A 109,022-nucleotide genomic window follows, 5' to 3' on the forward strand; every position below is an offset into this window, starting at 1 on the left:
TTATATTTGTTTCATCTTTGAATCTCTGAGCAAAGTGTTTTAATTGTACATCTGTCTTTTCCAGATGTACTGCTGGGTTTAATGTAATCTCCTGTAACTTTCCGACAGTTATGAACTTGTTCTGCAGTTCCTGCTATTGATGTTGTTGCCTAGCTCTGTGTATGTAAAAAGACAGGATGACGTCAAATACTTTTGTTTGTGTGAGTGTTCTGTAGTGATTAAGGCACTCATTTCCTGCTGTAGAATTACATAAACTCTGCTAACATTTCAGCTAGATTTAACTTGTTTTGTCTGTATTCCAACATGACCATATTAATTCAACACAAAAATATGCTACTGATCCTGTAGCTTCAAATGTCTGTACCCAATGCCAGGTTTATGAAACAGTGTATATTCCTAAGTAAGCATCCTAATGATTTATTGTATTTATTGTTGTTACTACTACCACCAGTACTAAAATAATACTCCTTTAATATGTTCTATTTTAAATCAGTGCTTCTCAACAGCACTCACTATTCTACTCCAGCTAAACTATTATTCTACTGCAGATGATCTTCATATAAAAACCAAAATGAAACTTCAGGAAATCATGATTGATTATGTGCCAACAAGTCATTATTGACATAGATAAATTTTCTCCTTAACAATTTCCCTAACCTGGTCTTTTAAATGTACCAATAGTGCATTCATTGCCTTGTTACTGGTCATCCTCTTCTTGTTTCTCCTTTTACCTTTCCCGCCATTAGATCCTTCTCCAGAAAGCTAAGTCTTCACACCTGAACCACTAGTCTCCAATTGCTTACTCTGTGTACTCATTTAGTGGTTCCACATTTAGAACGAGCACCTCAGTCATTAAATGAAGCAGTTGCTAAATGAAACTGTGATGGTGTTTTTGATCTTACTTTAGCTTTCCTTTCCTTTACAGACGATCATAAATGTGGGTATTGGTCATAAAGTTACTTTATCATCACTGTACAAGGCAATTCACTAAACAAAGACTACCTATATTTTTTGTACTGAGCACTATTTTATTGATATACTGGATCTTTAATATGAATAACAATGGGACATAACAGCATTTCTATTTATTAGATTTAGTTCTTCTATTTATTATTCCAGCTAGATAAACTTTCCTCTGTGATATTCTACTCCCCTACTCAGCTCAGTTGATGTCTATCTGTCTATGTATCTATCTAATCCTCTACCCCATCATCAAGCCCAATCATCAACTTGTATTCCATACCCATTAATCATGTGTAGTCCTTCATGGGCTGGATGTGCTAAACAGCAAATTCTCCAGCATCAAATGCCTGGTTCATTGTAAACCATTTTTTTTAAGTCAAGGAAAGAAGTAAACAGAACCTTTAGGACTAAAGTCCATCTGGAAATGTTAGCATCAAAGAACTGTTTAGAAAATATCTCTGCTGTGTAAGTGACTAAGATAGGTAAGCTAGAACACAATTCACAATGTGCCACATCACTCCTGTTTCACTTGGTGGCATCGTGGGTTATAATCATACACAAAAACTGTGCTATGAGTGCATTCCAAGCAATGAATCACTAATTGAATGCAAATATTCATTACTAGTATTCTACTTTTCTGTTATGTGAAGGACTTATGTTATTTTACCTTATTGCTCTTGGATAACAATGACATCTGATTTGGTGATGTGGGGTGCCTAGGTTTTCAACTTCTGCAATTGGCCTGATCATAGCAGCATCAAAGCCATTCCCTATAGTTTCTTCACAGAAAAGAATCCTTTTAATTCCTTGCAATAAATGATGAATTATTCATCATATGTATTGTTTACGTTTATAAACCATTTTGCAAGAGATGATGAACTTAGACTAATGGAGGTTTACTTTATTTTTTACATAATCATTGAAGGAGGATAGTTGGTAAGTTTCTAGTCTCTAGGTGTTTCTGAATTGTTCCTCCCAGCAACATCAGTCTGCATGGTCAGTAATAAGAAATGCTGGGAACAGGGATGTCTGCCTGGTATTAATCAAAAAAGTCAAATGTCTTTGCCTGTTTTTTATGTGCATTGCATGCATAATGTAAATGTGCAGAGCTTTAATCGGGCCTTCATGGCTACCAATCTTCACATTTTTGTCCATATCCTGCAGACATCTCTGCATGAAAGCAAACATATGAAGGACCATAAAGAATCTGTCATTCATTTTACACAGTTACACGTTCTTTTATATATTTTTTGAATGCCAATACCAGTCACACCCTTGCCTTATCATTCCCAGGGGTGTAGATTTAAGAACTATAAATGCAGTCATGAGAAAAATGATACATTTATCTGATAAATTGAAAATTGGAGGAAATGTGAAAAATGGTTGAAGCAAGCAGTACATTAATTTTTAAAAGAATCAGTTGGCTGGAATATAAATGTATTCTTTGACTTGGGAAAAGAGATGCACAAATGGAACCTAATCTACTGGAAGGTAGATTTGCAAGCATCCTTCCTCAGCATTGTCTCTTAAAATTGTGTATGTACCAGTAATTAATTTTATGAAGTACAATTATTACAATGATTTGGTTTGACTTGTATTTCCCTTTGTTTTTCTTAAGATCATTGGCCATCCAAGGGTTAATTGTGTGAATATTTTTTTTAAAGAAGAGATAGGAGTTTATCATAAGTTTACACTTTTTCCATGCCATGCAAAATGTGTGGCTCACAAGACTTTGGTGTAAATATATTTGCTGCTTATATCTACACCTTTGCTTTACAGGATGGTATTTTTAAGTGATAGTGTTATAGACTTCATTACACAAATTCTGCAGACAATTTTATCCTTTTCCACTGAACAATTCAAACTTGATCATTATATGGTTTTTAACAGGGGAAGTGATTTTGTCACATGTTTACTGAATTCCTTCTAAAGTGTTCAGGATGATCAATATAATATTCTTTGTCTTTGTTCACACATTACACTGTTATCATTTGCTTAATCATGGTTAGTTATTAAATCTTAGTATTCTGGATTCACACAACATATTAAACCATGGACTATGTGAACAATATATTTTACTGGAATATATGTGAATTCTATGTTTTGCTATATATTCCACTCCCATACACCACCAATTATCTTTTAACTGTATTGGTGTCGGTTTGATTACAAATAAAATCTGGTTAGAATATATCATATCTAATTCTGATATGATATATTCTGACATATTGGATAGTCAATAAACATGCATTCTGTTATTTCCTTGATGCATCCATATAATTTAGGGATTGCCAGTGCTACTTAATAAGTCTTGAGTGAACGATCATAACAGCAAAGGAAATATATATATTGCATGCTTAGCATTCCAAATTCAATTCTCAAGATCTCTAGGTAGAATTGAAAAGACTTCCTACATGAAACCTTGGAAATTTTCTACCTGTTAATGCTGACAATATAAACTAGATGAGTAATGATTTCATTCATCTGAAGTAGCTTTCTATGCTTTTCTATGTTAATTTTCTTTCCTGCTTAATCCTTCTGTGTCTGCCACACCCTACAGTTCCTTGTTGACTTAATGTTGCTTAGCATTTAAAAAGTCTAAAAGCCTGATGCCAAGGAGCATTTCTCTCACTGAAAAAGTGATTTATGACTGTTTTTTACAGTTACGACCTTTGCAGCATTCCCATGACTATATATGATCAAAATTCAGATGCTTTGCATCTGGTTCATATTTATGACCATTGTGGTGTCCCAGGGTCATGTGATCCTCTTTTGTGACCTTCTGACAGGCCAAATGAATGGGGAAGCCATATTCACTTAACAACCAAGTTACTAACTTATCAACTGCAGTGATTTACTTAACAACTGTGGCAAGAAAAGTTGTAAAATGAGGAAAATTCACTTAATAAGCGTCTCACTTAGCAACAAAAATGTTGGGCTCAATGGTGATCCTAAGTCGATGACTACCTGTACATTCCCTTATAAAATGCTGCCTTTGAGAGAGAGAGAGGGAGAGAGAGAGAGGGAGAGGGAGAGGGGGAGGGGGAGAGAGAGAGAGGGAGAGGGAGAGGGAGAGGGAGGGAGGGGAGAGAGAGAGAGAGAGAGAGAGAGAGAGAGAGAGAGAGAGAGAGAGAGAGAGAGAGAGAGAGAGAGAAGATTGTACTAAGAATTTATTATATTTACCATGTATTGATAGGGAAAGGGACCATGGAATGGAATGGAAAAGGAACAGGTTGCTGATCCTGCAAAGGAACTCATTTGTGTTCAGCAGCTACTGTAGGACAGTGGCCATTTTGGCCATCTTCTCTGTATAATTATGAAAATGAGGCTGAGAGATGGCTGTGGGGAGATACAGTATAATGGGAGATAGGGAACATCTATCTGAATGGAAGGTGTGGCACAGTACTGACCCTAAAGTAGTGACAGGAATGTGACTATGGTTATCTGAAAAACTAGTAGTTTCCAGGGCCATTGCTCCATAGATAACTGAACACGAGACCTGATTGTAAAGTTGGGCCTTGGGGATACAAGTTACCCAGGCTTGCTGCTCAATACTAGCCTCCCAGTTACTTCCTCTCCATACACTTTTTTCCCACAGTTTTGCAGCAGGACAATTCTCACAATGGATTTGAAAGCAGGGCAGGAGAAGAAAATGGACATAAGCTTTAGAGAAGAGTGTGACATTACTATACAAGATGGGTTTCAAAACTGGAAACTATTAAAGAAGCTAGAACAACAAAAAAAGACATCTCTCTTAAAGGTGTAATATCGGCTGATTTCTACTTTAGGTCAACTCCAATTCCTTTCCAAGGTGTCAGTTCTGCTACCAGTCCAGGAGTTCCCCCTCAGAGCAACATGATCAGCAATCGGAGACTGCAGCAAACGCAGGCTCAAGTGAATGAGGTGAGCTTCACCCAAGACATATTTGTAGATGTTATTATTTTTAAATTTAGAACATAGGGAGAGATAAAACATGGAAGTGAATCAGGCCACAGTTTATACAAACAGAAACATGGTTATGTTTATGGTTTTATGGTCAAATAATAATTGTTAAACATATACATTCTGGAACTTAAAAATAACTGCAGCAAAATACTCAATATGTATATAAAGCTAATAATGTAGAAATAAGAACACCAATTCATTAATGCTTAAGGAGTTCCACATGGTAAATATGATCTGTGCAATTAAAAGAAGAGAGACTTTAAGACCCCAGGTACAGATAAATCTACTGATTTCCTTAGATGAAAATTCTCTATGGTACAGGAAAATGCTCTAAACAGCTGACTCATTGGCACTATCAAGAAGTGGGAACACAGAAATATCCTGCCACTGTTTATTGCATGCTCCATAATCAGAAACACAAAGAAACTTTTTTTGCAGTGGATTTTCTGAAAAATACTTAAGTGATTTTGGACACTATAGTGTCCTTGAAACAAATATTTGGAGATTGAAAAAGTACAGAATAATTGTGTATTATTTGGTTGAATCCCTGGCTAGTTTAGTGCATCATGTAAAGCAATTTTTTCCCTCAAGTCTGAGGTAATACATTGTGATAACCCGAACCACTGCAGCTAAGAAATCATGGTTTATGGTTTACTATATTGTCAGCTCAATTAAATTGCAGTAGTTCACTAATCATAGTTAACTAATCATGGTTTATCACAGTGTATGAACCCAGAAATAAATAGTCATGGTAGTCTCAATGCAATGAGGACCTGGATATTTACGAGACCGCCTTCGGCCACCGAGAGCCTCCCACTGGCCAGTACATTCCCACAGAGAGGGGTTCCTCGGAGTGCCGTCAGCCAAACAATGTCGACCGGGGGGAGAGTTTTTTCTGTGGGAGCACCTGCCCTCTGGAACGAGCTCCCCCCGGAGATACGGACGATTCTGGATTTACATACTTTCCGCTGGGCCCTCAACACTTTTTTATTTCAACAAGCCGGGCTGGCCTAACTCTCCAATTGTTTAATTTTAATTTGAATTTTAAATGGGGTATTTTAATTGTTGGGCCAAATTGTTTAATATATTTTTTAATTGTTTTTAAACTTTGTATTCTATGTTTTTTATTTTTGGCTGTTCACCGCCCTGAGTCCTTCGGGAGAAGGGCGGTATATAAATTTTAATATAAATATAAATAAATAAATAAATAAATAAATAAAATAAATAAATGCTACTAAACCAATCCCTTAGATGGCACTACACACTCACATACAGAATCTAGTGCTGCATGTATTCAAACACATTGTAAAGAGATGTTACAATAATTACCTGTAAGAGCCTTCAGCAAAAACAGTCTATATAAATAAGGCATTGTTAGCACATTAAGAAATGTTACAATTAATATAGTCAAGCATGATTTGCTGTGTGATTTGAAAATTGTGTTGCCTACAAGGATCTTCAATTGTCCAGAATTTAGGACACCCGTGCAAAATCATTTACAAAGTATCCTTCCAACTGGTTTTGCAAAGCTGTGTTATATAGTAAAGGACACTGGAAAAACAATGCTAAACAGACATAGGAAGAGAAGTGGCTATGGATAGATTTCAAAAATGGAAAAATTGGATCTGCTTAGTCTATTTAGGGAAAATATTTTTAGATCCCTGCAAATATTCAATGTAATCTCTTATAGTAACATCAGCTCAGATCAAGTAGTCTGGTGTTTTTCACAAGGCAATGTTTCTATGAATTCTTATCATCAGCTTGATTGATTTCAAAACAATAATTATCTCATATTCGTTCCACAGTGTTTTACTATCTGAAATCTGAAAATCCAATTGGCTACTTATTTCAACATAATATTAAGTTTTTCTTCAGAGGAAAAATCATTATGGGAAGATGCCATTTTTAAAACTGAGCACATTTTACTCTCATTTAGAAAAGAATTTCTTGGTTTAAACTTGACCTTCTCATCTTCTCAAGATTTAAGTAGAATCTCAGATTATTTCACTTATTGAACAAAATGTGAAATGGCCTCACTACTTTATAAGACCCAATTTCCATATACTTTCCAGTCTTACTACAAAAGTAATTGTTTAACAATCTTTTCTTTTTCCATTCAGAAAATGTTCTTAATTTAATATAAAAAGTGCTCTAAAATAATGTGATCATTTCCTCTGTTCAGTAGTCCAATTCTTACCTCCTTACTCATAATAAATTAACAAAGGGGCAATGGGAAGGTGTCTTCCTACCATGTATTTGAAGTTCCTGCTCCTTGAGCTCCTGGTTCCCGAAATCTCTCTAATCACATACTGACTATAATTAATTCTTAGCATTTGGAGCCTGCACAGATTAGACAATGCCAACAAACACATATCACCTCTTTTGGCATACTTTTAATGTCTGCATCTATAAGATATCTTAGAAAAGGCACCGGTAGACTTTGTTCAATATAAACCTATGACAACTTTTGAAATATCAAATAAAGTTGTTTTGTATACTTTTTTTCAGTAAACAGGTTGTGTTTTATCTTAGAATTATCCTTCCTTCCTTCATCCGATGTTGAAAAAGTGATTCTACTTCAATACTTTATAAATAGGCTTCCTAAATACTTTGTCATTTTCAGGTGGTGGACATCATGCGGGTCAACGTAGACAAAGTACTAGAAAGAGATCACAAGCTCTCAGAACTTGATAACCGAGCAGATGCTTTGCAAGCAGGGGCCTCACAATTTGAAACCAGTGCAGCTAAGCTGAAGAGGAAATACTGGTGGAAAAACTGTAAGGTATACTTGTCTACCATATGATACAATGTGATCTTAGTCCAAGAGAAATAAGGGCAAACATTAACCTAAATTGAGCCTCGGTGGTGCAGCGGACTAAAGTGCTGTTAAGTGCTAGCACTTAGCTGCCAGCTGCCTGCAATTAATGCAAGTTCGAATCTCACCAGGCTCAAGGTTGACTCAACCTTCCATCCTTTCAAGGTAGTAAATTGAGGACCCGGATTGTGGGGGCAATAAGCCAACTTTGTATAGAACAACACCGCTTAGGGGGGGCCGAAAGCCCTAATAAGCAGGTATATACAAAAAAGTATGCAGGCTATTGCTATAATGCATTGTAAGCCGCCCTGAGTCTATGGAGAAGGGCGGCATATAAATTGGACAAATAAATAAATAAATAAATAAATAAATAAATAAATAAATAAATAAATGCATTGTGTTAGTCAATTAAAATGAAAATGTATATACTCCTGATCAGGAATTTTGGAATTTGGTAAAAATGTATGAGTTGAGATTATAATATTATACAAATAAAGAAGAATAGTTTATTGAAAGTATTGTAATTACACCTTACGTGTAAATTAGATTGTTTATTTCTTACAAAATGATGGCAGATGTAGGAAAAGTTAGCGAAGAAACTCTGTATTTCTACCCCCTTTCCTTGTTTTATTTTGCATATCTGCATGTTATATGCCTCTTATTGATTAGATGGATATTCTAATCACTTTAGGTTACTGGTTCTTTTTTCACTATATTTTTCTCTCATCAATACTGAAAGATACATCAGGCTATGTCTAATCTCTAAATAGACTAATGTAGATAATTTAGGCTTATCTAGCATAATGTTATACACTCAGAACAAACATTATGTTTCTTTTTCTTTCATACAAGGAGTTGCTTCCAGGTTTCTTCGTACAAAAATAATTTTCTAACATTATTGTTTTTTCTCTATACACATTCTTTCTACTATAAAAACCCACCTGAGAACAACAGCACCTACAGCTGGGTGAACAGTGCTGCAGTGCTTCAATTCCAGTAAACACAGCAAAGTGGTACCATGATACAGAAAATAAGGTGTTCCACTTCCCATTGAATTGAAGGGCAACCTCATTTTCTTTTTAGAACTATACAAAGGAACTTTAGCACTCCTTTGTATTGTATAGCTATAGCTGCTGCAGATTTGGCTTCTATTATTCAACCATCCTATCTCATTCATTGAAGTTTGAGGGGCATCATTTTTTTCATTGTTAATTCAGATTTATTTTCCTACCATTTTTCTTTTCTTGCTACATCAACAATGGGTTCTGTATTTTTCCACAGCTGTCTACCTTCAATGAATTTTTGAATTACCTCTCCAAATTAATTCAGAAACACTTTAATACAATTTGACACCTTGAATTCATCTGAAGTTTCAGCTTGAAAAATCACCCCAAGGGGCTGATTTAATCAATCTTTTTTTAAGATTAAATCACCCCTTCTAAATATTGTAGTCATAATGTACAGGGTGCACCTGTAGTCTCTCCATTCAAATAAAAGTTAAGTTACCTTTTAATAGCAACTTTGAGGTTAATTATTTTGTTTTCTTTTCGCTTTCTAGATGATGATTATACTGGGTGTATTATGTGCAATCATTCTTATCATAATTATAAGTGAGTAACAGAAATGTTCATTTTGACTGACTTCATTTCATTTTATAATGATCAGTCAACAGAATAAATGACTGATCAGAGCATTTACAAATTTTCTTGGGATTTGTCTCCTTCCCCACTTTTATAAAGAGAAATACAAAAGATTGTATTTCTGTTAAAAAACAGCTTGATTTTAAAAGTACCTTTGCTGTAACTGCTTATTTTGCTGAACCGAAAATATCTCTGCACATGGCAGCACATGGCGACTGGTATGGACTGGGAATTTAAAAGGACTAAGGGCTGGTAAAAGGACTCTAGACAGTTTTTTTAAAAAACCCCAGAAGACAACAATGGTAAACCATTTCTAAAGAAAACCCACTTTAAAGGGAAAATCATTTTTATGATTAGCAAGGTGGAAAACACTTGCATAAAGTAGTCTAATCTTGGTTTTGTTAAAGTCACCAACAAAGTCCCTGTCACAGCATGATCAAGTATTACATCAGCTGAATGCTGTAAAATAGAGACTAGTCGTTATGATTAGCATGACCACTGTACTGGATGGCTAAAGGATGTTAAGATTTCATCATCATCAGAGCTTTGGCTGGCTAGCGAGGACCTGCTTCATATAATATATTAAATGTGTCTGTTGACGTCTCTTGTATGAAAACAGGTTGGCAAAGTCTACTTGTACCTTAACTCACAGATACCGTAGTCCTCAATTTACAAGTTTGTTTAGTGACCTTTCAAAGTTACAATGGCACTGAAAAAAGTGACTTACGACTGTTTTTCACACTTAGGACCATTGCAGCAGCCCCATGGTCATGTGATCAAAAGTCAGACATTTGGCAACTGACTCATACTTATGACGGTTGCTGTGTCCCGGGATCATGCAAACACATTTTCCCATTGTCTGACAAGCAAAATCAATAGGGAAGCCAGATTCATTTAACAACAATGTTACTAACTTAACAACTGCAATGATCCACTTAACAACTGTGGCAAGAAGGTTGTAAAATGGGGCAAAACTCACTTAACAACTGTTTCGCTTAGCAACAAATATTTTGGATTCAGTTATGATTGTAAGTTGAACACTACCTGTACTGATCTGCTATGCTGAGCAGTCTTTATATTCATTATTTTAATTAGAAGAAAATGGCACTCTGTTATATCAATTTCAGCATTTCAGCAGAGTGGATTAATTAGCTGATTTGCTCTGAACATCTTTAATGACCAATTTTCTTTTTCTTTTGCATTATGAAAGTCAAATCATTTAATGTGAAGACATGACAGTTTTGGAGCAAGTTACCTCCATTTCTCATTTGGCTGAATATTGACAATATGGAATAAGTGGAAATACTGAACTAACTTCTTGATTTAAAAAGAGCCTAAATTGTTAGCTCGCTAACAATTCAAAGCACATTATTCAGTGCACGAAGTCCAAACAAATCTAAGAAAGAAAGAAAGAAAGAAAGAAAGAAAGAAAGAAAGAAAGAAAGAAAGAAAGAAAGAAAGAAAGAATACTAACTATAGAAAGTCATGACCTGCAGAGAGGATGGCATGCCTTTCTGTGGGAAACAGGATCTACAAAACAACAATACTTTCACAGACACCTGATTAGAGATTCGCTAATAAATAATTGGATTAAAGTTAAAAAGAAACACTACATAAAAATCCCAACTTGTCTATCCACAATGGAAGCGATAATCTACCCAAACAATTTAGATTTGAACAAAATGTTAAAATATAAAGACCTATTAGATAACCATGGAAAGTTAAAAACAATACAGGACCTCCAAGAACAAGGGCTACGAGTTGACTGGTGGGCTTATCTCCAATTACAAAACTGATATAAACAAGATATAAAAGATTATGGAATATATCTTAAACTAAAACAACTAGACAAAATTTTATTAGGACCAGACAAAAAAAATATTACTAAAATTTACAAATACCTTCTGGAAGTAGAACTGGAGGAAGAAATAGTGAAAGGATGCATGATTGCATGGGATCACAACATAAAACTATCAGAGTGGGAAAACATATGGAACAGAAGCCATAAACTAACAAAATCAGCACTATATGAAGAAAATGGATATAAAATGTTCTATAGGTGGGACTTACCCCCTTCGAGATTAGCGAAAATGTACCCTAAAATGTGTCCCTTATGTTGGACTCATAAGGGAGTAAAAAGAAAGAGAGAACATACTACCATATGTGGTGGTCCTGTCCTGAGGCTCGAAAATATTGGCTAAAAATTAAAGATTGGCTACAGGAAATTACTAACGAACAATTAGACTTAGAACCGGAACTCTTCCTATTGGGGATCTTCAAAAAAATATATGTGAAGGACACAAAATATCTAGTACTACACATATTAACCGCTGCCAGGATTGCCTATGCTCAATGTTGGAAACAGCCATGTAGACCCGCATAGAAACTGGTCATACAAAAGGTCATGAATTGCACAGAAATGGACAAATTAACGCTGACTTTAAAAGATAAAGAGACATCGATATTTTACAATGTGTGGGAACAGTGGTATAACTGGATAGAAGGTAGCTAGATTGAAGATAGATAGTTATTAAGTATAAGTAATAGATAAAATAAGAATGTAAATATGCACAATTTAATTTTTGTAAATAATGCACGAATTATTGTCACAAGAAAAACACCACAATTAACTGTTGTTGAGTGAAATAATTTTTTATGTTTTAATGTAATAAAAGTTTAATAAAGTGTAAAAAAAGAAAGAAAGAAAGAAAGAAAGAAAGAAAGAAAGAAAGAAAGAAAGAAAGAAAGAAAGAAAGAAAGAAAGAAAGAACTAACTTACATTGATTCTCTGAAATTTATTCATTTGTTTATTTTTTAAAATAGTGATTGGGATATAAATCTCCAGGATTTATTGTGGAAATAGAATTTTCTAAGTATATTCAATCTATAGATAAAAAACAAGCACCATTTTGGGGGTATGAATCATGAAGCAGAGGCGAGTCATGGCTCTTACTTTTAGTAAAATGTTTGGGATTTATTGAATGAGGTAGTTCCCAATTTAAGACATTTATTTTAAATATGGAGAATGCAAATGACTATTTTATTTCTCTGTTACTAAAAAATATGTTATTGTGCATGTGTCTAATTTCTCCAACTAACAGACATATAGGAGATTAACAATATTTTCATTCTTTTTTCTTCCAGTTTATTTCTGCACCTGAAATATTAAGATCAAATGGCGTGGTGTGGCTACAGTCATCTTTACTGATAATTCCACAAATGAAATTGAAATTTAATTTTTACGTCTTGGGGCTGGTTGCTACAAAAATGTGTGAGGATTGTTTGTTTAGGGTTCAGTTTTCAGGGGTGTTTTCTTTTTGTTGTGTATGTGTGTGCTGTTCCTAGAAAAGTAGTGTGCCACTTAAAATACTGCCAACTAGTTTCATACATCGATCTCTTGCTGTGTCTTAAAATATGAGAATGCTGATCTTTAAAAGTGCTCATTCTTGAAAGCTATTTCATCTGAATGGGGGAAAAAACCAAATAAAAATAAAAGGAATTATGTAAATGGGCTTTGATTGAAAGGATATTAAATAATGGCAAGTTGTTTTTAAAATTAGATACCATTTTATACCATAAAAACCATCTCAGATTCTAAGAGTTGAACTTTATAACAGCAGTTTAAAACAGATTCATAGCAATATCTAGGGCTCTGATAATCCTATGATATAAGTCAAGCATAATTAAATAAGAACAAAGCTTGCACTCTTCCCATTCCCCAAATTGAATACAAATAATAATTTTAAAACTTACAATAGATTTTTAAGGCAAGGGTTCACAATATCTTGCGATATTCTAAGATAGGGGTGGCTTGGAAAACAAAATTAAATCCAGTGAAATCCAGGACATCATTAACTTTTGAAGCAGTGTGAGAGTTCATGACTGGGTTCCTAAGGTCACTCAACATATTTATATGCAAGCAAACACTTGATTTATCCTTATCCACATCTTCCATTAGACCTGTGGTCAGCATGTGGTAAGAATACCACATGCTGCTGAATACCACATAGCTACTGAAGCTTCAGTGCCTAGTCAGAACTCACCACTGACACCTGTCCTGCTCCTATATTGTTTTTCTGGCATTCAGTGTTAGATACCTAGGTTAGCAACCTAGCATTTACTTTTTACAAAATAGCTTCCAAGATCTTGCTGAACTACATCTCTCAGCATCCCTCATTACTGTCCACTCAGTTGCTGCGAGTTGTGTTTTTATAATCCCAGGAGGACCACAGATTCTTGATTCTTGATTCTAGAATGATGCCAATTAGGATCAAAACCACCAATATAAGATCCAATAGAATACTTTGCCAAGACTCTTCCACTGTCAAATTTGGAACCATTTATAGATACACACAGTCTAAATTCATTTTGTTAAAATGATAAAGGGATCAATGTGTATATACATGCTGATATTTAAAGACATATTTAATTATAAAAAAATGGTGTGAGATACTGTAATTAATTCAGGCTGATGAAAATCTGTTTTTCAATTGTGCTTCATATTTTGATATTACTATAGAAAACTCCAGATACCCACAACCTTAATTAAACAGAAATGTACTGTACTAGCTGTTGCTCCCGTTTTCAGTCTGTTAAACTGAAATAACTATATTTACAATGCTGTATAGCTAGTATAGAATGAAGTGGTGTGGGACAAGGAAATTTGATATGTGATACAAAAAACCTTTAATATTCTTGTTTCCTCCCTTATTCTAGAAAATCTACTTGCCCTAGCTGTGCTTTGTAAATCATAATAGAAATCTGTATTTTTCAAAGTGTTGCTGAACTGCCACTTTCAGCATTTCATATCACTGCTTATACAGGTAGTTATGGTTGAACATCTGGAAGGCATAAATTTCCAACTGCTCTACTTGTCTGCCAACATAAGAGTTGAAAAAAAGCAGTGCCTGGTAAAATGGGCTGCATGGCTCAGGACTATATGCTTCCAGGTTGGCCTTGTGGATGAAGTACTACATAATCTTGCACGGCATAGCTTCAAATTAAATCCTAAACTTCTGCTTATACCAAAGTAAAACAATGGGGACAGTAGTATTATCATCTTGATGCAGATTCTTGTAAAAGCTGTATTTTGTCATTTTTTGCAAATTGTATGAGGCCTAAGCATTATCATAGCTAGGTCGATCTTAAGATTTGTTGCAATCCTGAATTTGTGAAACTTGATTTCAGAACTTCACTCATTGTGGAGCCAATTAAATTTGTTATTTTTTTCATTAAAATTCTTAGCATAATAGTGAATTTGCACTTGTCATATTCACTAGCTGTTATTCTGTAAACAACTGCACCCAAATAACTTTGCATTCACATTTGCAGAAATGTGCTATATTTAACTCTGTATTGCATAGATGTTGCATCGGGTTCCTTTCATTTAGGAATTCATTGAAACATGCAATTCAACCTGGAATTTTAACATGAATCTATGTTTCAGATCACAGGTGTCAAATTCACAGCATCATGTTGGCATCATGTGATATATCACATTTTTTCACTTCACAGAGCTGGGGTGGGCGTGGCCTGTGCATGACGCATCTGCCCCACCGGCCACCAGTTTGACACCCCTGTTTTAGACTCTTTTTAATGCCTCAGGTGTAGGACTGTAAGAGGTCTCTATTTCAGGGCAAATCTCTCAGATGGATTCTTCAAAGTGATATCTTCTTTTCAACAATGGTGCAGAAGGATCTCAGTCTTTGATACTTTGATACTCCAGAATTTTATAGCCCTACATCAAGCAATCAAGTTTATTGAGGGTGAGGAACAAGGAATGGGTAGCAATGGAGGAACTAAGCAAAATCATATAAGCTGAAATGTAGCTGTTTCAGGAACATTTTTTTTCTGTCATTCTTTTCAAAGTAAGAGTTTATACATTCCTGTTTCTAATTCTTAAAAATAGTTTACAATAATTACTACTGTATAAATGCACATTAATTCAACGGGTTAGATCCAGACTTAGTTAAAATAGACCCTTTATAAACAAGCTTTCATTAGCATGCCTTAGGTTCTATTGCTTTTAGTGGATCTACTCTAAGATTCAACTAATGTGCAGAAATATACATGGTGAGATGGGCAGCAAACTAATTTTAATAATAATAATAATAATAACAACAACAAGAATAACATAAAAACAAAACCTGAAAACGTCTGAAAGCTATGCATACTGTTTGATGTAGAACAATCTGCTTAAGGCAATATCAGAACTTGGTAGTGGCTTTCTATTTTACATTTGATTTTTCCCCCAGAATATTTTTCTCCTGCCATTCATTACAGAAGCTCCGAATTATCAAGCATTTTTTTTCTTTGTTAAGAAAAACTTAACAAACAAAAACTTCCACAACTTTAAACATAAAAGGTACTGAAGTCTGTCTCTGCAGTTGTAGCTTCCTATTAATATGGCATTTAAAAAACCCCATCTGTGAATAAAAAAGCAAAACCATGGCAGTCCAATTACATATTGCTTTGTGAGTGTTAAACCTAGTTATGAAGCAGTGAGTCACCAAGGCAGTAACCTCATTCTGTCATAGATTTGAACATTTAGTTTAGAAGGAAAAAATTACTATGCCTTAATTGAAAGAAGCCGCATCATTAACAACTATATTTAGGTACACTGTGGCTCAACAATGGACAAATACAACAGTTCAAGTTCTCTAGAACTCTTCCATCAGCTAAAAGGATGGAGAAGCAAGTAAGAAAGGCTCATAATTAGGCCAGTTATGGCTGAAATATCTGCCCTATTTTTATTTATTGTCTTGCTTCCTTCCCATCCTGTTTTTTGTTAATATATTCCTGATGAAGAGTTTTGGAAAACTGAGAGCTTTTAGACCACTTTTTACTTTACACAGGTATTTTGTTTGAAAAGTTAAATCCAGGTATCCAAAAAAAAGAACTGAATGCATCCTTCCCTACTTGCATTATCCTAAACAATGGCTAATATGGACATACTAAATTATTATTTTTACTACTTTATTCTACAATATATTAATTAAATCAAGAAACAAATCATCACAATACTAAAGACTCCTATAATAGGATTACTTGATGTTTTATATGCTTTCATACTTGGAAGAACCACCTTCCTTTGACTTCTGATGACCATGCAGGACATTCCAGCAAAGCTAATATCAATATGAGAATATTCACAATCAGACCCAAGTCCAGGGGTGGGCAAATGTGGCCCCTTTATGACCTGTGGACTTCAACTCCCAGAATTCCTGAGCCAGCTTGGCTGTCTCAGGAATTCTGGGAGTTGAAGTCCACAGGTTGTAAAAGGGCCACATTTGCCCACCCCTGCCCAAGTCTATTGTATGGTCTCGTATGGTCAGTTTACTAACTGTGAAACTGTGGTTAAGTCTATGCACTTGTGAAATTAAAGGGTTTTCATCATGTCTTCTGACTACTGCTTGGTGTTCATGGATGTGTTTTGCCAGTCTTCTGCCTATTTGTCCCAAGTAGTGGTTGTTGCAGTCATTACACTATATATTGTAGATGACTTCTGTTTTTCCTTCTGGGGCTGCTGGGTCTTTTGGTTTACTTATGGTGTTTTGAAGGGCTTTAGTTGGCTTGTGTGCTATGTTGATTCCATGAGATCACTACTTTTACTAGCTCTGATGATGTTACATTTTTATTACTTCTCACATTTGTTCCCTCATATTAGTTGCTTATGCTAGCTATTAAAGTGTAGTACATACAGTTTTAAAAAACTGTATTTTACAGTAGCTAAGGGTGATGTAGTTAATAGAACTGCAGATGGAACAAGTGAAAGAAAGCACCATGAATTCTTTTTTTTGTTTTTATCCAAAAACTTTAAAAGGAATTAGAAGTGCTTCAGGATTCAGGAATTTTTTCTTGGAAGGGTCTCTGTTGATTACTTCTGTTAGATTATCTAATTAGGCGGCGACTTACAAGACAAGTAAATATGTGTACATAGTTGCAATTTCATGACACTAACTTCCTTTAATTCATGACACTAACTTCCTTTAATTTAATTAGTGAAGGAAGTATTTAGATAATTAAACTTTACATCTCTTGTAGCCATCCAGATTGTACTCCTGGTATTATTCATGCCTCTGTTATTATTTCTAAAAGAAAATGAATTTCTGGATAAAGCTGACATGGTAACACCAACAAAAATACAAAGCAAAATTATATGGCATGGAGAGTCATCACATTATAACTTTTGCATAACCAAGGTGCCAGCAAGTCCAGAAACTACACCCAAGTATCCTAGATTACTAGATTATACCTAAAGACTTACATGGTAGAAAAGAGAAAGGTAAACATATAATTAATTTGTTTTTTAAAATGATAGAAGAATTGTAAAAGAGTTCCACAAAAATATTTACTGAAGCAGTTAAAACACTTGTTTTGCTACTGATCTGTACTGAACCTTTTAGAAATATTCTGTGTAAATTGTTCTTAGAACTGTGGCACCATTTAATGTTACAGTCTTAACATTATGCAAAAAACCCTATCAATTATAGACGAAGAATAGCTGTAGAAGTATTTTACAAATATATATTATTAAATAACTTTTTAAGAATATTTTTCTTTTCACCTTTTCTTAAAAATCAAAACAAATTATTTAAAGAAGTCAAGTATTTCTTTCTGATTTGCTGAAAATAAATTCCATCAATAATTGGAAGCAAAAATGTGAAAGAACGAAAGGTTTTGAAAAGAACCAATAGGATCCAATCTCAAGATAAAATGTAGAGTTCTTTATATTTTGTAGTTTGCACTGTCTAACATTTTAACATCAAAAGTGGTGTACATCAGTTTCCAATCATGTATGGATTCCTTTTCCAATTCTCTTTTCTCCTTTTTGTGTCTTGTTATAAAATATAAAAAAAAGGAGTTTTGGAATTAGTAAAGATTCAAAGGGACTTATCAGAAAAAATAAGTTATTCTTCATTTTGGTCTCTCTTACATCTATTCTAGGCAATGTGATATCATATTTGTGTTTACTTATCTACACAGCCACACATCAAAGCAAGGACAAAATAGTATAAGAGTTTATTTATTTATTTAGCATATGACAAATACATGGACTTATAGTGGTTCAAATATTAATGTCTAGAGCAGTGGGTCTCAACCTTCCTAATGCCGTGACCCTTTAATACAGTTCCTCATGTTGTGGTGACCCTCAGCCATAAAATTATTCCTAAGACCATTGAAAATATGTGTTTTCCGATGGTCTTAGGTGACCCCTGTGAAAGGGTCATTCGACCCCCAAAGGGGTCCCGACCCACAGGTTGAGAACCATTGGTCTAGAGTATTTCAACCTCTCAGAAAAGTCTAGAGCAGGCCTTAAAGCGGCTGTTTTGGAAAAATGGGACTGACTTCACCACTAAGTAAGAGTTTGCTGAATATGAAAAGTATATGAAAAGGTTTCAGGCAATTTCAAGTCTCAACAAACAATGGATTTTAATACATTACAATTTTAATTGTTAAAATACCTGTGATTTTTCTCATATAACTGGATGATATAACAATTATAACATATCCACACAGCCAATCTGTGTCTCCTTCCCCCTTGCCTCAATTTAAATCCTTTAATTAATGCACCTAAAGTGAACTGCAGCTCATGAAAGCTTATGCTTTTGAATAACATGTGTTAGTTGTAAAAGTTGCTACCAGCCCTTCCAATGTTTGTTTTTTTTAAAAAAAAATCCAATATACTGAACCAACACCAAACAGCTGGCAAAACACCACAAAACTGTACTGCAGTGTCTCATTCTATTTTATTTTATTTTTACAATTTCCCCCCAATTTGGCATCGGCACATCATAGCAAATTAACTCATTTTTTCTGATCTCAGAAAGCTAAGCAAGGTGGAGGTGGTTAGCATTTGGACAGCAGACCACTCAACACCCCAGAGATGTAGGCTACATGGGTAATTTCATCAACCCCCGACCATTTTCCACATTGTTAATTAAAATATCAAGTTGCCATGAAGTGACCAAACGCAGAGTCCTGTAGTCTGGCAGGACATTTACTTCTATCAGAAAATGCGGGAGTACTTCCCTAACAATTACGCAATCGCCCTAATTTACGCAGATTAAAACAAAATACCAAATATTTATCCTTTCATTGGGTGACAACAGAGAAGGAAAATCAATCCTTCCTCTCACGAACGCGCTTACCAGAGTCAATTTCGCAAGCTAGTTTAGCGTTATGTGAACCTCATACCCGGGTTTAGTTTATCGCGTCATGAGAATTGAGTAAACATGGATAAAGCGTATCGTGGGAAATCCGCCCATTCCAGTCACCGTACTTCTCTCTCACCCCACCCCCCCCCCATGCGTTCCGACAACCTATCCCAACACATCCAAAGCATGACTCAAATAATGTCGCACGCTCTCCGCCACCCCTTTCGGGTACATCTTTTCCTCAAGCAATGGGAGAAGATTCGAACTGACAAACGAAGGAAACACCATCCGCCAAAGCGCGCCAGCTAAAAGGTTCCGCAGCTTTCTCCCCCGAAAGAAACATGGAATCACACGTGAAGATTATACAACGGAATTGACGCCCGGCCCGGCCAATAGTAGCCATCTCAATGTTGCGCCCGCCCACTCTTTGGAGAGTCAAACTTTTTCTTTAGCCAATCGCCGCCTGCGCGAGCTGGTTTTTCTCAGGCCGGGTCGCGTTTCTGAAGGTATGAAACCCGAGCTCGGCGGTGCTTGAAGAGGAGGGCAGACGGAAGGCGGTCGCCGAAAGGGGGCGCTCGTAGAGGCAGGGCCAGTAGCCGAGGGGCGAGGCAGAATACCGGCTCTGTTAGTCCGTTCCTCTCCGCTGAGGGAAGACTCGGAAACCGGTAGTTTTAACTTGTACAACCTGCAGTCTCCGCCGCCTGGTCGGCGGGTCGACTGACCGACCTTTCGCTACCACTGCCAGCGCCGATATTGGAAGTAGGTGAGGGGATGAGCAGGGAACAGGGAAAGAAGCACCCGGGAGCCCGGCTCGAACCTCCCAACCTCCGCGAAAATCGAGGGACGGGGGAGGCGTAGGGGCAGTGTGAAAGGCTGAACTCCGGGGGTGTGCGGGAACGAGAGTGGTGGGAGGATGCCCGGTTTGACCGGGTGGCCAGAGGAAAAGGAGCTTTATTGTCACAGAAAATAAAGGAAAATAAAGTTAGGGTTTGTTTAAAAACTGGTGCATAAAACAAAATGAGGTGAGTTGTGGAACGGGTGAAAGCAAGAAAAAGGTTAGTATGGTGGAGATAGGAGCACCCAATTGTTTGATTGGAAGAGCATGTGATTTTATTGTAATCTAGAGATGCCAACATCTCTATTATGCTTCCTTCTATTGGCATATCTGAGATGGTGGTGCTTGTTTTGTGGGGTGTAAGGACTGCAATATCAGATATTTTATTTAATTTAATTTATCGAATGTCTATGCCGCCCAACTCCCAAGGGACTCTTGTGTTTATAAGATATGTGTTTAACGGGGGATATGTGCCATTGAATTTAATGGGATTTGCTAGACGTGTACAAGATTGTGTCTGTCCCTTGGATTCTGCTCAGGCAGCTACTGGGTTACTGACCTAATTTATGTGTGATGTTTAAATTAATTTGGCAGATGCTGTCATGTCTTAACACTGTACTGACTGCATTTGGTGTAGGTGAACTGGGCAAGTAGATTTTGGAGGACTAGCCAGGTGCTATTGGAGCATTAAAGGCTAGGAGAGAAAAATTAGTAGGTCAGTAGGAGACAGTGAGGATAGAACAGTTGTTTGGATATGTACTGCACTTACATTTTCAGTCATGAGTGTCTTTTAAAACTAACTGCTACAGCTTTCCCCTGTTTTGTTTCCTGTTAATTTTGTAGTGGTGTTGTGAAATGTTTCTTTAATGAGTGAATTGTGATTTATTATTTGTTGTCCTTTGGGAACTGACTCTCCAATTTTCCCCCCAAAGTAACCCTGAAAAGATGTCCACAGGGTCAAAATGACAAAAGCAATGTTACACTGTTGCAGTGCAGGTTCCATAAGCTTCATGTATGGGGGTGTATTGTGGGGTAGCAGTCCCGCAATACACACCTCTTCAAATCTATGAGACAGTTTGGGCAGAGAGAGGGAGAGAGAGGGAGAGAGAGTGGGTGAGAGGGAGAGTGTGTATGACTGACTTAAAACTCCCAGAGTTTCAATAGTTAGTATAGTCTAATAATTCCACCACGCCCAAGCTAATGTAGCTGAAATTAAAATTAATTATTACAGTTCATTATGCAAGCAACTCTTGATGTTTAGTTACCATGATTATAAATTTAATATGAAATTAAGTAGTTTCATAGCATAAGTTTTACAAATTTTATTCATTGAAGAGTGTAGAACATAAGGTAGTTCCTATTTTTGTTTACATACCTCTCATTTTAAAGATTTTTATGCTTTCAGAGGAACCATTATTACTGGAACATTTTTATTATAGATTGTTATATATTTTATGATGCTGCAGCATAAATGTATGACCAATAAATGAGTAAAACATTAGAGTCTTTAACCATCATTTATGTTTTCAACCAAACAGCTGGAAGTAGAATGCTTAGTTAGAAAATAGAAAAAGGAGAAAAAGTTAAACCACTGTATCCAGCAACATGGCATAAATCCAGTTCACCTGGTTTACAAGTAGTTTTTTTTCCCTCTAAGAAAAGTCAAAGAGAGGATTGCTTTTTTCAGTCTTTAATTTGTGGTAGCACGTCTTAGAAAACCAGTAAGCTTCTCATTAGCTATAAAGAGGAGTCTGGTATTTTGAAACTCACTGATAGACATTAGTGAGCAGAAAAATTCATGCACTTGTTTATCTGTACACCCATAAATCCATACATTATTTGTGCACTGCCCAGAGTTACCTTCAGTGAGATAGGCAGCTATATTAAATAAATAAATATACCTATACAGGACCCTGTCACTTTATTCTTCTATATATTGGTTATAATAAATGCATATCTTAACTACACAATGATGCAGTTCATTTTAGTCGACATGATCGAGGCTTGAGGGTGGAGGTAGGGCTCTAACTTGCTAAAATGTTAGCTTCAAAACCAGTGCGGAGAAGCAGGTTATTGACCTGTTAAGAAATTTATATATATTTGTACATGCTAGAAGCTAACATGCTATACCGCTCACTTCTAATATTCATTAATATTAATATAATATTAATGTTCATTAATATTATAAGTGAGGCTCTATATTGAACCCTGCTGTACAGGGGTTCCTTGAAGAGTATTTGGAAGCTACAACTGGTGTATAATGTGGCACAGGCAGTTCTTGCGGTCCCTAGGGTAGCCCATGTTACATCACTGTTTTGCGAGCTGCATTAGCTGCCAGATTGCTTCTGGATGCAATTCAAGGTGTTGGTTATCACCTTTAAAGTCCTTTGTGGCATAGGTCCAGGTTATCTGAAAAACCAGCTCACCCCAATGGGATTGGCCCACCCAACCCATACCAGTAAAAAGAGTATGTTGCAGACCATATTAGTAAGGAATTTCAGCTGGTGGGGAACATCATACTCCCAGAGGTGAGATCCACACCCCCTACTTACCTTCCGTAAAGCTCTGCCAGTTGGTCTGGGGCCCCAACACGGTGCATCATTCTGGAGGTGGCTGTCAGATTAAGAAAAGATTCCAGTTCCCCATGTATTTCATGCTACCCTCCTTCCCATGTTTTAATTGTATTTAATATTGTTATTATATAGGGATGCGGTGACTCAGTGGCTAAGACGATGAGCTTGTCGATCGAAAGGTCGGCAGTTCAGTGGTTCGAATCCCTAGTGCTGTGTAATAGGGTGAGCTCCCATTACTTGTCCCAGCTTCTGCCAACCGAGCAGTTCCAAAGCACGTAAAAAATGCAAGTAGAAAAATAGGTACCACCTTTGATGGGAAGGTAACAGCGTTCCGTGCGCCACATGACCACGGAGACGTCTTCGGACAGCGCTGGCCCTTTGGCTTTGAAACGGGATAAGCATCGCTCCCTAGAGTCAAAAACAACTAGCACATATGTGCAAGGAGAACCTTTACCTTTACCTTTTATTGTTATTATTTGTTGTTTTATTATTTTAATGTCTATCAATGTTAATGTATGTAAGCCGCCCAGAGTTGCCAAATGGATGGCACTTAAATAAATAAACTTGAGTTACAACAATGGTAACTCTTTCCATCCCAGTTGGAAGAGATGCTTATTTTTCTTATATTTCCAGCAAGGAAGTCATATTTTCCTGACACTTTTCTTATTCAACAATTGCAACTACTGTATATCACTAGTAAAAAAGAATAACTACTAAATTTCTTGCTATTACAGAAATAATTGATAGGAAAGCATTAATGTAGAAACTATAAAACATGCTATAACAATTAACTGTGGCTTGTTCTTTAATATGCATGTGTGAATTTTAGTAAACTCATACAAATATCTTTGCCATTGTTTCATTTCCTGTAGTGACACTCTCTCACAGAGATTCTGCAGTAAATGTGAACAATAAAATGTGACTTTTTTCTGTGACCTACTGTAGATTCATTTGGATCACAGGTAACTAATAATGCCAGCTGTTGAATTATTACATAATTCTTTGTTTCAATGCTATTGTTACTTGACAAACAAGATAAATAAGAATATAGAGAACAAAAACAAACTGTTTTGTTTGGGTTTTTTTCCTTCCTTAGGTTTCTAAAACAATATTTGAAGTTTGAACACTGGAAAACACTGTCATGTGGATATGGAATAGAAAACATTAGTATTGCACAACTGATTACCTTAAAGCCAAATATTCTTTGAACTTTGCTCTGAGAAACCTTTTGAATTCTTTGACATTTATATGGCACTTACTGGCATTAAAATTGCTTAGAATGAGCAACTATTTGAAAACAGCAAGTGATAAAATTATTGTAGAAACTATGGATATTCAAATGGAGAATGAACAAAATTTGGATATTCTTCAGGAAGATATTGAGATGAATGGGGAAATGAGTAGAAATGATATCAATGAAAATTATTCCAGCAGGCATGATTCCCACAGCAATGAGGGTGAAGAAAATGATAAAGAAACAGCTATAAATATGGAATCTTTTGATTACTATAAAAGGTATTATTCTGATCCCAAATAATTGTCCCGGTGCTGTGGATATGTGTAGCAATGATTATATGTAATTTGCATTTGTATAATTGTGGATGTTCCATATCTAAATGCTCATATTGAAACAGACAAAGAATATTTATTTAAATCTTAAAAGTATTGCATTTCAGGATATTAACTGAGATTGTGATGATGGGTGAATTTTATTTGTTCAGTTTTCACACCACTGCATAAGTGTCTGCTGTTTTCACAATTATAGCAGAGGCAAGGATGTAGAATACTACAATCTCTCCAGCCTCTCTCTATTCTCATCAAAACTAACTTACATTTTTAAAGTTATGTCTGACCTTAAAATAAACAAGGATTAAGAATTATATATATTAAAAATAAAATATACTTAAGCAGTCTGGAGAACAGTGTGCTTATATCACCTTGCATTGTTTTATAAATACTTCAATAAATCTTAAATATTGGGTTTGCTACAAAATTACATTAAACTTGGATTATTTTCATTTACAATGTCCAGGAGTGAACAATCTTCTAAATCTAAAATCCGTAAGGAATTGATAAAAACTTTGCAAGATCTAAAAGGATATCTTCCTCCTCATAAAAAGATCAAAGGCAAATCAAGTGTCCTGGCAACTTTGAAATATGCACTTAGGAGCATTAAGCAAATTGAAGGTAACTATATTAACCATTCATATTCCTATTTAGGAAATTAAAGCAATATCCAGAAAGTACAACAGGAAGAAAGCCTATGATAAAAGAGAGTCTGTGAACTATAGTAATGCTTTTTTTAAATTACAATCTTGATATGATTGCTATAACTTTGTTTTTAAAGTCAAAACCTAAACATTAGTTCATATCAATATACACTATAGAATAAAATAAAATAATACCATGAAAGTTCATATTAACTTATTATCCCTCACTGTCTATCTCACACACATACATATAATACACATACATACTGACAGACTTGTCACATAAGTGTCACATAAACCCTAAGATTTTGAATATGTGTTTCACAGTACTGTTTGATTAATAGAATAAGATAGGATATATATAAGATTGATATGAGTTCTATTTAAATGAATTTAACTTCAGAATAGATTTACATTAGTTAGATTGATATATTACTTAGCTGTTTTTTCCAACAAGGTTGCATGAAATGCCTCCAAACTTATAATAGATCACCAACAGATGGCAGTATTGGCTTTTGAGAAGCTCTGAGATACATTATTCTTCAGTTTCTGTTCTTTCACTGCAGTTTGCTGGAGTTGCTGTAAAAAACTTAAATTTCTTGAAAAGTTGCTATTTGTGAAAAATTAAGGTCACTGCATAGTTGACAACCTGCCTCCATTTCTCTCTTTGTAACTGTCAAATCATGAAAAAAATAAGAAGACCCAAGTGGAAATGCATCTACGGACAGCTCCAATACATCCCTACCAACTCCATTTCTGTTCTTGTTCTTGAAAGTTCCTAGAATATCTGAGTACAAGAGGAATCATCCGGTCTTTCAGAATTAAGCTGTGCAAAATAAAAAAAAACTTTTGGTTTACTGAAATGTAGAGGCTTACAAACTGATCACATTCAGAATATCAAGATTTCATTGGAGGACAGCTTTTATTGAATGGTGAAAGAAAAGGAATAAAGGCATGGTTAATGTAAATGAAAAATTTACATTAACCATGTTAAAATTGCTTTATAATCCAAGTGTAAAAACTAAAGAGAGAGAATATTAAAGCACTTAGGAAAAAGCATTTTTACATTTTCAAGGTTTTTCAATATTCCCATATGGAAGTAAATCTACTCCTTCCATAGGGGAATAAGTAAATAAGTATATATGAATAAGTATATTTGAAAGCTTATACAAGAATAAGAATATAAGAATATTTGAAAGCTTATTCAAGAATCGAATTGAAATGGTAAGTGATGTAAAGGCTTGCTTATGTGACAAAATGACTATGGCCTCATGGAAATTTACTGATAATATGACCACACAAAATTTTAAAATGGACAAGGGGGTTCCCAATAACTGTTAACATTAATTTTCCCATCCCTTATTTCTGAAATTTTAAACTGTGTTTTCTGTCAAGATACTAAACTAAGGATTTTACCATCAGGTTCCAAGAAGATTTTAAATGTGACAAACTCGTCTCCTTTTTAAGCATCTATTTTATTACTCTCAATGAATAAGTAAGGAAAAATATAAATATGATAAAATGTGATCTGATAATTACAATTTTAAGAGGGGACAAAAATCATTCTAAAAAGAAATAAATTTGAAAACTTATTTCTTGCCCCTTAGTATTTGGGGGGTTTTTTGTTTGTTTTTTTAACTAACTCAAAGTTCATAATTAACAAATTAATTGGGAAGTATATTTTTATCTGAATCAGTATATTAAGTTCAGGAAAATTGTTCATTTAAAAATACAATTAAATATCAGCCTAAATAAAAGATTGTATACCCTTATGAAAAGAGTATTTAAAAAGCTGCTTGAATTGTACACATTGTTTTTTTTTCTGTAGCCAATGAAGAAGAATATCAGTTGACAATGATTAATGACAGCTATGTCTCTGATCTTGATATATTATCCTGTACTATGGAAGATGTTAAAAACATTACTGCAGAGTACACCATGAAGAATGCAGTAAGTATTCCCATTACAACAAATGTGCAAATTATCTTCTTCAACTCAAATAGGGAATCTTAGCAGTTCTTTTTAATAGTTAAAAGCATCTATAGTATTTAAATTATTTCTGTGTCTAGTACCAACATAACCCACATAAAGGAAAGCCATTGGGATTCTGGACTTAAACCAGGGAGATGCTGATTCCCACTGATAGTGAACCTAATGTTCCCTGAGTCAACCCAATGTTTGTTACTTAATCTATTAATCTATAAAATTATAGTGGGGAAGACAATCCATGTATGCTACTTCCTGGGCGAGGGGTGGGGGGGAGAGGAGGCTGAATAAAATGATAAGTGAAATAAATAAGTCATTCAAGAATATTGGTTCCCATGATACTGTGATAATTTTATATGTAATAAAAATGTAAACAAATATATATATGCTTGCACATGCACACCATTACTTATATAAAAGATAATTGCCTGAATTTGCATGACATTTACAGATCTTTAGGTAGCCATTTTGCTGTTCTTACTCAGAGAGCTTGATTCTGGAATTGTTTGCAAACATGCTGGCCCTCTTTGATCACTGAGGCATGCCATAATTTGATTTACCATGATTTATTGAATAAAAGGCAATTATCTTGATTTGCCCAATATAAACACAATATATGTCCCTAAAAGGAATCTTAATTTGATTCAGATATCTGGACTACCCAAACTTAATTCAGAATCCATATAGATCTGAAGCATACTGTTAATAGTCAGAAATAAATCATAATATATTCATTCATTTATTCATTTACTCATTCTCTCGTTACCCAAATAATATGTTAATTTTTTCATATCTCATTAGTTTAGTATATTTGTAGCTCATAGCATTTGTGTTTATTTTCCTTTTGCCAACCTAAAATGTGTTTCATTGAATATATATCATGTTTTAGGATATGTTTGCTGTAGCTGTTTCTTTGGCTACTGGAAAAATTTTGTACATCTCTGATCAGGCTGCCTGTATCCTCCATTGTAAGAAAGATTTATTTAAAAATGCCAAATTTGTGGAGTTTCTGGCACCTCAGGATGTCAGTGTGTTCTATAGCTCAACTATACCATATAGATTGCCATCTTGGAGTATTTGCAATGGAGTTGGTAAGTCAGTTAAATTCTTCAATTATGCCTACATTAATATGTTTTACCCATACTTAATTGAGAAGTTTATATTTCTTTAAAGATCAGATAATTATAGTTGTGTTGACTCATGAAAAATCTAAATCCATAATTACGTAGTTCTTTTTACAAATATTAATTCTTTTGAGCTTTTCTGATTTTTTTTTCTCCTTATGATGAAACCACTTTTCTGGGCAAACCGATCACTGTTTCATTGCTGTATTTTTAATAAGTGTCACCTGTCAAAGTGTAGTAGAGAAGCAGGGTTGGGCTATGGCTATGAAATAACAAGGATATCAGGGCTATAATCTAGATTAAGAGATGAAAAATATCTCAGAAGAAGGTAGTGTCAAATGAGTTCCACAGGAACAAAGAATCTATATGGTCTTATCCATAAATTAATTCTTTAGTATTTTAATTCTGGGGTCCCCAACCCCTGGGCTGCAGCCCAGAGCCACACAAGTGGAAACTGGGCCACACACAGCAGGAACTCGACTGCATAAGCGGGTGAGCAGGCAAATGCACAAAGCTCAATTTGTGCAAGCGGGCAAGTGATCCTACCACTTGCACAAAACCATTCCTCTCTGACTGCCACCCCCGCCACCGCTGCTCTGCAGAGCCAAAAAGATTGGGGACCAGTTTCTTAATTAGAAAGTTATGTGTTCTGTGGCTACCTTTAATTTTTCAGATTAAAGCAATTCTTCACATTATAACTCCAAATGGTTAAAAGTTGTTCTTGCATACTTCTGTCAGAGTTTATGAGGGAAACTTTTAAAAACTTAAATTATTATTTGAAAATAGTAACCAATTTCAGTTTCCCAAGTGATATACAGTTAGTCCTCAATTTACAACAGGTCATTTAATGACTGTTCAAAATTACAACAGCATTGACAAAAGTGACTTATGACTATTTTTCACATTCACATTCACACCCCATCCCCATGGTCATGTCAACAAAATTTGGATTCTTGGCAACTGGTTCATATTTATGACAGTTGCAGTGTCCTGAGGTCATGTTGTCACCTTTTGAGAACTTCTGACAAGCAAAGTCAATGGGGGAGCCAGATTCACTTTACAACTACTTAACAACTATGGTGAGTCACTTAACAACTGTGGCAAAAAGGTCATAAAATGGGGCAAAATTCACTTAAATGTTTCATGTAGCAACAAAAAATTTGGGCTCCATTGTGGTCACAAGTCAGGGACTCCTGTAATAAATTTAAAACTGATAATGATAAAACTATTTTATCTTGCAAAAGTTTCTTCATTAAGAAAAGTTTTCACAATATTGGGAATGCTACATGGAAACATCCTTTAGTTAAATGTGAATATATCAATTGTAATGTAAAACTGAAAATACTATGTCTTGTAGTATTTATTCTTTATTTTTGCCATGCATATGCCAGCCTAGAGAGTCTTTGTCATATCTTATCTAACAGTGAAATGCTGTATAGATAGAGTCCATTTTGACAGATAAAAAATAATTACGTCATTGGTAAGTTTTAAAGTTTAAACATTTGCAAGGAATCTCTGTGATTGCTGTTAATCTAAAAAGGGATACACGCTTATTATAATTTCATTTTCAAATGTATTTGATTCTTTAGTAACTGAATTTATTTTATACGTCTTCTGTCTTGTATGTTTGTACTTGCACTGCCAAGGGCATCACCTTTGTGGGATACAGATCTCTATTCCCTTGGGTCTAATTCATAGGTGGGAGACAGAGCATAGACATGCATACAAGGGCTGTACAAATGATTTGGAGAGTCATTTCACAAAGCAATTGAGGCTTCCAGTCTAATTTGCTATGTGAAATGGCAGGTGATACTATGAAGGCTTGGCATAATCATTTCAATGATCTCTTCACATTGTCTAAGGAATGTGTGTGCTACCTTGCTATCAAAGCACAGCATGTTTGAATGGGAGCATTTGGGTTCTTCATGAAGAATAGCTCCAAAAGCTTTGCCACGGGTATAAAAATGTTTTCCATTTGGTCAAGCTTCTCCCAACCCTCACTTAGAATTGTTCTACCAGAAATTCAGCATTGACATTCTGTTTTACCAGAATAACTAAATAACTTCCTAATAGAGCCTTGGTGGCGCAGCAGACTAAAGCACTGTTAAGTAACACCAGCTGCCTGCAATTACTGCAAATTCAAATCTCACCAGGCTCAAGGTTGACTCAGCCTTCCATCCTTTCGAGGTAGGTAAAATGAGGACCCGGTTTGTGGGGGCAATAAGCTGACTTTGTATAAAAAAGAACACCCCTGGGGGAGGGGGCGAAAGCCCTACTAAGCAAGTATATACAAAAGTATGAAGGCTATTGCTTAACGCATTGTAAGCCGCCCTGAGTCTCCGGAAAAGGGTGGCATATAAATCGAATAAATAAATAAATAAATAAATAATACCAAGGCAACACAGAGTTTTGTAGCTTATCAAATGTTTTAAATATTTTTATAGAATCTGCTACCCAAGAGTTCATGAAGGAAAAATCTTTCTTCTGCCGCTTCAGGTAATACAAACTATAATAATCAATAGTCAATATTTTGTGGGGACTTGGACTCAGGCACACCCTTATATTTTCTCCTAGAAAAGTTGCTACTTTTTCCTGCCGCAATCCTGCCTTTGATCTTCATGATTACTATTCAGAAGACATAAATGAAACATTCTAGTAAAAAAAAATATGAAATTTTCTCTTTTGAATGGAAAAAGTGATACATTCATTTCTGAAAATCTCCAAACCTATGCCATATAATAATCTATAACAATATAATAACTGAACTATGTTTTTTCACATTTTTAGTACAGGAAAAGTGAATATAAATGAGACTTGCTACCATCCATTCCGTATGACCCCATACCTTATTAAAATACAAGATATAGAAGATCAACTTTGTTGCATGTTGCTTGCAGAAAAGGTACACTCTGGGTATGAAGGTAATATACTGTATTTTTTTTTCTTTTCAAAGCAAAAAAGACATTATTTTACAAAAACTGCTCATCTTTTGAGGAAGCTACCATTGATAACATAGAGAGGTTCCCATGTGAAAAGCCACTGTATTTTGTAGAAAAAGGTCTCGGAAGATAATTAGTTTAAAGTAACCTCTGTTACTAATCAAGTTTACTTAGAAGCAAAATTATTAGTATTATTATTATAGTAATATAATGCCTCCTATTTTTTGTATTCCTCCTGTTACAGTATATGTGTATCTTTTGGAAAATAGAACTAATTAGTTTCAACTGGATATATAAGTATGCATAGAATTGGTGGCCTTATTTCCATATTTTATTTATTTGTTCTTTTATATTTTATATTTAGATGTCATAAGCATACCATTCATTGTAAAGATTTCTTTACAATAGTTTCAGAAATAGTTTCAGAAACTGTATAAACTTGGAGAAAGATGGCGCTCCATGAGCCCTTAGTCCTGTTGCTTAGTTGTTGAGCAGTAGTTCTTTCTTTCTTTCTTTCTTTCTTTCTTTCTTTCTTTCTTTCTTTCTTTCTTTCTTTCTTTCTTTCTTTCTTTCTTTCTTTCTTTCTTTCTTGAATTTATATCCCATTAGCATTATCTAACAAGAAAGATTATAACAGTCATGAACTATCAAAGCCCAGTTGACAGAGGCAGTTGACAGATCTAAGGATATAAATAAATAATAATTTATTTAGTTTATTACTATAATATATCATCCACCAAGACAAGGAAAGCAATTTCAATCCCATATCCCAATTGAACTTGATTGAAATGGATCTAGATAATCAATGTTCTCCAGATGTGTCCAGAGTGCAAGACTACACATCTGGAGTGAGGCAGATGTAGAAAAATAATCATGCCTTCACTGTAATGAAATTTAACTACAAATGGGTTTCAGTCTCTGCTTGAGTCTCCAGAATTTCCTTGTGCTCAAACTATTGCCCTTTCTGTTTCAGATCCCTCAATTTCCCAATAAGCAAGGAACTTTCTGCAAGGGAGAAGGTTTCATTGAATAATTTTGCCTAATACCCATACCATTTTAATTAATAGTATTGCTACAATTCGCAGGAAAATCTGAAGTGCTTTCAATAAACCATTTGTATATATCCGCAATGTAGGACAAACTATTTTAACCACTTCACTACTCCAGCAGAGGGTTATACTAGTGACCAAATTAAAGCTGACAAATAATATTTGTGCCAATGATCTCACATAGAACTCCTGTGCCTTTTAGAATACCAACTTTACTCTAACAGACTACCAGATTGAGAGTATGCTAAATTCCATTTCTATAGTCAGATAGTAATTGGGAAGATCCATGGTTGTTGATTCAAAATTTGAGCTGCTCAACCCAATGCTTCTTTCAAAGTGCCCACAATATCTTAGAAATGGGAAATATTAGGCAACAGATTGGACAGTGGACCAAAACAATCCCAACAAACCCAGGCACAAAAGTATAAATTGGTCAACTGTTGCATAGAAAATTGAATCACAAGATGCAATTCCCATAGACACTTACCATGCCGCAGTAGATCTGGTCTGTACAGCTAAGTAACTTTGGAAACAGATCTGAGGGGGGAAATATTTCTCTTGCTGGTGATGGATGACTTATAAGTCAGCATTTTCATTCAGAGGTTAAACCTTCAATGAGAAAAGTCTTAATAGCAAGTAACCTGACATTTGAAACAGGGCTTTTAGGTAGGACGGGTGAGGGTGAGGTCTTTTTTTTTTATTGTTATCACCATGACTTTTTTTTGATAGATTGTTCCGGTATAATAGCTATGCTTAAAGCTCCTGCATGTGTACATTTTATAGTAATCTTGACTAACAGAATGTAATATGGTTGCTGACTGCTCCCAAAATCTCATCCTCCCCACCCACCCCCCGCAAGCCATAATGAAGCCAGCACAGTCAAGATTGACAAACAAACCTATTCCCTCATTAGCCTTATCTCAGAACTCTTTTGATCCTAGACACTCATTTCCATTCAATTCCACAGCCAACTGGAGACCTGTTGTTCTCCTATCCTCTGCTTTCTTCCACCCTTGACTCTTTTGCTTCCTGTCTACCTTCTTTGTGGATTTAAAGAGGGGAAATATATTCCACCTAGAATATTCCTTGTATTTCATGTACTACCAGTTGGGAAATAAAGATTTTGTTTATCCTTTCCTGTTATATTCTAAGTATTATTCAGTAAAAATAGGTTTAACTAATCTCAATAAAATGATTAGATTCAAGGATTTAAGTGTTTTAATTATATTTATTGTAATAGGCTTTTAATGTCATAAATTCAAATAATTGTAACTTGTTTATTTCTGTCAAGTGATTAGTCTTATATCTGTATTTAAAATACAAAAGCATCACAGAATTAAAACAAACTGATCACACTATTTGATAAGTCATCTTGCTTTTAGTACCAGTTGCTGTGAAGAAGTTGAATACTCCACAAATTATCTGTTTCTTTAGTGTACCCTGTTTACATATATATTTTTTTCTATTAAATGTACTTCTTTTTCTTTCAGCACCTAGAATTCCTCCTAATAAAAGAATCTTTACAACCGTCCATACACCAAGTTGCTTATTCCAAGAAGTAGATGAAAGGTGAATTAAAACTACCATGCTTATTGTTTTAATATATGTTTTGCTACCTTGCTTATGAAAATAATAATGAAAACAGGTAATGTACTTACACATATTATAATAATGCATGGGTTTATGTTGTTGGCTTTTGTTAAATTATGAAGAAAAAAGATTGCATAAAATTAAAAAAATGAAGTATAATTTCTCTCTTTCAGAATGATTTTGTTCCTCTTTTCTTTCCATTAATAATAGCAGAAATTCATAATTAAATTCTGAATGAAAACCTTGCATTACAAAAATTAAAGCAGCATTCCTCAACTTCTGCAGCTTGGCAGCCCGACAAGGGTTAGAAGGGAACTGGGCTACGTGAGCAGTGAGCTTGTGTATGGGTGGTATGCGCAGCTCAATTTGCACAAGTTGAGCGTGCACATGTGCGGTGCACTGGCCTACCTCTCACAGAAGTCAGCTGCTTGTGTGGCCCAGTTGCAAATAGCCCAGGGCCTGGGGATTGGGGATCCCTGGATTAAAGGACAGTATAGCTATTTCATACTGCTACTTGAATTTTATAACCTTATATAGATAACTTTTATAAAGAGATAAATATAACTATTTTTCCCAGTGTTTTGCAAATTTAAGTGTGATATAAATTCCAGATATACTGTACCTATTTTCATTTTATTTCAATTGGAACTAAATTGATATACTATATATATAAAATGTGTTCTGCTCTATTTTTATTCAAATTCTTTTTTAAGAGCTGTGCCTCTATTGGGATACTTACCTCAGGACTTAATTGGAACTCCTGTTTTACTACATCTTCATCCAAGTGACAGAGCTTTAATGCTAACAATTCACAAAAAAAGTACGTTTTCTACTTTCGCTTTTCATGAAGGGTTGGAAGACAAAAATGAAGAAAACAAATGCAATAAAACATAAGGGATGTTCATAGAGTTTTAAGAAATATTTAACAGATTGATCTCCTGATTAAATTTTGATTACTTACTCTCTCCACTACACTCTCTTCTTCTGTCTTGTTTATTTGTAGATTCAAGTATCTGAGCAAAGGTACCATTTTTTCTATCTTAATCACATTATTGGTGACAGAGAATAGATGAAGCAATAATTAGATCCACTGATATAAAAAATATAAAAACTTGACCATGACACCCATGGTCAAAATTGATATGTGTATGTGTATACTTATGACTGAAATAGTATTCCATTAAGTTTTGAGATTGTTCAGTCTCAAAGGAAATGTCTTCTGTACCTGTACAGAAACATTCATGGAATCAACTGTGCCAGATCTTCAGAGAATGTGACAGCTTTAACACTATGAAGAACATTGCTTTGTAAAGCACCTTTTGAATGCTTTATACAGCCTTATTTTCAAGTATTCAAGTATACATGCAAAATAGCATATATGTCTATTAATATCTAATTGTGGTTAGTTGCATCCTTTCAGTAACCTTCAATTCCTCAATAGCCTCAGTCTAATGTGGCTGATGCTATTGAACTTCAAAAAAAGTTTCAAATATTTGACTATTTAAAACATTATAAATGTTGTTAACATATTGTATGAGAATTTAATACAGCCTTCTGATTGCTCCAAGTCTAGATTCAGTCTAAAATTTAGAAACTTGAATTTAGACATACTGTGTAAATATTATTCTTGCCCATTTTCAGCATTGCAAAGACAAAATAAGTTAATTTTACATTTTCATGTCAGCAGTTCTTTTCATCATCTACTGAGCTAAAACCAAATTAGATAATTCATGCCGAGTCTCAAGTTCAAAGAGCTTTTTTCATCAAACTATTTTTCATCAAAATAATTTCTCCTTTAATATTTACAAGTTATGTAGTTTTATAGTGTGCTACTGATTTTCAAACAATCACTTTTCTCTATTTCTTTATCATTAAAGCTTGCATGATTTTTTTTTTTTTTACAGTACTTCAGTATGGTGGACAACCATTTGATTATTCACCAATCAGATTCTGTACTAGAAATGGTGAATATGTAACTCTGGATACAAGCTGGTCCAGTTTCATCAATCCTTGGAGTCGAAAGATTTCCTTTATAATTGGAAGACACAGAGTTCGAATGTAAGAAATTAGTGTCAATAAAACAAGAATTCATGAGATAAATTGTTTGCAAGAGGTCTCCTTACATTAGAATGTGCCAAAATCTAATTATACAATTAAAGAGATCCTTTGTGTAAAAGGATAATTCCCTACTCTTTCTTCCTTCTGTAGGAACAGATGTAGACTTCTCAGTGCCATTGGATATGATGCCATTTACATATATAGTTTGCCTAAATTTTACATATATAGCTTACCTAAATTTTAAATGATAATAATAAATAACAAAGTAAAACCCTAGTGTTTACTTTTAGCAAGGGATTATTTATTTTCATGTGGTGGTGTGGTATCAATCTAGATTAGGTTTCCTGGAGAATTTTTCTGTCAGTATAAAAGCTGGTACTAGGAAAGGCCAGTCCAAATTGGTCAGACAGTAAAAAATAATAAGTTCTCCTTATCCCCTTCCCTTGAAACAAAGTCCAGATTAGTCTATTTTAGAAAAGCTGTTCTCAGTTGTATGATTGGCATCTTACACTGTTTTGCCACATTTCCATCATGGATGCCTTTGCAGACTGTATCCAATATAACTTATTGAGGTACTGGTTATATAATATGGTATTCCTTCAAATCTACACCAAAGAGGCTTTAATAATTTCCTTATGGGAATTGAATTATCTAAATTTATGCAATTCAGTCTAACCATTTCACACAAACTGTAGGTTGAAATCATTGTGGATGTCATCCTGTGCAAGGTTTTCAGCTTTCTTTTTTCAATGATATATATGATATATGCATAAATTTAGAATCTAAGATATTCTAGTTTATGTTCATTTAGTAATCATGAATACCTTTTGGAAAGTCAAAATGTTGGTACTAATTTACATGCATATTTTAGAAATGATTTTTTTAATGAACGGGGAGAAAACAACTGCCTTTAAATTTGCATGTGTTAAATGCTAAATGTTTATAAGAAACTTAAAATTGTCCCAGATATTTCAAGTTTTGTCAAGAGTTGCTTCAGATTATATAAATAAAGTCATGTTTGGACAATGTAAGCCTGAATCTTTGATCAATTTAAATGTTTATAGATGCAAGAGAAAAAAACAGACTATATGTAACTGAAATAAATAAACTTGTCATTGTATATTATTAATGATTTTTAGGGGCCCTTTGAATGAAGATGTATTTGTACCTCAGCACAGCGAAGAAAAAATGCAACATCCTAATATTGAAGAAATTACAGAGCAAATACATAAGATATTACTACAAGTATGATATTTATTTATTATATATTTATTCACAGATATACATACACACAAGTGAGAAGCAAATAATCTTGAGTTACAATGGCAGTTTGGACCAGAATTGCCATTGCTAAGCAATGCACTTGTAAGACGTGAAGCCACATGACTGTGTCATGTAGTGATGATGGTCCCAGTAGTCCTTATTGCCATCATAACTCCAAAGACTCTTATGGGCTTACGGAAGAAGCTGGAGGTCAGGTAGAGGCTGTAGACAAATAGGGTGGTGCTGCAAGTGGCATGAAACATGGAGTGTGGGCAGGTAGAGGTGATCCCCAGGATCTCACATTCTGTAGTGAGGCTCCTCAAGAAAAAGTGATGGGAGCTATTTATGGACATGATGTGCAACTTTCTCTGCTCATTTCCACATTGACTTTGCTTGTGGGAAGCCAGGAAGGAAAATTGCAAATGGTGATTACATGACACAACTCACTGCGACATCATGATTACAAGCCAAGCATCTGATAACCCAGATTGAATTCATGTGACTGCAGGGATGCTGTGATAGCCAAAACTCCAAGAATTGGTCATAGGTCCATTTTTTAGGACCACTATAACTTTGAACAGTTGTTGAACAAATGGATGTAAATTGAGGACTACCTATACACACACAGACACAAATATATGAACTGCGTAACTAGTACCTTCAAAATATTGAAAATTTTGCAAATGTAATTCTGCTTTTGGTGTTTTTAAATATCCTTGTGTGCTGAACCCACTTCACAGGGTATTATTGTGAGAAAATGGGAGGAGGAAATTTGGCTATGTTCTTCATCCTTGAGTTATTTATGAAAATAATAAAGGAGAGATGCAAATAAATAAGGTTTCTGACTAGCAATGTCCTTCATTATTACAATATATATCTATATTTTTAGCCTATATATAATAGTGGCTCTAGTGGCTATGGAAGTTTGGGCAGCAATGGATCACATGAGCATCTAATGAGTGTGGCTTCATCCAGTGACAGCAATGGGAACAATGAAGATACTCAGAAGATACAGAAAACTGTAAGTTTGGCATTGTTTTGTGTTAATATTTTCAAACTAATGAGAAAAAGGTAGTAAATGGCTCACATTATAAATGTGAGCCAATTAAACAATTTCTAATTAATTATTCCAAATAAACATGCATCAAGTATGGTTTAAAGATTGTCTCCTCTTGATTCCAGAATTCTTTTCAAAATACTTGTAAAAATGGAAGTGTGGACAGAACTCGTGCCTCCTTTGATTCTAGATTAAAGCTTGAAAATCAGAAGAAATCTTACAGAGGTATAAAGCAATGTCAATTTAAAGAAATTACTTCAGTTATTTTAGCTATATCTTCAATTATTTTAACTAAACTTTTGGTCAAATGCACTCAGTCCAATTCCGCTAACGATAGTCATTTTGTGTGGTATTTCTTATATCTTAGATAGCAATAGCATTTAGATTTATATACTACCCCATTACAGCACTCTCTGGGAAGTTTACAATGTAGAAGCATTATTTGCATATTGTCCCCAACAATCTGGGTCCTCGTTTTACTGATCTTGGTAGAATGGAAGGCTGAGTCAACCTTGACCCCGTCAGCATCAAACTCCAAGCTGTGGGCAGAGGGTGCCTGCACTTTAACCCCTGCGCCACCAGTTCTTGAGTTGCCTATGTTCTTAGGCTTGGTTTTATCAGCTTCCTGACTAGAATGTTTGATTATGGAAGAAAAACCAAATAAACCTCTATAATATTTTTATTTTTATGTTGCTCAGAGAAACCCACTGACTACCGTGATCATACCAATAGTACCACTCAATTGTTTGAAAATGATGGCATTGGGACTACTTGCCAAAGTAGTTCAGTTGCAAAAGAATCAACTTGGGGGGAACAAATGATGTATTCATATCAACAGATCAGCTGTTTAGATAATGTTATCAGGTAAGCAATAATGTATTTCACTGAATTACTGATGTGTATATGTATGCACTTTTTAAAATGACTGTTTTCATAAAGTTTTAAAGTTGCTTTTTCTTGTAGATATTTAGAAAGTTGCTGTGCAGCTGATACTATGCAGAAAATGACTCACCAGACACCATATACTGAAGTAGCACTGAATACTGATATATATAGAGAGAAAATGAATGCTGATACAACAAAAGCATCCACAGGTATTGGAGACTTTGTTTATGGATTTCACAGAGAAGTCTTATGCACATTTATCTTCCACTAATGTTACTCCTTACCCAAGTGTGTTTAGGATTGCAGGTTCCATTTGGGCAATATTCAGTCTTATAACATGGTCTTTCCTAAGCTGAACTGTACAGTGCAGCTCACTTTAAGCAGTCTGTAAAGCAGTCACTTTAAGAAACAGTCCATCTTTTCTTCTTCAGCCATGATGATATTTTGACTATGAGTTAACCAACAAGAATCAGCAACAGTGAAGCAAGGAAACTTGTGATACATTCATGTTGCTGGTAATTGTCTGTTCTGTATTATTAGGTTTCTCAAAGACCAGAGAGCATGGTAGAAAAAAAAGAATACAATAATTTTCAACAAGCAAATGATTTGATTTTGATTTAATGCCAGTCTTAGAAATAGGTTTACTATTTATACCAGTATTGTGTAGTTTTTTTTGTTAACTTAGCATTTAGTACAGCATATTTATGAACAAATTGGTTTACAGTTCATGGGCATTTAAATAATCTAAATGTTGAAATTAAGAGAAAAATAATTCATGTTCTTGTGCTCATTCAGAAACATTTCCTTAAAAAAGTATTGCAGGGAATATTTGCTTTCATTATAGATAAAGTACTTGGAAATTAAATTGAAAAACAGTACTAATATTTTATTCCCCAGTCTAAATCTGTAGAAGCCAGGAGGAATGACAATTTAATGCTTTAGTCTTGATGACAATGATGGAAACTTTTATCAATGAAAACATATTTACAAGTTCATGAAATGAAAAAGTGAAACACACATAATTTTAAAAATTTCTAGGAAGCTGAAAAACAACACTATATAAACCTTTCTGACTCTTTATCATATTTTTGTCTCAGTCTAGTAGATCTGGATAGTTTCACCTGTCGTCATGTTTTATTTGTTTGAAAAATTTGCATTTATTCTTTTTATTCTTTTCTCTTTGTGTATATGGTGTGTTTATGTTGTTACTGAAAAGAAAGGGGACAGTCAAAAACTCACATAGGTCCTGCAGTGTTGGAAACATCTGACACATCCAATGCTTCAGCTCTTATGGATGCTCATTTAACTTCTTTGACTTTTCCTGGACAACCTGAAAGTGTAATATCTTTTGTCAGTCAATGCAGCTACAGCAGCACCATAGTTCATGTTGGAGATAAAAAAACACAGCCTGAATTAGGTATAGTACCACTTTTGTTATGAGGCAGAATATGACTCTATGTTCTCTAGAATAAATGTAGGAAGTTTATTATATTTATATTTAATTGTAATAATTATGTGCTCTCTTTCCTATATAAACTTCGGCAGACTACTATAGACATTTATATTTAACATGTTTACAACTTTTTAATAACATTAAAAAATTCCTATATGTCTGTCTTCAAATTTATTTTTAGAAATTATAGAAGACAATCTATCTGGGATAAAATCCACAGAAAATCAAACTATTGTTCTACAATCTAACAGTTCACAAGAGAAAAAGAGAAAAGCTATATTTAAGAAATTGGGCCTTACAAAGAATAGCCTTGCAATACATACTCAAAAAGAAGAGTGGAGTTTTATGAATAAGTGTAAAGAAATAAAAAGGTTTCATATTTTTAAATGTGCTTGCAATTGCTACTTTCAAAAAAGACCCAAAGGATGCCCAGGAGAACATGGTATGTTTTTTTTAAATAATTATTGTTAATTTGTTTAAGACTTTATGTATATAATTCAGTAAAAATGTAGATATGTGCTGTATTATATGCTTTTTCCAAAGGTCAGCACTGTATCTCAGATCTATGAACCAGCATGCTAGCTAGGGAATTGAAGTCCACACATCAAAGTTTCCAAATTTGAAAAACAGTTAGCCAAACGAATGAGAGATTAAGTTATCATTTTCAAAGATATGTAACTTTCCACTTCTTCCAAATCTACAAGTAGTGTAATTTGTCACTTCGTATGCAAAACAAGGAGCATGCTTTCTTCTATATTTATTGTATTTATGCAGATTGCAGATTTAGAATAGCTTCTGGAGATGGAAGAATCAAAAATGTGTTATAACAAGGCATTTAAATAGAACCAAATTTATTAAAGCTTAAAATATTTCAGGACCTGGAAAGAAAAAAAAAACCTACTGAATTTTTCACTTCTGCAACTAATAGAGAGTCTTCAAGTCAAAAGATGTGTCTTCTAAGACAGGAGTCTCCAACCCCTGGGCCATGGGCTGGCACCAGTCCACGTGCACCAGAAACTGGGCCACACAAACAAGCAAAGCCCCATCTGCACATGTGCAGGATCAGGCAACATGTGAAACCACGCCTCCCTGGTCCGCAGAAAAAGCTCTCTCCATGGAACTGGTCCATGGCACTGAAAAGGTTGGGGGCTGCTGTTCTAGGAAGAGACAATTTGTTGTGATCTAAAAATCAAGATTGTGAGTTCTAGTCCCACTTTAGGCATAAAAAAACTGGCTAGGTGTATCACTTTGTCTCAGCCCAACTCAACTCATAAGGTTCTTGTTGTGGGGAAAATAGGAGAAGGAAGGAGTATTGGTATGCTTGTTCCTTTGAGTTGTATATGAAAAGACTGGCTGGATAGAAATAATTTTAAAAAATAATAGAGTCAAAACAGATGTTCAGACACAATTAAATGCCTTCTCTTTCTAGATATGTATGGATTACACCATGGTTCTGAAATAGCTTTATCTTGGAAGAAAATTGGGAGAATCAAAAAATCTAAACAAAAACGACACAAGCAACATGATTCTTCAGACAATAAAATATCTGGTACCAAACCCTTGCATAAATTTCTTCTGCTTAGCCCAAATCCATCAAATAACTCACAAGCAAGTTATCCAACTGTGCCAGTTTCAACAATTATGCCCACCATTTTTCCATCTGCAGGAATCACACCAGCGGGACCTGAAGTTTCCCCATCTTATTTTAATGAAACACAGGATTTCAAAAAACATTGTCCTCTGCCATTAACTGAGTTTGTTCCACCCTTAATGACTCCAGTAGTAGCATTTGTTCTCCCTAATCCTGTATGTCCTCAGTCAAACAATAGTATTCCTCAGACATCTTGTCTTGAGCCATCTGGTTTTTCTGTTCAGCCTTCTTTCTCTTCAGAAACTTTGCTTACAGCACTTCCTTCATTTGCTGCCTCAAACAAATTCCTTCCTGAAGTAGATTTTTCAGCACAACCATTTTGTTATAATTCTTTAGCAAATAGTGAAAAGAACCCTGTTGTAGAATGCCAAAATAAGCTGTCCCGTTCCTGTACACCGGAGTCCTTGGGTCTACAAGATCAGTCCTCATCAACATTGTTCCAGTCACGATGCAGTTCTCCTTTACAGTTGAATCTTCTGCAATTAGAAGAAATGCAAAAAATATTAACAAGTGGAAGTGCTGCTATAGAGGGAAATAATGGGACTTTAACTGATGGAGAGATAACAAATAAACAATTAAGCAGCAATGATAAAAGAAAAGCATGTTTCGTAAGCATTACACATATTTACCTATTTATTATGCATGTGAAAAATTCTTTAAAAATTGTCTACATTTATTTAATATAGCTATTCCTTGACTTACAACCACAATTGAGCCCAAAATTTCTGTTGCTAAGCAACGCAAGTGAATTTTGCTTCATTTTATGGCATTTCTTGCCACAGTTAAGTCAATTACTGCAGTTGTTAAATTTAGTAACATAGTTAAGTGAATCTAGTTTCCCCATTTACTCTGCTTGTCAGAAGGTCACAAAAGGTGTTTACATGACCCCAAGACCCTTCATAAATACATGCCAGTTGCCAAGCATCCAAATTTTTATCATATGACTATGGGTATGCTACAACAGTCATAAGTTTGAAAAATGGATATAAGTCATTTTTTTCAGCGTTTCTGTAACTTTGAAAGATCACTAAACAAATGATTGTAAGGAAAGAACTACCTGTAGTGCATAGTATCTACAGTTTCATATTTTCTTTAAGAACTAATTGCTTTAAAGGTATATAATTAAAGCACAAACTCTGGTGTAAAAGCTACTGTATTGCATTATTTTTTGTTAAAATTGGGAATCTTCATACTAGAAAATATGAACAGCTTTCAGTATGTTTACACAATAAAGCTAACTATTCTTATTTGTTTGTAGAGCCTCTATTGCAGGCAATTACATATTTCAAGGGACTTTATAGATCATGTAGCCCAAGTCTCTGCTTATTTAAAAAATCTAGAGCAATAGCACAGATTGTCCCAAAGGTGCTTTTCAAAAGGCAACTGGACTTTCTTGAATTTTTCCCCCTAGAAAACATTTTGTTTCTTATCCAAGAAACTTTTTCAATCTGAGAATCTCCATAGACAATAGCACAGGTTGTTGCATGGTCTCTCTTAAAGACTTCCAGCAAAAGACAGCCCATACTGTACAAAGTATGGAATGTACATTATTATGATTTAGAATAAATTCCTAACTAAACTTTTTGTCCATAGCTGTAATGGTTGTCTTTTTTTTTAAGGCAAAGTATCTGTCTTCCACTAATATAATTGCTATGTGAACCTTATATAATGAGCATAATCCCAATCCATTTATTGAAAACTAAAATTTCTTCCTTAATTATTTAAAGGGATATTGTTTTATTTTTGTTTGTTAAGGTTAACACACCAGTGGAAGTTCAGAATAGTGATGATTTTTCTTTATCTATTGACGTACTTGATTTACTTCAAGAAGACACAAATTCAGTCACTGGATCTGTTTCATCAGGAAGTTTTGCTTTAGCAGCTGCTGAGTCTTTAGATTCTGGATCACATGGATGTGATATGTCAATCTGTGGAGCAGGTAATGTGGCATGTGCCGGTATTCTGGAAGCAGTTAAATGGGAGGGGAAAGAATCAGGTTTTATGAATGAAAGTGTTGTTTTTCCCTTCTGTAGGATGTAGTGACACAAGTCATATTAGCAAGTATATTGGAAATATTAATTCCTCAGAAAATAATCCTAAAACAAAATGTTCACAAATGGAAGATGTACAGTATGTTAAAAGTGTCCTCCAGGATCCTCTTTGGCTCTTAATGGCAAATACAGATGATACCGTTATGATGACTTACCAGATTCCATCACGGTAATTTAGTTTTAATTTTGATTGAAGTTGCATAATATCTAAACTAAGTAATAACATTTCTGATTTCTATAAACCATTGTCTGTTGTTCATGTGAAAATGTATATTTACTTCAGTGGCATCTACAGGCTCTTGCTACTTTTGCCAAAATGACCCCCTTGTCCATACTTGGCCCCCATAGTCACCATTGGTTTAATGTTCTTAAACCAAGTTTTACGTTTGTGGGCAGAGGACCAGCACCATTTTTCACTGATTTGTAGAATTATTGTTTTGGAAGAAGCAATTTAGACCACTAAGTCCAAATTAAGAATTTTTAATAGACAATTGTTTAGCTTCCCTTGAAATACATTCAGTGAAGAAGAGCTCACCATTCCTTCAGTAATTAATTCCACTGTCAATTTTGTTTGCCTGTTAAGAATTATTTGGTAACATTCAGTCAGAATTTGCATTCCTGCAAGTTAAAATCATCATATTGTGTCCTGTACTCTAGGATGACAGAGAACATGACTTGACTTTTGTAATATCTGTGTAAAAACTTTTAAATATTTCTCCCTTCAGTTACCTTTTACTTAATGCTAAAAATATAATACCCAGTTCTTCCAAATGGCTCTTTAGAATAGTCTTCTTTGAGATTGTTCCTAAAATTACAGAAGGTACATGAGGTATCATGAGAACTCAACTAATATATAATATAGTAGAAGTCTCATTTAGCAGACTGGAAAGTTGTCAACTATCTACGTGACTAACTTCACATAAAAATAGAGTTTTTAATTACAATATAGAATTAAGTATTATAATTGTTACCTTTAATTGATGCAGTTAAAATTACATTTCCCTTTTTTAGTATCTACACCATGAGGTGACACATTCAGCTTATGATCAGTCACAATTGTAATATTTTTTGTCACACATACAGTAATACCAAGCCAGGTATTCCTCTTGTTTGAACCTTTTCCCCCCAGGCAAATAACTTTGCATTTCTTTGTAACATATTTCATTCTGTTAGCTATTCTTTGAAATTCTACAGTATTATCCCATCTAGTCTTATGTTATCTGCTGCATATTTAAAAATATCCATTTCTCTGTTCATCAGTATTTAGAATAGGTGCTCATAGTAAGAGAAATCAAATTGCCTCTGGTTCATTTTATATGAGCAATATCTCTTGTTCTAACTTTCTCTTGCACTAGTGATATTGAATGCTCAAGCAACAGAGATATGACATTTGACATTTTCTTTATTTCTTTTGAAAAAAAGGACATGCAGATCTACCTAATAATCTAAAAATAAGGTATAAGGGTTTGATCCACAGCCATAATAGCAACATCCATGGAAACCTAATTGGATGGCTCTGGGGGTTTTATCAGTAATTGTAAAGAAAAAAACTTTTAGCTTACTTCTTTATGATTTAGTGGGTTTTCTACCATTAGAATTACATGTGGAACTTAGAATTAGGCACAAGAGAGCTTTATATATTCATATTCTGCTCTGTTGTATAAGCCAACAACAACGTTCTTAACTGCATTTTTTCTTTGTGCCATCTAAACAGAAGCAATTGTTTCAGCCTATCACTATCCTAAAAAAATAAATAATTTGCACTGGCAGTAATTGGGTCTATATGTTAGAAAGTTTGATGTGAAATCTTATCTACCACGCAACAGGAGTCATTCAGAGATCAGGAAAATAGAGAATTTCTTAACAATTGATTATATCCTGTTTTGTGCACAGTTCCTATTTTGTCATCATTACATCAGCAGAATATAGAATTCCCTTCTCTCCCAAATAGTGAACATTCACATGAATCTTGATAATAGGTAATGTAAGACTCAATTTTGAATGTATACATCAAATAGTAAAATGTATAGTCCAAAATTAAATTGTATTTGTAACATTTTGCCTGTGATTATTTTTAACGTTTATACATTTTGGCTATTTCAAGGCTAAAATGAAACTCTTTATACTATATTTGCTTATGTTAGAAAATTGGAAACTGTTTTGAGAGATGACAAATTGAAACTGAAACAAATGCAGATGTTTCAGCCAGTATTTACGGAGGACCAAAAAAGGGAGTTACTTGAAGTTCATCCATGGATTCATAAAGGTGAACTCCCTCAGGCTCTTGCAAATTCGGTATGTTTTAGAGATTTTTTTAAAATTTTAAATATAAAAATTATTTTATATGTGGCTGGCATAATAATAAAGATATGTAGGTCACACTAGTATCAAAACATTTTAATATACCACATTTACTTCTCTGTAAATCTGTAAGACCACCTGTCTAACCAATGAAATTCTCGGCATGGAACATACCATAAAAAAACATCAGTAATAGTAAAAAAAAAAAAAAAAAGCCAGGTTGAACCTCTCTCATTAAAAACACAAAACACTTATACTGTTGGCATACATCCATGCTAGTTCCCAAATTATCAACATCTCCCAATGCCTGAGAGAAGAGCCAGTTCTTCACAGCCTTCCAAAAATTTTGTAAGGCTGGGATTACCTATAACTCTGGGGGATGCTGTTCCATGGGGCAGGTGCCATAACAGAGAAAGCCCACTTCCTAGGATTCAGTAGGAGACTCCCCCTTACTGAGGAGACCTGCTATTTGCCCTCTTTGTCCGATCATGTTGGACAGCCATAAACCCTTGGGGGGAGGTGATGCTACATGTAATCTGAGCAAATACCATGCAGATGACCAGCTCCTTCCTTGAACTATACATTGAACTGTTGGGAAGCAACAAAGCTCCCATCACAATGGTGTTATGTGGCCATACCATGGTGTACCTAAACAGGGGTGAAATCTAAATTTTTTTGCTACCAGTTCTGTGGGCATGGCTTGGTGTGGCGTGGCTTGGTGGTCATGTGACTGGGTGGGCGTGGCCAGTTTGACGTCATTCACGTCACTCTGCTCTACATGGAGCGCTTGGAGACAGAGCAAGCAAGACAGCTTTCCGACCTCTGTTTGTGTGTGTGTGGATGGGTGGGTGAGTGGGTGGGAGGGAGGGAGGGAGTGATCTGAAGCTGAGACACCCAAACTTATGGCAGGGGCGGGGGCAGCTTCTGAGCAGCCAGCTCCACCTGACCTACTCCCTGAGTCTCGCCGTTCTCCTCGTCCCCATCCCCACCCTACTCAAGCAGCAGTTTCCCTGCTTAGCCCCAACAAGCTATGCATCCATGGTACCCGCACCAGCATCCCAAGAGAAGCAGAGAAGATCATCGCTTGCAAACAGACAAGCAGAGGTAGCAAGCGTACGCCGTACTGTGGGAAAAATGAGAGGTCCTGTTGTCCCGCAGTACCTGCTGCTGCTTGAGTGGGGTGGGGGGGGGCGAGGAGAATGGCGAGACTCAGGGAGTAGGTCAGGTGGAGCTGGCTGACTCAGGGCTGCTCAGAAGCCGCCCGCGCCGCTGCCAGAAGTTTGGGTGCCTCGGCTTCAGATAGTTCCCTTCCTCCCTCACACACACACACACACACACACACACACACCCCAGAGGTGGAAGCCGCTGCTTGGGGGGGGGGCAGTAAGCTGCTAGCTCCTTCCCGCAGCCTTGCCATGCTTGCCTGCCTTCCATGTGGACTTCTGCTTGCCTGCTTTCACAAGCTGGCCACCGGGACCCCAGGAACGCAGCATGGAAGGCAGGTAAGCATGGCAGGACTGCGGGCCGTGGACCAGTTTGGGGGTGTGGCCAGCCAGCCATTGCTCCCGGTTCGGCAAACTAGCCTCAATCTACCAATCTCGGGCTACCTACTTGCCCGAGCCGGGAGCATTTCACCCCTGCATCTAAAACTGTTTCTGCTACCACATTCTTGACTAGCTAAAGTTTCAAATGCCCTTCAAGGGTACCTGTGTATAGATTATGTTGCAATGGTCCAATCAGAAGGAGACTAACAGTAGAATTTAATTTTGATGTGTTCAATTCAGGTTACTCCAGCCTATTGTTTTAATGCACACTCTCTTATGGGCACAATCAAATATTTCTAAGAATATTAATAAAAATATTAAAGTGAAGATTCCAGTTGATTAAAAGTTATGATTCACTTTTTCTTTTAAAGCTTTGTGTTAATTGTGAAGAAAATAGCTGATCTTATATACAAAATGAAGGAGAAATGGATGAAATGGAGCTTAATGAATGAGGTGGTGAGAATAGTTCACCGATCCTGAACCAATTCAACAGTGAAAATGTGTAATCCAGGAAAATAATTTCAAAACCATCTGCTTTCAGCTAAGGCAAAAGCATCACTCGATCTTAAAGATTACGTTTGTTTCTTGTGAAATGAATTTCATATAACAAATGGATTTTTTGTTCTAAAAAAGGTCATTTGTTAATAATCTCTTTTTATGGGGGCATGTCTTTCTATTACTATGAGCAATTGCTGAAAATGATTGTTTGCTTTAATAAAAACTTTTCAATTTTAAATTATTACATTTAAAGTTATAGTTTATTAAAATTATAGAAAATGCTACTAAAACCTCTCTGGATTCCATAAAAAATATAAAAATACTATGTCATCCTAACATTTCTTTCCTGACTCTATTTTTTTTCTGTAATATGGACTATATATTTTCCACTTAAGAAATATCTTAAATGATTTTGAAATTAATTGTTAAAAGATCAAATATTTTACAAGTATTTCAGTTATAAAATAAATCCACTGTTAACCATTAAATACATTTTGATTTACTGCTATATTTTAAATGCAATAACAGTACCTTATTCTTTCTGTAATCTCCACATCTGAGAGAGAATTTTTTTTCAGGTGAGAAAATAATACATGTTTGTAATAATATGATTTTAACTGTTGCATTTTGTATTTGGTAAATATTATAATTTGTTCCATTGTCCAGGTCTTAGAATTCATTTGTCACTCTTGTTTTAGAAACATACTTCTCTATATAACTGTAAAAATATGCTACTGCCTCAGAATGAATTTTTATGTTCTTTCTTTTAAGTCACAGGTCACTTTTAAAATCATAGTTGTACTGAAATAATTGCCCAGCAAGGAGAATCTAATCTTAACATTGACAATAATTTCTGTAGTGTGATAACAGAATATATATTTATTGTAAAGGAACATCACACAGTAAATCTGATTACATTAATAATTGTAATTACCTTGTTTTGCTTTGTGTGATACTCTTGAGTAGTTTTAACCAACTGTATTACATTCAGTATACTCTCTCTCCTGATTCTTTAGTCACAGAATGAACAGCAGTAGTATCTTTTTTTTTTTTTTTTGGTAGTATGAAAATGTTAAATTACTGCCTTGTCTAACTCTGTTGCTATGTTTAGTACATCTAATTTTGAATCTTCTGTTTCAAAAGTCTGATCCAAAGATTCTGCAATTAGAGTGTTGTCCCAATATTATTCCTGAATAACATAGATTATTATTTCCAGAGTCAATTAACTATTCATTCAAAGAAATCCGACTGTTCACTTGTTAACTTCTCTTTACCCAGGTTTCTAAGATCTTTCCCACATACCTTTACACTTTTCTTAAAACATTTTTATTAGTTTATAATGTAGCATACAAAGAAAATATAAAAGTAAATACCGTAGTAGGGAAAATAGGGAAGGGAAAAGTGAGGGAAAGAAAAGGAGAAAAAGAAGAAAAAACATTGACTTCTGATTCCCTTTAATGCAGTAGAATAAGGCATTAACATCAAACCTCCACTTTTTACTTTTACATAATAGTATAAACTAGCCAGTTCTACGGTATAACAACAAATCTAATCAGTAAAACCCAAAATCAAAGTTTCATTTTTTTCCCATGTCAAGCACAAAGTCCAGAAGCAGTTTCCAAGTAAAAATAAAAGTATTTGTATTTTTTTTTCTTTGATCAAAACAGTCAATATAGCCATCTCCATCAATTTTTGAAGCAATTCATCCATTGTGGGGATCGAGGTGACCTTCCATTTTTGTGAATAAAGTAGTGTTGCTGCCACATACCATTACACTTTAAAGGTGACAACCAGCACCATTAACTGTCTCCAAAAGCACAGTCGCAAGTAATGTAGTGGTGTTGCATGCATCAAGTAGCCACACTTAACTTGTCATATTGTGAAACTTCCAAATGTTCTTCAAGAGCAACCTCATGTAGAGTGCATTGCCAGATGAGATGTAGTCCAGATGCGATGTCACGGGGGCATGAATGATAGGAAGTAGGGCTTCCTGGTCCAGGAACAGGTGCAGAACCTGAAAGGTGCATAGCTCCTGCTCAAAAGTCGTCGTCTTTGAGCAGGAGCTGTGAATCCAAGAGAACTCCCAGATTGCACAGTGAGTCTGCCTAGAATGAAGGCAGTGTCACTTCATTCAGAACCAAAAATGTAAGAAACTTGGCACCACAAGGCTGAAAAACCCAAAGCTATACAGACTTTCTTGGGTAGAGTGTATTGTGCCTTGCTTGGGTAGAGTGTATTGTGCTTCATCCAGGCCCCATAGTCCTCAGGAACATGGGCAGGACATTAATAGCATCACTTATGTGATTCAGGGGTGAAATATAAAGCTGAGTATCATCAACCTACTAGTGATATCTTATGTCCAACTATTGGATTGTGTCAACCAGCAACTCCATGTAAATGTTAAGCAGGAAGAATGAAAGAACCAAACCTGGTAGTATCCCACAAAGTAGATGCCATGTGCTGGCGCTCTCTTCCCATCGACATGGACTGAAATCAGCCTGGAGAAAGGAGAAGGATATACAACACAGAATTAATGGTATTGCAAGCTGCTGAAAGGCCCAGAAGGAACAAAGGAAGGATACCATCTACTCCACTGAAAGTTATCCAAGAGTGGAATTAATGCTATGCTGGTCCCATATCAGGTCTGAGCCCTGACTGAAAGGGGTCCGGTTTGTATCTCAAGAATAAATGGGATGTTGTCTCCCCAAAACCACTCATTCAGCAATAAACAATTGACTGCTGATTTGGGACAGGAAAATGGATACATTAAGTCATTCTAAAAGCCTGATAAATCTCTTATTTTTAAAACCACACTTCAGTGCCAAAGGGTAAGAAAAACTCCAGCCTTATGGACATCCATGATGTCACATTGTCACTGCTATTAGAAAATGTATTTATTTAAAAAATTGAAAAATATTGTACTGTTCTCTGCACCCTTGTTTTCTCACTTCCAGCTCTTCAGAGCCATAATTATACATAAATGTTTTGGGTAGCATCTCATGTTTTCAGTGTTTTGCTGACAGTAACATATTGAGGAAATATAACCTTCATGGCATCAATGCAACTCAAACCTCAACCCCTGAATCACTCAGAAATGTGGGATTACAATTAGTTCTCACAACTTCTTCAAAGCGATTGGACCAATACTGGTGGAAGCAGTCAGTCCTGAAGGTATCTAGATGCCAAACCAAAAATAATTTTAAAAGTCAATAGTACATTAAATTGTACCCAGAAGCTATTCAAGAATCAGTGCCGAGACCACAAAATGGATGTCATATACTCCCAATAAAGAGCATCAGTAAGCACATGGGCTTCTGAGTAGTTGTTTAAGGCAGCCACATCTAAATCACATTGAAGTAGTTAAGACAAATGGTGATGAAGGCATGTCTTCTTGCCTCAGGTACGGTTGCAATTAGCATACCAGCCATAGCTAGGCAAAAACAGGCCATACTCTTAATCTGCTGATCAAGTAGAAGCCATGAATTCCAAAGCACCCTAAATTGTAGATATACTCCTTCACATGTTGTGCCCACCTGTCAAGGACCTATCTTGGCCACAACAGAGAACACCAATGGATAAACAACAGGAGCACCATTTTAGTATAATTTCATCCAGGGATTTTTTTGTTTTCTTTTGTTTTGTTTTTTGCATTACAGCTTCCAGGCATCATCAGTAGCATCACCTTTATAACCTAGGAATTGTACAACTGGGTACCATCAATGTAGTGATATCATACCCCAAACTGCACGATGATCTTAGCCAACAGCTTTACATAAATGTTAAAAAGTAAGGAGAACTGAACTTCATGGAAGGACTGCCATGAAATTACTTGCATTAGCGTGGAAGGATGAATTTATTATTTCAGAATATCAGAATAACAGAGTTGGAAGAGGCCTTAGAGGGTCTTCTAGTCCAACCTCCTACTCAAGCAGGAGACCCTACACCATTCCAGACAAGTGGCTGTCCAGTCTCTTCTTAAAAGCCTCCAGTGACAGAGCACCCACAACTTCTGAAACCAAGCTGTTGGTTAATTGTTCTCACTGTTAGGTAAGTTTTCTTTAGTTCTAGGTTGCTTCTCTTCTTGATTAGTTGTTTCGATCCATTGTTTCTTGTCTTACCTTCTGGTGCTTTGGAAAATAGGTTGACCCACTCTTCTTTGTGGCAGCCTCTCAAATATTGGAACACTGCTATCATGTCAGCCCTAGTCCTATGTTTCACTAGACAAGACATACCCAATTCCTGCAACTGTTCTTGAATTGTTTTAGCCTCCAGCCCCCTAATCATCTTTGTTGCTCTTTTCTGCATTCTTTTCAGAGTCTCAACATCTTTTCATAATTTGGTGACCAAACTGGATGCAGTATTCTAAGTGTGGTCTTACTAAGGCTTTATAAAGCGTTACTAATACTTAACATGATCTTGGTTCTATACCTCTGTTAATGCAATCTAGAATTGCATTGGGTTTTTTGATTGCTGCCGCACACTCCTGTTTCATATCTAAGTAATTGTCCACTAGGACATCTCACAGTTATTGCTATTGAGCCAGGTTTCATCTAATCTGTATCTGTACACTTGGTTTTTCTTGTCTAAATGTAAAACCTTATTTTTCTCTACACCGAATATCATTTTGTTAGATATTTAATGTTTTGTTAGATATCCAATGCTATTTCAATGCTTTGATTTCTTTTAATGCATATAATTTACTTTTAGGCACATGATTATTTGGTGTGGTAACCAAATTAAAGTCTGTTACCAGTTCCAAATCATGAAGATAATAATATATAGTACCTGAAATGATCAAAACTTTGAAAAATTGTCTCTCAAATATTTCTATCCTCTAGGTGTCACTGTGTGTGTGTGTGTGTGTGTGCGTGTGTGTGTGTGTGTGTGTGTGTGTATGTATATATATTCACAGAGCTTTTACTATGTTTGAATTCAACTTTGATTTAAAATGTTGCATTTGTCATACTTCAGTCAGCTGAAGTCAGATACAGAAATTTAACACATAAATACTGTATTAGGCTCTTCTATTAAAAACAAAATTCCATTGAAAAGTAAAACCAACTGAGCAATTAAACAGCAAGTCTGTTAGATATGCCCCTCTTCCAGTAAACGTTACTGAATATGCACATGTCTACATAGATGTAATTACTAATTCTACTCCATGGATATCAGAACAAACTGATAGAGGAAAAGCTAATAAAAGTTTTAATAACCTATTATGTATGATTTCTATCTACATATTACTAAAATTCTTTTGTCTGTAACCTTTCACTGCACTAACTTTAATCATGCATCATAGGGCAAAACTTTTGAAACAAGCTACCTCAAATGGGCTAATTTACAGAAGGTGTCCAAAATCCAGAACCTATGATTCCTGTAGAATTGAAATTTGGCAAATTTTATAAAACATTTTATGACATCAAAATTGCCATAAAGCATTTTGTGACATAATACAAAATGTCATTAAACATTTCTGTGCTCAACTCTGATGACTATGCTATGCAATTCAACATGGGATACTTTCAAGACAGAAACATCTTTGAATATTTCTCTAAATTTTTAACAACTTTTCAAATTCTGATATTGTTGAAGGCATTGAGGAATCTGTAAGGAAATATCTCTGAAACAATGACCCAAGGAGTCACTCTAAATTTCAATATCTCTAAAGGAAATAAAAATTGATAGATTGAGAAAGAAGAGGATGTTGGTAGTGATGATAAAATAGAAGATAGACAGACAGACAGACAGACAGACAGACAGACAGACCCAACGCTTCTACCTTTGGAATAAATAGGCATCCCTACTTCTATATTTACAACAATTTTTGTTTATATGTTCTATAGAATATTACATCATACTCATATGTGTTTTAATTATTTCTCTGTCTAACTCCCATAAGGGTATACAGGTGTCCCTTTTTTTTTTTTGAAACATCACTTTTTAAAATCATTACATTTCATATTTTATTTTTCAAGTATTCACAAAAATTTATGAAAGACATTACAGACCTACCGTACTTGAAGACAGTGCAATGGCATTAGCATATAATAAACACGAAAGCATAAAATTTATTTTCAGGTGAAAAGGCTGTATATCTAATACATAGTCTATGATACCATATCAATTATAAATAAGGTAAAAGGCTATGGTATATTTGATTTGTGGCTTGAGTGGGTTTGGAGAAAACCTAGTGATCTAATTGTGATATCTACAAAGAAGCCTGTTTCTCAATATAGATTTCTCCTAGTCCTGTCCTCTATACAGTATAAAACAGTGTTTTTCAACCCTGGCAACTTGAAGAGATGTGGACTTCAACTTCCAGAGTTCCCCACCAAGCAAGGCTGTCTGGGGAATTCTGGGAGTTGAAGTCTACTCCTTTGCCATGGTTGAGAAATACTGGACTATAAAACATGTATTTAAGATCAATGATAGCCATGTAAATTGCATTCCCAAAACATATTAAAATATTGTGGTTTTCTAAAATCTAAGTTTGAAATAAATTAGGCATTCTTTAATCAAATTTCCTAATCATGATTGGTTATAATCTAAATTATTTTAGCTATGGCTCAGTGTGTTGTCAAAATTCACTCCAATAAAAGAAGTCAAGTTTTTTCTTAATTCTTTTTTACTCCTTCTGGACATGCAAAAGCTTCTTTGGGCACACAAAATTGCTAAGGGAAAACGAACATCCATAAGTAATGTATCCATAATTATGTATCCATAATACATAATTACTCTGGCCAGCCAGAGGTGGTATTTGCTGGTTCTCTGAACTACTCAAAATTTCCGCTACCAGTTCTCCAGAACCTGTTAGAAGCTGCTGGATTTCACCCCTGCATTGTCCTGAATTCTGTGTTCCCTCCCCACCTTCACAATATGCCATTGCAGTGTCCTGTGTTTCCCCATTGCATTCATTGAGCTGTTGTTTTAGTGAAAAGGAGAGATTGCCCTTTTAGAATTCATTGTTATTTGGACTTCTGCACTTCTGTATTTCCTAGTGTTCCATAACTCTTTTCCCCATGTTTTGACTCCAATTCTAATTATACTTTATACTTGAGCAATATAAAATGATGAAATAATGTGGCTGACATGTCAAGGCTATGAGTTATTAAATGCTTCAATAACTTTTTATTTTTAAAGAATGGACTTGAAAAATGCGTTAAAATGTTTTTCTTTCAACTGGGAGTTGCTCACCCAGCTGATATTTAAGCAGCAGTAACTGCGGTGGATGTTGAGCAGAGAGTTGTAAATGATATGTGAATATTGAGCAGATGGTTTTGGTTGGCACCATCCAGATTTTCCATTCTGAAATTGCCTGCAGGAAGAAGACCACAAAATTAATTGCTGCTACTTGTGGTGATTCTTAAAAGTGACACCGGGGGAGGAGATTCACAACAATCTGCATTTATATATCTAGGAAGAACTATGGAAAATGGGGGAGGGGAAATAATGTCTTAGATACATAATGAGGATAAAATGATGCTATAGAATTTCTATTCATTTCAGTAGGGTTCAAGTAGACGAACTCAATGGACTTTATTTCTATCCTGATTTTTTTTTTTGTCCAAATTAAAAAAGGCAATGGGGAGGGGGGAATAAAAAAATTACATTAATAAACACTTTTGTTTATGTGGAAGTCACCCTTTCAATTCTTTCTTTTCTGGCAGAACTGCTGCTGAAATGCAGACTTAAAGCTTGATTTCATTTGTTTCTAAACACATTATGCTGTAACATGGCAAAATAGTGAAAAGGCATAGCATAAAGAACATGCTGAGACTTTCCCCAAAGCAGCAGCTGGAGCCACGTATGCTGCAGTTGCTTTCTGAGACGGTTTTGTTCCATCTCTATTATCTCTCTGCACTGCTTGCTGGTTTTGTGCACTGAAGGCCATATGTTCCATCTGCTCTACCCAGACATTCTGTTGGCAAGGGGAATGGGTGTATATCCAGGCATCTGATTCTCATCCCAACAAAACCCCCAGTTTCACTGAAATTCCACTTCTCTGCAAGGAAAAAAAAAAAGAACTGTTTATGGTTTTGTTTTGAAAGCTGGGAGACTTGTAAAAAAAAAAAAAGCATTTAAATGTTGTAAGGAAGCAGTCCCTGATATTTGCAAAAAAGACAGCACTGAAATACAGTGGCAATTTCATTTCTAGGGCCAGGTTACTTTAGGCAAATCGGGTCCTGATCAGAACATGCTTCCTTTATCCCATAAAAGTTTTATTTTTGTGCAATAATTAATTGGTGTTCCAAACTTTATAATACTTTATTGAATGAAATTCCAAATAAATTTTTAGGCAATTTGGGACTTGTGTGTGGGGGGGGATTTATATCCCCAGACTTTCTATTTCTCCAGCCTTTCAGACGGATTAAAAAGGCAGTTCTATTAGCTAGCTGGGCCATATCAGGAATAATTGCATCACATTTGCCCCTAGTTAGAAAAGATTGGATGGGAAAAAAAAGTGTATTTACAGATTTCAAGGAGTTCATTTTCAAAGAAATCTAAAATTTTATTTAATCTCTCTCATTCTCTCTGGGATGTGTTTCTCACTTCACAGTCTACCCTACAGTACTTTGTTTTTTATCCAAAGACTAGAATTCCAAAATAATCTCCTGCATAGTTGTGAACTATTTTTTTTCTATCTGCCATAAAAGTTTAAACATTATTTCAGGGTGCTAGAAAGATTAAATCAACCCCATCCCAACTTGTTTCCTTCCAATAAATATTAGAGCATGCTTGGGAAATAATTTAAGTATGAGAAAGAATCACTTTTTTTATCAAATGAAATCTGTACAAACAAATTGACTATGAAGTTCAGTTGAGTTGATGCAGTCTTTGGCATCTTTACATATAAACACTGCAGTGGAGGTCCATTGTCTTACAGTCCACAAGATCTGCTTTTGTCACCTTATTTAGGCTGAAGAAAACCTGTGAACTTTATGGTGTTAACTTTTGCTCCATTAAGTTGACAGCAGTATATTTACAGGTAAAGTTCTTTGTTGAACGCGTTTGACATGATCAAAGGATCCAAATGTTGAGGAAGTCATTGAACAATTATGTTGTGTATAGCCTTTGAAGGATTCTAGACCTAGGGAGATTCTGTAATTAAAGCCAGACACAGCTGTCTTCCAAAATGCCATAAAACCTAGTATCTGAAGTCTGTATACTTTAGAGGTGATCTGTTATATTGGATACTTTGATTTAAAATGTATTCTAAAGAGTTAGTATAAGTTTTATTGACAGTGTATTGTCTTGCAAATATAAAGCATTAAAGCATAACTTTAAAAAAACTAATTATTTTCTAATATTTCAATTCATTATAAATCACTATGATTTTGAACCATTTTATATATCATTAAAATTGCAAATAGGTTACATTTTGGAATTATATGGCTACCTAGTGATATAGCAAGTAGAGAAAGGAACGACTAAGTAACTAATGTATCATTAGCTGTGATCTTTCCAAGTTTCATACTACTATCCTTAACTCGTATAATTTTTTTTAAAAAATGAGCAAAAAACAATTTGAGAGGCAAGGAAGCAAACCACTTTATAATACCTTTGAAAGGTTGCTCTGCCTCCCTTTTATGCTTATTTTTTCCATTTTACAAGAACAAGAGAAACTGATTTTTAATTTTAATCTTTTTTTTTTAATTATTTTAATATTTCCTTCACACTGTTGTAGATGCTGAACAGGAATTGAGGGGGAAGAATAAATAGCCAGTCCTAAAAAATGAATTAAAGTGTATTAATAATATTAGCTGAATTTCTGTGAGCCTAATAACTAAAACTCAGTTTTCTGTGATATTTAGTCCCTTGTTACATTATATAATTTTATGTAGACAAGGAAGCAGTGAGTTATCAGTGAGTTATTTTCATTCGAATTGGTTACTCTGCTCTTCCACATCTCACATTTTGAAAGCCCAATGCACAGTTTATGCTTTTACACATACAGAAGTTCTAGGTTTGGGATATTTCTAGTCAATAAGTTATCCGGTCAGTCAATGAAATGTAAATTGTTCCTGTCTAGGCCACTGACAACTCAAGATAAAATGACCACATGCTACTTGCTATTAGTCAAGGGGAAAAATAGTGGAAATGCTCCTTTTTTCCTCCTGACAGTAGCTATAGTACCTGTCTTTCATTAAGCTGCTGCCAGAATTTTGGTGAAGCTATCATGAGTGGTTTCCTTGTACTTGTTTAATGACCTATGCAGCAATGAGAATACATAAAAAGGTGTCTCATTGCCTCCCCAGAATAATCTTGTGAGATAATTTAGGCTGAGATATTGGGGACTTGATCTTCCTTATCCCAAGCCACCACCAGTTTCATTTTACTACACTGGTAAAAGTACATGAAGACTCATCAGTAGCACACAATGGCTTTTCTGCAGTCTAATATCAATTATAAACATTCATGCACCACAAAGATAGCTTTTTGACAGTAAAACTAACACCACTCATTTTAAGAATATTCCTTTGAATTCAGAATGAATTCTTATTCCCTCCCGGATAACCGAGGTAAGATTTTGAATTTTAAAATCCTTTTTGTAAAGTATCTCCTGGCTTAGATGTCAATGTTTTTATAATTATACTAGGCAGGAATGAGCAAGCTGTACCCCCAGGATTAATTTCAAAAGGTGATTACAAAGAATTCATAATTCTGAGAAAAACAAAACAAAGCAGTCCCGTTTCTGCACTGAGAATGGTGGTTGCCACCCACTTTAGGTCTAACCCTTATCCTTCCATACTCCTTGCTTCAAAACATATCTGCAGTTAAACATACTGGACTAAATATAGTAAAGTTAATTAGGAACAACAAGTTCTTGTTAAGTTAATAACCCAGTTGTTAAGTGAATCTGATTTTGCTTGTCAGAAGGTCACAGAAGGGGATTACATGACCCTAGGACATTGGAACCATTATAAATATGGACCAGTTGTCAAACATCCAGATCTTGGTCACATGACCATGAGGATGCTGCAATGGTCATCAGTATGAAAAATATCCGTAAGTCACTTTTTTCAGTGATGTTGTAACTTCAAATGGTCACTAAATGAACTGTAAGTTGAGAACTACCTATGATTATAACACGTATCTCATACATTGAATTTTTTGGGAATATGTTTACCTAGAGCAAATTCTGCAGGGATAATCTGTGGAGTTTTAATTACTGAATAATCTCTGCAGCTAAATCATGGGGAGAAATGTTATTATTATGTTCTTGTGGCTGCCAAATCTCTATATAGCAAAATTATCTTACAAATAGAATGAAATAGTTACTCTGGATTTAGGATGAATGAAAGTTCACTTTGCTTAGGAAGAGATTTGAAACAAAGGTTAGAATATTTGTATCAGTACTGCTTATCTATGATGTTTCTTGAACCTATTTATATTTATATACTACCATAACAAGAGTTTGCATGACCCATCTGTACACATGTAGAGTGGCCATATGCAAAAAGGAAATGCATCATCAAAAGAGGAGGGCAAGAAATGACATTTACAAGGACTCACAAATTTATATATTTAGAAATAATTATTTTAATTGATATAATAGGAAAGCGGGCCTGCATAACCTGTTCAAATGCATAATGCATCTATGACACATGTAAAACTCCTGACTTTGCTTTCTTACAGTTTCCAAATGGATTTTGATAGACAAACTTTAAAACGAATAATTGTTCTTTGTAAATTAGCCAATATGGCTTCCTGAATTTGAGAATCAAGAACTGAATCTTTTCCATTGCAATCAACAGCATGTTAAGAATATGTCAATAGGAAGGGCAGCTTGTCTGGTCCCTATTCAATTGATAAGAATAATTACCTCTTTACATAGCCATGATAAGCTTTACACAGGTAACAAGCAACTCTCTCCTCAACAGATGAAAAATTGAAGAGCACCAGCGATTTTAGACTGATAATCCAAGGAAGCCCTTTTTACCAAAGGGTTAATTTCATCAACTTCCTTTAGCAATTCCTCAAATCACAAGCCTGCTTTAGCATATTCACAGATTTCATGACTTTTGTCCACTCATATGTTTAAACAAGGTGAGTAACAAAAAAAATCCATCAGTCAGTTTTGAAACGAGTCTTTATTGTGCCGTGTGAACAAGCAATAATCAAATCTATCATCATGTGGATGCCCAAATAAACCTTAAACAACCAATGAAGAGAAAGGGTTAGTTGGCCATTTCCAATCCTTAATGGATAATTCCCCTTTTGCACTGTTGTCCCTGCTGCCAGTTAAAAATTAAATGCACTCATTTCGACAATATCATCTGTACACACTGAGAACCATTGTGATGTAGGGGTTAAAGTGTTGGAACTGGACTGCGGAAGACCCAAATTCTGGTTCACAGAAAGTCATTTGGTGAGTTTGGCCAGTTACTGCCCCTCTGCCCAACATACCTCACAGGATTGTTGTGAGAAAAATAGGAGGAGGAAGCATTAGGTATGCTGCTTTGAACTCCTTTTTCAAAAGCTGGGACATAAAGCAAATAAAAACATTTCCACCCCTCCATTGGCATTGTATTCTTAAGTATCAATAAGCTTCCTGTGAAGCCTTTTTACCAGGATCAAAATTATTCACAATAAACTTTATTGATGTTAAAGCTAATTAATCTAGGGATCTCCAATCTATTTCTTACTTGTTGCAGAATGATAGGGTAAGGGATGTACTGTATATTGGTTTACAATCAAATACATTTAAAATCAAATGAATTGTAAAGTACTGAGAATCCTTGGCAAATCTAGCATTATACCAATATAATAAATAACTGCCCAATAATAGATTGCTACAAAATTTTTGTTCCTTAACAATCAACAAAGTAATTACAAAGCAAAATAAGACTACAAAGCAATCACTAGAGAAGGAAAGAGGAAGTTGGTGGGAAAAAGAGAAAAAGGATGAATACTCCTTGTATAACTGCTGGAAATCACATTTCCCCCAACCCCTTGGAGTGTTCCTCTTCCTGCCTTTATCAAGGAAGTGTCAAATCTGACACCTTTGCAATAAAGAAGTGAAAGTTTTTGAAAACCTTGTAACACCTAATCAAGGGATGTAAACTTTCTGTAAACCTAATTTGTGGATTAAAGTATCTCTAACATTTCTCAAATGCCTTTTTTGTCATTTTAATTATAAATTAGCCAGTTGAAAAAGAAAATGATGAAATGGTCGCAACCTACTTTTCTGAAAGGGAGAGTAACTTTACATACTTATCTTCTATTTTAATTCTAGTGCCCTAACTAGTAAGTTTTCTGCAGCAGAATTTCACTTTATGTCATTACTGTATTACTCATAACAATACATCCTTTTAAAAAATCCATTGGCATTTCTCAAATTCTGAAATCAAACCCCTTCAGTTTGAAGCACAACTACTCTCTCTCTCTCTCTCTCTCTCTCTCTCTCTCTCTCTCTCTCTCTCTCTCTCTCTCTCTCTCTCTCTCTCCCTCCCTCCCTCCCTCCCTCCCTCTTTCTCTCTCTCTCTTAGAATTTGATAACCTGAATAGAGCAGGGGAACTGCAGCAACAATCACTGCAATTCCCTTTCCATGTCGTGGGGAAGAGAAGAGGATCAGCACTGTAACTGGTTAAACTACTTAATTTACTGTAAACTGCAGCTGCAAATCATGTTCCTACCCTTTTAGTAGACATTAACAATTGGGCACAGTATTTACTCTAACATTGCTATTGCTTCTTCATTTCTAAGAAGCTCAAGAGTCTTGAAGAATAGATCATGGATAATTATCATCCTTTATTTCAGACTGTCTCTCACCTTTGAGTCTCACCTCCTGGATAGCTCTATATCTTATTTCCAGTTAGGGACTTTTCCACTGATTGACTCTACCTTGCATATATGACAGCATATTATATGTATGCACAATATACCTGATTCAACACTACTGATGTCATCTTGAAGCCATTCTATCCAAGGGAGAAATGAGGGGGTGAGTTCCTGGAGTTTATTTTTTTATATTTAATTTTTATTAAATATTTTTAAGGGAAGCTAAGAACTAATATGAATATAAAGTAAAGATTCTTGCACTTTTATCTTTCTATTTGATCTCTTTTGTTTCCTTTTCCTACTTTATATTACTTTGTAGTTCCTGAAAATAAGCTTTTGCACATGAAATATGTGGAAGACCTTTTCCCCCATAAAGATAATTTGATAATGAAGATTTGGCAGTTCTCACATAAAACCATAGTGCAAAATATGACAGGGACAGGATTTTACCATTATCTGCTCTATCCTCTGAAACAGAAGAAATGGTCAACTTATCTATTACAAGAGGTTCTGAAACTCCAGTGGTACTGACATAAAGTGTATATATGAACTTGATTTTATTTTTGCCTTTTCACTGTACCTCCATAACCACAAAGATTCAGTGGTGAGGATGGCTACATTTTAAATAGCTAAAATAATCTTACATTCCCAATTCTCAGTTTTGTTGTGGCCAAATTGTCATGTATGTTTTCCCACCTCTGGCTGCAGCCTCCTGTGCTTTCAAGGGAGATGGGGCAAAAGTCCAGTTCAAAAGGAAAACGCACAGCAAGGTGAGAAGAAAATTCCTCTTGCAAGACTTAATTGAGGTCTGTCATGTTCGTTCCAAAGTTACTATCTCAACACATTGTACTATGTATTGTGTTTTTCACAAATATACACAAGCCCAGCTAAGCCCTCTTTGTAAAAGCCTAATGACATTCACTTACCTTATCCATACTTTCAGAGTGTCATACTGACATGCTCATTTACCCCTTAAAAGTATTAAGAGATTTATAAAGAATAATTTAGTAACATTTCAATCTTAAATGTTTATAGATGTATAAACTTTAAGACACAAAGTTCCTCTTTCATTGACACATTCACACAGATTCTTAAAATGATAGACACGGAACCTAGGAGGATGCTGAAAGTTTCTTCTCCATGGGTGGAATATTTTAAGAAGCCATTATCAACAGACACATTCCTCAAGTATTATATAGTTTATTTGAAAACAAACGTTCTAAATGTATGAGGTCATTCTAATGCTTTCATCAATGAATGTAGCTATGTGCAGTGTAGTTTAGGAATGCACCTGAATTACTTCAAAAGCTTCCAAATTATCCTTTCCCAGAATAGCTTGATAATATAAATATATGTGTTTACACTATTATTTTTATTCCAGATGGAAGATTACAAAACACATTTTATTAGTTTCATTAACATTTAGATTCTGTGAAGTATTCCATTCTGGTCTGTCTACATGTATATCAAAATATTTTCTCAACTCTTTAAGTTTGAGAACATCCTTTCTCTCTCAAAATTTAAGCATACGGCACTGTAAAAAGATTCTAAACTGTAGTTTGTTATGTTGATCATTTAGCAGTTCATCATAGCTAAAACAATGTCATTTTGACATAGATATTTGACATTTCCCCTGAAAAAGAGACTCTATAGCTCATTACAATATATTCTCAGGGTCTGCATTACAGAGGAAGAATTTTGTGTTTGGGGGGCTGCACAAAGGGAGGCTCATCCAATCTCATTGTAAACATGTTTGCATTGACAATAAAGGTTTAAATTGAACTGAAACCAAGGGTATAAAACCTTTGTTGTTTTCAGTGCTTTTAAATGCAAACAACCTTAACACTGGAGGCAGACTATGTTTAATGGAATTTAATTGCATTGTTGAATGTATATTAGTTCCCTTGCTCCAAATACTCATACTGTATCATCAGTATATCATCATCATTTTAGCCATTGTCTCCATCCAATGCAGGATGAAAGGCCTCTTCTGCATGTTTCCAATCAATATGGTCCTGAGCTTCTTTTTGACAATTGGGTCCACAATGCTTACTGATGTCATCAATCGATATGTGGTGTTATTTCCACTCTTGATACTATTGCTCTATTTACACAAGAAAATCTTCCTCTGTCTACCCTTGAAGCAGAAAGGCCTTTCCAAGGAAGCTCATTCCTTCTTGGGGAGGCAAAAGGGGAGAGAATGGTGAGAAATTAGCACACTTGGAGAAACAACTCTTGGGCCAGGCTTTGAATTAAGACCATTCACATCCGATGGTCTAAAAGGCAGTTCACAAAGCACACACCTTCCAGTCAATGTTGTTTCCGCTTTTTATTGTTCCACATAGTTAACAAAAAGAACTATTACACAGACAGAATAGAATAGAATTTTTTATTGGCCAAGTGTGATTGGACACACAAGGAATTTGTCTTGGTGCATATGCTCTCAGTGTACATAAAAGAAAAGACAGCCCACATCTTACAAGTTTATCCCTCCTTTTTCCTAAATTGGGGCACTTTCATAGGTTAACAACTTCTGCAATCTGGTGCCCCCAAAACACTGGATCTCAACCATCTTTGCTGGATGTACTGGCTGACGGTAAAGGAAACAGAATATCAGGCTGAGAAGACTGCCATAGGTATCTATGATATGCTTCCTGGAAAAATAACAGCAAGAGTCCTAACACTTCTTTTTTTCAAAGACAAGTTTCATGAGGAAGGACACAGTGGAAGATTTTTTTTTAAAAAAAGTTGTGGTTGTAAGCTTTCTGAACAATTATGTGTCATTAACTGATTTCCATTCAGCCAGGTTTCATTTGTCCAAACTGTCAAGAGTTGTTAGTTTTAAATTGGTTTCTATGCAAATTTACTTAGGTTTAAGCACTACTCAACACAGTTATCCTTGCTTCTAAATGAGCATGCTTGGATAGCTTGAAAATCTGCAGGGATATATTTTCAAAAAATGAATCTGGAAGATGTAGAACAAATTTGAGGAATTTAGTGTGCTGAAATCAAGATCAGTCCAAGAACAAATGAAACATTCCAGCTTCTCTGGACTTGAACAGACAAGTTCAGTACAAGAATTAAGTGCTTAATTACCAATGTTTGCACTCAAGGATACATATTTGTTAATCACCAACATGGAACTGAATATCCACAGCAGAAATCTTGTGCCTTAAAATACAAGCAATCGGTGAACTTTCATTTTAAAAAACATTAAAATAAAAATTTGACAAGCAATATACATATCACAGTAAAATTCATATTCATTTTGTGCTAGATGTGCACAAAACACATTTCTAGAAGGCACCCTGCCACCAATGTTTTAAGTTTACCTAATTCAATCCTAGTTTCCAGTTTCCTCTTCCTTCACTGAAGGAGAAATCCTAGAATACTAAACTTATCAAGAAACTAGCTGCACCAATCCCTTTCAGGGATTTTTCTTGGCTTTATTTTTTTTTAAAAAAATCTATCATTAAAATATATGAAATTCTGCATTAATGCTTTACTTCATACCTTTAATTGGATTAAACCAACAAGTTCTCAAATCCACAAGGGCTTTTTCTTAACCCAAACTACATGGTATTGGAGGCACTTACATCCCCCACAAGAAAAAAGTTACTTGCAAAAACAGTGCTGTGCATCAACAAAAGAGCTCTTTTGCATACACTTCCAAATCTTTTAACCCCCACACCTTAGTAATAATTAAGAAAAAAAGACATACACATTTCAGTTCTCATATTCACAGATGAAATGTTAACTTACTTAGCAATTAAATCAGTCAGGATTTGACAGTGAAAGAGTGTCAGCTATGTAGTCCTGCATACAATAGTTTTATGACATAAATGCACTATCTGAAATCCTCACCGTCTATATTCCAATGGCTAGAAGAACACAGTGCTCAAGTATTCTCCCTATTAGGTAGATCTGCGTTGGTTCTTGTGAAGTTTATTACCATGGTCTCCACAAAGATTTGGAAAGGCTGGAGGAAGGCACATTTTGACTCCTAGACCTGTCCAGTCCATCCAAAGAGATGTGGCTTTGCTCTGCCTCTGTGTCTTCCAGATCTGAGCAAATCTCTTCACTGGAGGAAGGTGAAGGAAGAGGTGACGTGAGACTGGACAGGGTTAAAGTTCCATGTGACCCTCCAGGCATTTGAGAAGGCCCATCTCCACTTGGCCACTGGCTGATGGAGGGATCTGATAAGACATCCACAATCAGGTCTTGAAAACTGCCTTCGTTCAGGGGCATTGACTCCAAAAGGTGATTCAAGAGCTCTGCTGCAATGGTAGAATCAATCCCAGGACAATTGGAGACAAATGTATGAACTTCATGCATGCATTGAATATATCCAGCTGCAAAGCGTTCACTGGCTTCTCGTTGCATTTTGTCACCATCTGAGATGCAGGTAAACAAAGAAACAAAAATAACCTCTTTCTAGTTCTTCCATCGATAATGTATTTGAATCAATTCCCCCATGTCTTCTCATAATGTCAACTAGATGTTTAAACTGTATTACACTTGCAGTCATGTCTGTGAAAAACCCTTTTAAACTCACATTAAGAGCTTGAATGGAAGGATAGTCAGAATTTATTTCAAAATTTATTGGAAAAGCCACATTATTTCCAAGAAGGGAATATCTAATTGAACAAGTTCCATTTTCAGAAGACAAAAGTTAAAGCCTTTCAGTTTCTGTGCATAAAACTCTTAAAATATTTTTATGATTTTTTTAAAAAATTCACTTTTATGAAGCCACAGGGTTGCAAGAGACTCAGGTATCCAGCTAATTAAGTTGGGGAAAAATAACATTACCAGTTATCGATCTAACATAAAAGATACAGGCATCGAGAAAGGAAGCACTGAATTAAGAATAAGGAGTGGAATAAAACAGGTCAAGAAGGAGGACCTTGTTTTGTTCTAAAAAAATATGTTCAAAATACCAATGTCAACTAGGGCCTAATCAAGTTGTAAGAAAGGAATAATGTATACCGTCCAATTGAAGGAAAGAACCCAATCACAGAGCGCTTTGAAAGCTGTGGCTGTCTTTCCCAGAGAGTAATTACAATTAGTCCAATTACAAACTACATGGAAGCAGCAGCCGATATTCTGGCAGGAACGGGTCTTTTAGAACTGTTACCTCTTGCGCGGAAAAGCCAAGCAGGAGCATCTCCTGCGGGAGGGAGTTCACTCGCCAGTCTACCGGAGGGTCCCTTTTAATGTAGCCAAACCCCCGGAGGATGAGGCGCAGGGATGACCGGGGGTGGGGGGGTGGCAGCCGACACTCACCTAGCGACCTGCTCTGCAGAATTCCCTGCACTCGCTTCACCGTCAGCTCCAGCACTTCGGCGTTCTCCATCTTCGTCTGGAACTAGAAGGAAGCAAAACGCACAGCGGAACACAAGATGGTCAGCCCGAGCCTTCCCCTCCCCTCCCCTCCGCCGCCACCCCACGGCTCCCTGCGGAGCTCGACCACCCCTGCCCCGAAATCTTCGCCGGCCAAGTCACCTCGGTTTCCGACAAGATCAGACGCAGCTCTTGCAGGCTTTCGTTGATTCGCGCTCGCCGCTTCTTCTCCACCAGCGGCTTTCTTGCCTGGCCGAGGCGGGAGGAAAGCAAAAAGGAAAGGGCGTAACTAGCCACCGCTGCACGCGCGTGTGAATGCATGCGAGCCAGCTTGAGTTTCACCGACACAGATCACCCCCCCACCCACCCTCCACTCCTCACCCCTTGGCTCCCAAGCGCCTCACCTTCCTATCTCCTCTGGCCTGGGAGAAATCCTCCTCGTCCCGGCTCGATCGGGTTTTTTTGGAGCGAAAGGAAGGAGCCATTGGTGATACAGCCAAGCAAACGCAGCGAAAGCAAAGGACAACCAGACAGGCCGGCGAATTAAGGGGGAGGAGAGGAAAGGAGAAGAGGCGGCTCCTATCACAGCAAAGCCGGGCGCCCCCCCAACACCTCTACCAAAAAAAGAAAAAAACCTCTCCTCTCCTGGGGCCGATCTCTCGCTCCGCAAGCCCACTCGGCGCCCCCTCCCGGAGCCGCCACCCCAGCCTTATTTATAGGATCTGATTTGCATGTCAATGAGCCTATTGGACGGCGTGCGCAGAGAGGAAGCTCAAATGTGGAGCCGAACCACCAATAAGAAGCGGCCGCTTTGTCTCTTCGGAGGCAGCCGAAGCGGCTTCCCCGGGCCTCGCAAGAGAATCGGCGAGGAGGGGAGGAAATCGGACCAATGGACGTGAGGTCCCGTCCTACGTGCGTGCATTGGAGTTGGCGGGACGGGGGGGGGGGGCGGTCGGGATCGGTTGTTCGGAGCGTTTTGTGTTGTGTTGTTTTTTTTAACCCCTCGCTGCCGTTGGCGTGCTTTTTTTTTTTTTTTTTTGCGGAGCCTTTCAGTCTCGTCAGTTGTAAAGAAGGGTGTGACTCGGTCTTCCCAATAAATCTCTTGACTAGGTTGGCTAGAAAGTTATGATTCCAGAATCTGGCCAAGATAAAAACTGCATATTAGGGAGAGAGGTCTCAGAAATACATATATATGTGTACAGCGCCGCCCCCGCCTCCCCCCCCCTCAGGCATTGAGATTTGGGGAATTTTATTTGTATAACAAAGAAACGTTGACGGGTCTGTACAGTGGAAGCTTCCGTCTCATATTCAGCCATTGGGATTTCTTTTATATTCAAGATTGTGCTGATTTACATCTACACTTGGAAACCTCGATCAATTGAACTGAGAAAAGTTTCAGTTTTTCTTAAGGTTTTTTTTCTTTTTCTGCCAAACTGTAAACCTGACAAAAGTAACTGCTGTTACAGAACTTGACAAAAGTGACTGCCTGCTGTTACAGAACATCTGGAGTGGAAGGATCTCTGGGCAGCAACAATACTGAAGAACAATGGAAGCAATTTTATGGAATGACACCAGAATAAAGTAGTTGCAGCTTTATGCAGAAGTGGTAGAACATTCACAAGGCAACACTTGTTCTTGGAATGAATGCTAATATAGCAACACTGATACATTTGCCTGGCACATCACTAGCAATTTTTCAGAGGCTCACTGTCCATACAATTGCTCACTGCTTATTTCCCTACACAGGTAGTCCTCCACTTACAACAGTTTACTTAGTTGATTGCTTGAAGTTACAACGGCACCGAAAAAAGTGACTTATGATCATTTTTCACCCTTCTGACAATTGCATATGATTTGCTTTTGAATGCTTGACAATTGATTCACATTTATGATGGATGCAGTGTCCTGGCATTGTGTGATCATCTTTTGCAACCTTCTAAGAAGCAAAGTCAACGGAGAAATCAGATTCACTTAACCGTGTTACTAATTTAACAACCACAATGATTCACTTAACAAATGTGGCAAAAAAGGTCATAAACTAGGGCAAAGCTCACTTAACAAATTTCTCACATAAATTTTGGGCTCAATTGTGGTCTTAAGTTGAGGACTGCCTGTATATGAAAACAGTATTCTGAACATGTTGATGATGTCATGAAACATGGAGCACTTCACCCCTTTTTGCTTCATAGCACAGCTGAAAATATAACCAGGTAAGTCACTGTGTACAGGCTGTCATTTATATTCCATTGACAGTCTCTGTAGGGGCAAATTCTATAATGTTTGCATAATGCACGGGAACAGAAGAACAACCAAAAACCTAACCAGGGCAACATGTTTCCAAAATTGTACCACCTGCTAGTGTTTGCCAGAAATTAGTACAGAAAGTTGTGCAGCTTTTTACATGGGAACTAATTCTCAATCATAATAATTAGAATTTAGTAGTGCTTTCCCAATTAACACAATCATCAAATGCACAGAGAAGCTGGATTGATGTATAATTTAAATTGGGATGACATGAGGGAGGAAAATAAATAGAATCCATATGAAGGGGGCAGTGCCCCAGCACTTTAAGGAGGCTGTGGTCTACCCTCTTAAGAAGCCATCACTCAACTCCACCTGGTTAGATAATTTCCGACCTGTCTCCAATCTTCCTTTTTGAGGAAAGGTTATTGAGAAAGTGGTTGTATGGTAGCTCCAGAAGTTTCTGGAGGAAACGGATTATCTAGACCCCTACCAGTCAGGATTCAGGATTCAGGCCTGGATTTGGGACAGAAACAGCACTTTTGGCTGATCTCTGGCGGAAACGGGATGAGGGTAGTGCATCCATCCTTGTTCTACTTGACTTCTCGGCAGCTTTCGATACCATCGACCATGGTATTCTGGAGCAGCTTCGGGGGATGGGAGTGGGAGGCTTTGTGCTATCCTGGTTAACTTCCTTCCTCTGCGACCGCTCTCAGTCAGTGTTAATAGGAGGATATTCAGCCCTTGCCTACTGCTCTGTGGAGTTCTGCAGGACTCAGGACTCTCTCCTCTTCTGTTCAACATTTATATGAAGCTGCTCGGTGAGATCATCTGTCACCATGGACTGAGATATCACCAATATGCTGATAATACTCAGCTGTATGTCTCGGCCGTGGTGAGTTAAGTGATGCCATGTTCTTTCTCTCACAGTGCCTGGAGGCTGTTAGGGGCTGGATGGGGAGCAACGGGTTGAAACTAAACTCTGGCAAGACCAAGTGGGTTTGGGGTTCGTTGGCTCAGGGAGAATTGCCATCTTTGGTCTTGGATGGGGTGGCACTATTCCAAACAGACCCTGTGTGTAATCTGGGGGTTCTCCTGGACTCATGATTCCTACTTGAAGAGCAGGTGGCGGTTGTGCCAGGAGGACCTTTGCGCAACTGCGGGTTGTATGCCAGTTATGCCCTTTCCTGGACCAACAATCCCTACTCACAGTCACTCACTTCCCATCTTGACTATTGCAATGCTGGGGCTGACCTTGAAGAGCAACCGGAAGTTCCAGTTGGTGCAAAATGCAGCGGCCCACAGTATGCACATGTATCACCTCCTGTGGGAGCTGCATTGGCTGCCAATTTGCTTCCGGGTGCAATTCAAGATGCTGGTTGTCACCTTTAAAGCCCTTCATGGCTTGGGACCATGTTATCTGAGGGACCGTCCCTTGCTGGTCACATCTACCCAGCCCATCAGTGCTGGAGGCAGGGAATGCTGTGCGTTGCATCTCCGAGGTAGATACACTTGTGGGACCCAGAAGAAGGGCCTTCTCCATGGTGACTCCCTCTCTCTGGAACATCATTCCCCCAGAGATTAGAGTGGCCCCCACTCTAGTACTCTTCCAGAAGGCGCTGAAGACTTGATTCTGCCAGTGGGCCTGGGGAACCCAGAGCAGGATGGACCCCATTAAATGGCTCATGTGTCGCTATCGCGGGGGTGTGGATGATTATATTATACTCTATTAATTTATTTGATTCTTTTTATTAGTTTTATTGTTTTAAATGTGGTTTTATATCTGTAAGCCACCTTGAGTCACCATTGGCGAATAGGTGGCTATATAAATTCAATAAATAAATCAAATATAAGATATCATATATATATATGCAGATGGTATGCCATAGTTGCATTTGTTCCAATCCATTTGACAGAGATGCTCAATTGAGAGAATTAAGCCAGACATTCAGGAGATTGAGTTAACCATCTATTGAAATTTATTGACAAATCAATAGAGACAAATCAATTTCCAGGAGACATCATTTTAAAGACCACGCAAACAGAACTTTAAAACACCACTGGTTGTTAATAATAGCTTACAGTTCAAAAGACTCAAATACATTATTAATGTGCTAGAACTCATAACGGACAATGATGCCATGCTTTTTTAGAAACTGGGTGGTATGTCCATATTTACATACAAAGTTCAATCCAACCTGTGGTAGATTCTCACAAGCAATGAAAAACAACAGGACAATTGTATATCATAGGCATCAGACCCTGTAAGAAACCCAGGTGTCTCCCCCCCCATTTACACCAACCATCACAGACCCCAACAAATACAAACACAAGATTGGAGGGACCCTCACATGCTCTTCCTCCAATATGATAAACGACATCGTCTGCCAGAAACATCCCTCTGGATTCCTCATAGGACAAACGGCACATTTTGTGCAAAATAACTTGAAACAAATTTGGCATCAGATATGGACACTATGGCAGATCTTGAAATGACTGTTTTGGAAAAATGGGGCTGTGACTTCATCACTCATAGCTGAGTGAGAAGTATCTGAATTCACATACATCAAAAGGTTTCACGCAATCTTAGAAGTCTGAAAAAGCCTATTCCCTCTTCAACATAGTATTCTATGCTCCATAATGGAAATATTTAAGATAAATAACAATCATAAGAATGATTGTTTCCTGTTGCCAAGCAGCAATAAAACATTTCCTGTAAACAACTGTATCCATTATGTCATGTATTCTAATATAATCATAGAGATATTGTGACTTAGCATAGAGGTAGCAGCAGTGGTGGGTTGCCCCCGGTTTGGACCGGTTCACAAGAATCGGTAGTAAAACCAGCGGGAGGCCCTGCCCACCACCTGGATGTTGTCATCAGCGATCTGTGGATGCGCAGAAGCAAGGTGCGCATGTGAGCCTGTTGCGAACCGGTAGTAGAGGTAAGTAGAACCCACTCCTGGGTAGCAGGTCTGCTTGACAAGCTGTATGACAAAATGATTTACAGATACAACTTTAGCTATCATTCCATTTCCATTATCACATTCAAACTAATAAACTGTGCCTTTTGTCATCATTGAATTGCTTATTCTTCACTTATATTTTCTAAATGTATAAATGAGTTGCATTATTGTACTACACATTTAACTATCTCTTACAGCTTTTTCCAGTTCAGTGCCTTCCAGAGTGCTGGGTCTACAATTACCAATTATTTTTTTTAAAGGAAGAAAAAACCATTAAAGTATTTAGTCCAGCAGAAAGCAAATCAAGCTAAAACTGCTTTTGTTTTTAAAACAAAAATGTATCAGAATGTCACATAAATACAATTACATGATCATAGGAACTAGGAAATTTGGGAGGTCTGCATAATTCAGTTTGATAATATTTGAGAAGTATATACCTTGCTTGCTTATCTTTCTTTAAGTAGAAAGGAGAAAACCCTAAGAGTTACACTAATTTGACTGACAGTGACTTGGTTTCAGTAGGAAGGTTCCAAAAAGTCAAGGTAGTGGCCATAACTGAATGGTCAAAGACCCACACTCTACCTGTGTCACTTTCACAATGCACTTTTTAAAAGGCTGGGTTTCCTATTGCAGATTTAACTTCTTAACTTTGACCTATCCCTGTAGAATCCATCCTTGAGTGCTAAAAGATCTCAGCCCATTAGGAGGAAAGATAATTTTTGCCAATCATTGAATATAGACAGAATTTTTCTTAAAAAGATAAATGTAATGGTTTGTGGAAATGGGGAATGACCTTTGGAGACAGGACAAAGCCACAGGCTAGGCAATGGTCAAAAAAGAGATGTGAGCCCACAGAAAGGATAGGGGTGCACAAATATTTCAAAAGGAAGTCTACTTAGTTTCTTGGATTGTAAAGGTGGGGGGAGAGAGATCTACTTTCAGTCTTGCAAAATTCTGCTAATGTAATCTTATAATAAAAATAGAAGTAGTATGTCTGGATATGCTTCTTGTCTGGACTACCTCGAAAATCTGACAGAATCATATACCATCTGTTATCTTTCCAGGATAAGGCATGCTATATAAAAACCCAACCCAGCCCATTTTTTTTAAATTCTTGATTTCTATTAACAACAACAACAAAATCCTTTAACCTTCCTTTTTAGTTAACTATTGGGTATATTATGCTATCTGCACCATGGCTTATTCTGATTCTAATGTTAAACTGTAGTTGGTTTTAGGCAAAATATCAAGCATTAACCAGCATTAATAAGAACCGTATTTGGGCTCATGCAACATACCAAACCAAAACCAGCCAAACTAAACATATCATGGCTTGGCTCAAAGTATGAAGCAGGGCAGGATCAGGGCAGTGAGTAAGTAACAGCAAAGTTATCATTAAAAATTATTTTAACTGTCACTGAAACTTTTTCTTGTAATAGTCTATTTGTTGCTGATCTGGTGTCTTTGCAAAACTACAGATTCAATGTCCAATAATTTTTAGCGCTGCTGACAGTGCTTACAAATGTAGAATGGAAGCATGTAATAAATTAGTTCCACATTTTACAGAACCAGTTAATCATTTTGAATGTTTTGCTCTTTCTATTTATCTATTCACAAACTTTCATCACTTGGCTTTCCATTGCAAAAAAAGTGATTCAGGAGAATTCAATAGAACAAAAATCACTGAATGCTAACCACTGTTTATCTCCAAGGAATATGCTCTATGATACCTTAATAGCTGCTTCAAATATGCTTATTTCCCTCCAAGATGAAACTGATCATCATCAAGAAAAACCACACAAATTTCATATTGATATGGCTGAAAAAAAACTCTTTTCTTCATTCATTTTTGCTGCTGGCATTTTCCCTCAAACTAAAGAATGAATTTCTGCAGTTTTGTGAATGTAACTTGATGGTGATGACAGTTGGCAGCTGCAGTCCTGTCAACAAGCAGAATCAAAGGAAAACATTAGATCTTGTCCCTAAGGAGAACAACAGGTGTTCATTCTGTCTTCTTTGTCTCCTTTTTGGTCTTCTCCTCCCTCCTGCTCTCAATCACTTAGGCAAAGGATGCCATGTTTTTCCTTATCAATAAAATGAAATATATCTACTGTAGATGTAAGATCAGTTATCATAGGCACAAACAAGCTACATGAAGATGCATTCAAGTGTATTTTTTTTCTATCAAACATTTTTATAAAGCATTCTTTATTATTGCCAGTTGTTTTATTTGGTTGTTTAAAACTGAAATTAAAATGTTTAACTGCAAACCAAAAACCGTAAACTTCTTTTCACAGAAGACATATAGATATGCTGTTAATAAAGTGGGGAGTAGATACTATCAATTTTGGCTCAATTCAGAATAAGTGTGATTTATGAATGATTAGTTATCATATTAGGTACTGCCTGATAATTCAACTGACTAGCACAGGGGTCAGCAACCTGTGGCTCTGGAACCGCATGTGGCTTTTCACGCCTCTGTTGCGGCTCCCTGTCACTCAAAATATGTGTCACAACTGCCAATGTGCAACACCCGCCTGCATGTGATTTATTGAGCTTTTCAACCCCCAGAAGGCCAACCTTATGTATAAATCCAAGAAAAGAAAAGTTTCAGAAGAAAACAGAACGTATAATTCAACTACATATTCTAGTTTTGTGGCCGCTCAAGAAATAGTCAGGCATGGGAAGGGTTTTGTGGCTCCCAGTGTTTTCTTTTCTGTCGAAAATGGGTTCAAATGGCTCTTTGAGTGTTTAAGGTTGCAGACCCCTGGACTAGTACAAAAGTATATATAAAATGTTTGTTTTAAGTATTGTAGAAAACGTCATGGTCATTTATGTTTAATCATAAGGGAACATTTGTGCGGTGATGGACATAAATTTCTTTTTATTACTATAAACTTGATGTTTTGCCTGTATGAAATGACAAACATGCTTTTTTCTATGTTATATATATATATTTATTCTATTTATTCTAGATTTTAATATTAAAATATTTTTTAAATATTAAGCTTAAAAAATTCTAATCAATTTCTGGATTAGTCTCTTAAAATAAATCATGCTAATTTCTCAACCATATTGATTTTTTAAAAGTAGAGATTCATCAGTATTTAAGTGCCTTAAGGAGCTTGTCTAGTTTATGGTACAAAATATGAACAACCCTAAAAAACTATAAGCCCTAATCATTCTTGACATTCAATAATGATTATGGCTTATGGAACCGCTATGAATATTTTATTTTCCTGGAAAATATATCACCATAGATTACCATGTGCAGGATCATCAAGAGATTTGTTTTAATATTATATAAGATAACCATAAGATAACTATATAATTACACATAACTGTATAATAACATTATATGGTAACTATAATAACACTAGTTTTTACATGCCTTTCAACTTTTGTATTTCTGCTATGGTAAAGTAGAATTCAAATTTTGTTTGACTACAAATAGAAATAAAAAAGCCAATGTCCTTTCTCTGGCAAAGTCCTGAAGAAGATGGTGACCATACAGTTACAAATTAATTTGGAAGGAGCTGATTATCTAGATCCATTTTTGCTTTACTTTTCTTTGTTGAAAAATAAATGCCTCATATTTAATATAATAGATATTTAAGACAGCCTTCTACAGCCTGGTCCACCAAGCTGTACTGTATAAATTCTAATCATTCCCCAGCCTTTTAACCTTTTTCTTCCACTTGCACTAAATTCATCCTGGTGGCTTTCTTTTTATTTATTTTTTTGTTTAGTTGACTTTTGTTTGGTGGGTTTTTATATCAATGAGTTTGGGCTGCTCTCTACTGATTTTGTGCTTTTTTGTGAAAAAAATAGCAGCATTTCAAGTTCCAGTTCATACGTACACATGAAGTGCATAATAACTATTGTTGGGAGTCAAAACAAGTTTTGTGGTGGGAAAAACAGCACTGAATGCTAGAATTTGCAATGCCCTCTGATTCCTTTGACCTTGTACCCTTCCTTGATTAAAATATTAGGGCATTGGTGCTGTTGTTTTTTCTTTAAACAAACAGACAAATACTAGGAAGTCTGGCAGAAGGATTTAGCAGATCTGAGACTTGTCATCGCTAGCCCCTCCCTGCCCCCAATCCTCCATTCTGTTTCCCCTTCCCCCACCCACCATCTGTTTGCCTCCTATTGTGGAACACTTAGCTTTCTAGGTCCCTCTTGGCAGCCCCTTCCATTGGCTTTTTGCATTAAAGGCACTTCAAGCAGATTACTCTGTCTACTTTCTCTGCTGCCTTCCTTTTCCAGCCTTATTTTCCAACTTTTTGATCAGTCAGACCTCTGAAATTTCAAGGATACTGATATCTGACAAGATTCTCTAGGGTCTAACCAGATGATGTACCAAAGCTTCTTCCAAGTGTTAATAATGACATTGTTTTTCATTATAGCTCCGACCAAAGCAATGGGCAATCAACCCTGAAGGATAAAATGAATAAGTGTTTGTATTTATGTGCTCATGCCCGCTTTTCAGTCCTAACCAATTCATTTATAATGAATATCTGCTGTGAAATTATCTTCTCAGACATGCCATGGAAATATGTTTTCTTTTCATGCTATTTTCCTCTCTTTCAAGAACATAGGAATCTGCTTTATGCATAGGAATCTGCCTTATAGGCCTACCATTATTAACCTGTATGAAATGACAGACAAACATGCTTTTTTGTATTATATATATATATATTCATTCTATTTATTCATTCTATTTATTCTATATTTTAATATTACTAATTTGTAGCGTAAACGACAATGGTTTAGTTCATTCATCATAATAAGCCATAAATAAGGATTGCAAACTATTTTAGTTTGCTTTACCAAACATATTAAGGCAATGGAAGCAGAACATTTTTTGACTTTGCATGATAGATATTCAACTTTGCTTTAAAAAATGTTCTGTTTATGTCAGAGAAAGAACTATATGTTCTTTCCCAATTAAGTCCTATGTCCTTTCTGTTTGTTTTTGATCTGTTGAATTTTAGATTGTAAACTCATAGAGGCAAGGACTTGTCATAGAAAATGATTATAACTATGCTGTATTCTCATGATTTTACACAAATGCAGAGAAATATTTACTATGTGACATGAATGAGTACTATTAAAATACTCATCTGGTCTTCCTATTAACTATTGTTTTAGAAGGCAAGTAATGGATATTTTTTGTTCAAAATACAATAGTTAAATTAAAAACCCAGAGAAGAAAGATTATTCCATATACCATATCCAGTGTAGGCAATCTATGCATCCTATGAAGATACTGTATTGTCTGCAAAGTGAAATTGAATATCTTCCACAATAAATAGTCCTGCTGATACCATAGAACTGCTGCACTTCTAGGGAGGAACTTGGAAGAAGACCAGTATCTAAGAATTGTGTCATGACTCCCTCTCCTGGTACTGAATGAGTAATGTTATGATAGGAAACACTCTAAACAAAATTCATCTTTGATAGTTCAGTTGAATTTAAGAGAGAGAAAAAATCAAACTTTCTTACAAAAAATCTGGAGTAAACACAGAAATCATGGAATATGAAACGTGATTCCCTTCTTGATCAGTTTTTCATTTAAAGAGAGAATAGAAAATCATCATTCCCACAGTGGAAAGAGAAACTGAGTTTCTTTAGATATCAGTGTAGGCCTGTGTGTGTCTTCAAGTCAGTCTTGACTTCTGGCAATTACCTGGACAAGTCCATGGAGGGTTTTTTGGCACTGCCTAAAGCTGAGAGAGTAACTGGCCCAAAGTCATTCAAATGGCTTCATGCCTCAGGTGGGACCAGATTTCACAATCTCCTGGTGTCTAGCTCAGTGTCTTTAACCACTACACCCAACTGACTCTTGCACACGTAGCACTAAAGGTATGGAATTTGATCATAATAAAAATTATTTAGGATAGTTCATTTTAAAAACGATAGCAAAAGGTTACAGGGTTTAATTAACATCTTAAAGGGCAAATTTACGATGAGTTCAGCAGATTGAACATACCCCAATTGAATAGGATGAGTCCACTGGTGTCAAGCATAAGATCTTGCAACTGAGTAATGAAATATCAAAAGAATAAGTATGAGAGTCCCAGCTTGACAGCAATGAGAGAAGGATTTAGGAATCCTAGTGATCCTTAGTTTACTATGAGCAAGAAGTGTGATGCAGCAGCTAGAAATGTCAATTCAAATTTGGTTTTCATTAACAGAAACAATGCCTTCATATTATGGAAGATAATACACTAGTTTTGTTGTACTCTGCACTGGTAATAACACACTTGGAGTATTATGTTTTGAACTGGGCACCACACCTTAAGTGGGATGTAAAGAAGGTTCAAAGGGAAGTTGCTAGATGAAAAGGAGTCTGGAAAGCAAGTTTGATGAGGTATGATGAAAGGAAATGGTCATGATTAACTTGCAAAAAAAGGGGTGCTAAAGGTTGGTAAAGCAATAGTTTATCAGTATCTAGAAGGCTGTCATATACAAGATGAAGTGGACCTGTTCTATAGAATAGAGTAGAGTAGAGTAGAGTAGAGTAGAGTAGAGTAGAGTAGAGTAGAGTAGAATAGAATAGAATAGAATAGAATAGAATAGAATAGAATAGAATAGAATAGAATAGAATAGAATAGAATCATAGGGCTGGAAGAGACTGCTGAGGTCTTCTAGTCTAACCCCCTGTCCAAGCCAGGAGGCCTTACACTATCTTTGACAAATGGTTGTCCAGTATTTTTCTTGAAAACTTTCAGTAATGGAGCACCCCCAATTCCAGGATGCAAGTTATTCCATTGATTAATTGTTCTTGCTATCAGAAAATTTCTCTTTAGTTTCAGGTTGAATCTCTCTTTGATAAGTTTCCACTCATTGTTTATTTTCCTATCCTCGGGTGCTTTGGGGAATAAGCAGTGGTGGGATTCAAGTAATTTAACAACTGGTTCTCTGCCCTAATGATTTCTTCCAACAACCACTTTGCCAATCTGCTCAGAAAGTTAACAACCGGTTCTCCTGAAGTGGTGTGAACTGGCTGAATCCCACCACTGGGAATAAGTCAACTCCTAAATTGCATCCAGTTTAGTTCCCCATTTCTAGTACTGAAAAAGTGACTAGTGTAAGAGTTTTTAAAACTAAAACTCACTCACCTAATCACATCCAACGTCTCTGGACAAAAAGAACTACTTTTCCTCAGAGTGGACACTCTCCAGCTAAAATGTCTAAAAGAAATCAAGATAAAGCCTGTGGAAGATAATCAAATCTAGGGCAGGATAAGGAGTAAAGGTTGAAATTAGGAGATTTATTAGGAGGAATTCCTTACAGTGAAACTGTTCAGCAATGGAACAATCTCACTAAAGCATGGTGAAGTCTTCCTTGATAGTGGTTATCAGAAGAAAACTAGATAGCTACAATGAAAGATGGTGTAATTGAGGTCTGCTTTGCAGGAGGTTGGACAAAATTTATTATTTGGTAAATAATAAAGTTAATAGAATCAACATCATTTTCCTAATTCAATGCCAAATAGTGAAATTTCTAAACATGATACATAACATGTTCCCTGATGATATTCTTGTAGTTAATAAGGCAAGTTGTTTGTCCTGTCAATACTTAGTCATTGAAATCCATTTGGTAAACAATAGGAAATAGTCTACTAAGAAATAGGCAAATATATATTCTTGATTTGCACTCAAATATTCTGAACTCTTATTAAAATCAGGTAATTACATTAACATTGCCCTAGTTGTGTTTTGCAAGTAAGAACACAGCTGCCAAGCCCAGCTGCATTAAGTATTTAGGCAGGAAAAGTAGGATAACAGGTATAATTAGCTCTTGCATATAGTTAAGCGATCTTATAAATTTAATTGGTTTTCTATCACATGATTTTTTGCAAGCATCAACATGTTAATCATAGTGAAATTTGTGAGCAAGTCATGAATGGGCTGTTGCTAAGCTCTATTGCAAGACTGTTCCTGGCTTCTAAATTGTAGTAAGCTTTAAGCAACTTTTTACATATCGACCAATGAAGCAACAGTGGCTGGGGTTATTCAACACATGAAGCCATAATACAGGTAGACTTTTACATACAAACGAATAGAGAGCTTCTATGTTACAGTCATATGTCATAATGGTCAATGATGTGGCTGACTGGATTTTACAACCTTTTTTGTGGTGGTTGTTAAGCAAATCTACAGTTGTAAAGCAAACATCATTGTCGTTAAGTGAACCAATCATATTGCTGGTTTTATTTTATTGCTGACACTTCTGTGTCAATTTTCAGCAAAACCATCATAAAATGCAATCAGGTGGTCATTGGCCATAAAATACAGTTGTGTTGCTGAGTGCCCAAAGTTCAGTCAAGTGACTGAGGAGGGGTCCCAACAGTCAGAACTTCGAATCCAGGTAGTAATCCCCTTTTTGGATTGGTTATAACTATGAAGGGTTACTATGACTACCTGTGTTGTTTTGCCTCATTTGGACTCAGTATGTTGTAAGAATTCAGGTGCTGTAGTTCTTAAATGATAGTTTGTGGCTTTAATATGTTACTAAAATCAGTCAATTAATGGTTCATTAAACCATGGTTAAGCAAGCCACAACTCAATGAAATGCATAAACGTAACAATTCAAAACTGTGCTTTTGCATTCAAATAAAAAAATGGCAGAAGCAAAGGCTACTCTGAATAGTTTGTTTAAGATAATGGCTAAAGTCTGGGCAAACTTATCTAGGAGGAAGCCACTGAATCAAGCAGGTCTTATGTTGAACTAATTCATCCTAAAATCAAAATAATTCAATTACAACAAAGAATAGTTAAAGCAATAGTCTTTCCATTGGTATTACAGGTAATCCTCCACTTACAACCACAATTGAACCCCAAATTTCTGTTGTTAAGTGAGACATTTGTTAAGTGAGTTTTGCTCCATTTTACAACATTTCTTTCCACTGTTGTTCAGTGAATCTCTGCAGTTGTTAAGTTAGTACCACAGTTGTTAAGCAAATCTGGCTTCCCCATTGAGTTTGCTCATCAAAAGGTTGCAAAAGGGGATCATGTGACCTTGGAATGCAGCAACGGTCATAAGTATGAACCAGTTGCCAAGCATCGAATTTTGATCACATGGTCATGGGGCTGCTACAAAGTGTGAAAAATGGTCGTAAGTCACTTTTTTCAGTGCTGTTGTAACTTTGAATAGTCACTAAATGAACTGTTGTAAGTTGAGGACTACCTGTATATGGCTAGGAATATGAGATACTGAGAAAGTAGATGACCAGGCTCAGCCTGAGGGAGGAGTCAAACTCATCATCAGTCTCGAGTCTTTTCACACACACATGAGAGCTAAATTCAGCCCACCTTGAATACATTGACTCTTACCTACCATCTATTTTAGTAGTGTTAAACACGCGGCCCATGGGCTGGATACGGCCAGCACAGGCCACACCCACTCTGGCTCTACAAGTGTAAAAACAATCCCGATACGTCACGATACAGACCGCAATGCGATTCGGTTTGACGCCCCTGATCTATTTGCTTTGACTGTTACTAGTTCAGATTCTTGTAGAGCGTTTAAGCTTGCAATAAACCTTTATATTCATTTGAACTGCTTTGACTTCCTGATTTTTCCCACACTTGACATTAAGGGAAAAAAGAAATGCAGCTTTGAATACGAATATTAAGACACTTATTATTAATATCATGGACTAAAAAAAGGAACCAATTAATCAATCCTGGCCCAAATGGAAGACTGACTGCTCCCTTGAGACAATGATCAATTTAAATTGTTTGAATATATTTTGGCACTATTTAAATCCAACTGATTCTTGATGGTTCACAATAGACAGGCAAAGTACAAGTTTAAATGTTATTATGGTTGTTGCACAGTCAACCAATTGTTTAGTCTGGATTTGTCATTTTTGTCCACCTTGAGGCTTGGACTTGGGATAGCAGATGTTGTTTGATGATATCAAAGGTATTATCACAGTGGGCCCATCCATCCTAACCCAAAGTCAGGAGAATAATGAAGTCTTCAAGGCCTTGGCATTCTTGTCCACCTCTCAAGTTCTTCCCAAGGATCTGGAACAGGCAGATGTTTTTGTTTAATAATATTAAAGTTATCATAACAGGATGTAAGTTGTTTCAGGTAAAGCTAACTTTTGCAGCTGACTGGTAATGATTTTGTCAACGCCTATGGTGTTCAAGTGGTGCTCCAGATGTTTTGGAATTACACTCAAGGCACCTCTTATTATTAGTACTATCTTTGCTTTCTTTTGCTTTCTACATCTATTATTATGGTTGGTTGCACTGTCAGCCAAAAGTTTAGACTGGATTTGGCATTTTTGTCCACCTTGGGACTTGGACTTGGGAGAGCAGATGTTGTTTGATGATATCAAAGGTATCATCACAGTGGGCCCATGCATCCTAAGCCAAAATCAGGAGAATAATGAGGTCTTCAAGGCCTTATGGAGTTCTAACAGGATGTGGACAACATAGATTTTTAGGGAAGATCTCATTCCAGAGGCAGGCACCATGACAGAGAAGGCACTTTTCCCAAGCCCTGATAGATTGCCACTGTTTAATCAAAGGCTGACTTTAAACAAATATATTTAAACCACAGCATTCAGACAGCTGAATGCAGCTTTTCATACTTATTACTGAACTTGGATAAAATTATAGGATTAACTGGGGTGATGGCATTATTAAGTAAATAGTATCTAATCCATGCTATTCATTAAATAATTAGACTAACTAGATTTGTAACCTAGGACTGTATTTTAGTCCTAGCTTACAAATCCATAATCTTCCAGTTACGACCACAATTGAGCCCAAAATTGAGCCCAAAATGTCTGTTGCTAAGCGAGATAGTTGTTAAGTGAGTTTTTCCCATTTTATGATTTTTCTTGCTGCCACTGTTAAGTGAATTACTGCAGTTGTTCAATGGCTCCCTCATTGACTTTGCTTGTCAGAAGGTCGCAAAAGGTGATCACATGACCCTGGGACACAGCAACTATCATAAACATGAGTCAAGCATCTGAATTTTGTTCACATGACCATAGGGATGCTGCAATGGTCATAAGTATGAAAAATGGTCATAAGTCACTTTTTTCAGTGCTGTTGTAACTTTGAACAGTCACTAAATGATCTGTTGTAAATTGACGATTACCTGTATATGAAAAGAGCAGCACTCTTTTATGTTAAGCATCCATTTGATTAATAGAAATGCAACAACATGATTTTGCAGTGTGAAGATATCAGTTAGTAAAGAGTTTCATATCCCTCTGAATTTTTTGTAATAATGAATTTGAATTTGAATTGGCATAAATCATGGTGGTGATACAGAAATATGATTTTGTACAATTTCATTGTACACATGTTATGCATTGACAATAAAGGTTTGAATTTGAATTTTGATAGACCCACTACTAGTAGAAATGCTGGTAAAGGAAATGGATTGTGTGCCAAGGTTGTAAAGTGTTATGTATCCACCTATATCAGGGGTCAGCAACCCATGGCTCTGGAGCCGCATGTGACTCTTTCATCCCTCTGCTGCGACTCCCTGTCGCCTGTTGGCTCCACAATTGATAGGGCTTTCGGTTAGGACAGGTAGAGGAAAAAGGACGGCGCGCTAGGAGGAGACTCTATGGTGGGAGAACCAGACTTCCGGTCAGCTCCAGAATTGAATGTGGGGGCTTCCGGTTAGGACCTTTGTGGCTCTTTGAGTATTTAAGGTTGCTGACCCCTGACCTATATGAAAGAGAAGCAAATGATTAGCTTGTGACAACATAACGTTTCTATGAACCTGCTGAGAAAATAAGAGTGATTAAACACTGACACTACACAAACTAGGAGACATATTTGTTTTTCAAGCAGACAGTTGTTGATCCTACCATTCTGGAATTGCTGCTTTCTTCAGGAAAACAGGCTAAAAGAAAGAGATTCCCACAAATCTCTAAAAGGTTAAAATGTATTTGATAACATTCATTTTTCCAAAAATTCATTAAATCAGTGGGTATAATTAGCCTCACATTTCTGAGGATTATTAACTGATATGCAGACCATTTGTTGAAAGAGCCCCTTTCCAACCTGGTGCCAATAACCACAGGTTAGCTCTGCTAATGGGGAATTATGAGAATATCTAAAGGATGTGAAATTGGGGATAGTGTAATAAATATACTTTTAGTGAAAAGAAATATAGAGACTCTCTTAATCAGAGGATAATTGGAAGATATATTATTATATTTAGGGCTCCAGAACTCTCCTGCTCTAAGGAAACAATATGTTCACAGACCACCTGAGGCAATATTTTTATTATTCTATGGAAATTTAGCGGGCCTCACCATTTTTTTTGTCCTGAAGATCCCAGTTTCTACAGTCAGCAACATCAAATGCTCTTGAAAAATTGAATTATTTGAAGTGACTGGTGAAAAAAAAGCGTTTTAGAAATTCCTCCATTTGTTTTCTTTAAAGCATTTAGCAAGGAGAAAACATGATGCCAGAGACAAGACAATTTTTTCATTTATTTTCACAGAATTAATAGAAATAAGCTTTTTTTTCATACATTATTGTTGTGGGGTGGGAAGGGTGTATGTGTTAAGGAGAGTTTCAAAAATTATCATATAAACCAGAGACAAATGAGAGTGGCTTGTATTTGTTTCTATTTTTATTAATCCTTTGTTAATTTTAATAACATAGGAAAAGGAATTTTAGATGTCATATACTGTATACTAAGCAGCCACAGAGAAGATTCTGTAAAATAATTTAGATGTATTCAATAAATACAATATAATAGCAGCCTTCTACAATGCAGGCTACATAGAGATTTCCTCCGGCTTGAAGTACCCTGGTCTTTAGTACACCTACCGGAGCAGACGTGCTCCAAAAAGTGTTTTAAAGAGACATATCTATAAGATACATATAAAAGAGGGTCTAAAATTAGAAAGAATTTCCCCCCAAGATATTTTTTACCATGGTCTCCACATATCCAATGACCCCATGTTAACACCATTATGTGCAAAATGAGGTTGCAAAATCTCCCTGGGATGCGGCAACTCATGCTGATTACATCGTGATGATGGTTGTGGCTGAAATGACTTTTTCAATCCCAGTTTGACTTCAGTTGGATACATCTGATCCTGAGATTGGCTAGAACCTGTTGTATTTCCCTTGCCATTCACTGGAGTGGAAGGGTTCGGGTTCTCCTTGCAAGCCTCCTCATTGGATTTGGGCAAGGATTTCAATAGATGGTTCAATAATCGTGCTCCAAGTGTCTTGTCCATCCAGTCACAAGTCAGGAGGAGATTGTGGACTTCATGCATGCACTGAATATATCCAGTGCTGTACCTCTGCTGAGCTTCAAGGCCCATTTTAGAATCTGCTAAATGAAGAAGAGAGATGCTTTCAATAATTTAATGCATAAGAACTGAAATCTGTTGGACTGACTCTTTTCCCATAATAGTAGGTACTACTTTGACTTTAAGTTCCTGGCTTGGATCATCTATTGCAGGGGTATCAAACTCAATTTCACTGAGGGCCGCATCAAGGTTGTGTTTGAACTCAGGGGGCTGGGAAGGGCGTGGCCAAGGTGGGAATGGCCATCTCAATGTCATTTATCGAGGCTCCGTTTTTGGCCATGACTGCCTTCCCGGGTTCCGTTTTCGGCTGTGACAGCTTCCTGCAACCCTCTGCCAGTGAAAACAGAGCTTGGGAGACCCGCATGCGGCCTCCCGAGCTCCCTTTTTGTTGGTAGCAGCACCGCAGGCCGATTCTTTGCTATCTCCAGGGTGGGCCCACGGGCCACATCCAGCTCACAGATCTTGAGTTTGACACTCTTGATCTATTGGGATCTAATCATTTGCAAATAGACATGAAATAGATAAAAACTAGATTATAATTATTCTTTAACTTAATACAAAGGAATGGTAGAACTTTTGGTACTGTATGACCTATTTGTTTATAGATGTTTCACTACCCAATGGCATGCCCTGATGATGTTACCTAATTGTGTAATGATATGTCTGCAAGCAAACATCTAAGCTCAGAGAGTAGCAAGGACTGCACAATTCAACACTGAGCCCCATGCATTGTCTTCTAATGGAAACACATATGAATGTATTAAAAAACATTCTAGATCTAGTATAAGAAAATATTTTTGTGCAAGGGAAAGTTCAGTTACTTCTCCAGATAGCACCTGAGCAACGTTTGAATAGAGTAAGAACACTTTACCACGTATTATATAAACACTACTGACAATGAATAGAGAATGATCTCAGTAGGCACTGCCAGGCATGTAAAGAATACCAACTGGTGAGGAGAAAAGAATTACAAGGTAAAGATTTGATCTATGGGTGCCCATTATACCAGACCCTTTTCAAACATTCAGAGAAAAAAAATTCCAAACTTCTAAACTACTTTTACAAGACGAATGAAGTAACTACATTAATGATACATATCATTGATACAGGAAATAGAATAACCTAGAAAAGACCTTGTTGGCTACCAAGGAGAGCAAAATTGAAACTATGAGTGATTGAATGTATTGGTATCCAAGCTATGTGTTGAAATTCAGTTCTGTGCAGACATACGTCAAGTGAAATTAGTTGCTAAATTCAATAGCTATCCAATGCCTCAATTTTCTAGAAAGACTAAGACCCCCATATGTCTTTCTAACCATTTTGGCAAATATCAATGGAAAACAAAACAAAATGGCATTCTAAGCTATTTCATTTCAACAAAATTCCCTTCAGAGCACACAGGGCCCTGCCACATTCCAAAGATTTATATAAAAAATAATGGCAAGGGAAAATATATGAAGCCGACATTGATGATCTACTGATCTTCTTTTGGGACAGCTTACTACCAGAAGTGTAGATTACTCTTTGCTAGCTCTTGTTTTTAGAGCACAATTAAAATACAGTTTTTCATATTTTTTATGTCTTAGGAGAAATAAGATTGTGCTCTCCCAAATGGTGGTGGATCAAATTGTTTGATTATAATTGTATTAATGGATTTTAGTTTCTTGTTATATTAATGCTACAATAAAGTAAAGCTACTTAGAGCTTCAGAAAGACATATACTTTGTAGTAATAAAACAATGAAGTTATATGTAGTTTAACTTGAGAAGAACTCCCAAGCACATAAACGCATTATTTAAATTATATAAAGATGCTTATCATAAAACTGGCCAAGCGTTACCTAGAATATCAAGAGTGAAAATATTTACAGTTCCTAGTAGGAAATGGAGTTCCCTAAATTCAAACTAAGGAAACTGAAAGGCATTTACAAACTAAGAAAATCTTGCTAGCCTAACTGGATATTCCATCTGGTTGTTCCACTCAGGCTTATATCCTTACTGACCAGGATCAAGCAAGGATCAAAAGAGACAGGCAGATTCCAGAGTTTCAAAAAGTATCTGAAGATTTAAAAGAGTTATTACATCAGAGCCCTATTCTTAAGGGGCCTGATTCTGACTGAACTTTCTATCTAGAAATAGCCCCTTCTGATTTAGACATAAGGCAGGGTCAATACAAATGCCTAAGGACAGAGACTGTCCTTGTAGTTTATCCACCAAAGAAGCTTACATCCTACAGCAGGGGTCTCCAACCTTGGAAACTTTAAGCCTGGCAGACTTCAGCAGAATTAGTCCGCCAGGCTTAAAGTTGCCATGGTTGAAGACCCCTGCCCTACAGCATAGTAGAATAAAAGGTACAGCATGAGATAGTAAAAGTATCTTTTCTCACATAAATTATTGAAGTATAAGGTTTTCTTATGGAAAGAATTCCTTACACTACATAGCCACATTAAACATAGCATCTTTAGCTGTGAGTAGAAGGGGACTTGAAAGAGAAGAGGTTGTTCTTCAGGCTGCAAGATAGAAAATCTGTCTTGCAGCCTGATAACAGCCAACAGCTCCAAGGAAATAAAAGGCTTGTGGTAACCAAAATCAAGAACACAGACTGTGCCAGGACAGTAATTCAAGGACCCTAGCAGGAGGCCCAGATTAGGCCTTAGGCCACACTGAAGTTCAGAAAATTAAAGGACCTGGAAAGGGTTAATCAAGTCACAAAACGAAGGCACATGGGTAATTTGGTTGAAACAGTAGCAGGCATTGTGTTGGTAAAACACAATGGTATTAACTCTGAAGAACACACTGTATCCCCTGAACAATGGGAAAAGGGGGGAGAGCTCAAGGAGGTTTGTATCTGAGAATCTTGAACCCAATAAAATTCAAAAACTATTTGTGTGCACATCTTTGGCCATTTCCCAAACAACCTTGATGTTATGTCATCATTTTATACAAAGTGCAACTTCACTGAAGCTAAATATATACATACTACCTTGTTTCTTCTCTCTCTCACTTTATCGCTCTCATTCCTGCTTCATTATTTCTTTGAATAACTTTGCCAAGCTATTGAGCTGGTTTTCATATATAAAATAGGAGCAGCTATAGCCAATATATAGATACAGAATATCAACTCACCTATATTTCTGTTGTGTTGGATATTCTGGAGATGTTTTACTGTCATTTCCAAGATATCTGCTTTTTCAAGTTTTGACTGCTATTTTAAAATGAAATAACAATTATTATCATATCCTATTTGAAAGCTGCTGAAAAATGAAATATAGATGGAAATAAAGAAATGTGGGAACGGAAAAATGTTAAAATCTATGCTTACATCAAGCCGAAAGGCTCCAACAACTGTTTCCTTGAGCTGATCCAAACAATTGTTAATCCGCTCTCTTCGCTTCCTTTCAATCAAAGGTTTTCTTAACTGAAATAATTAAGGGAGAATATTAGGGATAGCTTGCTTGATTTGAATCCATATAGGCCTTCATTGAAAGAAGTTATTTTCCAAAGCAGATTCTTTCATCATACGATGGAACAACATATATGGAAACTATCAGACAATCTTTATGATTAGTATTTAAATAATTACAATTCTGGAGCATTTTCTGTTAGGCAAATTTGCACAGTATAAATTTAGATTGATACAGTCAAGCAAACTGATAGTATAATCCTATGTGTATATATTCAAATTAAGTCTTAACTTTAGTCAGTGTAACATATTTTCAGATCAATCTATATTGGGTTGCAGTACTATAATTTCTAATAATCCCATTATTAAGTAAATGGCTTGTGAATGTAGTTCCTAAAACTTAGAAGTGCAATTTGCTTTCCCTTTATCTCATGTATTGTAATGTCAAATTTTATTAATAGATTTGTATTCCTTGGCTACTTCTTTCATTCAGCCTAATTAGCGCTAAAAGGAGGTAAGCTTTTCTAATGAAAATCATAATAGCCACATTACCCAAGCCAGCCATGCCCTGTGCTTTTCTTTTTTCTAACAATATATATTTCAGTTTAACACTGTCCATAAATGTAATCTGCTTTTATATAGCTCTGTTTTTCTATTGCATCCTACAGCTAAAGATGAGCTCTATTATATTGTATATTAAGTACATAAGAATATATAAATAGATTGATTCACCCTCAGGACTTCTGTGCACACAGTATTTTTTATCTTGGGTTTTCTACTTGCTGCATGCATTTTTAAATTTTATTTCTATCAAGGGTCAGAAATAAGCAATTACCTACTAGAAGGAAGTAATTCTTGGAAAAGCAACGAAACACATCTAGATAGCACATATGTGCAAACAGCCTTTTAACAGTCCCGCAGAGCCACTGAAATAGTATGGCACCCTTGTTTGATCCCTTCAGAGATGGCAAGTTTCTTACAATGAATTTATTTATAAAATAATGCATACCTTCCTTTCCTCTTTGGTATTAGAAAGTTTCTGTCCGCTGCTGGCTAGGGTTGTAGCTGTCATTGTAGTCCTGCACGCCTGCCTGAAGGCTTAGGGGAGAAAAGGGAGAAAGCCCTATAGCAACTGGCTTCTCTCGTTGTCTTCTGGAGCATTCTCTGTCATGAGAGCACTCTGCTAGCATTTATAGCTGGATATTAGCATGTGAATGAGGAAATTGCTTAGCTGGTCTCCTTTTCCCACAGAAGGGGTTGAGGCCAGAGGCTTGTGACCATCAATCAAGGCTGACAGGTCACTACTTATCAATGGCCAGATCACACACACAGTGCCTAAAGAGCGACAGATGTCCAGCTTCATGAAAGCTTTGCTTGGTAGAAATCTTTTGTTTAAGGAGGCAGAAAACAAGTGCCAGAGATTATTTGGCTCCCTTCTCAATCAGCACTGATTCCCAGGGGAAAAAAATACCAATAATCTAAACCATAACCAACTGAGAAATATCTGGGCTGCTGGGATTAATGGAAATACCAACTTTGTATTTGAATCTTTCTTGGCTCACCTATTTTCTGCCCTTTGGAATGCTTGGGGCAACATTAAAAATCTTCAGGCAGGAACTCTGTGTATTCTTCTTTCACACCTGGAATACAAATGTGTACAAATGACAAGTGAGTATAAAGCACTTATCGTATTTACAGTAACTGGAATGTTTTTGAGAACATGGGATTGCACAAGTCAAGGTCTTGCAAGCTTCCCAACATTTTTCCACAGAATGAATCATCACCACAGGAAAATATTGGATGAGAAGCTTTGTCTCTGCAAATGCCCATGTGCCCATCAAGAGCAGGATTGAGGAAGCTACACAATATCAGACACTGGATCGGGGCAAAGTTCCTTTGTCTACTCATTGACTACAAACAGATTTTCCATTTCATTATAAAAGTATGATGGAGAAGTTATTGTTGCCACAGAAAAGGTTGGGGAACACAACCTGGAATTTTTCTGTAGATTATAAATAATTCTATAAATTACTGTATAAATAATAATTTATAAATAGAATGCCCACTTCAAAATTTAATAGCAACTTAATAATCAGTGTCATATATCAGAAGTGCTAAAGGTGACTTGAGGATTATCAATCTTAAAGATGTTTATTTTAGATAAGTTTCATTGTGGACTTTCAGTTTCTTCTTAGGGATATCATCATCGTCGTCATCATCATGAGTTGGAAGGGAGCGTGGAGGTCTTCTAGTCTAATCCCCTGCTTAATATGTACTAGCTCTAGGTTTCTAAAATATGTATTATTGTTTTAAATTGTATCCAATCTTTAAAAGTTGAAATGCACCATAAAATAATCTTAAAACCAAACTTACTTTGAAGAAATTATGGTAGAGCAAGAAAGAAGTTGTTAACTCTTTTCCAATCCATCACAATATATCTTTAATTAATACAACAGATTTCAGAACTGTGGCAAACCTGTATATAATTATTTGATGTGTTGTAGCAAGGAAGGTTGAATTATGTCAGTTTCTATCTGCTAACACTATGGCTTCATATTGTATAAAAATACCTTGATTTTCTTGGATAGATCCTTTTTGCAAATCACTACTCTAATCTTAAGTTTAACATTAACAAGTATAATTCTAACTTTAGAAGATTGAATTGGAAAAACAATTTTAAAAAGTAGTTAGAAAGAACCAGAAATGTCACATTGGTCAACATGGGTTTCTACATTAGGGAAGTTTTATTTTATATGACAAAAGATCACTAAGGGCAATTTTTATACATAAAGTTTTTAATTCCTGCACTCTTGATACAATCAATTAATCCAAAATTTCAGAAAAACTTGTTCATTTTTTTGCTGCATGCAAACATATAATATCCATCCTGGAGGAGGATTGTGGGGCCTTTACATTTTTCTGGCTCACTTCACGTCACTAGATCTAATCAATATTTCTTCAACCTCAAAAAATAGCAGAGAAGAAATTACTGTAACTCTTGGTGATCCAGAAACTCATCTTGAGTTAACCATATTACATACAGCATATAGAAGAAGAAGAAAGGCCAAAACATGTGGTTTTGTTTTCAACTTGCTGAAAAATAGATTATGACTTCAGTGCTAGAAGATATATCTTTTGTATTGTCTTTGGTGGGAGTAATATTTCCTCAGAATCAGGAACAATGAAAACTATCTTAAATAGAATCACTCCTCTTGGGAAACATGTAGATTATAACAGTTCAGTGACTTTCCAATATAAATAAACTTGGCACTAATTCGAAGTCAGGAAGTCTATGGTGGAAAGATCATTGTGAAAACTTTTTTTTTTTTTTTGCCATATGAAATTTGCTGAATGACTATTGTCAAATCAATATTTATTAGTCAGAGACCAGCAAAAGTTATAAACACCCAAGGAATGTCCAGTTACAAAATCTGGAATAAAATAATAAGAGATAAAATCTATATTAAAATTACAATTTGGCATCCACTCAGTTACACATGAGCAAATTATGGCATGGTCTAACCATACTATAATATAAATCCTTAAACAGTGAGGCCCGTAGAATAACTATTGAAAGGTACATTCTCTTCTTCTTCCCACACTATGGCAGGATCCACTTGTCAGCAAAACTGTCTCCATTTGGATTGACCCATGACGTTTTCAGGGGCAACGCCCATGTAAAGGTACACTCTAAAAAAATATTAAAATAACAACAATGCAAACTTTATTTAACTTGCACAATTTCAACAGACCACTATTTTTGGCTATTGTAATATACAACTTCATTTATTTTGTGTGAGCAGTGTTGTGTCAATATATTGGAATAACAACTGGGATAATTTAAAGACTTCTTATGGACATGGACTTTTATTTTATTTATTTTATTTTATTTTAAATTTGATTTATATGCCGTCCTTCTCCGGAGACTCAGGGCGGCTTACAATGCGTTAAGCAATAGCCTTCATACTTTTGTATATTTATACAAAGTCAGCTTATTGCCCCCACAAACTGGGTCCTCATTTTACCTACCTTAGAAAGGATGGAAGGCTGAGTCAACCTTGAGCCTGGTGAGATTCAAACTTACAGTAATTGCAGACAGCTGGTGTTAATCACAATGCTTTTAGTCTGCTGAGCCACCAGGCCCTTTTGAATGTTATAAAGATATGGAACTTTTATTTAGAAACACATTTTTGTCCATTATTTATCTTAGTTTCAATAAAGAGATAATCTTGTATTTAAATTATAGAAATAAAAATATGATTCATTATTTCTGCATTCAGGATAGCAACTTTGGACTACTGAGCTCTAATGAGATCATAATGCTATGTGGCTGAGTTGCCACATAGTTGCCACATAGCACCATGTGGTACCTTTTTTACCCCTATGTAATTGACTTAGCAGAATTGCTTGGATACATAAACCATTTTTAATTGACTTGACATGAACCATGGCTCACAACCTATACTAGTTGGGCTCCCAAATCATATTAAAGCAAAACCAAACCAACCTTCAACTTTGCAAGTTCAGTCCAAACTATAAAATTCCAATATATCTGTTAAATAAAAAAAAAAGATGTATCCAGTTAAAAATCTCCCAATCATCTATCTTGTCCCTTTTTTTAAAAAAATTTTTTGATTTATATGCCACCCTTCTCCAGAGACTCAGGGTGGCTTACAGTGCGTTAAGCAATAGCCTTCATACTTTTGTATATTTTTATACAAAGTCAGCTTATTGCCCCCACAAACTGGGTCCTCAATTTACCTACCTTAGAAAGGATGGAAGGCTGAGTCAACCTTGAGCCTGGCGAAATTTGATCTTACTTTAATTGCAGACAGCTGGTGTTAAATTACAGTGCTTAGTCTGTTGAGCTATCCAGGCTCAACAGACTGTTGAGCATGTTGTACATGCTGTATGATTCCAAATATGTTGTATGCTGTATGATTCCAAATATGTTAACTTTTTTGGCCAAGATATGTTATCCCATGTGATTACTATATTTCCATAAAAATTATTCATATATTGTAGGAACTACAGAATTTAATTTAATTTAATTAATTAAATTTATATGCCGCCCCCCTCCGAAGACTCGGGGTGGCATATAAATTTATATTATATGATATTGAATGTCTTTAGCTGGGTAACTGGGTAATCATTCTTATTCAGGAAAAGTATGACATTTGTCTGTGTAACTGAGTGGGAAATAGGAATGTAAATGCAAATGTGTCTGCATATTATTCAAGGGTCTACTCTGTGACTTGCTTTTTCCTCCTTTTTATGTTGCTCAATGCCCGGTTTTTAGGGGGGAAAAAGAAAAAGCCTTGAATTGCAAAGCTATAGATTTTTTCTGTATTTCCTAAAGCAGTGGAGAATTCATCTTAACTCTCCTTCCTTTTTTTCAGTATGTGTGAATATTTCACATGATTTTAAAAGAAAACAGCATTAAACATCTGTTCCTGTACTTTTTTTTTAAGATGAGAAGAAAAGGAGACTTGAAACTAGAAAACAAAAAAAATATGGCAGATGTTTGTGAATCCCCTCCAAGGCAGATGTCTAGGTTAAAAAAAAAAAAGCTTTAAAAATCGGGTTTAAGAATTCATAGCTCCAACTCTTTTCTGACTTAGGACACGCGACTGCTTGGCTTGTGGAGGGGTGTGGGAAAACTCTAATTCACAAAGAACTTATTCAAACCAACCTAATAGCCATGAAGAATCTAATCGCCAGCAGGAAAATGGACAGCAAGTCCACCAAAGAGGCCCGTAGAGAAAATTAACCCTTTCTGATTTGGTATGCAAAATAAAGATAGAATTCCCACATAGCTTTATTTGACATAGTTGACCATTCCCACATTACACAGAGGCTTTGTCAAAAGATTCTGTCTACAGTATTAATCTGTGCAATGTCCAAACTGCTGGGCTAAGGATTCATGATTTACAGAAGATTCAAATCCATCAGAATTTTTTTTTAAGAAATATTTTTTTCAGTCAATGATTCTTAATTTTCTCCTTATATTAGGATATATACCCTAACTTTGGATCCCATAAGAGCTTTCATGTCAAGCATGCTTGACCAGTTCAAGCAGCTAATAAGTTTATTCCTGTTGATTATGGATTGCCTTTAACCTTAGTTCATAAAGTCAGGACTTATGCAGTACTGGTTGGTGGGGGAAGTGGGGATATGAATTAGCAGAAGACAATGAGAAATATCAATGCTTATTGAGAGGAATCCAGTCAAGCAGGCTCTGAGATGAGCAACTTAAGAAAAATATCAATGGATGAATGCAACTCCCTCCCTTACTATTTACAAGATACCTGGATCTGCTCCATCTGTCAATGTTCAGTAATCACTTAAAGATAATACGTCTCTCTCTCTCTCTCTCTCTCTCTCTCTCTCTCTCTCTCTCTCTGTGTGTGTGTGTGTGTGTGTGTGTGTATTTGTGTGTTTTGAACAGAATAATTCTGTTCAGTTTCAGAATTTCTTAGGAGATGTTACTTTAAGTGGAATTGAAAAGAGAAAAGTCTGTCAGGGCTTAATAACATTTCAAGCATAGATAGAGTTGACTTATTGACAACAACACTGAATCCATAATTTCCTGTTCATATTACACATTAATTTCAAATAGGATGATTAAAAAAAAATCTACCTACATAAATATATTTAATGATACATTTTCAGGTCCAGAGTGGTTTGGTCACCAGAATTTTTTCCTCATAATAATCATGAAGTAGACTAAAATAAAATATCTGTGATTTCATTATATGCTTACTCATATTTAATTTAACTATATTTTATATCATTAAACTAATTCTGAGAATACAACACACTTCCCACAAAGGCTGGATTCATACAACACTGTTAGTATGGTGTGTGCAACCCAGTGGGGTTGTCAATATCCCTCCCAGCTCATTTTTAATTATAATCTGTTTTTATTGTTATTGTTATTAGAGATATCTATTTTTTTTTACAGTTTTATTATTTTCAATGTTGTAAGTGGCCCAGAATCACATGTGGTGAGACAGGTGGCAAATAAATTTAATAAATAATAAACAAACAAAAAAACAAATATTTAGTTCTGTATATTTAATCTGCATTTTGTTTCTTTGGCTGCGTTAAATAAATGATACTAATCTGTGAGTTGGCTTTAGCTTAGTATGTGTTTTCAGTGAAATCATCATCATTACTAACTTAGCATTCTGCGTTAATTTTGTCATCGGGCCTTATTCAATAAATAAGTTTCATGTGATTTGTGAACCCAGCCATTATGGTTTATAACTCAAGAGATAATAGTACTTAAAGTAAGGCGTGAACCAGCAATTATTTTCAATAGCCCTGTATGGTGGCTTCTTGATGGGAGTTAGCAGCAAAGGTGCATAAGAGTTTCCACTACAATTCCTATAGGAGAAGAGGCAGATCAGTGAATCATTAAAGCAAAGTAATACTCTAAAGCTTTGCACAATCCTAGTAGCTACTTTATAGATGTGTATTTAGTAACTGAAGTATAGTAGCCCTCATTTCTATGAACTTTCTATTTAAGTTTCAGCTTTAATGTTTGGAATGGAATTAAATTAAATTTGTGAAACATATCACAAGAAGTAGTAGTAGTGCAATATAATAAACAATACTGCAATAAACAATAAACAAGACCTTCCAAATGCAGGGTTGATACTGGTACTATCACAGGAACATTTGGTCAGCTTTTGAAATAACTAAGGGAACTACTATCTGCTCAGTGGTGGATTGCTACCGGTTCGCCCTGGATTGGGCGAACCAGTAGCGGTGGCATCAGAAGCATCACGCATGCGCAGGAGCACGCCCACAAATGAGCAAACTGGTAGCAAACTAAATTGAAACCCACTACTGTATCTGCTTCTATGAGCTAAAATGCAGGTACAATAACTTAACATAGCCATTTCTCAAAATCTGGGCAATTCTCTAATGTATAAGATCCAAATCTCAACAATAATCACGTTGGCTGGAAATTCTGGGGATTGCTGATGACTTACATGGAATGTCCCCACACTGTAAAATGATATCTCTAAGTGTATCCTGTTTCTGCTATGTACTTTGCATTTAATTTTTCCAGGTGATACATTTTTGGAATAGTCCTTTTAACTAGTGTTTCAGACTGTTATAGATTAGGGAATAAACATCCCTAATGTATCAGGATGTTCTATTTACCCCACTGAAATAATTTTTTAAAAAATGCAGTTAAACAAAATCAGGAAAATGTCATGTGGTTAATAGAAATGTATGTTATGTGAAAGAAAGAGAGAATAGTTAAGCATGCTATTTTTTTAAAAAAGTGTACAGATAAAAAACATATACTAATCTGGAAAAATAAGATAACATTAATATCAGAGATTTTATACAAATTGATTTTTACACAGAATAGATGCAGCCACATGCTTAATTATATGTCAACCGACTGATTTGAAAATTCTAAATTATACTTTATAAACATCTTCCAACACACCACACTGGATACAAGACGATGTATTTTATATAATGTAGTCAAGACAAACCAGTGAACCACTTCTGCAGTTTCATCACAGATCACAGCCCCTGGATCAAAAGGTTAGGCTTTGGTCCCAGGAAATGACAGGGTTAAGTGGGAAGGCCAACTGCTGGCTGAAGGCAGGTGGTGGGCCTGTATCTGCACAGTACAAGGCTCATTGTATCTGAATGCCAAAAATCTTTTAAAGTAGTAAATGCAACTATAAATTTTAAAAAGAGCCAAACTCACATCCCATCCAGGCAGTTCTTCAGGCAATGTGTTTATACAGAGAGCAAAGGCTTTTTCACAGCATTAGGAAAACAAGGCAGACACAGTCTGCGAGCCAGAGAGACACAGAATCATTATGGATTCCAGTGGGAAAAAAGGAATATATAGTATAGGATGAGAAGCAATCATCCCGCAACTTTGCTTTGTTTGATCTTTTTAAATGTTGATAAAAAATGGCATAGAACTCAACTGAAGGATTGGATCATTTGGTCCAGTGCTCTCCTGGCTGATAGTAGGTATCTAGAAGTTTGGTATAGATCTGAAGATAGGTAGTATCAGAAATTAAATCCCAGATGTTCTGCTTTTATGATAGGACTTTGCTAATAAGTCAATACTCCCTGCCTTATAGTTGGGTTTGGGGATAGTTAATAGTGATGGCATTTCATCACTATAGGCTATGTTTTTCATTCTTTGAACATATTTTCTTTTAAAAAGTTAATAAACTCACTTCACTCTACTTAAAATTCCTAATAAATTACTGGTAATCTTAAATATTTTAAAAGAAATAAAAAGAACAATGTAATAAAAGAGTCAAATATTTATTTATTTATTTATTGGTTCGATTTATATGCCGCCCCTCTCCAGAGACTCAGGGCAGCTTACAATGCATTAAGCAATAGCCTTCATACTTTTGTATATACCTGCTTAGTAGGGCTTTCGCCTCCCCCCCCCCCCCCCGCGGTGTTCTTTTTTATACAAAGTCAGCTTATTGCCCCCACAATCTGGGTCCTCATTTTACCTACCTCGGAAGGATGGAAGGCTGAGTCAACCTTGAGCCTGGTGAGATTTGAACTCGCAGTAATTGCAGGCAGCTGGCAGCTAAGTGCTGTTTAACAGCGCTTTAATCCGCTGTTCCACCAAGGCTCAGTTCTTGTATAATAATCCTATGGGCCATAGGAATATGGATTTCAGACACTATAGGCATTGTGTTCTGAAGTTGGACTCTGACTTAGAGGGTGAACATTAACATCAGATTCTTGCTCCTTCTTCTTGGAGCTGGCTCCTTCCAATATTGGTGAAATCTGATACTGTAGTGAAAAGTCACACTGAAGTGGGGGGAGGTTTGAGTTGGGCAGGGGCTGGAGATGCTTTGAATCCAGATTTTACACCCACTCACCCTTCCACTTTTACATCTTCTGTGGGTAGGTGTGGAGTGACAGAACTATACCAGCCTTTAAAATTATCTTAAGATTTCCCTCGTATTTGTTTGCAGTTATATATATTCTGGTATGTGAAAGAATGAGTTAACAAAGTGAGCTGTGTGCTGAATATACTAAATGATATACAGTACAGGTAGTCCTCGACTTACAACCATAATGGAGCCCAAAATTTCTGTTGTTAAGTGAAACATTTGTTAAGTGAGTTTTGCCCCATTTTACGACCTTTCTTGCCACAGCTGTTAAGTGAATCAATGCAATTGATAAATTAGTAATCAGGTTGTTAAGTGAATCTGGTTTCCCCATTGACTTTGCTTGTCAGAAGATCAGAAAAGGGGATCACATGACCCTGAGACACAGCAATGGTCATAAATATGAACCAATTCCAAGCATCTGAATTTTGATCACATGATAATGAGGATGCTGCAAAGGTTGTAACTGTGAAAAACAATCATAAGTTGCTTTTTTTGGTAATGTAACTTTGAACGCTTATTAAATGAACAGTTGTAGGTTGAGGACCACCTGTATTACATTGCATGCACTGTCCTGGGGTCTCTTAATTTGGTTTTATTTCTGAATCAAATACATTTTGCAAAATTCTTAAACTGCTAGATTTAGCCTACTTATTAAAACCTTTGTCAAACAAACAAACCAGAAAAAAAAAAATCCCTCTAGTCTTATCTCATTTCACCAGCTTTTTTAATCTGCTGCCTTCCCAAAACTAACCATACTCTGAAAAGGCCATGATATCTAAGAATTAAGGAAGCAGTGCATTTGGAGAGTGGCAAGTAAGACAATCTAAAGGTCAGAGAAACCCACGATAATAGATTCAAATTGTATGAAAAAGGACATCACTTAATAAATAACTGTAGCCTAAGTTCTTAGGATATTAAAATCCAAAAGCAGCCTTATGAAATGAACCCAGTAATATACAGTAATATACAGGTAGTACTTGACCTACAACAGTTCATTCCTTTACCCGCAATAAAATACCTTATGCCACCAAACTTCAAATTTTGGGCTTAGACAATTTAGAACTATGCCGACTTCAGTCTGACCTAAGTGTAGTACATAAAATTATCTGCCACAATGTCCCTCCTGTCAATGACTACTTCAGCTTCAACCACAACAATACACGAGCAAATAATAGATTCAAACTCAAAGTAAACCGATCCAAACTCGATTGCAGAAAATATGACTTCAGTAACAAAGTGGTCAATGCCTGGAATGCACTACCTGACTCTGTGGTTTCTTCCCCAAACCTCCAAAACTTTAACCTTAAACTAAGGTTAAAGGTCTACTAAGGTCTACTGTTGACCTCACCCAGTAGTGGGATTCAAATAATTTAACAACCGGTTCTCTACCTAATGATTTCTTCCAACAACCAGTTCACCAAACTGCTCAGAAAGTTAACAACCGGTTCTCCTGAAGTGATGCGCATTGGCTGAATCCCACCACTGACCAAACCCCATTTCTAAGAGGTCTGTAAGGGGCATGCATAAGTGCACCAGTGTGCCTACCATCCCTGTCCTAGTATTCCTTTTTACTTTTACTCCTTTCATGTATTCAAATTATGTTTATACTTTTACCTGTTATCTTATATATGCTTAACAAATAAATAAATAAAATAATTTTAAAAAGTTTAGTGACCATTCAAAGTTACAGTGGCATTGAAAAAAGTGACTTATGACCGGTTTTCACACTTACAACTGTTGTATTGCAGCATCCTCATGGTCATGTGATCAAATTTTGGATGCTTGGCAAACTGACTCATACTTTTGAGGGTTGCAGAGTCCTGGGGTCATGTGACCATCTTTTGCGATCTTCTGACAAGTTAATGGGGAAGCCAGATTCACTTAACAACCGTGTTACTAACTTAACTGCAGTAATTCACTTTACAACTGTAACGAGAAAAGTCATAAAATAGGGCGAAATGTTAACAAATGTTTCTCTTAGCAACAAAAAGTTTGGCCTCAATTGTGGTCGTACATCAAGGACTACCTCCACTGGAAGCTTTCCTAATGACAAAGAACTAATGCAATAAGATCATATGTTAATTCCCTGATCGTGAATTTATAACTCTTCTTTAGAGTGGTTCTATAGTAGTTCCAGTCATCAGAGTAATTCTATACAAGAGCAATATGGTATATTTCAGTGACCACCCAGCATTTTGTGACCAAATCCTTAGCCCCAATTATTTATGAAATGAAATTAGAAGTAGGGAGGAAAACATCTTCCCTTGGCTCATGGCCCAAGTTCTTAATGAAAGTCATCCAAGTGACATGTTTTATATTACTTGCTGGTAGTCTTACCCAAGATCAAAACTAGGGCTTAGCTAAAGGTAAAGGTTTCCCTCGCACATATGTGCTAGTCATTCCTGACTCTAGGGAGCGGTGCTCATTTTAGGCTTAGCTAAATAGTTGTAATTTATGGCTGAAGGTGAAATTTCTCTTATACGGCTTGGCTCTGACATTACCAGACTCTTTATCAGTAAGATGTTTTCTGCATTCTTTCAAGCAAGCATTCTACTTTAATGACTAGAATTCTTTATGGACTACCTATAGAAAATAGCTGAATCTTCTCCATTTTGTAGTCTAAACCAGGAGCGGGTTCTAAATATGTTTTACTACCAGTTCTGTGGGCGTGGCTTATTTTGTGGGTGTGGCTTGGAGGCCATGTGACTAGGTGGGTGTGGCTAGCTGGTCAGAGTCATTTCTGGAAGGTCCTCGCACTTACGACCAGTCCTCACACTTACGACCCAACTCATTTGTTTGCTTTTAACACTGATCAGCTGTAGGATGGTTTTGAAGCCCTGCAGCAAGAGTTTAAACAGTTTTTTCCCTCTAGTCATCAGTTGGGACTCAGGAGGCAGCAATAGATTGGGGGTGGGACCAAATAAAAGGTAAGAATAACGTGGGTGGGTGGGGGGGTGGAGGGCGGGAGGGAGAACCAGTTCGGTGACGTCATATCGTCACCACTACCAGCTCAGCCGAACCGGACCGAACCGGGAGGAACCCACCACTGGTCTAAACTCTTTCTACTAGAATTCAGCGTATGTCCAATTGGGTTTATCTGGAGTCACTAAACTGTTTCTCCTGACACCTAACTAGATAGGAAATTAAGCATTTATTTGGGGAGAAAAACCACCATTCTATAGGCTGGTATTAGAGCACAAAATTTGTGAGCCATGAAATCTGGTCTGAATTTATAAAAACGTATAACATCTATTGAAGTCTGTAACAAGCTCTGTATACCTATCAAGGGTTGTAATCCAAAAGTGCATGGAATAGGGATACACTTTAGGAAAGGTTTCAAATGGGACGTGGCGGCTCAGTGACTAAGATGCTGAGCTCGAAAGGTCGTCAATTCAGCAGTTCGAAACCCTAGTGCCACGTAACGTGGTGACTTCCCATTACTTATCCCAGCTTCTGCCACCCTAGCAGTTCAAAAGCACATAAAAAATGCAAGTAGAAAAATAGGGACCACCTTTCGTGGGAAGGCAACAGTGTTCCGTGTGCCTTTGGTGTTCAGTCATGCCAGCCACATGACCATGGAAACGTCTTCGGACAGCACTGGCTCTTTGGCTTTGAAACGGAGATGAGCACCGCCCCCTAGAGTCGGGAACGACTAGCACATATGTGCGAGGGAACTTTTACCTTTACCTTAGGAAAGGTTTCAGGAGTTTTAAAGAATGAATTGAATGCCTTAAACATTTGCACCCCTTCTGTCCCTTAAAAATCTCAAGTCCATAAAAATGTCCCCTCACACGGAAAAAAGAAGAAGAAATCTAATCCTACCACTCTATTTTTTCCTATGCTGGCTTGGTATGCAGGAATAACTGAATCCTCTTGTTCTGTATAGTTATTAAAGGCAAGAAAGCTCTTTGTCCATAACAATTCTTTGTATGTGCTTTAATACTTTCTGTTTATCTTTAGTTATTAAACAAGCAAACACAAGGGTGATATTAATGCTATAATGTTCTATTGATTATGACTCACTTTCAGGTCTTAAGAGCAAGAACATGACAAGAACATGATAAATAGGGATAATGGAAGATCTCACCCAATGCATCTAGATGACAAAAGTTTATGGAAAGCTATTTCAGATTATGATAACATTATACCACAGCCTTCCTTTTTTTTCCTGTACCAAGACTACATATTTCAAAAGACATAAGTCTGTGAATCATTTGCATGCCACATAAGAAACATGCAGTTGCTAATACTATTTAGTGACAACTGTGTTACAAATTACCTAACAAGATACCCCATCCACATCTTTATGAGGAGGAGCATAGTTCCAACATTAGGGCCTTGAGGGCAAGTAATTGAAAACAATGTAAGAAAGATTCTGGAGCATTCATATAGTAGATCAGTGGTGGGTTGCCCCCAGTTCGCACTGATTCTATAGAACCGGTAGTAAAACCAGCGGGAGGCTCCACCCATTGACCCCGACGTCATCAAAACGCTTCTGCGCATGCCCAAAAGCTTCTGCGCTTGTGAAGAGTGCGCGCACACACGAGCGAAGAGAGCGCAGACGTGTGGCCCCGCTGCAAACTGGTACTAAAGGTAAGTAGAACCCACCCCTGAAGTAGATTAATTCAGCAGAAGTGTATTTACGTTAATGACCAACGTTTTCTTGGGATGTTAGACAAACACTGTTATGCCAGGAAAGAGGCATGTAAGAGGAAATGAGAGAAACAGCCCCTACTACATTACTAAAATATTTAACCGAAATGTAGAAATAGACTGCAAGCATATTGTATATGGTGTAGAGAGAAATCTCACCCAGAATTAGTCATAGCCTTCAAGATATTACAATTCTCATTAGCTCAAGTTGTATAATGGTGAGGAAAGCTGGAATTGTAATTATTCAATGTATTGGTTTCCTGTCTTATATTAGCCAAAATGTATTCAAAGACAGAATTCCATCCCATTAATATCTTTGTTAGATATTCACCCAGGCTAGCAGCTTCAAGAAAGATGACTGAATAAATTGTATATGGCCCTGGGTATGAGTATATACCAGCAACCAGGAATAATTAATGAGAAGAATGAAATGACAATAGATAATACTACCTAATTTCAGATATGTCAGTTTTACTACTATGACTTTATTCCTCAAATCCTCATACTAAAGACTAGCAATGATATTGAAAATTATCTAATAACAAAAGTAATTTGTCGAGGAGGGATTAGCAAGTACTTTTCATTTATCCATCTGTAGGAGATAACTTTTTAGTTTATTGCTAAAAAATAGTTACAGAATATTCTTTATTTATTTTGAGTGAAAAATCAGCATGTATTTTTGCAAAACCTTTTCTTTTACTTTTATTGTTGATTTTCTCACTTCACTTCCCTTTAATTGAAAAGAGGATGTGGGAAGTAGATGTACGAAAGCCATGGTTGTTTAATTTAAAACATGATGGTTGTGTTCAGAAGTACGGATCAAAACAGAAAATAAAATATTACATTTTAAAGAGCTCTCTTAAAATGATAATATGGAAAGAAATTACCTTTTGGTATCTTGTATTTGCATTCTTCAGTCTGCAGTCATCCCATGTCCAAGAAGGCCAAACTGAATTCCAATTCATTTATTTTTATATCTCTTTTCAAACTTGCTTCCTTCATACAGTAACACCAGTGCATATAGATTTTCTTTTATATTAACCTCAGAATAATCTTGTGAAGATCATTGGAATGAAAGACAATCAACCAGACCCAAGAGTTTAATGTTTAAATGGGAATTTAAAACAAGTGGTTCCACCACTGATCTTAAAGTTGAAGAAACTTTTGAAGAGTCACAGCCTTCCCAGATCTCCATTTACCTACGTTTCTGAAAGCCATTTACTTAAAATGAAGTACACTAATTATAACTTATTCCAAAGAATAGGATTGGTGCTTAGAACTGTGGAAATAGCTTTGACCTAATGCTTACTAATATTATATTTACAGTCATAAACCTCCCTTCCTATTCATTTAAAACAGTACAACAACCCAGTATAAATGTTGTGCTTATGAAGATCTGCAATTCTTGGTCATCTTTCATATGTATGTGTCTAGGAACTTCTGCATGCAAACTAGAGGATCCAACACATGTCCATCTCCAAATTGTGCAGTCTTATAGTTTTATTTAAAGGGACACGGTGGCTCAGGGGCTAAGACACTGAGCTTGTCGATCGAAAGGTTGGCAGTTCAGTGGTTGGAATCCCTAGTGCCGCATAACAGGATGAGCTCCCATTACTTGTCCCAGCTTCTGCCAACCTAGCAGTTCGAAAGCATGTAAAAAATGCAAGTAGAAAAATAGGGACAACCTTTAGTGGAAAGGTAACAGCATTCTGTGCACCTTTGGCATTTAGTCATGCAGGCCACACAACCACGGAGACGTCTTTGGATAGCGCTGGCTCTTCAGCTTTGAAATAGAGATGAACACCACCCCCTAGAGTCAGGAATGACTAGCACATATGTGCGAGGGGAACCTTTACCTTTACCTATGGTTTTATTCCCACTATTGGGTCTGGAAAGGATTAGTATGTGCTATATACATATACCTACTAGGTAGGTCTTATATCAAGACCTACCTAGTGACGATAAAAGCGGCAAAATCTAACCATTTCTCCGCTCTTATCCCATCTGCAGAGAACCTGTTTAGGGTGACCCACTCCCTTCTTCGGGGGGGAGTGTGGGAAGATCCCTTGCAGGGCCGCGCTGAGGATTTTGTGCAATTCCTGTATGATAAAGTCGCTCGGATTCGGGATGGCTTGGACTCCGATTGGATGAGTCCAGGGGAGGAGACGGGGCAGGTCTTGAGAATATTATCTGGGAGGAGTTTGATTCTGTGGCTCCCGAGGATGTGGACAGGTTTCTGGGTAGGATTAGTGCCACACATGTTTATTGGACCCGTGTCCCTTCTGGTTGGTATTGGCCTCCCGGGAGGTTACACAAGGCTGGCTCCAGGGGATTATAACTGCTTCTCTGAGTGAGAGTGCCTTTCCCGCCACCTTGAAAGAGGCGGTGGTGAAGCCCCTCCTCAAGAAGCCTTCCCTGGACCCGGCTGAATTAGCTAACTACCATCCGGTCTCCAACCTTCGTTTTGTTGCAAAGGTTGTTGAGAGTGTGGTGGCATGACAACTGCCCGGGCACCTGGATGAAGCTATCTATCTAGACCTGTGCCAGTCGGGCTTCAGGCAGAAGCACAGCACTGTTGGTCGCGTTGGTGGATGATCTCTGGAGGGCTCGGGACAGGGGTTGCTCCTCTGTCCTAGTCCTATTAGATCTCTCAGCGGCTTTTGATACCATCGACCATGGTATCATGCTGCAGCGGTTGAGAGGGTTAGGAATAGGGGGCACCGTTCTGCGGTGGTTCTGCTCCTTCCTCTCTGACCGCTCGCAGTTCATGTTGGCAGGGGGACAGAAGTCGACCTCGAGGCATCTCGCATGGGGAGTGCCACAAGGGTCGGTCCTCTCGCCCCTTCTGTTCAACATTTTGTGAAGCCGCTGGGTGAGATTATCCGTGGTTTTGGGGTGAAGTGTCATCTGTACGCTGATGATACTCAGCTGTACATCTCCACCCCAGACCACCCCAACGATGCCCCTGATGTGATGTCTCGCTGCCTGGAGGCCGTGCGGGTCTGGATGGGGAGGAACAGGCTCAGACTCAGACTCAACCTGTCCAAGACCGAGTGGCTGTGGCTGCCGGCATCCCGATATAGTCAGCAGGTGCCATCGCTGACTATTGGGGGTGAATCTTTGCCCCCCACAGAGAGGGCTTGCAATCTGGGTGTCCTCCTGGATGCACGGCTGTCTTTAGAAGAGCATATGACGGCCGTGGCCAGGGGGGCCTTTTATCAGGTTCGCCTGATCCGCCTGTTGCAGCCCTTTCTGGACCGGGACGCCTTGCGCACGGTCACTCATGCCCTTGTCACCTCCCGGCTCGACTATTGTAATGATCTCTACATGGGGCTCCCCTTGAAGAGCACTCGGAGGCTCCAACTGGTCCAGAATGCGGCTGCGCGGGTGGTTATGGGCGCAACTCGTTGTGCCCGCGTGACACCCCTCCTGCACGAGCTGCACTGGCTCCCAGTGGTCTTCTGGGTGTGATTCAAGGTGTTGGTTACCACCTTTAAAGCGCTCCATGGCATAGGACCTGGGTACCTTCGAGACCGTCTTCTGCCACCAATAGCCTCCCACCGACCAGTCCGCTCCCACAGAGAGGGTCTCCTCAGGGTGCCATCAGCCAAGTTATGTCGGCTGGCGACACCCAGGGGGAGGGCCTCCTCTGTGGGAGCCCCAGCCCTGTGGAATGAACTGCCCCCGGAAATACGTAAGATCTCTGACTTCCAGGTGTTTCGTTGCGCATTGAAGACCCTGTTGTTCCGCCAGGCAGGGCTGTCAACATAATAATTTTAAATTGGGGTATTTTAAATTTTTGGGGTTTTAAATCAGCCAAATCTATTTAATTATTTTAATTTTTAATCATTGTTGTGTCTTGTGTTTTTAAATTGGCTGTACACCGCCCTGAGTCCTTCGGGAGAAGGGCGGTATAGAAATAAAATTATTAAAAAATTATTAAAAATTATATGTGATACATGAATTGTTTCCCAGTTTGCCTTCTACAGAAATACTTCTCTTGTTCCTAGTAAGCAGAAAGTGTCTGTCTCAAGAACTGCCATATAGATATTCTTGATTTTACACAACTGGTATTTCCAAGGGCACATACTTTCCACTAGATTTCACAAGGTCCTGGAAAACTGGTTTTGATAACAAAGTAGGAACTGTCTATTGGCTGAGTAAGTCACTATGTACATTCTACCCTGCCTGAGATAAATATACCTTTTCTGTGCTCATGACACAACTTCCTTAAAGTTCTTGGCTTGAATGTGAGCCAGTAAATGTGTGTGCCAATACCACATCCTGATTTCTAAAGCTGAATGACATCTCTCACTTAGCAAGCTCCCTTCAGTAGTCCATTGGATATTTTTAGCAGTGCAAAGAACAGAATATACTTTGAATTCTCTATGTGTGAATTCACAAGCAACATTTTTTTAAATGGCATCAGTAATGCAACCTATTTATTAATGAGTTTTTTAAGAAGTTTATTTTCCTGTTAGGATTGTAAATATGGGAAGTTTATTAATAAAGGAAATGTCTTTAAATTTCTCAGAAGTCATATTGCTTCTCAATATAATGTAATTTCAATTAGTACAGCAGGATATAGTACATCATTTCCTTTATTAATAAATGTTGTCCTGTACTTACAATCCTAACAAGAAAATAACCATCTTAAAAATGCATTGGATTGTTTGTTTGTTTTGTTTTATTAGATTTATTAGATTTATTAGATTCTTTACTCTTCTTGAAAACCAACAGAACTATACTATTTTTATGAGGTTTTTTTGCTGGCTTAAAGAAATATTGACATACCTGGCTCTTTTTATATATTTTAAAATC

General features: G+C 36.4%; 4 protein-coding genes across 4 annotated transcripts; 2 read left to right on the forward strand and 2 right to left on the reverse strand.

Moving 5' to 3' along the window:
* The first annotated feature begins 4,818 nt into the window (after positions 1 to 4,818).
* Positions 4,819 to 9,341, forward strand: LOC139318187 (vesicle-associated membrane protein 2-like). The gene is made up of 3 exons (XM_070945506.1): positions 4,819 to 4,866; positions 7,532 to 7,690; positions 9,282 to 9,341. The coding sequence occupies exons 1-3, from the start codon at positions 4,819 to 4,821 to the stop codon at positions 9,339 to 9,341; spliced, it is 267 nt and encodes an 88-aa protein (XP_070801607.1).
* A 14,866-nt stretch (positions 9,342 to 24,207) lies between these two features.
* Positions 24,208 to 48,742, forward strand: PER2 (period circadian regulator 2). The gene is made up of 22 exons (XM_070945319.1): positions 24,208 to 24,443; positions 24,961 to 25,115; positions 26,967 to 27,088; positions 28,014 to 28,215; positions 30,693 to 30,744; positions 31,036 to 31,169; positions 33,727 to 33,805; positions 34,540 to 34,646; positions 35,731 to 35,884; positions 37,024 to 37,129; positions 38,037 to 38,168; positions 38,330 to 38,429; positions 38,894 to 39,068; positions 39,168 to 39,298; positions 40,306 to 40,506; positions 40,724 to 40,984; positions 41,972 to 42,091; positions 42,530 to 42,801; positions 43,949 to 44,132; positions 44,227 to 44,413; positions 46,389 to 46,539; positions 48,461 to 48,742. The coding sequence occupies exons 1-22, from the start codon at positions 24,208 to 24,210 to the stop codon at positions 48,488 to 48,490; spliced, it is 3,291 nt and encodes a 1,096-aa protein (XP_070801420.1). The 3' UTR covers positions 48,491 to 48,742.
* Positions 48,743 to 66,318: 17,576 nt separating this feature from the next.
* LOC139318406 (transcription cofactor HES-6-like) lies at positions 66,319 to 68,195 on the reverse strand. Its single transcript, XM_070945837.1, has 4 exons — positions 68,115 to 68,195; positions 67,873 to 67,959; positions 67,654 to 67,735; positions 66,319 to 66,764 (listed from the first exon to the last, which is right to left on the reverse strand). Exons 1-4 carry the CDS (start codon positions 68,193 to 68,195, stop codon positions 66,319 to 66,321), a joined length of 696 nt encoding a protein of 231 aa, XP_070801938.1.
* A 17,650-nt stretch (positions 68,196 to 85,845) lies between these two features.
* Positions 85,846 to 90,728, reverse strand: LOC139318636 (transcription cofactor HES-6-like). Its single transcript, XM_070946187.1, has 4 exons — positions 90,647 to 90,728; positions 89,557 to 89,652; positions 89,361 to 89,439; positions 85,846 to 86,258 (listed from the first exon to the last, which is right to left on the reverse strand). Exons 1-4 carry the CDS (start codon positions 90,707 to 90,709, stop codon positions 85,846 to 85,848), a joined length of 651 nt encoding a protein of 216 aa, XP_070802288.1. The 5' UTR covers positions 90,710 to 90,728.
* Positions 90,729 to 109,022: the final 18,294 nt, after the last annotated feature.

This window comes from Pituophis catenifer, unplaced genomic scaffold (assembly GCF_029215685.1).
Source record: "Pituophis catenifer annectens isolate HBS135680 unplaced genomic scaffold, rPitCat1.0.hap2 SCAF_6, whole genome shotgun sequence".
NCBI lineage: Eukaryota > Metazoa > Chordata > Lepidosauria > Squamata > Colubridae > Pituophis > Pituophis catenifer.

What these genes read in the sequence shown, in the direction of transcription:
- LOC139318187 (XM_070945506.1), top strand. Translation starts at nt 4,819, where the DNA reads ATGATCAGCAATCGGAGACTGCAGCAAACGCAGGCTCAAGTGAATGAG. An exon ending in CGCAGGCTCAAGTGAATGAG is followed by an intron (nt 4,867 to 7,531) that starts GTGAGCTTCACC and finishes TGTCATTTTCAG; the next exon opens with GTGGTGGACATCATGCGGGT. An exon ending in ACTGGTGGAAAAACTGTAAG is followed by an intron (nt 7,691 to 9,281) that starts GTATACTTGTCT and finishes TTCGCTTTCTAG; the next exon opens with ATGATGATTATACTGGGTGT.
- PER2 (XM_070945319.1), top strand. Translation starts at nt 24,208, where the DNA reads ATGAGCAACTATTTGAAAACAGCAAGTGATAAAATTATTGTAGAAACT. An exon ending in GAGTATTTGCAATGGAGTTG is followed by an intron (nt 28,216 to 30,692) that starts GTAAGTCAGTTA and finishes ATATTTTTATAG; the next exon opens with AATCTGCTACCCAAGAGTTC. An exon ending in CTCAGAAGATACAGAAAACT is followed by an intron (nt 38,169 to 38,329) that starts GTAAGTTTGGCA and finishes TCTTGATTCCAG; the next exon opens with AATTCTTTTCAAAATACTTG.
- LOC139318406 (XM_070945837.1), bottom strand. Translation starts at nt 68,195, where the DNA reads ATGGCTCCTTCCTTTCGCTCCAAAAAAACCCGATCGAGCCGGGACGAG. An exon ending in TGATCTTGTCGGAAACCGAG is followed by an intron (nt 67,736 to 67,872) that starts GTGACTTGGCCG and finishes GCTTCCTTCTAG; the next exon opens with TTCCAGACGAAGATGGAGAA. An exon ending in TCTGCAGAGCAGGTCGCTAG is followed by an intron (nt 66,765 to 67,653) that starts GTGAGTGTCGGC and finishes CCTGCATCTCAG; the next exon opens with ATGGTGACAAAATGCAACGA.
- LOC139318636 (XM_070946187.1), bottom strand. Translation starts at nt 90,709, where the DNA reads ATGACAGCTACAACCCTAGCCAGCAGCGGACAGAAACTTTCTAATACC. An exon ending in ATACCAAAGAGGAAAGGAAG is followed by an intron (nt 89,653 to 90,646) that starts GTATGCATTATT and finishes TAATTATTTCAG; the next exon opens with TTAAGAAAACCTTTGATTGA. An exon ending in TTGGAGCCTTTCGGCTTGAT is followed by an intron (nt 89,440 to 89,556) that starts GTAAGCATAGAT and finishes ATTTTAAAATAG; the next exon opens with CAGTCAAAACTTGAAAAAGC.